General features: G+C 38.1%; 3 protein-coding genes and 2 non-coding genes across 9 annotated transcripts; 3 read left to right on the top strand and 2 right to left on the bottom strand.

The window, feature by feature from the left end:
• The first annotated feature begins 45,910 nt into the window (after nt 1-45,910).
• Nucleotides 45,911-48,302, top strand: LOC104585797 (heavy metal-associated isoprenylated plant protein 9-like). Its single transcript, XM_019200563.2, has 5 exons — nt 45,911-46,452; nt 46,573-46,840; nt 46,971-47,143; nt 47,247-47,337; nt 47,688-48,302. Exons 1-5 carry the CDS (start codon nt 46,432-46,434, stop codon nt 48,179-48,181), a joined length of 1,047 nt encoding a protein of 348 aa, XP_019056108.1. The 5' UTR covers nt 45,911-46,431; the 3' UTR covers nt 48,182-48,302.
• A 14,951-nt stretch (nt 48,303-63,253) lies between these two features.
• On the bottom strand, nt 63,254-64,604 carry LOC104585778 (Heavy metal transport/detoxification superfamily protein). The gene is made up of 2 exons (XM_010242762.3): nt 64,053-64,604; nt 63,254-63,747 (listed from the first exon to the last, which is right to left on the bottom strand). Exons 1-2 carry the CDS (start codon nt 64,174-64,176, stop codon nt 63,494-63,496), a joined length of 378 nt encoding a protein of 125 aa, XP_010241064.1. The 5' UTR covers nt 64,177-64,604; the 3' UTR covers nt 63,254-63,493.
• A 2,878-nt stretch (nt 64,605-67,482) lies between these two features.
• LOC148804511 (small nucleolar RNA Z107/R87) lies at nt 67,483-67,586 on the top strand. Its single transcript, XR_016081797.1, has one exon. It is a non-coding gene; the product is annotated as a small nucleolar RNA Z107/R87 (small nucleolar RNA).
• Nucleotides 67,587-67,751: 165 nt separating this feature from the next.
• On the top strand, nt 67,752-67,851 carry LOC148804510 (small nucleolar RNA R30/Z108). The gene has a single exon (XR_016081786.1). It is a non-coding gene; the product is annotated as a small nucleolar RNA R30/Z108 (small nucleolar RNA).
• A 5,197-nt stretch (nt 67,852-73,048) lies between these two features.
• Nucleotides 73,049-124,751, bottom strand: LOC104585777 (protein ARV 2). 5 transcript variants are annotated; one of them, XM_010242759.3, is made up of 10 exons: nt 124,488-124,749; nt 124,269-124,374; nt 124,110-124,157; nt 123,924-124,013; nt 123,035-123,080; nt 122,855-122,937; nt 122,670-122,764; nt 98,252-98,297; nt 97,955-98,030; nt 73,049-73,760 (listed from the first exon to the last, which is right to left on the bottom strand). In XM_010242759.3, the coding sequence occupies exons 2-10, from the start codon at nt 124,353-124,355 to the stop codon at nt 73,627-73,629; spliced, it is 705 nt and encodes a 234-aa protein (XP_010241061.1). In that variant the 5' UTR covers nt 124,356-124,374; nt 124,488-124,749; the 3' UTR covers nt 73,049-73,626. The 5 variants fall into 5 exon arrangements, with proteins under 5 accessions (XP_010241061.1, XP_088752327.1, XP_010241060.1 ...); XM_088896201.1 differs by having other exon boundaries at nt 98,231-98,297; nt 124,474-124,748; XM_010242758.3 differs by having other exon boundaries at nt 98,231-98,297; nt 124,488-124,747.
• Between the last annotated feature and the right edge of the window lie 19,428 nt (nt 124,752-144,179).

Below are 144,179 nucleotides of genomic sequence, written 5' to 3'. Positions count from 1 at the left end.
CCTAGAACAAACTAGGGCGTAATTACTGTTCCCTCTAGCTGATATGAGTGCATGTGATAGGGAGATTCATATAATGAACTATCTAAAGGCCTTCCATCATTAGCATGAGGATGGGTCCTTCAGTATTGAGGAAACGCACCAGAAAATGGGCTATCCATTTGCTGTTGGGCTTGTCTGAGTGTTTCATAAGATGATAGGGGCGTCATAGACCAATGTGGGAGGGGCTTCACCAAAAAATGGGAACTTTCTCACGGTACCTTGGCGTTCACGAATATGATGGGTAAGCACTCACTGGATAGAAATGTTTACCTGAAAACGGCTCTGAACCTTGTCTGACAGAGGCCAAAGGGAAAGCTCATATGATGAGTGGATATGATCATTCACAGAAAGGTGGTGGGGTTATGCAGCTGAAACAGTTGGCTCCATGCACCCTATGTGATTTCTCACATTTCCAGAGACAACTCGTAGTCTTCGTCACTGAGATGGGAGGGAAATCTCAGGGATGAATAAATGGGAATGGAACATAGAGTAAAATCCATATCTATGAAATGAACATGAATCAAATTAGGTTGTGGACTGATGTTTGCTCTGTTATCAGAAGATGGCAAACGGCCAATTTGCAAAGCTTCTTGATGACAACAAGTTGAAGGGCCCGAACTATGCCAACTGGTATAGGAACCTTATGCTGGTCCTAAATTCCAAAAAGTTAGACAAAGTGACTAAAAATCCTGCCCCGGAGTGTCCGGTTGATAGGGCTTTTGAGGCCCAAAGGAAAGACTATCAGGACTGGGAGGAGAAAAACTCCCTTGCTCGGTGTTACATCATTGCCTCATTAGACAATCCGATACAGAGGCAGTTCGATCAGATCGAGCTTGCCAATGACATATTGGATAGTTTAAGAACGATGTATGAAAAGCAGAATCGTTCTACTCGTCAAAAGGTCTTGAAACAGTTAATGACCGCTCAAATGTCCAAAGGGCAACAAGTTCACGACCATTGTCTTCGGATGATGGGCTACATCAATGAGCTTAAAGCTCTTGGATCCGGGCTGGATCTTGTGACCCAGATAGACGCCATCCTTAATTCTTTTTCTCCTTCCTTTAATCCGTTCATCATGAATTATAACATGAACAAGCTGAATGTTAGCTTACAAGAGCTCAGCAACATGTTAAAATGAGCGGAAGAACTGATTAAAAAGGATGAGCATGTAGCTATGCTTGTTGAAGCTAGCAAGACAGGCAAGAGAAAGAGCAAGGCAAAGAAGCCTCAGAAGAAAGCCACTAAGGGAAAGAAGTAGAAGAAAGACAAAGCATCAGATGCCTGTCACTTCTACAAGAAGACCGGCCACTGGAAAAGGAATTGTCTTGCCTACCTGGAATCCAAGAAAGGTAATTTCGAATCTTGTGTTATAGAAACCAATTTATTGGTAGCTTCTGCGTCCTGGTGTATTGACTCTGAGGCTTCAACTCATGCGTGTAACTCATTGTAGCGGTTCAAGGTAAGCAGAAGGCTGAGTGAGGGAGAAGTTACACTCTACTTGGGGACTTCTACAAGTGTTGCAGTCGCGGCCATAGGAACTGTGGAGTTAATTTTTAGAGAATGAACAATTGTACTCAAAGATTGCCTTTATGTACAAAATTTAAGAAGAAATTTGATTTCTGTTTCAAAACTGTGTGCGGATGGTTATTCTGTCTTCTTTAGTAATACGATTACTATTAAAAGAAACAACAGATTCATCGCATACGGGGAACTAGAGAACAGTCTCTATGTTCTACATCATTTTCTAGAAACTAACATAACTGAAACTACGTCGGCTGAAATCCCCAAAAAAAGAGTCTGTGATACAGTTAATCCCACGTGCCTGTGGCATTACCGACTTGGCCATATCGGTGTTGACCGAATCATAAGACTGGTCCTTTAGATTTTTTAACTGTAGAAGATCTTCCCACTTGTGAGCCTTGCCTACAAGGTAAGATAACGAAACGGCCATTTAACGGTAAGTCTGAAAGATGTATAGGCACACTTGTCCTTATACATAGTGATGTATGTGATCCCCTGAGTGTTAGGACACGCAATCAACACGTGTATTTCATCACCTTTACCGATGATTTCTCACGATATGGTTACGTGTACCTAATGAGACACAAGTCTGAATCCTTTGAAAAGTTCAAAGAGTTCAGACAAGAGATCGAGAAATAGTTAGGGAGAGAAATTAAAGCCCTTCGATCAGATCGAGGTGGCGAGTATCTCTCTGACGAATTCAGGGACTACTTAAAGGACAATGAGATAGTATCACAATTGGCTCCTCTTGCTACACCACAACTTAACGGTGTTTCAGAGAGGAGGAATATGACCTTATTGGATATGGTCCGGTCACTTCTCATACACTCAGAGTTACCCACATCCTTTTGGGGTTACGCATTAGAGACTACAATTTACGTGCTGAATCGGGTTCCAACCAAATCGGTTCTGAACACTCCATATGAACTTTGGACCGGAAAGAAACCAAGTGTCAGACACTTGAAGATTTGGGGTTGTCCCACACACGTTAAAAGAACGAGTGCAGACAAGTTGGAATCCAAGACCAGTCGTTGCCTATTTGTAGGCTACCCATAAGGCTCTGTGGGTTACCTATTCTATGACCCAAGTGAGCAGAAGGTGTTCTGCAGCCGAAATGCACAATTCTTGAAAACCGATTACATCCTGGACACCCATCGTCAGGAAGTAGTTCTTGATGAGGAGAGCTCAGGAGCAGTGGGAGATGTCCCACAAGTTCTTGACTAGTGAAAAGGATCCCATGACTTACGCGGAAGCTATGGTGGACATAGATTCCTAGAAGTGGGTGGAGGCCATGAGAGTTGAGATGAACTCAATGGAGACCAATAGAGTCTGGACTCTAGTAGATCCGGCCTCCGGGGTAAAAGCAATTGGTTGCAAATGGAATTACAAGAGGAAGAAGGGCCCCGATGGTATGGTTGAGACCTACAAAGCTTGTCTGGTGGCGAAAGGGTACCCTCAGAAAGAGGGCATCAATTATGAGGAAACCTTTTTGCCTGTGGCCATGCTTAAATCCATTAGGATCCTACTAGTTGTAGCATCATACCATGATTACGAGATTTGGCAAATGGATGTCAAAACTGCATTCTTGAATGGAGATCTTACTGAAGATATCTATACGCAGCAGCCGCAAGGCTTCATTGCTGTTGGTCAGGAACACATGGTATATAAACTTAACAGATCCATTTATGGACTTAAGCAAGTTTCTAGAAGTTGGAACATCCATTTTGATTCTGCTGTCAAATCGTTTGACTTCAAGCAGAATCCGGATGAACCCTGTGTTTATAGGAAATTCAGTGAGGATAAGGTTACTTTTTGGTTCTGTATGTCGATGGCTTTCACAACAATTCTCCATGAAAGATCTTTGAGAAGCTTCCTATATACTGGGTCTTCGACTTTATAGAGATAGATCGAAGTAGATAATAGGATTATCCCAATCTGCTTACATTGACAAAATAGTCAAAAGATACATCGTAGAGAACTCCAAGAAAGGAAATGTTCCTTTCAGGCACGGAGTCACTCTTTCCAAGAAGATGTCTCCCAAGACTTCTGAGGAGATTGAGGGCATGAAGGACATTCCCTATGCCTCTGCCGTAGGGAGCATCATGTATGCCATGCTGTGCATTCGCCTTGACATTGCTCAGGCAGTAAGTGTGGTAAACAGATTTCAAGCCAACCCAGGGCAGGAGCACAGGACTGCTATGAAAAATATACTCAAGTACCTTCAAAGGACAAAAGAGTTTTGTCTTGTATTCGATGGTAGTTCACTACAGATCCAAGGGTATACTGATGCCGATTTCCAATCAGATCCAGATAATAGAAAGTCTACATCTGGATATGTTTTCACGATAGGATCGTGTGCTGTTTGCTGGAAAAGCAGCAAACAAGGGTCCACCGCAGACTCCACAACCGAAGCCGAATACATAGCCGTAAGCGAGGCTGCTAAAGAAGCCGTATGGATGAAGAAGTTCGTTCACGAGTTGGGAGTAGTTCCATTCAACCCATCACCCATCCCATTGTTGTGTGACAACAATGGAGCAATTGCTCAGGCTAAGGAGCCACAAGCCCACTCAAAGTCAAAGCACATCGAGAGGAGTACCACGTACTGCGGGAGATTGTTGGTAGAGGGGATGCCCTGATTCAGAAGGTAGCGTCAACGGAAAATGTAACAGACCCATTGACGAAACACTATCACAGAAAGTGTTTGAGAAATACGTGGAAAGCATGAGACTCCGGCTTATACCAGATTGGACCTAAGTGCAAGTGGGAGCTGTTAGGCAGTCTATGTATGCCCTTAACTTCAATCTGAATGATGTACTTTTGATGTTTATTGTAAATGAATAAAGTGCATATTTGATTCATGTTATTGTGGTTTGTTTCTGTGTTATACCCTTAAACTGGACAATTAATGAGACTCGTGTTAGTTTAGAATGTGGGTCGGTCTGGGGAGACCTATCCTGATAAGGCTGACATTGATGTGCCACCAAGTCGGTTAGGGTGGTCTGTCTCAGCCGCCAGGGTGAGACCCAAGGCACAGGCAGTGTATGATTAATTGAATCTTTGAACCGGACCAAATTTCCGGTATTGCCTTGGACCTTGGAGATTAATGGGCAAAACTGGAAAGTTACACCTGACCCCTAGACTCGATTATGATACTACACTAGGTGTCGGATTGGGTTATCTTTGATGTACCAATCAATGAGATCCTTAGCGGGGGTCAAAACCTGTTGTGTTGGGACAGTCTGAGAATTCATGTGAGTGGGTGATTATAGTGACAGGATCAACCCCTTTGTCGGACAAAGGTAATGATCGGGGATGCACTCTCTCTGATGGAAACCAAGACTGCAGGCAGCCGATTTCAATCGTTGAGTTTTGTTTTGCAAAATATATTTTATATGAGATATAAAAGTATATGTATTACGGTTTCTAAAATGTTTGCGAAAGGTTTTAATTCCCGGGATCCATATAAGCAGAGAGTGCAACACTGTTCCTTGCAGCCGAGGGAGAGATCCTCTCTTGTTGGGCAGCGTTTGATCATTATGGGCTGAGAGGTTAAGTGTAAGGCCACTAAGGGTAATACCTGATGGGCTAATCTTGCATCTGCCCACAATCCCTGGGTTTTTATAAGGTGGCTTGGCCCAGGGACCACTTAATGTAAGTGTTGTGCCCAATAGAAGCCCATGTGATGGGTTTCAGGGGGTGCACTGTCCACAACAGTTTATTCGGCCAGGCCTTATAACAAAGGCTGAGCCGAACTCATGTGGCTGATGTGTAGATCAATGCTTGGGTCCTACGCCATACAAAGAATCCCAACTGGGCAGCAGTTTGGAAGCAGTTTTGAGCACATGGACTTATTGGGCCTGAAGCCCATTTCGAACTGGACCTTTTAATTAGTTAAATAGAGGGGGCGGATCTGGGATTAAATTAGCAGATGGGATAGAGTCCTACCCTATCCACTCAGATAGATCAGATCTGGAAACCTCCTGATAAGATCAGGAGAAGGCTAATCTAATCTACAGATAAGATAAGGGTCATATGCTTATCACTTAAAGAGAGTCCAAATTCAGATAATGATCTGAATTAGGAAACTCCTGATAAGATCAGGAGCTGATCTCTTTAAGCCTATAAAGGCAGGAGGGGGCGAACCATCCAAACCATCCTAGAAGTTCCGGAGATACTAGATCTCGAATTACAGAGAGAAGAATACATAGTGTGACTGTGCCTTCTCCCTGTGATCCCTTCCTGCCGCCGACATACTGCCTGTTTGTTCTCCAACATTGTAGGAGTGGTCACGATTAGATCTTGATATCAGTCTTTGCTGAAAGGCTGATAGGAAGTTGTGTTCACTGCCTCCATTGGATTCTTGCTGAAGAATTCGGTTCGTGGGACGGACCCTGCTGATTCTGCTCCTCCATCCACTGTGTCATGTTCAGTGGGAGCAGTTTTTGGTGATCTTCTTTGGGCGTGAACACCTCCCATGAGAGATACTATTTCTCTGTATCAGGTATATCCCTCTCCCACTGTTTCGTTTCAAATCTGGTTCGGTTTATGGTTCAAGATTGATCCTTGAAAAATATGATTTTTCTAAAATAGGGAATACGATTCACTGTTGAAGGGAGAGAAATTTTTGAAATTCGCCCACCCTATTCTGCAACTTTTGGGCGTCCATGTGATGGATCTCACATCCATTCAAAGAACTCAGCCTGAACTTGAGTGTAGAATGAAGCCCCTCTCACCTACGCACCCACAACTCCCAGCAGTGCGTCGGCGTAAACGATTTGTTCAGGTAAGGTTTTCATATATCCTCCTCCTCAGCCTCTTAAGCCACTCCACCGTCTCCGGCAGCTTCGCCAGCTCTAGGATCTCCTCTGAATACTCCGTGACCCAAACCCTATGAACTTCTGTTCTTGAGGAACGAATCCTCAGAACTAATAATATTGGCTCCGCCACGAAGTACGAGTAAAAGAGGTCGGTGGAAGTGCTTTTGTCGATGATTTTGATGCAACTAACAAATAGAAGGATTGAGATTGAGAAGAACCCAGGTCTCTGAAGAGGACCCTTCTCGAGTTTGCGTAACAGACAAGAGTCGGAGAGGTGAAGGAACGAGCAAAAGTTGCAACAGCAACGAGGGGCCGAAGGTGGATGGGGTTATCCCCGCCGCTGGTTATCCCAGTTCGGTTTGCCACTACGGGAAGGAAGAAGGGGACGAGGGAAGGGTAATATTGGGTTTTAAAAGAATTTTAAAGGTAAAAATATTAACACGGATGTTGACGATAAGAATAGAGTTAATTAATTGTCAAAAACAGTAGAAATAACATCAAAGTAGTTTAAGAAATTTACTCAAATTTTATTTGGTTAATTAATGGTGAACGGAGAGACATGTTAGTGCCGAAGCGAGGTCTCCGCTAAGTGTGTACACATTGGCAAGTCTTCTATTTGGTTCAGTAAAAACACCCACCGTAGGCATCGAATCTGCCTTGCATCTCAAATAGGTGTGCAGTTGATGCAAAGGACCAAAAGTATGTTGCTTGTCCATACAGTCCCCACAAACCAAAGGTGTCAGATTTTCATTTCATTACAGAGAAGTTGCAAAATAGATTGAAGTTGGAAAGCAAAGTGTCTATCACTTGCAGGTAGGTCAGTTCTCATGGCAAAGTGTCTATTCTCTCTTCTATTCTAGCATACTACTATGGCCACTTATCTTCTCCATAAATCTATTTGCCACGAACTAAGCTTGATTACGAGGGATTTTTGGTGGTGATGGGATGATAATAAACGACATATCTACCTTCGAAGCTGGGGATAAGTTCATGAAGTCTAAACACGAGGGCAGACTAGGCTTCCGCGATATGCACGTTTATAATAAAGCGTTGCAAATGAAGCTGGGTTGGCATCTGGAAGCTGAACGCTCTAGGCATTGGCAGGGTGGAGATCAGATCTGCGTCCCACGACAGGGCGCCCCACAACGTCCCACAGCGTATCCCTGCCTTGTATTGGGACATCTCCCGATGATAATGATATCAACGGGTCCGGTATTATCATCGGGAGATATTCCTAATACACTGCAGGGATGCGCTGTGGGACAATGTGGGGCGCCCCCTTGTGAGGCGCAGCAGATATGAACTCCCTTGGGTGGCCTTTCTGATCTGTGCCAAATATATTCCAAGGGTTTATTCGTTGTGGACTACTAAGCCTTAGGCTTCCTCGTCTGCAACTTGGAGTGGTATTCCAAGTATTGGCAAGGACATTTTGAGAGATGTTCGTTGGTCCATAGGGGATGGTTGGCAGACCCACACCCATTGCTGATCCTTGGATACCTTCGATCCCCTACAGATAATAGATTGTACACACGATCGAGCGGATTCTGCTAGAGATTTCAAGATTGCTGAACTAATAGATGTGAACAGTAGAACTTGTATCCGTTCTCGGGTTTTGGCTCGTTTTCATCCTTCAGACGCCCTTTCTATGCTCTCTCTAAGGGTGCCCTTCAGATCTAATGTCCTAGACAGAGTTGTGTGAACAAAGACACCCTCTAGCACTTTCTCATGTTCTTAAGCTTATACATTATCAACTCAAGGTGGGGGTCCTCTTCAAATTGTTTTTTGGTAGTTGATGGGCTTTCTTGGCGAGATTTTTGGCACCTGAAATACTTGTCGCCACCTACCCATATGTTCCTATGGCACTGTTTGACCAACACTTTGCCCTTGTTGGGCACCCTATCAAAACGGCTTGGGGCTCTAGATGGATCGTGTCCGGTGTGTGGGGTGGTAGAGGAAACTTTGGATCACCAATTCCTTTATGCAGTGCTATGAAACCAATCTGGTTTGGATCTCTAACTTCTATTAAAATTGACTCTGTACATTTGGGTTCTAAGAAAAATTAATGGAATAATGAATGTATAGAATTCTGATATTAATGCCAATAGTGATATAATTGTCTATAACATATTAAACCATCCATCTTTACCATATCATAATATTTTTATATTATTATATGTAATGTGAGGTTTTATGAATGATAAGAAGGGGACTTTTAGATTTTTTATCTATCATAACTTTTTTAATTTTGTCGTTACTACAGTTGGTAAAGTGGTTTCGTTAAAAAGCCAATTAAGGCGGAGCTTATAATAGATTTTAAAGCTCTGTCATTTACTTGTTAGAGAGGATGGCATTAGTTAATAGTTGCTTCTAATGCAAATGTGATGGTAGAGACATTGAATGACAATGAGTCATCGATATCTTGTTGTTTAGGTTATTACATAGATAAAATTAGGAAATTTGTCAAACAATTTTATTGTCACTTTTGTTTACAACTCTCAACCTTTCATTAAACTTGCTCATATTATACCCTAGAAGGTTAGACTTTTGAATAAATGTTGTATATGAAAGAGCCCCCTATTTGTAGGGCTATAAATGAGTTAGATCCGGATCGGGTTGATCAAAATTCAAATCCAATATGATTATTGGAAACTTGCATTTGAATCCAATCGGATTTGATTTTAATAAATTTTATACAATAAATTAATATAAATATAACACATTTAATTTATATTATATATAAATTCATATATAATATAATTTATAAAAATATTTTTTTATAATTTTAAATATAATTATATAAATTTTATATATTAAAACCAATAAATATTATAATATAATCAAATACAGATTTTAATTTGGGATGGTGTGGATTCAAATTTGAATTTGATTTGATTATTAACTGGATGCTGATTGCAAAATCTAAATTATAGATGTGTTCAATTTTTCTATAGTTTTTTATATTTTTATGTCCATAAAAATAATTCTGATATGTTGCACTTATTTTTTTATTTAACACGATAAATATACGATATTATACATCTGCCCATTTTTTATTTTTGCAAAATTTATGTATTTTAGTGTTTTTATCTTTTATTAATTTTTATTATTTAATTATGACATCAAAAGTCAACACATTTGATCCAAAAGTAGAACTATTAATCTTCACCAAACAAGAAAGTAATATCATTTTTGGTTAATTTTAGATTATGTATTTCATTTTCATTATGAATAATTTTTTTGTTTATTATCTTCATTTTTTTAATTTGATTAATAAAAATATCATAAATATATCTATTTTTTTACATTTTTTTAATGTTCTATATTTATCTATATTTTAAAAATTTTATCATCTAACTATGAGTTCATGGGTTAACCAATTTTATTTGGATGGTTGAATTGCTTAGTTACCACTTGGATGAAAGAATGGTTTTATTTATGAGTCAGTTTTAAAATACATGGGCTTATATTTTTAAAAGTATTAAAAAGAAATTTAATGAATAACATTTATTAGTGAAAATAATAGCATAAATATAAGATTTAACAATGGAAAATGGGAGTTAATACCTTATATAAGACTTAATGAGAGGGGATTAAATGAAGTGAAAAGTAATAGTTGGCATTATGTTTTCAACCCTCACAATTAGCGATGAATTAAATTCACAAATATGGGTATTTCAGTCAAGAAAAGTTCCATACCCTCATTTATACTTTTATTAATAGTATAGATGATTAGTGCAATTTCAACCATCTTAATTAAAGTTTTATCAAAATATAAATTTACTCCTTAGATAACTCAAGTTGAAGATGCAAATTTTGTCTAATAAAAATTCTAGAAAATTACACCTCATTTACACTTTTATAAGTAGTATGGATTTACTTAGTTTCAAGCAAATTTATCAAATTGCCCATATACACATTCATTATCGTTGGCCCCAAAACTAATTGTAATGCACCACCATATATGAACTTGGCTGCATAGAACCATGTCAACAAAATAAGAGATAAGAACACAACATGAGACAAAGGTTTAAAATATCGATACACCTTCCCCTTAATTTTTTAGTTTTTTTTTTTCAAAATTTCATAGAAGTGACTATTTTTATATTCTTTAATTATTAAAAATAATTTATCAAAGTTGTCTTAAAATAGGTGTATTATTGGTCAAAAGATGTGATACAATATGCATGATACAAGACGTATCATATTGAAAATTTGAATCTCACATGAGAATGCAAGGATATCTTGGTGTAAATCTCCTTGTAGCCTTGCATGTTGGTTTCCATCTCATGTCATGTCAGTGCTGAAATCACAAAAAGAGAGAATTCTGCACCCTGCGAATACTCTCTTGCCTTTTCCCTGTTCTTGCCGCCCTGTTTGCCAGTTCGATCTCCAGTTGTGGGAGAAGTCAAGATTCGATCTTGACATCAGTTCTTTGAGAAAGAATTGATAGGAAGCTGTGCTCATGTGCCATCCTGCTGATTCTTGCGAAGGACAGAGTTCTTGGAGAAGAACACTGCTGATTCTGCTCCATCCTGCACTGCGCCATCTTCAGTGGGAGCAGTCTTTGGATCATTCCTTGGGCGTGAACACCTTCATTGGGAGATACTATTTCTCCGTATCAGGTATAATCCTCTCCTACTCCTTTTGATTCAGATCTGGTTCAATTTATGGTTCAAGAATGATCCTTGAAAATATGATTTTCTAAAATAGGGAATGCGATTCCCAATTGAAGGGAGAGAAAAATTTTTGAAATTCGCCCCCCTTATTCCGCAATCTTTGGGCGTCCATACGATGGATCTCTCATCCCTTCAGTGGTATCAGAGCCATGGTTCAAATCTTGAACCAATTTGTTTCAGATCTGAACCTGCACAAATGGGCAGAAGGCATTCTACCCGATTTGCGCAGATATGGGTTTTGGGAAATTTGTTCCCAAAATTAATGGGCGAATAATCTGAAATTAATTTTATATAAATCTGATTATTATTTAGAACTGTTCTTTATGATTTTCTTGATTTATGGGCTGTTCGTACAAGAGGAGATCGAATTCTTGGTTTGCGTAGGGAACCTGCAAGATTTGCAGTTTCTTGATTTATTCATTACATTTGATCTGTAAATAATTTTTTTTATTTTCTAGACTCAATGTATTAGGTATTCGATTTGATGTAATCATTAATAGAAATAGGATTTCTATTTATTTTATTTTGGATCGAAGATGGCGGCGCAAAAAAGGAGATTTCGTAGAGAAGGAGATTTCGTAGATGGGAGAACTACAATCTGTGATTTGCAGTTTATGAAACTGCAAACTGTGATCTAACCTCTGTTTTGCAGGATGGATTGTGCGAACAGCCCTTATTGACTGATTCTTGATTTTCTTTTATCAGTATTTAATTTCAGATTATTTTCTTGAATTAAAGATTTAATTAAAGATCAAACCCTAGACCCATTCGAACCAAGATTGGTTCAAACTGTTTGGACCGAATCTAGGGTTTAATCAAGGCTGAAAGTCAGCCCTAATTTTCCCACTAATGGGCCTGAGGATAGATGTTTAATTAAATAGTTAATTCGGTCCAACCTGTAAAGGCCCAATTTTAAATAGTTAAAACTGCTAAAAGCCCACTTAACATTTAAAGATATATGGGCTGAACCATTCGGCCCATATACCTAGATAATATTAATGGTTAATATTATGGATTTAAAAGGGGCTTCAAATGGGCCTTACAGATGATTAATTGATTGGATCAATTTATCCTTGCATGTGATGTATGGATGTGTGATGTGCTATGTACATGGGCCATAAGTGCTTGGCCCATGCTCAATCGACAGTGGCTCTTGCGCACACCATGGCTGAATGCACATCATTTCCATGGTGTCCCTTTTGGTCATTGGATGACCTCCCTTAATGGTGGGCCCCACACCTCATCAAGAGGTTACGTGCGGAACCCTAGCCGATTTAGGCCCACCGAAATCTGGCTTTATCAAAGTCAGTGGGAGCCACTTTGGTTTGACCTAAAATTAGAACTAGAGCGTAATTAACTGCTCCCTCCAGCTAATATGAGTGCATGTGATAGGGAGATTCATATGATGAACTCTCTAAAGGCCTTCCATCATTAGCATGAGGATGGGTCCTTCAGTAATGAGGAAACACACCATAAAAATGGGCTATCCATTTGCTGTTGGGCTTATCTGAGCGTTTCATAAGATGATAGGGGCATCATAAACCGATGTGGGAGGGGCTTCACTAGAAAATGGGAACTCTCTCACGGTACCTTGGCGTTCACGAATATGATGGGTAAGCACTCACTGGACAGAAAGGTTTACCTGAAAACGGCTCTGAACCTTGTCTGACAGAGGCCAAAGGGAAAGCTCATATGATGAGTGGATATGATCCTTCACAGAAAGGTGGTGGGGTTATGCAACTGAAACAGTTGGCTCCATGCACCTATGTGATTTCCCACATTTCCAGAGACAACCCGTAGTCTCCATCACTGAGAAAGGAGGGAAATCTCAGAGATGAATAAATGGAAATGGAACGTAGATTAAAATCCATATCTATGAAATGAACATGAATCAAATTAGGTTGTGGACTGATGTTTGCTCTTTTATCAGAAAATGGCAAATGGATCATTTGCAAAATTGCTTGATGACAACAAGTTGAAGGGCCCAAACTATGCCGACTGGTACAGAAACCTTATGCTGGTCCTAACTTCTGAAAATCTAGACAAAGTGGCAAAGAATCCTACCCTGGAGCGTCCGGGAGATAGGGCTTCTGAGGCCTGAAGGAGAGACTATCAGGAATGGGAGAAAAAAAAACTCCCTTGCCTGGTGTTACATCATTGCCTCATTGGACAACCCAATACCGAGGCAGTTCGATCAGATCGAACTTGCCAATGACATATTGGACAGTCTTAGGATGATGTATGAAGAGTAGAATTGTTCTACTCGACAAAAGGTCCTCAAAACAGTTCATGATCGCACAAATGACCAAGGGCCAACAAGTTCACGATCATTGTCTTCGGATGATGGGATATATCAACGAACTGGAGGCTCTTGGATCCGGGCTGGACCTTGCAACCCAGATAGATGCTATCCTTTCTTTGCCTCCTTCCTTTAATCCATTCATTTTGAAATATAACATGAACAAGCTGAATGTTAGCTTGCAAGAGCTCAACAATATGTTGCAAAGAGCTGAAGAACTGATTAGAAAGGATGAGCCTGTAGCTATGCTTGTTGAAGCTTGCAAGACAGGCAAGAGAAAGAGGAAGGCAAAGAAGCCTCAGAAGAAAGCCACTAAGGGCAAGAAGCAGAAGAAAGACAAAGCATCGGATGCCTGTAACTTCTGCAAGAAGACCAGCCACTGGAAAAGGAACGGTCTTGCCTACCTAGAATCCAAGAAATGTAATTTCGAAACTTGTTATAGAAACCAATTTATTGGTAGCTTCTGCGTCCTGGTGTATTGACTCTGGGGCTTCAACTCATGCATGTAATTCACTGCAAGGGTTCAAGGTAAGCAGAAGGCTAAGTGAAGGAGAACTCACTCTACTTGGGGACTACTGCAACTGTTGCAGCTGCGGCCATAGGAACCGTGGAGTTACCTTTTAGAGAAGGAACTATTGTACTGAGAGATTGTCTTTATGTACAAAATTTAAGGAGAAATTTGATTTCTGTCTCAAAACTGTGTGCAGATGGTTATTCTGTCTTCTTTAGTAATACGATTACTATTAAAAGAAACAACAGATTCATCGCATACGGGGAACTGGAGAATGGTCTCTATGTTGTACATCCTTCTCTAGAAACTAACATAACCGAAACTATGTTGGCTGAAATCCCCAAGAAGAGAGCTCGTGATACAGTTAATCCCACGTGTTTGTGGCATTACCGACTTGGCCACATCGGTGTTGACCGAATCACAATGTTGGTAAAGGATGGTCCTTTGGATTTTCTAACTGTAGAAGATCTTCCCACCTGTGAGCCTTGCCTACAAGGCAAGATGACGAAAATGGCCATTTAATGGTAAGTTTGAAAGATGTACAAGCACTCTTGACCTAATACATAGTGATGTATGTGGTCCCCTGAGTGTTAGGACATGCAATCAACACGTGTATTTCATCACCTTCACAGATGATTTTTCACGATATGGTTACGTGTACCTAATGAGACACAAGTCTGAATCCTTTGAAAAGTTCAAAGAGTTTAGACAAGAGGTTGAGAAACAGTTAGGGAGAGAAATTAAAGCCCTTCGATCAGATCGAGGTGGTGAGTATCTCTCTAACGAATTCAGGGACTACTTAAAAGACAATGGGATAGTATCACAATTAGCTCCTCCTGCTACACCACAACTTAACGGTGTTTCAGAGAGGAGGAATAGGACCCTATTGGATATGGTTCGGTCGCTTCTCATACACTCAGAGTTACCCACATCCTTTTGGGGTTGCGCATTAGAGACTGTGATTTACGTGCTGAATCGGGTTCCAACCAAATCGGTTCCGAATACTCCATATGAACTTTGGACCGGAAAGAAACCAAGTGTCAGACACTTGAAGATTTGGGGTTGTCCAGCACACGTTAAAAGAACGAGTGCAGACAAGTTGAAATCCAAGACTAGCCGTTGCCTATTTGTAGGCTACCCAAAAGGCTCTGTAGGTTACCTATTCTATGACCCAAGTGAGCAGAAAGTGTTATGCAGTCGAAATGCGCAATTCTTGGAAACCGATTACATCTTGGACACCCATCGTCAAGAAGTTGTTCTTGATGAGGAGAGTTCAGGAGCAATGGGAGATGTCCCACTCGGGTATCCGTTATGGTTATGACCAGGATAGTTACCTGGTGGAAACCTTGACTAGTGAGGAGGATCCCGTGACTTACGCGGAAGCTATGTTGGACATAGATTCCCAGAAGTGGGTGGAGGCCATGAGAGCAGAGATGGACTCAATGGAGACCAATGGTGTCTTGACTCTAGTAGATCTACCCTCCGGGGTAAAAACAATTAGTTGCAAATGGATTTACAAGAGGAAGAAAGGCCCCGATGGTCGAGTTGAAACCTTCAAAGCTCGTCTGGTGGCGAAAGGGTACACTCAGAAAGAGGGCATCGATTATGAGGAAACCTTTTCGCCTGTGGCCATGCTTAAATCCATTAGAATCCTGCTAGTTGTAGCAACATACCATGATTATGAGATTTGACAGATGGATGTTAAAACTGCACTCCTTAATGGAGATCTTACTGAAGATATCTATATGTAGCAGCCGCAAGGCTTCATTGCTGTAGGTCAGGAAAACATGGTATGTAAACTTAATAGATCCATTTATGGACTTAAGCAAGCTTCTAGAATTGGAACATCCGCTTTGACTCTGCTGTCAAATCGTTTGACTTCAAGCAGAATCTGGATGAACCTTGTGTCTACAGAAAGTACAGTGGAGATAAGGTTACCTTCTTGGTTTTGTATGTAGATGACATTCTACTCATTGGGAATGATGTAGGAATGTTAACTACGGTGAAAATATGACTTTCACAGCAATTCTCCATGAAAGACCTTGGAGAAGCCTCCTATATTCTAGGTCTTCGACTCTATAGAGATAGATCGAAGTGGATAATAGGATTCTCCCATTTTGCTTACATTGACAAAATAGTCAAAAGATACAACATGGAAAACTCCAAGAAAGGAAATGTTCCTTTCAGGCACGGAGTCACTCTCTCCAAGAAGATGTCTCCCAAGACTTCTGAGGAGATCGATGGCATGAAAGACGTTCCCTATGCCTCTGCCGTAGGGAGCATCATGTATGCCATGCTGTGCACTCGTCCTGACATTGCTCAAGCAGTGAGTGTAGTAAGCAGATTTCAGGCCAACCCAGGGCAGGAGCACTGGACTGCTGTGAAAAATATACTTAAGTACCTTCGAAGGACAAAAGAGTTTTGTCTAGTATCCGACGGTAGCTCACTACAGATTCAAGGGTATACAGATGCCGATTTCCAGTCGGATCCAGATAATAGAAAGTCTACATCTGGATATGTTTTCATGATAGGATCGTGTGCTGTTTGCTGGAAAAGCAGCAAACAGGGGTCCACTACAGACTCCACGACCGAGGCCGAGTACATTGCCGCAAATGAGGCTGCCAAAGAAGCCGTGTGGATGAAGAAGTTCGTTCATGAGTTGAGAGTAGTTCCGTCCAGCACATCACCCATCCCATTGTTGTGTGACAACAATGGAGCCATTGCTCAGGCTAAGGAGCCACGAGCCCACTCGAACTCGAAGCACATCGAGAGGAAGTACCACGTACTGCGGGAGATTGTTGGTAGAGGGGACGTCCTGATTCAGAAGGTAGCGTCAGCGGAAAATGTAGCAGACCTATTGACGAAGCCACTATCACAGAAAGTGTTTGAGAAACACGTGGAAAGCATGGGACTCCGGCTAGTACCTGATTGGACCTAAGTGCAAGTGGGAGTTGTTAGACAGTTTTGTATGCCCTTAGCTTCAATCAGAATGATGTACTTTATGAGTTTATTGTAAATGAATAAAAGTGCATATTTGATTCATGTTCCCTTGGTATGTTTCTGTGTAATACCCTTAAACTGGACACTTATTGAGACTCGTGTTAGTTTAGAATGTTCACAGCCAGTGGGTTGGTCTGGGGAGACCTATCCTGACAAGGCTGACACTGTGGTGCCACCAAGTCAGTTGGGGTGGCCTGTCTTAGCTGCCAGGGTGAGACCCTAGGCACATACAGTGTAGGATTAATTAAATCTATGAACTGGACCAGATTTCCAGTATTGCCCTAGACCTTGGAGATTGATGGGCCAAACTAGAAAGTTACACCCGACCCCTAGACTCGATTATGATACTGCACTAGGTGTTGGATTGGGCTGTCTTTGATGTACCATTCAGTGAGATCCTTAGCGGGGGTTAAAATCTGGGTATGTTGGAACAGTCCGAGAATTCATCTGAGTGGGTGATCATAGTGACAGGATCAACCCCTTTGTCGGACAAAGGTAATGATCGGGGATGCACTCTCACTGATTGAAACCAAGACTGCCGGCAGCCGATTTCAACCGTTGAGATTTGTTTTGCAAAATATATTTTATGGGATATAAAATTATATATATTATGGTTTCTAAAATATTTGCAAGAAGGTTTTAATTCCCGGGATCCATATAAGTAGAGAGTGCAACACTGTTCCTTGTAGCCAAGGGAGAGGTCCTCTCTTGTCGGGCAGTGTATGATCATTATGGGCTGAGAGGTTAAGTGTAAGACCATTGAGGATAATACCTGATGGGGTAATCTTGCATCTGCCCACAGTCCCTGGGTATTACAAGGTGGCTTGGCCCAAGGACCACTTAGGGTAAGTGTTGGGCCCATAGAGCCCATTTGATGGGTTTCAGAGGGTGCACTGTCCATAACAGTGTATTCGGCCAGGCCTTGTAACAAAGGCTGGGCCGAACCCATGTGGCTGATGTGTAGATCAATGCTTGGGTCCCACGCCATACAAGGAAGCCCAACTAGGCAGCAGTTAGGAAGGTTAAGTGAGCACATAAGCTTAATGGGCCTAAAGCCCATTTCGAACTGGGCTATTTTATTAGTTAATAATGGGGCGAATTCTAAGATGGATTAATAGATAGGATAGGGTCTTGACCCTATCCACTCATAGAGTCCAGATCTGAATGTGATTTAGATCTAGAAACCTCCTAATGAAATTAGGAGAAAGCTAATCTAATCTGCAGATAAGATAAGGGTTTATCCCTATCACCTAAAAGGGGTCTTATCCAAATATGATTTGGATAAACAGATCCTAATTGGATTAGGAGCTGATCTTTTAGGTTAAGAAAAGAAGGGGGCGGCAACCTTTAATATACACACAATTAGACCAAGCTTCCTATCAATTCTTTCTCAAAGAACTGATGTCAAGATCGAATCTTGACTTCTCCCACAACTGGACATCGAACTGGCAAACAGGGCGGCAAGAACAGGGAGGCTGTGCTCACGTGCCATCCTACTGATTCTTGCGAAGGACAGAGTTCTTGGAGAATAACACTGTTAATTCTGCTCCATCCTGCACTGCGCCATCTTCAGTGGGAGCAGTCTTTGGATCCTTCCTTGGGCGTGAACACCTTCGTTGGGAGATACTATTTCTCCATATCAGGTATAATCTTCTCCTACTCCTTTTGATTCAGATCTGATTCAGTTTATGGTTCAAGAATGATCCTTGAAAATATGATTTTCTAAAATAGGGAATGCGATTCCCAGTTGAAGGGAGAGAATATTTTTTGAAATTCGCCCCCCTTATTCCGCAATCTTTGGGCGTCAATACGATGGATCTCTCATCCCTTCAAGATTTTCCCTTCTAGACTTCACTCGATCCTGATGAGTTTAAGGGAACCCCAATGCACAAGGCTCCCTGTAATGCAAGGTTTGGAAGGGACAAATATACACATCCTTACCCCTATTCCTATAAACATAGAGAGGTTGTTTCCAAACTAGATCCTGATGACTTTAGAAAGCAAAATTATTGTACTCTTTTAAATTTAATTTGTGGATTTTTTTATTAAAGGTTAAAAGTTTTTCAGGGGTATTTTAGTAAATCTCCATCTCAAATGATAGACTTAAAATAAGAGGATGGCATCATAAAAGTAAGTAGATTTGGTTGACCTAGGACTAAACTTGGGTCAAACCGGTCCACTTCTATAACAAATCAAATTTCAAGCACTAGTTACTCCAACACGAGTTAAAATACTCTAGAATTAGAAATGTACTCAATTATGTCATAAACAATCTAGAAGCAAAGGTGCATCTAGCTAAACACATTAATGGAGATAAACATGTGATTTAAATAAATGGACAAGAAACATTCTAGAACAAAAGGGTAAAGCAGGAATGATAATTAACAAGAAAACTCTAGAAAGTTAGATTAATTACACGTTTTAAATGTGTGAAAAGAACCTTTCAGAATGAAAGGGTAAAAATGCAAAATAGATGCTTCTAGAATGTTCATCCAAAACCTATAAATAGATGCTTTCCATCCATTTCAAGGGACACTTGAAACTCATTCCTCCATGCCATTCTCCATCTTCCATGTAGCTATCCGTCACCCTTCTTCTCCATGGCCGGAATTCTAGGTTCAGTGAATACATTGGCCTGATCCCTCGTCAAAGGGTATGTAGGCAGCCCCTCCAAGGGTCCAGCCACTTGTTCTTCCTCCATTCCTTTCCCCTTTTTGTTCTAATGGCTCGCACAAAATTCCTTAGATTTTAGAGTACAGACCATCATACACTGGCTTTAGACATAATATTTTAGTAAATCTCCATCAAAACTGATAGACATAAGGGTAAAATAGGGATTTTTGAAAATTAACGCATTAGACTAGTTCTTTGCATTTGGAACAATGATGGAAGAGAGGCTATATGAGGTTTTTCAAAACTATAAGGGAGATTTTTGTTAAAGTGAAACATTAGGGAAGATTATTATGATTGTCAGAATCATTAAGGAAGGGTTTTATGTTTTACCCAATATATATATTTTTTTGTTGTAAAAATAATAAAGAGGCAGAATCAAACTTATCGGTAATCGCTTTCCAAACCGAACTTGCAGTGTTGTGATGTTGTTGCAGAAACTCAAAACTAGGAATTGCAGGGAAAAGGAGGGTTGAATCGTGCCACCACTTGGTCACTCTCTTTAAAACCGCATTTGCCCCCTATGGTGCAGCTGGGTGGTTTGCAAATCGGTCGCCAAGATAAAATAGCCCACAGGCTTCTGGTAGGCGTGCGCTCTCTTACCAGACCTCCGCGAATCACAGAAGATTGATGCTCAAATTTCAAAGAAGATAGAGAGTCGGGAAATTGTTGTGTGTAGACTGAGTTGGCCAACACTCTTCTTATAGAGTGCTTTCATACCTGAATGAAAAAAGAGGTGTCCGTTCAGACAAGAGTCTCTTCAGAACAGTGTACCTGTTCGAAGAGGCACAGGGAGGAAGAAGGGAGTACGAAAAGAAAATGTTTTAATTTTAAAAAATTAAATTCAAATTTGAAGATACACGTTTAAAGGTTTAATCCAATTAAAACCAAAATGATTCAGTGCATCACGCGTACACGTACAGGTACACATACGCGCATGTGCACTCGCGCCCTTGCTCACGCCCATGCTCTGACCCGGCTCGGTGTGCGCTATGCACTCAAGGGTGGGAAGAGGAAAAGACCAAAAACAAGAGGGAGGAGAGAGATTCTTGAAAATTTGAATCTCCCTCCAACAATCCCCCTCAAGATTCAAAATTACAAGAAGATCGAACAATCTGAGCATCACAATGAGAAAAGTATTTATGGTGATGTCTTTTGGACTTCAATCGGAACTTAGGTATGACAAGCTATGTTACAAAGTACGGGTGGACTCAAACTCCTTCAACCTTTCCTCTTTGTTGTAACTAGCTAACCGGCCAACCAACTCAACTCACCAGTTCTTTAGTGGTTCTTTTGTTTTTGGAACATTTTGACCTTGTTCCCCTCTTGGAATTATGAGTGTTTTAGAGAGTCAACCATAGATCTCTCTTAGAACTAGCCACACTTCACACTCACTTAGGTCAGTTATTAGTATGCACTGCACACACTATTCCTAACTAATTAAGAGCCTCATGCTCAACCTCCTCAAACTGTAGTGAGCACTATCTTACCTTGACATCTGAAATGGGACACAAATTAATAGTACTTTCCCAAGTCAGCTAGTGACTTGTTTTTACCCATTCAAACTAATTCTAGGGATCTCCTTTCACATAAGTTGGGTGTCCATCACTAATGATTTTGTAACGGGCTTCAGCCCCATTCCTACTGATGCCTCATAAACCACCTTAGAGGTCGGTGGTTTGGTCAACGAATCTGCATGGTTTTTTTCAGATCTTACAAAATCCAGAGCGATTGTACTTTCGCTGAGGTATTGTCTTACCAAGTTATGCCTTAAGTGGTTGTGCCTTCTTTTACCGTTGTACATCTGGTTCTTGGCTCTAGCTATTGCTGCTTGGCTATCAAAATGGAGAGATATGAACGGAACCGGCCGCGGCCAAAGTGGTAATCTACTAACAAGTACCTTAGCCACTCTGCTTTGGATCCCGCCAATTCTAGTGCAATGAACTCGACCTCCATTGTTGAACTTGTATTGCATGACTGCTTTATTAGTTTCCACGATACTGCTCCTCCACCAAGAGTAAACACATATTCACTGGTGGAAGTACTATCCTTTGAATATGAAATCCAATTCGCATCAATAAAGCCCTTTAAAACAGGAGGAAAACCTGAGTAGTGTAAACCAAAATTTATAGTTCCTTTTAAATATTTTAATAATCTTACTAGAGCTTCCCAATGTTCATTTTCGGGATTATGAGTATGCTGACTTAATTTTCCCATAGCTATAGCTATGTCTGGTCTTGTACAATTCATTAAGTAAGATACAGATCCAATTATACTTGCATACTCCTTTTGTGAAACAGGTTCTCCTACATGTTTCCTTATGTGAATGCTACAATCAAGAGGTGTTTTAACCAGTTTACAATCATAGTGTCTAAATTTCCTAAGATTACATTAGCCTCACCCAAGTCCTTGGTATCAAATTTGGACATTAGAAATTGTTTTGTTTCTTTTACTACCTCTAGACTAGTTCCCATTATTAGGATATCATCGACATATAAATAGATCATGATTCCTTTATCATTTCCAAATTTGCTACAAACACATCTATCGGAATCATTTCTGCTATATCCATTAGTTACCAACACATTAACAAATTTTTCATGCCATTGTTTGGGATCTTGTTTTAAGCCATACAAAGACTTAATTAATTTACATACTTTATTTTCTTGTCTTGGCCTTATAAAGCCTTCAGGTTTCTTAATGTATATTTTCTTCTTCTAATTCCCCATTTAAGAAAGTTGTTTTCACATCCATTTGATGAACTACCAATTTGTAAATGGATGCTATAGCAAACAAAACTATAATTGTTGTTAACCTTGCAACTAGGGAGTAAGTGTCAAAGAAGTCTACATCTTTCTTTTGTCTGAACCCCTTAGCAACTAATTTGGCTTTGAATTTATCTATTGTGCCATCTGGTTTTAGTTTTTTCTTAAAAATCCATTTACAATCCAGTGCCTTAGTTCCAAGTGGGAGATCTACAAGTTCCCAGGTGTGATTAGTGACAAAAGAGTCTATTTCACTTTTTATGGCTTATTTCCAAAATACTGCATCAAGTGAAGGTACAACTTCCTGATAGGTTACTGGGTCATTGTCTACCAGAAATGTGAACATTCCGTCACCCAAGTTTGTTTCTCTTCTTTGTCTTTTACTTCTCCTTAAGTTTGGTTCTTGCCTAGGTGAAGTACTAACTCGTTGAGCACTCACTTGTTCTTGGTTTCTAATTGGGTGTTGGGAATGTTCCCTATTTATTGTTTCTTTTTTCCAAGGAAAGATGTGCTTAAAGAACTCTGCATCTCGGGGCTCTATTATTGTGTTGTTTTCGACAATATTTTCAATTGTTTTAATTACGAGGAACCAATAAGCTGCATTGTTTTGTGCATATCCAATGAACACACGATCACAGGTTTTTGGTCCTAATTACTTTCTTTTAGGTTCGAGTGTTCCAACCTTTGCTAGGCAGCCCCAAACTTTTTGATAGTTCAAACTAGGTTTTCTATTATGACAAAGTTCAAAAGGTATTTGTCCTTTTTTCTTGGGTGGTATTCTATTATATAGGTGACAAGCCGTTAGAATTGCTTTCCCCCACAAATTCAGAGGTGCACCTGAACTAATTAGCATTACATTCATCATTTCTTTTAATGTTCTGTTCAGTTTTTCTGCAACTCCATTAGATTCAGGTTGATAGGGAGCTGTGGTTTCATTATGATTCCATTTTCTTCAAAGAATTTTCTAATGGTTTGTCTATCATGCTCGGTCCCTTTATCTGTTCTAAGTCTTTATTTTCTTTCCTAACTGGTTTTCTACTTCACTTTTGTAGTTTATGGAAGCTTGATTAGCCTTATCTTTTGATCTAAGTAGAACTACTTTTGCATATCTGGAGAAACATCTGTAAATGTTATATAGTATCTTTTTTCTCCTCTAGCTTTATGACATTTAAGGTCTCCTAGATCACTGTGTATAAGTTGTAACAATTCAATTTCTCTTTGTACACTTTTATAAGGTTTCTTAGTAAATTTTGCTTCTACACATACTTGGCATTTTTCAAATGTGAGTTTCAGTCCTATTTTGTTGAGGAATACTCCCGATACCATGTTCCGTTGGATCTCTAGCACATGCAACATATCATTCAGCATTAAATTTTTTTCTAAAGTTAGTTTTAGGAAGACCGTTCCTTTGCTGATGACCTTCGAAGTTTGCGAGTTTCCCATAAAGACTTTCTCTCCTTTAGTTTGAGTTGTATAGTCATAGAAGGAATTGCAATCCCCACAGACGTACTTGGTAGCACCGGTGTCCAGTACCCACTCCTTCGGCTTATCAACTAAGTTTACCTCAGTTACCATGGCTGCGATAACATCCTTAGTCAAATTGACTTTAGGTTTCCCAGAGTCCTTCTTTCGGTACCGGCAATCCTTCTTGTAATGTCTGGGTTTGCCACATACATAGAAATTTCCTTTCTTTTGTTGCTTCTTGAATTTTTGGTCATTTTTCACATTCAGATTCTTTTTGGATTTTGCAGTCTTTTCCTCCACCGAATTGGTTTTGGAAAACTGGTCCTCATCTTTTTTTCTATTCTTTTCTTCTATCTTAATTCAGACCACTACTTGGTCCAAAGTAGTGTCATTTCTCTTATGCTTCATACTGGTCTTGAAATCATTTCATGTATGTGGTAGTTTCTCTATGAGAGAACCGGCAATGAATTCATCTGGCAGTATCATGCCTTCCTTTGTTAGTTCCCCGACAAGAACTTGGAACTCATCTATTTGGGCAGACATGTCCATGTCTTCTTTCATGGTGAAGTGCAGGAAGTTGGCAATTACATATTTCTTATTTTTGGCATTTTCCAGAGCATACTTATTGTCCAAAGCATTCCAAATTTTATAGGCATAATTGTAGGAAGAGTAGACATTATACAGTTCATTGGACAAGCAATTGAGAATATGGTTGGCACAAAGGTGGTCGGCTGTAGTCCAGTTTAGTGGGTTCGGTTCGGTCAAGGCAAAAGCTACCCCTAATTGCTCTAAGGCAAACAATGCCTGTAGTTGGTTCCATTGAAGGGTTCAATCTTAGAGAAATTGGGAACTGTTGACAGTATCCGGTTCCTCATGAAGGGGTTAGCAGAGATAGGTTCCATAAATGCAGTTTTAAGAATGTTGCAAAAATAATAAAGAGGCAGAATGGAACTTATTGGTAATCACTTTCCAAACCGAACTTGTAGTGTTGTGATGTGGTTGCAGAAACTAAGAACATGGAATTGTAGGGAGAAGGAGGGCTGAGTCGTGCCATTTGGTCACTCTCCTTCAAAACCACATTTTCCCCCTATGGTCCAGCCGGGTGATCGCAAATCGGTCTCCAAGATAAAACAACCCACAGGCTTCTGGTAGGCGTGCACTCGCTTACTAGACCTCCGCGAACCACAGAAGATTGATGCTCAGATTTCAGAGAAGACAAAGAGTCAGGAAATTGTTGTCTGTAGACTAGGTCGGCCAACGCTCTTCTTATAGAGTGCTCTCAGACCTGAATGAACACAAAGGTGTCTGTTCAGACAGGAGCCTCTTCAGAACATTGTACCTGTTCGAAGAGGCACAGGGAGGAAGAAGAGATACGAAAAGAAAATGTTTTAATGTTAAAAAATTAAATTCAAATTTGAAGAGACACTTTTAAAAAGGTTTAATCAGGTTAAAACCAAAATGATTCAGTGCATCGTACGTACACGTACGCACACGCATAGCTGCACCCCGACCCAGCTCGGTGCGCATGTGTGAAAAGCATCCCCAACCCCTCCTCACATGCATGGAGTATCTATAGTGCTCTCTTCCTATGAGTTCCTACCCATAGAGAGAGCAAAGCTACAAATATACTCAACTTCCACTCCTTTCCCAAGTAATGTGGGACAAGGAGTCTTTCCATGCACTCAAGGGAGGAAAAGACAAAAAACAAGAGGGAGGAGACAGATTTTTGAAAATTTGAATCTCCCTCCAACATTTTTTGATAAGTATTTTACCCAATATATTTTCAACCCCCCAAAAAATATTGTCTCCTTGTTCCATTCAAATAAAATGAACCCTAACTATATTCTCTATTCGTCATATTCTTCCAAAACCATTGACAACATTCTTCTCCCCTAGTAGCATTCTCCTCTCCCTGCTGCCGAGTATCCTAACTAGGTACGTATTGTGCTTTAGGCTCAGTTTGAAAAGAGTACAAATACAAATAGGTACAGTGCAAATACATATAAAATAATACAAAATACAAGGTTTTGCACCATACATATTTGTATTTGTACTCCTTCCAAACTGAGCCTTAAGCTTTGGCATTCATTCAAACTCTTACCTATGAACTAGTCTCATATTCTTATTTGCTTTCCCCTATTTTTTCAAATTTGTTTGAGAACAATAACGACTACACATGAAAGACCTCTTGATTGATTTCTTTTAAAATACATATCCTCTAAGAAAGGTGAAACATAAGGATATGTTGTTTTCTGAATTTAATATGATATTATCTTTGTTGTTCCAATGTTGGTTCTTTGAATCTATTACAACAATAATTGTAGTAGGAAAATCATTAAATTAAAAATTGTAGTGCAAAGTTGAATGATTTGGCAACTTAGGCTGTAGTTGAGTGTGGATTACTTGGAAACATAGTGGAATGTCCATCAAACTTGGTTGAGATCAAGGTTCAAAGTATCAAAATGTAAGATATATTGGAAAGGTAATTTTAAGAAATGTATCGAAATACGCTTTGGAAACACATATATACGAATGGAAAATCTAGATATGCATGGATACGCTAGAAAATCCAAAAAAAAATTAAAAATATGAACAACAATAAAAATGAGTTTTATGTCATTATAACTAATTTATTTAAACATAAAAACCATTCTTTAATGATTTATATAATGTATCGGGATATAATTAGTAACCGTTGAAAAGTAATAGAAGAACTAAAATGTATGTGTTTGTATATATACTAATATTTATTAGTTAATTTTTTTTGAAGTCATTTATTAGTTAATATTTATTATATATAGATTTAGATAATATTTATTATGTATACAAGTTAATAAATACCATAATTTTTAATAAATAAATATAATTTTTATTCATCTTATTACTATATAAATTTCAATAATCAAAATTTAGCATTTGTTGGGAAACATCCACCAAGGAAAGAAAGATTACTTTAAGCATAAAAAAACATGTTGTGATAAGCAATTAAGGTTGGTATAATGGTTAATTAATTATTGTCGTAAGCAAATTATTAGGGTTTGAAACTTATTACCTTCGATTTATGATTTTTAACAAGTTATTTGAATTAAATAACATTTAATGACATATTAAATGTCTTAATTAAAGGTAATTGAAATGAGCATTTAATTAAATAATATTAGCATTTAATGACGTCTCAAGTTTAAAGGCTTAATTAAAATTGATATTAATGGGAGAGAAAAGAGATTAGTTAAATTTAAATTTGAATTTAAAAAAGAGAGGGAAATTAAATCCAGTTGGTACATAATACGTATTGACTTGTTCCGGGGATTGTATCGGTCGATACATACTCGTAACAGTCCGATACGAGGCCGATACAAACCCGTATCAGTCTAATATGGACAAAAAATTATGAAACTATCTAATTGTATATGTTTCATGTATTGAAATTCTTCTGAAACAATATGTATCGGCTGATACGGGTCAATACGTTGTGAAATTTAATGCCTTGGTTATGATTATGGATGTAGAGATGAGCACACGACCAGTGAAATGGCACTAGAAGAGAAACACACTAGAGACAATTGAGGGTTTAGGTGTCATGTTGGAATGGTAAGGGGAGGAAAAATTTTTGACGTTTGTTGAACAAAGACCTTAGTTATCACACATGGGAGCTAGGTTAGGCTGCCACAAAATAATAAATAAATCAAAAGAATTAATTAATCAATGAAAAATAATTTATTAATAATTAATATTAAAACATTAAAATTACTAATTAAGTTATAGGTATTAACACAATAAAATATTAATAACAAAATATAAACTAATAAAAATTAAAATATTAATGAATTATAATAATTAGGGTAAATCTCTTAAACTACCCCTACTATTTAGCGTAATGACACGCGGTACCCCTACTATTTAGCTATTGTTTTGCAGTACCCTTAAGTTTTCCGACAATTGTCCAAATCCTCCCCTGTCGTTAATCGACCGTCGGGTCCTGTTTGCATGTGACACCACGTGATTGATAATTTTGTCCATAATTCCCAAACTACCCTTTTACGGTAGTCGTGGTGTTGCCGCTTTTCTCCAGAACTCAAAACGACCGCTCTTCTCCAATGCTCTCCTCTAGAATCGTCGTTCTTCTCCGCAGCAGCGACGGTGATAAAACAAGGGCGAGAGAGAATGGGGGAGAGAGTGACCACCCAAGAGGTCCCCACGACCACATGAATGATGAAACAAATGTGCAAACCATGACCACCACCAGAATGGAACATCCGTTCCAACAACCTCATTAACCTAACCGTCGCTGCTAACTTCTTCTCTGGACACATCCCTGCTGAGAACCTCTCCAATAATGTCTTAAATGGCAGCTTCCCTTCTAAGTGACAATTGACCAGATCCTTGGCCTTGGGGTATCTTCGTCACTGTCCAGGCAGAATCCTTGAAGATTCTCCCGCAGGCCTTTCCCTCTTCCTTGGCCGTTGGCTCTCTTCGCTATCACCACCTGAGAGAAGAACATCTGGACTCCAACTTCAAGAGATGGTCTTTTGCAGAAAATGAGAGACTGTTCTGCTCAAACCTCTGGTGCCTTCTCTGCCATCAATCGAGACTTCACCACCATAGTTGCCTCTTCGGTCAAATTTGGAAGATGATGTTGGGGTTTGTGTTGCTAAGAAGACACAATGAAAATAGTAGGTTGAACATTTACAAGAAACAAGGTTTTCCTCTATAAAAGGCCGGATCCAAACCTTCTCCTCTCTTTCCCACAATGTGCCTCACCAGCGCTGTCTATATTGACTCGATTGGACGAAGCATTCAACGCTCCGGTGTTGGAGACATACACGATGATGGAGGCGTTGCATCTGATGGATACAAATCCATTGCTTGAGGACGGTGCGCACAAGCCAGGGTCAGTTGTGAAGCCAATGGGGTAGGAGATGGCGATACTAGATGGATACGAATCCATTGCTTGAGGATGGTGCGCATTGCAGCTCAACGAACGACTTGCTTCTATGTGTAGAGGCCATCATGCCACAATCATCAAGCTTCTGGGTTGTTCTAGTGGAAATTTGTTCTATATTAGCTTCACGGAAATCTTCAAGCATTTTGAGGAAGTTGAGAAAAGACAAAGTGCACACTTCAGATGGCAACCTCTATCTACACCTCTACAACTCAGGTTGCAACTCTGCAACTCTTCACGAGAACACTCGAAAGCTCAATCGTTGGTGGTGCTCCTTTGCTTTGGTAGCATGGGCGGCTTTGATGAAGCCTGATAATTCTATATTTTGATGCCTTAACGGGCATCATTTTAGAGTTACCTAGGCCTTAGAATAGTCAAAATGTGCCATTTTTCTAGTTTAATTCAATATTATGACCTCTAAGGGTCTCTACGCAAAATCTTGGGAAAACTGGGGAAGTTTCAACGATGAAATGCAGTTTTTGAGAAGCTGGTGTGAATTCCAACTGAGAGAGGGGGTGTTTCTATGAAAAACTGAGCACAGGAGGGCACCTCCTATCTGCTAAACCCAGAATGGCGCCCCTCCTACTATATTAGCATACTTCCCTCTCCTTAACAAACCCTAGGGCACCTCCCCACTCATTCTTTTCACCTCTAATAAACCCTAGCCGCCCCTAACTGCTAAATCCTCACCTTCCATTCTTTTTAATCTCCACCCTCCATTCTAGGGTGCCCTCTCTTTAGCATTCTAACCTTAGGGTGCCACCTAACTTCTAATCCCCACGATTCAGCCTTTAGCCACTAGATCTCAACCCTCTATTTCAGTCTCTATCTCAACCATTCACTCTAGGGCGCCACCCACTCCTTTTAATCTCCACCTTTCAGCCCTAGGCACCTAAATCTCCACCATCCAATCTTAGGAGCCCAAATCTCAGCCATACATAATATTGGGCGCCTTCTCCTTCTCTTCTCAGCCTTAGGATCACCTTAGAACAATCTTAACCCTCCCTAAGGCGCCCATATTTTTGCAAAAACCCAGCTACCGCCCCCCTCTTTCTCTCTAATCCCAGTTATGACCACCCTTCTCTATAAAAAGGACCCTAGGGACCCTGGAGAAGGGATTGGTCAATTCACCCAATTCACAAGGCTAAGATTTCTTGAGGAGTTCAAGGGTTGCAAAGGAGAAGGACACCCAGATCTTGTCAAGAGGGGTTCCTGCAAGCAGTCTAGCCAATCTGCAACTACCGCCACTGGATTTGATCAGCTATCCTTTTCATTTTCTTTATTTTCTTTTACATTATTTTTATTCCAGCAATCTTTTATACTTAATTTCTGTACATTTGTGTGTTTTGCAGATCTGAATTCATCCAGTTCAAGGCTAAGGTGTCTCAAGGGGTTTGAGGGCTGAACGGAAGGAGAAAGCTTGTATTTCGTCTTCCCGGACAGCTACCGCCATTGGATCCGAACCTTATTGTCTTGTTCTTTAATTTCAGTGTTCTTTAATTTTTGAACATTAATTATTGTCTTGTCTAATTCCGAACCTTTAAATTCAGCATTGATAAATTTTATTTTCTTATTTTCTGCAAATCCTATATCCATTTTCCTTTTATTTGTCCAGAACAAAAAATAATAATTTTTATTCTTCCTTCCCTTTGGGTTCGACCCCTTCCTTACGTGAGGATTAGAAAAATTTATAAATCTCTAAACTGGTGTTCCGAAGTGGTTAACAACACGCTTCCGAACACACCAAAGCCCAAGTAAAAGAGATAGCCATTGGCCTCAAGCGAAGTGGGAGAAGACGCAAACGAGAAGGTCGGGATAGGTTTCACAGCAACGAAAGATCTGAGTGAGAGCTAATGGAAGGGTAAAAACGTAAAATCAATTTTTCTGTCCCGATTTAATGATGATGACAATTGTCAAAAAACTTAAGGGTACTGCAAGACAATAGCTAAACAGTAGTGGTACCGCGTGTCATTACGCTAAATAGTAGGGATAGTTTAAGAGATTTACCCTAATAATTAATTAACTAATTATTGATTTTAAATAATTAATAACTAATCACCAAACACTAAATAACAAAATGGTATTATTAATTAAATAATAATTGAAAATAAACATGTTATTAATTAATTAACTAAGTAATTAATAAATAATTAAATAATTATTTTATTTATATTTTAAATAATAATTAATTTATAATATATTAATTAATAAAATAAAATTTTAAATAAAATATTAATATTAATATTTATTTAATAAAATATTAATAATCAATTAATAGTAAAATATAAAAGGATTGATTATGATACCGAAAAGGCACGATACAAGAAAAGCTTACAACTAATCAATTGGTATCATAAAAGATGTAATCAAATTAATTAATTAATAAATGTTATTAGGGTTCATTTTCCCTCTGCTTTTCTTTTTGCAACCACACAATATATTGTGAAAAATGTGCACCTTTTCTTTTCTCATCTTATCCCATTCCATCTTTTCCCATCCCACCAAAATCTTCTCTCAAACCAAACACAACCTAGGGATGAGATATATTCAATTGGAATGAAATTCTTTGTGGAAAAACTTTATTTATTTGAAGGCCGGGTTTGGGTATGCCAAGAGTAGGGGTTTGCCTTGGCATTTTCGACATCTCACGATTGATATGTATCAGTGTTTGTGTTGTCTTTGGTTACAAGTGTAAGAGGATGTAGTTATATACCACCATTATGGTAATATAGGCTATTTGGGACACAATAGTACTACTATGGCGGTTTGATTACAAGGCAACCACGTACAGTCATAACTGGTGGCTGACCACGATCGTGCATCCCCCTTACACACAAAGAACCACAAACACGTATCGTATGTGTGTAATGTGCTTGATCAGTAAGGGCCATATTGTTTACACAAAAGCAAGCCATCATATTCATATGCTAAGTTCCTCATGTATAAGTTCCCATGCAACTCAATTGACCAAATGGCGCTATTAGAGGATTTGTCCTATTATAATTTAATTCTTGTTTGTTATGTACTTTATCTTATACTATCTGTATTATTATTTTATTTGATGTAGGGGTGTCAATCGACTATTTTTGGTTTGGATCCAATCCGATTCAAATCTTATCAAATTGGATTTGGACGGTCCATTATAATTATTGGATTGGACTAATCCAAAATAAATTTGTCCATATTCTTATTGGGTTGAATTGGACATAAACCAACTTTTCAGTAATCCAATAATGAGGCCAAACTCTTGTCCAATTTGAAATCAATCAAGACTGAAGCTAGCATAAAATCACTTTTATGAAAGTATTTTTATGAAAACAATTTTACAAAAGCACTTTTATAAGAGTAATTTTATCATAAAAATACTTTTTTGAAAGTATTTTTACAAAAGTACTTTTATAAAAGCACTTTTACAAAAGCACTTTTATAAAAGTACTTTTACGAAAGCACTTTTACAAAAGTACTTTTACGAAAACACACAAAATCACTTACAAAACACTTTTGTAGATGTACTTTTATAAAATCACTTTTATGAAAATACTTTTATGGAAGTACTTTTATAAAAGCACTTTTATGAAAGCACTTTTACAAAAGTGCTTTTATGAAAGTAGTTTTATAAAAACACTTCTATGAAAGTACTTTTATAAAAGTACTTTTAAGAAAGCATTTTTATAAAAGCACTTTTATGGAAGTACTTTTATAAAAGTACTTTTATATGCACTTCTATGGAAGTACTTTTCTAAAAGTGCTCTTACAAAAGCACTTTATTCAAAGCACTTTTACAAAAGTGCTTTTATATAATTTTTGATATTTCATTCAGTTTGGATTGATTTTATTTTGTTATTTATTCACATCTCAAGAGCATGTAGTGGAAGCGGAGAAGGGAAAGAGGAAAGGAAGGCCCTCTTCTAATGAGAGTTTTATTGTGTTATTTTAACCTTCTTTGTTCTAATACCTAAATAACACTTTAATTGTAAATACACATTATGTTTTTTAATATTGAACTTTCTTGTTTAATGTATCTCCACTGTTTAATTGTTATGTGTATATAAATTAATAAAATAGGTCATATTTGAGAACAGGTTCATTTAGACATTGTTGGGTTACAGGTATTATGCTGGAAAGGATGGTTGATGAGGCCATTTCAATTTTTAGTGAAACGTCATCGAAACTTAATATAAGCTTTTGCCAACAGTTATTAATAAATGTCGTTAAAAGTAATTTCTATGAACATCACCATAAATATTAATGTGCCTCAAATTTATCCTTCTAGTGACATTAGGCAAATGTCACAAAAAATTATTTTTGTGACACTTATGAAATGTTATTAAAAATATTTATTAGGTGATGCTTAAGAAATGTCATAAAAAATAATTTTATGAAAGTATGTGACTTTTGTAAAAGGTTTAGTGACATTTGCAAAATGTCGCGAAATCTAACAAAATTGTCATGAAAACTTTTAGCGACATTTGCAATCATGACGATGATGCAAATGTCACAAAAACCTTTTGCTTACATTTCTATATCTTTTGGTGACATTTATGAAATGTCATGAAAAGCTTTCTTTCCTATAGTGTGGGTTCAGTCCATTTATAAGTGGACTCACATTGAACTGGATCGGGTTGGACCAAATCCAGTCCAATTGATGCCTCTAGTTTGTTGTATATCTCTTGTTTCCTAACTGAAGTAAACTTCAAGTGAATGTACTCCGCATATAGTAATAAATACATGGCTCTCAATTCACTCTTCATTGAGAAAGCCATTTTCTCCAACTATCTATATATTATTCCAAGTTGGTATACAGCCACTCTGATCTACAAGGGCTTTCCATGAAGTTTCCAGCCATGTTTCTCAAAGCACACAGGCTTCAATGACTGTGAGTACTTTTTAGTTCATCTTTTCTAGCACCCATGTAACACACTACCTACAGATTAAGTTGAACAATGATAGTTATCTTCTCTAGAGGGCCCAACTCTTGCCTATTTTCTACACCAATCGCCTAATGGGATATGTATGTAGATGGTTCCATTGCTACACTGTCTAAGGAGATTCTTGATCCAAATAACCATATCCAACCTATACTGACTGGTTCATGAAGGATCAATTAGTGCTCTCATGAACCATCGCCTCTTTGACTGAAGGCATCTTTACACAAGTGGTTGGTTTATGTAAGGTATGGAATGCTCTTACCAAGTCATTTGCCAATTATTCTTGTTCCAAAATTTTACAGTATAGCAGGCGACAATTCAAGGCATTGAAGAAAGGGAGTTTTAAGTATCAGAAGTTGAAGACAAGAATATAGAAGACAATTTAGTGAGAATAAAGTTACACACACCATTAGGCATGTCAGAGTATGTATTTATAATTGACAGTTCTAATTACAATAAAATTCCAAAAGTAAGTAGGAGAGTTAGTGTTCAACACAGGATAGGAGATGGACTCTAAAGCAATTGACCAGTAAGATATTCTTGTTCAAGTAGAACTCCAATAGTAGTCGATAGTCTTTCGGCAATTGTTGAACCTATCTATAATAGTGATATGATCTTATACATACTTGCTAGATTGGGTCCAGAGTATGAGCTGGTAGTTACAACCATTACCAACGACACAAACATTAAAGATCTTAATGTTGATGACATCTTGGGTATTCTTCTTGGACATGAAGTGTGTGGCTTGAATGGTGGTAGGGGGCATGGTTCTTTTTCAAATGGTAGGGGCATGGTTATTTTTCAAATGGTGACCAGTTCCAGAATGGTGGTCGTAGTTGTTGTAACTCATCAATGTTGTTTTTGTTAGATAGTATATGCCCTTAACTCCAATCAGCTTGATGTGCATTATGGCATTTATTGTAAATGAATAAAGTACATATTTGATTCATGTTATATTGGTGTGTTTCTGTATAATACCCTTACACTGGACACTTATGAGACTCGTGTTAGTTTAGAATCTTCACAGCCATTGGATAGATCTGGGGAGATTTATCCTGTCAAGGCTGATACTGATGTGCCATCAAGTGGGTTGGGGTGGTTTTTTTCAGCTTCCAGGGTGAAACCTGAGGTACATGTAGTGTAGGTTTTTTTGAAACCCTGAACTGGACCAAATTCCAGTATTGCCCTGGACCTTAGAGAGAGATGGGAAAAACTGGAATGTTACACTTGACCCCTAGACTCGATTATGGTACTACACTAGGTGTTGGATTGGGCTGTCTTTGATATACCAATCAATGAGATCCTTAGCGGGGGACAAAACCTGGGTATGTTGGGACAGTCCGAGAATTCACTTGAGTGGGTGATCATAGTGACAGGATCAGCCCCTTTGTCGTACAAAGTGAATGATTGGGGAATGCACTCTCTCTGATGGAAACCAAAACTGCTGGTAGTTGATTTCAAATTGTTGAGATTTGTATTGCAAAATATATTTATAAAGAGATATAAATATATATTATGGTTTCACAAAATGTTTGCAAAAGATTTTATGGTTTGAGAGGAAAAAAAAGAAAAGGCAATAAAAAAGAGAGAACAAAAATCCTGTCTTTTTCCCTGGTTCTCCTCTATTAATCTGTAAGGTCAATCAAAGAGAACCAAAAAGACATGAAAGTGAAGATATGAAGATCTCTTACTGTTCTTCTTCTTCTCTTGTTCCACTTCCAAGTTGTTGCCTAAATCTTCAGAATGCTCCAATAGAGATCTTAGCAGAATCCCTTTTAAAGCACTGAATCAAAGCTTACAACATTAGCAGGAGAGTCCATAATTATGTTTCTTCTCCTTCTCATCTTCTCTCTCCTAAAACTTCATTGCTACCTCCATGAAAACAATGGGAATCCAATATCATGTTTTCATGAAACTACAAATTCTAGCTATATACATAAAACCTATGCTCCATTTCTTAATTTGCTCCACCTTTTCACCAATCAAAAGCAGAAGATCAAACAAATAATAAAAAAATGAAGTCCATTAGAATTGAAAAGAATAGAGAGAAAGAGACCTGCTTGCTTCGTCTTTGTGGAGGTTCCGCTTCTTTGAAGGATTTCAAGCTCAACGTGACCGAGGGACATCAATTCTAACGTGAGGCTAGACAAGATTCCTTTGAAGAGAACAAGGACGCCTGAGATCCCTGTGTATGTGAACCACTAGAAGGATCCGAAGGTGATATCATCAAAGGAGAAAGAGAGAGAGAGAGAGAGAGAGATGTCATCGAAGAATCCATTTTTGGGTGAAATTCTTTGACAACCTCCTTGATTCACAACCATCTCTCTCTCTCTCTCTCCTTATGAAAAGTGAGGAGAATAGGCAGTCTGAGAACGATGCAACATCGATTTGCAATTGATTTCTTAGAATCCATTAATAGAGGCCCTACAGTGTGAAAGAAAGATGGAAGGGAAGAGGGGAGAAAGGGAAAGATGGAGATAGTGAGAGGACAGAGAGGAATGGGTAGGATAAGGGTAGATTAGAAGTTTTAAAAGAAATTACCGGTCAAAACAGTAGGGGTACTTTGAGACAATATATAAACAGTAAGGGTTAGTTAGTTAATTAGCTAAATCGATCTTTATATGCTCATTTATGTTGATGATGTTTTTTCTCTTTGGAACGTCCGTGTATGCTGTGACAACCTATATCTTTGCCTTTCCTCTTAAAGACCTTGGTCCAATGCACTATTTCTTGGGAATTGAGCTTACATCACAACCCAGTGGTATCGTTATTAGTCAACACGGGTGGTATATATTGAGCTTGGTATCGTTATTCTGTCCTGATATGTACACCTCATACAATAATAAATAGAGGTTCTCAATTTACTCTTCATCGAGCAAATAAGCCATTTTCTCCAACTCCCTGTTATTCTAAGGCCTCGTTCACATTTCGGTAAGCTACTTACTCAGGTAAATGCACTTACCCAAGTAATTGTTTCCCAAGAAAGATTTACCCGGGTAAGTGCATTTACCCATGTTTTATTTCCCATGTAAACAAGGCAATGACCATTTTATCCATAAAAATCCATTATTACAAGGGTCATTTTTGTCCCTTTCAAGTGTTGGCAACTTTAAGTTATTTAGCCAACTAGGATGGGTATCACTTACCTGGGTAAGTGATACGTAGGAAAATAAACTTTCCGTGGTCTCCACATAAATCTGAAAAAAGAACATAGGATTGTTGACAAATAGGAATCAAAATCCCATTGACCAATTTTCCCCCTCTCAAAATCCAAAAATGCTATGATTGGTTTGAAGGAAAAGTAGAGAAAGGAAAGAAAAATTAGGGAAACCTTTACAAACCTTGTATAGGTTTTCTTATCTTTCCCTTCCTTTCCTACCTTTTCCATCAAACCAAACATAGCCAAAAATAACGCCCCCTAAGTGGCACCCCCCAAAGATGCTAGGGATGAAGCAATAGCAATGTAATTGCTTGGCGAGCTCATGAGTCTTCTTCCATTTACTAAATTTAAATCGACCCGCCAACGTGAGGCCCTTTTGCTCTACCTTCTAAAAAATCGTCTTGGACAGGACTTTATATTCCGGAATTATATATGTGTATATATAATAGGTTCTGTACAGACATATATACTTTTCGAGGAATATCAAAATATATGTCCCCATCACTTTACATCCCGTATATTCTAGCTCATCAAGAACTAGTTACCACCCTAGCTTCGACAAGACTTTCTGATGACAACACTTCAACCACCGATTCAGCATCTATAAGTACCAAGGCCGATAGTGATTTATGGAGGGCTCTTAAAACTGCTCACCATCCATTTCTAGTCTATTTTCTGCCTTGCTTTGCAAACAAGCTATTGGATTTTAATCTCATAAGAGATTAAATCCAATGGGTTTAATTGGTCAATTACATGAGAAATTGCACCTGCACATTTGTTTGGAAAATTAGCTTTTCTTTTACAAAACCCAGTTTTGAAATTGTCCCACATTGGAAAATTATAAGCTTTGTTTTTAGTATTTTAATAGGAGTTGATTTACACTCCTTAGAAATAGTAGAGGAGAGAATGGAGGTTTGATACCGCGCAACGTGCGTGCATGCGTGTGCACGCGTGTGTGCGGCGCAATGAGGTGCACTTCGCGCACACCCGCATGGCTCGCGAAGGGCGGCTTTGGTTTTGGTGCGATGCTCACCGTTGATCACCGTTGATGAGATCAACGGTCACGATTCAATCGGGTGTGATCAAGAGGCACAATTCAAAGTTAACAGTCATTAACTGTTAACTACCTTCTAAACAGTCACAATGTTTGAAATTGTGACAGTTCAAGGTGCCTTCTCTGAACCAGCACTAACCTTTTCTTCATACCTCTTCATAAACTATTTAAGGAGCATGAATCAGACTTCAAAAACACACATTTTTGAAATCCACTTTTTCTCTCTCTCTCTCAGTTAGGTCTGCTACAGTCTCACAGAAGGTTTCTTCGGAGATTCTTCAACTTTGTTGGTTGTAGATTCTCGCCCAAGGCTCTATTGTATCCTGGGAACGGATTTGCCTGTAACCCAACAACAAACTCAGTGAAACTGAGTGGGGGCAAATAACGTTCTAAAGACAGTGTCTTCATATGCACCTCAGAGCTTCTCCTCCAAAGTTATAGTGACCCCATTTCCCAACAATTTTAGAACATTATTCTGCAATAGAGGCGGAAGCAAGCATGACTTCGATCAAGATGATGAACGAAGATCTTGTTCGACTGAACCAGTTCGATAGAGCAAACTTCAGCCGATGGCAAGACAAGACGATCTTCTTTCTGAACACACTAAAACTATACTATCTGCTGGACCCGAATCTACAATCACTTCCTGAACCCACTGACAAAATCTCAGAAAAACTAAAGAAGGAAAGAGCAAAACGAGAAGAGAACTCACTTCTGTGCCGATGACACATACTGAATGCCTTATCAGACCAGCTCTACAACTTATACAAGGAACTTACATCTCCAAAAGAAATCTAGAAGGCCCTGGAATTCAAATACAAGGTGCAAGAAGCATGTACGAATAAGTATCTTATTGCAGAATACTTTGACTTAACCATGAACGATCATAAACCCATACTGGAGCAAGTTCATGAACTACATGTGATAGTCAACAAAATTTGATCCCTTGACATCATCCTTCCTGAATCTTTCTAAGTGGGAGCCATCATTGCCAAACTTCCACCCTCTTGGAAGGATTACAAGAAGAAGCTTCTGCACAAAGCTGAAGAATCTACCTTGGAGCAAATTCAGCAACACCTTTGTAATGAAGAATAGTCTTGGATTAGAGACAGTAGGGATAAGACCCTGGCCGGTATGTTGAACTCTAAGGTCAATTTTGTGGAAAACGGATCGAAGAAGACTAACCCTGCATTACAAGTAAAGAAAAATGATGGAAACTTCAAGAAGAGCAACAATAAGAAATGATCCTGCTATGTTTGTGGAAAGATGGGGCATTATGGCCGAGTTTGCCGACATCAGAAAGGCGAAACCAAGTCTGTAAACATGGTAGAAGGCAATCTAGTGGCCATGATTACTGAAGTCAACATGGCAAAATCGTCTTCTGGATGGTGGTTTGATTTAGGCGCCACAGTCCATGTTTGCAAAGACAAGTCCTTGTTCAAGACATATGAAGAAGTGACTGATAGTCAGGAGGTACAGATGGGAAACCAAACATGTGCCAAAGTTGCTGGAAGAGGCAGCGTAGAGTTGAACTTCACCTCTGGAAAGACCTTGACTCTCCTGAATGTTCTCCGTGTTTCTGACATTAGAAAGAACTTGGTCTTAGTAAATCTTGTCTGTAAGAGGGGATTCAAAGTTGTTTTTGAATCCGACAAACTAATATTGTCCAAGAATGGGATGTTTCTTGGAAAGGGATATGGTTGTAATGATATGTTCAAATTAAGTATTAATGAAGGAAAAGTTTACTTATATTGTTGATTCTTTCTCTTTATGGCATGATAGATTAGCACACTTGAATTTTAAATCCATAAAGAATATGAACAAACTTGGTATAATTGCTTATAGTAATGAATCAACTGAAAAATGTGAGATATGTGTAAAATCTAAAATGGCTAAGAAACCTTTCCCTAGTGTTGAGAGAAATTCTCAACTTTTATAACTAATTCATTCTGACATCTGTGAACTCAATGGTGTATTAATTAGGGGAGGTAACAAATACTACATAACATTTATAGATGACTTTTCTAGGTACACCTATGTCTATCTTATGAGAAATAAGGATGAAGCCTTTGACATGTTTAAACTGTACAAGACTGAAGTTGAAAATCAACTAGAAAAGAAAATTAAAATCCTTAGAATTGATAGGGGTGATGAATACTTTAAAAATGAGTTTAATTCCTTTTGTGAAGAATTTGTAATAATACATTAGTGTTTTGCTCCCTATACCCCTTTACAGAATGGCCTAGCCGAAAGGAAAAATAGAACACTTACAGAAATGATAAACTGCATGTTGTTAAAAGCTAATGCACCCTTATACCTGTGAGGGGAAACACTTCTAATAGTCTACCATTTACTTAACATAATTGTTTCTAGAGTTAATAACAATTGTCTATATGAATTATGGACAGGAAGAAAGCCTAATTTAGCATATCTAAAAGTGTGGGGGTGCTTAGCATATTATAGAGTTCCAGATCCTAAAAGAACCAAGTTAGGATTCACAACTAAGAGAAGTATGTTTGTTGGATATGCAGAACATAGAAAGACCTATAGACTTCTAGACTTAGAGTCCAACATAATAATTGAAACTAGAGATATTGAATTCTTTGAGAATAAACTATGTTATGATTCTACAGAAAATGATAGAGAACCTGAAAGAGTAACTCAAATCTCAATACCTATTGATAATAATGAGATTAAAAAAAGAAATGACACAATTATAACACCTACAATAGAATCTAAAAGAAGTCAAAGACAAAGAACAAAGAAACACTTAGGTTCAAATTTTATCTCTACTCAGTCAATTGTATTTTTGGTTGAGGCTGATAGAGAGAAAATTTTAAATAAGATACCCATTGTCCTGAACATTAAAAATGATCCAAAAACCTACAAGGAGGCCATGAGCTCTAGAGATGCTGCCTTTTGGAATGAAGCTATAAATGATGAAATGGATTCAATAATGTCAAATAACACATGGGTACTAGTAGACCTGCCTCCAGGATCAAAACCAATCAAATGTAAATGGGTGTTTAGAAGAAAATACAACACTGATGAAACTGTACAAACTTTTAAGGTTAGATTGGTAGCTAAAGGATTTAGTCAAAAGGAAGGGATTGATTACTTTGACACCTATGCACCTGTGGCTAGAACAACTTCTATTAGAACACTCATAGAATTAGCATCCATTTATCACTTATCTATTCATCAAATGGATGTTAAAACTGTTTTCTTAAATGGTGATTTAAATGAAGAGGTTTATATGGAACAACCAGAAGGATTTGTTCTTCCTAGAAATGAGAAGAAAGTTTGTAAACTGGTTAAATCACTATATGGATTCTTAAAACAAGCACTTAAACAGTGGTATGAGAAATTTGATTCTTGCATTCTAACTTTTGCTTTTAAACATAATAGTGTTGATAGATGCATCTACTCAAAATTCATTGAAAATTATGGAGTAATTGTATGTCTTTATGTTGATGATATGCTTATTGTGGGTACAAATATGGTTGGCACAAATGAAACTAAAACTACTTATCCTCTCTCTTCAAGATGAAAGATTTAGGAGAAGTAGATACCATCTTGGGAATAAAAGTTAAAAATCATAGTAGAGGTTATGCATTAACCCAATCCCATTATATTGAGAAAGTACTTGAGAAATTTAAGCATTTAGGGTTTAAAGAATATAGCACACCATATGATTCTAGTATAAAGCTAATAGAAAATACTAGTAAAGCAATTGCACAACTTAAGTATACTAGTGCAGTAAGAAGCTTGATGTATGCTATGGTTTGTATTAGACCTGATATTGCATTTGCAGTAAGTAAACTCAGATGGTTTATAAGTAATCCCGGTGTAGAGCACTAGAAGGCAATTGGGAGAGTTTTTGGGTATCTCAAGAGAACATTGGAACTTGGCTTGTTTTACTGTGATTATCCAACTGTACTAGAAGGGTATACTGATGCAAGTTGGATTACCGGTAATGGAGATAACAAGTCCACCTTTGGATGAATTTTCATCCTTGGTGGGGGTGCGATCTCTTGAGCATCCAAGAGACAAACTTGTATATCTCACTCAACCATGAAATCCAAATTCATAGGTTTGGCGACTGCTGGAAACGAGACTGAATGGATTAGGAATTTATTATTGGATATAAAACTTTGGCCTAGTCCTATGCCTCCAATTTCCATTTACTGTAATAGTGAGGCAACTTTGTCAAGAACCTACAGTGGTACATACAATGGTAAGTCCAAACATACAAGTCTGAGACATGAATTTGTTAGGCAACTGATTCAAGATGGAGTCATCACTGATTCAAGTAAAAACTTGACTGATCCTCTTACCAAGGCCTTGGACAGAGAATTGATAAGAATGACAACCAAAGAGATGGGATTAAAACATTTTACTTAGTCAACTGCAATGGTAACCTGACCTAAACTGAAAAAAAAAAAAAACATCAGTATTGGGTTTAATGGGTAACAAGTTACAACAATGTGACTGTTAGCACTGACATTGAGAAATTTCCCATTACAACACAAGCAGTGTTATCCGTTATGATGAGAGGTTGAATTAAACTCTTAATGAAGTTCTGAAATGTGTCAAATAACGAAACACATAGTGGAACTTCACCTATATGAACATAGAAGTGGTGCCGCTTCTCATGAGAGTTTGGGCTTGATCTCGGGATTGTTCATGAAACCAGAAAAGAAGCACATGGCCATAACAGTGCTAAGCAAAACTTGAAACTCTTGCAGAGAATGGACATTTTTGTGTGTATGGGTGTCTCCGATCTGTCTTGAGAGTAATTGGTTTAAGGTCTTATCACCAATAAATTTGACAAGGCTCTGAGATATCTATACTAACAAAAGGTTTAAGTTGAAAAACACATTTTCTATGCATAACTGTGTCATAGTAGTTTGGATTGAGGCATAACTATGTAAGTGATCAATCAATGTGGGGGATTGTTGGATTTTAATCTCATAAAAGATTAAATCCAATGGGTTTCATCGGTCAATTACAAGAGAATTGCACTTGCACACTTGTTTGGAAAATTAGCTTTTCTCTTACAAAATTCAGTTTTGAACTTGTCCCACATTGGAAAATTATAAGCTTTGTGTTCAATATTTTAATAGGAGCTGATTTACACTCCTTAGAAATAGTAGAGGAGAGTATGGAGATTTGATACCGCGCAATGTGCGTACACGCGTGTGCGCGATGCAATGAAGCACTTTAGAGGCACACTTTGCTTGCACTTTGCGCGCACCCGTGTGGCTCGCGAAGGGGGGCTTTGGTTTTGGTGCGATGCTGACCGTTGATCATCGTTGATGAGATTAACGGTCATGATTTGAACGGGTGTGATCAAGAGGTACAATTCGAAGTTAACAGTCATTAATTGTCAACTACCTTTTAAACAGTCACAATGTTTGAAATTGTGGTTGTTCAAGGTGCCTTCTCTGAACCAACACTTACATTTTCTTCATACCTCTTTATAAACTATTTAAGGAGCATGAATCAGACTTCAAAAACACACATTTTCGAAATCCACTTTCTCTCTCTTTCTCTCAGTCCGGTCTGCTACAATCTCACAGAAGGTTTTTTCGGAGATTCTTCAACTTTGCTATTTGTAGATTCTCGCCCAAGACCGTTGTATCATGGGAACGGATTTACTTGTAACCCAATAACAAACTCAGTAAAACTGAATGGAAGCAAATAACATTCTAAAAACAATATCTTTAGATGCACCTCAGAGCTTTTCCTCCAAAGTTAATAATAACCCCATTTCCCAACACAAGCTGCATATACAAGCATCCGTCAAGTAAAAGAGAGAGGTACATCTATTTCTATAATAACCGATAACCCGTTATAGAAATATAGACAGAAAATCTAGAATCTATACTGAACCGCCTGAATGGTCCCAGCTAAGCAAGCTATCTTTCGGCTCAGATATTTAACGTCGATTCCATTCCATCCATAGGCTGATAGACATCTATTGATCTATGGAATCATCTCCATTGTCTATGTTGTCCTCTTGTTCACTTTTTAAATGGGAGCAGCAGATGGTTGGGTTTATCTTTGATTGCTCTGTCAAAGTGTCAAGCGTCACTCACAGCAACCATCACATGGTTATGGCCTACACACATTTTCATGTTTCATGTTTGACAAGAGGCGGCACTGATATGATCTATTCCATCTATATAGTCGCTAGCTATAGTAGTCTTAAAACTAACAAAAAAGCAAAACCAGAAAAAGAGAAAGCTAAAGTAGCAAACAGTAATTAATTGAGTATGGCTTTGGCTTTTTAACAAGGCTAAGCAAGTTTACGGATATCCAGCAAGTCAAGAGTCGTCAGTTCCCATTAAAAGTAATATATAGCAGTCTCTCTACGATTCCCTCCTAGTATGGGAGTTGAAAAAGTTGAAACTTGCAAGGTCATTTTTATGGCTTTTAATTATATCTAATTTCTGAGTTTGGTTTGCAGTTGGAATTGAAACCAAAATCCTGTGGGAATCAGAATTAGAATAGTCTATTTTCATAGTCTGTTTGATTCATATAGAAATGAGAATAGAAATTTAATTCGGCGGAAATGAGATTTCATTTTTAAAGAAAAGATAGGAAATGACCATTCTCTCAAATAGAGGAATAACTATTCTAAAAGAAATGAGAATGAGATTTCAATTCCGCCCAACCAAACAATTAGAATTAGAATAATCCAATTCTAGACTCCTATTCCCACAAATCAAACAAGGCCTTAATTAGTTTGGACGGTCGCTGGGCCATCGTTACCCTAGTTTTGGAGGTTTCTCTTGCCTTGATGCAAGGAAAAAGGTTGCATGCTGAGTCATTTCCACGAATCCTCCAACTCAGTCGGTCCTCTTCTTTGTTCTTACAGCTGCTAAAAGGAACAAAAAAGCCAATTTTCTTGGTACCATAGAAAGCGATATTTCTGATTTTACTGCATCTCTTCTGAGTTCTGATCAGTACACGTTGATGCAAATGCAATATTAACCCTACTTATTGCATGTGTTATTTCGCAATAACACTATACTTATTGCAAATGCAATACGTACGTACGGTTCTATCATCTATATATGTCAGCTTCAAATCTGACAAATTAAAATGAACTTAATTAGAGTCAGCCTCTTAACCATTCCCGGCCCTTCACCCATTTTTTGAATTAAGTTGCTTCTCTTTTTATTTTTGAACATGGGAAAGAAAATTCTCAAAAGAAAAAGAAACACGAGCAAAAGTTCAACGGTCCCGCTTGAACTGTTGTAGTGTTGTAAAATAATTGAGGTTTGTTGGCCGATCAGTCCAGGTCATCGAGGTATAGGTGTCAAAAAAGAACCGAAAGGGGATGGCCACGTCTGAGGCCCCCACCACAACCACTTTTATTTTTGGTTTGGTGAGGTGAGGATACATGCATGAGATGAGGATGGTGGGACATCTCAACCTGACAAATTTAAAAGAGAGTTTGGAACATAATGTAACCACCAACTCTTGTCACGTAAAACTCAAAATACAAGTTTCCCTTTAAGTGATTCCTTTCCCTAATGTCTCTTAGACTCTGTTTGGAAGGAGTACAAATATAAATATATAGGGCGCAACACCTTATATTTTTGTATTATTTTGCATTTGTACCCCATCCAAACTGAACCTTAATTTTTCATGTTCCCCAGAATATTAACTTATTTTGAGAAGAGCTCTTGATCAATGATTTATAGCTTTCTTGACGAAAATTGAAACTAATTACACCTATAGATGTTAGACATAAATAACCCATACGATAATATTAAGATTCCTGTGAAATAATTTAGTTTACAATAATTATTAGTAATTAATTTTAACTAAGTAGTCAAGGCCTACTTAACTCACCATGCTCAAATACATACATCGTTGGTTTGTGAATTGTGATTGGTGGTTACAGGACTGGGTCATACGAGATTCCAAACTCAGATAAAGAGACCTGTTTGGTTTTGCAATTTTTGAAAGAAAAAGAAGATAACCCATAAGTACTCGTAATCCACTCTACATATGTAGTATATATCTACCCCCATCGTTAGTCGTTACGACAACGGCCCACGTGCTCACGGGCTTGTAAATCTGGAGACATTTGACAACGCAAAGCCCAAATAGGTTCAGTATAAATTCAAGACTTCCTTTTTCCTTCGGGATTCATCACCTAAGCCTCTCTACTCTCTATAAATTGATACTCCCCCTTTCTCCTTTTCTTAGCGTTGGAATTGGAGAATACAGAGATAAGATACAAAACAAAAGGAAGGATTTAATAAGGTATAAGAGAGAGTAAGAGGGGTTCCCTGTAAAGCTAGTAGTGGTGCTGCATGTGCTGTGCTTTGGAATGACATTGCTACTTTACCAGACATATTATTATTATTATTATCATTATTAGCATTTAGCAAGATCGTTCATAAGTCACTACTAATTCTCATTGTGTAGAAAAAATAAAAAAGAGGCACTTCTTTTGGATCTTAATTTCTTTCTTGGATCATCTCCGTTCTTCTTCTCTTTTGTCGACGTAATTGGACGGCGACGGCGATTATTTGTTGTTGGTGAATCGGTGATCCACAGAGGCAATGGGTGAAGAGACTAGGAAGGTAACGTGTGGTTCCTGCATGCTAGCTAGCTACATTAATTTCCCCTTGTTATTGTTCTTAATTGTGTGCTCGTGAATGTTTAATTGTATGGGGATTCTGCTTCTTCTTCTAATGGGGCAGGAAGAAGCCAAGGTAGAGGAGAAAAAGGAAGAGAAGGCAGAGGAGAAAAAAGAAGAAAAGGCAGAAGAGAAAAAAGAAGATAAGGCGGAGGAGAAAAAAGAAGAAAAGGCGGAGGAGAAGAAAGAAGAAAAGGCGGATGAGAAGAAAAATGAAAATGCGGAAGAAAAGAAAGAGGAGCCCAAGCCACCCGAGCCTGTAATTTTGTTCGTAGACTTGCATTGTGTAGGATGTGCAAAGAAGATAGAGAGATCCATCATGAAATTCAGAGGTCTCCGTCTTATTCTGCCTCTTCATTCATTCACTCCCAAATAGGTGTAATTAATTAATATAACTTGATCGATGGACGACGTACATTTTCGTTTTGTTAATTAATTTGTTATGATTGACACTGATCACAGGAGTTGAAGAGGTTGTTATGGACATGGCACAGAATCAAGTAACCATAAAAGGGATAGTGCAGCCTCAAGCTATATGCATGAGAATACAGAAGAAGACCAAGAGAAGAGCCAAGATCCTCTCTCCATTACCTGCAGCCGAGGGAGATGCCTTGCCAGAAGTCGTCACTTCACAGGTCTTATTATAGCTAGGTTCCATTACTTTAATTTCATTATCAATTTTATGTAGGAGGTTAATTTTTCTCTTTTTCTCTCTACCGATCGATCTCTCCCTTCCAGGCTAGTGGATTGACCACTGTGGAACTGAATGTGAACATGCATTGTGAAGCTTGCGCTCAACAACTCAAAAGAAAGATACTCAAAATGAGAGGTATATAACTATATAACTAGCTACCTAGTGACTCTCTCTCTCTCTCTCTCTGAATCCATGCATTTCAGAAAGAGTGTTTTCCTTAGTCGCCTCATTCTGACCAACTGTACTCTTTACTGGTCGAACTCTTATTATTTGGTCCCATAATCACATCAGCACCCTTCGAAGAAGAGAAAAGAAGAAGTTATAAACAAGTGATGCTCTCTGTTGCTTAATAGTCCAAGTCCAATATATATTTTAATTACAATGTCCAATTTAGTTGTAATTGTAAAAATAATTAAATCTAGTCATTACTTGAAAGAATTATCGGAATTGAAGTTGAAGCTTCAATCGATGACTACATCGCGCAGGGGTGCAAACAGCTGAGACAGAGATGAGTACAGGAAAGGTGATGGTGACCGGTACCATGGACGCTGGACGGCTCGTCGATTATGTATACAGGAGAACTAGAAAGCAAGCACGTGTCGTCCCGCAGCCCGAACCTGTTGCCGAGAAGAATGAGGAAGGAGAAAAACCAGCAGAAGAAGCAGCAAAACCCGAAGAGAAGAAGGAAGAAAATGCTGAGAAGAAGGACGATAATGCAGAGAAAAAGGAAGAAGATAAAGCACCGGCGGAACAAGAAAACAAGGGCGAAAATAATAGCGGTGACAACAACGAGAATAGTGCCAAAGAAGCCAAGGAGGGTGATGAAAACAAGGAAGAGAAGAACAACGGCAGCAACAACAACGAGGAGGAAATAATGAAGCGAATGATGTATTACTATCCCCCACTTTACGTCATCGAACGGGTCCCACCTCCCCAACTTTTCAGTGATGAGAATCCAAACGCATGTTGCATCACATGATCAGAATCCGTTTTCAAAGGATTATAGTATAATAAATATGATATGGAAGGGTTAATGTATAATCAAGTTTAATTAATTAAGTCGAGGTTAATAAATGATATTATCATGTGATCTTTTAATATCTACTGCTACAAATAAAATAATAATGCATCCGGTGGAACCAGTATGATCTATAGCCGTGCATCTGGCGGCAATCGTGTTTTAGATGTGCAGATATTCAAATGTCCCTTCTGGGGATTCGAGCGTATTCCCAATAGAAATACTGAAATATGTACGGAGTAGATTGTTTGAAATAGTTATTATTTATTTTATAGCCTCTCTATTCTATATGTTAAGACTGAGAATACTATTGGGTCATAATACGTGAAGGTTACAATGATTATATTATCATGTTAGCCAAGTCTGTTTTCTATTATTACAAAAAGAGTCTGTTTTGTTGATATATCTTATAATGGTATTTTCAAAACTTCATTTATGTTTTGTTATTTAATGAAAAAGGAATTGTTGTCACTTGTCAATAGACATTTTTGTTCATATTTTAATGCAATTTTTTTTTCTTTTTTGAAAAAAGAGAATGTTTAAGTATCCAGATTTTCTGTTCATTTTCTCTACACACACTGCACTGCAACCACACATCTTAGAATACAAGATGGCGCGACTTGTGGCTGCAATTCAAGGTGAATGGAGTGTGGGTAGATAATTGTGCGCAGGAAATCTGGACATGATGTTTAATTAAGCTTAAGCTTAATTTTGAAAAACATATGAAATTTTGGCTGGTTATAAATAAATATGACCTCTACAAAAATTTCCCTTTCACATTTAGAATATTTATATACACACCCCCTTTCCATTAACTATCTTGAAATTACAACTATTGACTGAACGTGATTTTTTTTTGCAAGTAAGAGTGAATTAAATTAAACTCGGCCCTTTACTGTCCACTTGATGAAGTGAATAATTTAAATAAAGTACTGAATAATCTTTTATGGGAGTAATTGGTTGGATAAATCTTTATTTCAATAAAATTTCTCATAAGAAAAAACTTTAATACATTACATTACCATTTTCTATCAGGACAATTAAAAGAGCGGGATGCTTGCATATCTATTTGAAACATTGAAACATGAATAGAGGTTTTTGCAGAGACCAAAATATATATAGAAGTGGTGCAGTTGTAATGTTTGTCCAAAAAAATATAAGGAAGATTTAAGTAATTTTCATTAATTTAAATATAACTAAAGTGAAACAAAATAGTACAATTATAAGAGTAGATACATGTGCATGCGCTTTTTATATTCATATGGTAACTTTTTTTTCTCTTTTCATTTCAACACAGCAGTAAATTCGATATTTTGGCAGGATTTAGTCCGAGGCAAATAATTGAAGCAATGGTTAGGATAAACGATCGAATCGGGATCTGCATGTAACGTAATTATCATTAAGGAATTGGTTTGCTATTGAGTTCTTATTTGGCCAAGAAATATAGGATTCTTGGTGTAGGAAAACTCCCTAGTTGAACTGATTAGAGAATCTTATAAGTTTAAACGATTTTGAGTGAGAAACCGTAAATATGAAATTAAAGCTAAATGCCAAAAAATGGCAATGGTATAAATTAAAAGGGTATCCACCTGGGCATCATCTTTCCTCCCTTTTCTAAGCATAGAGAGACACACAACATAAAATCTAGCAAGAAAATTAAATTACAATGACAATTCACAATCCAGAGAGCAGCACAGGCATTTACATCCATTCGCCAAAGCAAATTCAAAACAACTTAATTTGGAAAAGATATGTAGCTAATATAAAAACAGAACCATCAAGGCTAGCTAGCTATAGAGAATGATTAATTTGTGATCATATATCATTAAATGTATATTAAGGGGGCGTTCATTTTTTTTTTTTTTTTTGAATTTTGAGAGGAAAAAGTTGATCAATCCCATTGACAAAAAAATATATGTTGTTTATTTTTCAGATTTATATAGAGATCGAAAAAAATGTATATCATTTATCTAAATAAGTGATACCTACTTCCTAAATGGATAAATAATTTTCCCATTTGAAAAAAAATTATAAATACTTGAATGAGACAAAAATACCTATTTAATATTAATTTTTTATGACTAAAATGATTATTAATTTATAAGTTACTCGAAAGCGAAACCACTAATCCAAAACATCTACAATCGCTTTAATTGTTGGAACTCATCTTCTTAATGGAATTTGAAAAAGGCCAAGGGTCGTCGTGGCAGTGGAATCATCTCTCAGGTGGAAATTAAATTGAGGACGCGATTACAATTAATTTACAACCCATTGGGAAACAGGGGATTTTGAGCAAAAATTTCTAGGATCTGTGACGGATGTCTTTAGCCTTTAGCGAGAAAAAGAATGTTGACAAGTGTTGTTAATGGAAGACCAGCGGCGCCTCGAGTGGTCCATCACCCTTTTCGAGAAACTTTTAATTCTTTACGTGTACATAGATTGTGGGGGCGATTGGGGCGGTTATGTGGACCTGGGCCTGGATTGGCAAAGTATTAGTGACTTAGAGCCCAAACAAAAAGGCGTGGCGGTGGATTCCCTGAAACTGATAGCTAAGAAAGAACAAAATTGAGGGACGAGAAGTGGGTTTCACATGGCGTGGGACCTTATTTTACCAAACATCTGAGTCATCAGCTTGGGACATCACCTGAGTTCTGACAAAAAAGGGAGGCAGGAGGACTCACCAATAACGTGGCGATGGCATCCTTCTCTTTTTTGTCGTTTACAGCTGACACGTACTTGGCTTTCTGTTCTCCCGTCAAGAGAAGATGATTAAGTGTATGATATTACAAGCACAAATTACTCGTTCATTCTTCGGGGGGATGACCTCGTGATAATGAATTGTTCACATTTCACAATGAATCGATTCCTATTGTATATAGGTCCCAACACTGTTTTCAATCTTTCTACATGTCTGTCTATGTCTACGCTTAAAACAAAAGCTAACGAAAGTTGCCATTTCAGCAGACAGTATCTTATCAATTATCCACGTGGCGTTGGAGTTCTGAAGGCACCAATTTGGAAGGCAATTTTTTCTTTTTTGCTTTATACAGTATCAGCAAACCTAAGATTAGGGGGCCGTGGGCTTAGAACTAGGCTGGTAGTGGATAATCTTGAAACCTTGGGTTTCTGGTACATGTCAATATGAATGGCAATTGAATCAAATAGAACTTTCGGTTCAATTCCATGACCTTTCTTATGAGATCCTTTCTGTCGACGTAGGTCATCCAATCTTCGAGCATATAGGTCCCACCCAACACAACATGGTTATTCAAAATTATACTCGTGCTAAAGTCTTTGTTACAATTGATCAACCCCTTAAGATAAGATCATTTTTTATACTCGTTCCATGCACCACCTTGGTCCTTGGTTGAGGGCAGAAATTTCCATTCGGCAAAATTGGCACCGCCCTTCTCTTCATGATTTTGTCACTCTTCCAACTCCATCCACTACTATTAGACCCCCGCCACCGAACCACTTTCTACCCATATTCATCCTCTTTCTACTCCCATCGATTCCACTTTAGCAAGGGTCGCTTCTTCTTCATCTACTACCAATCCCTCTGAACATACTTCTCCATCTCTAAGAATTTCCTCAAAAACCTTTCAACTATCTCTCCACACTCAAACCACCCTAACAAATGCTTTCTCATCAAATCCAATGGGTACGTGAAAACGCCCTAGGTTAGATCTCCTACAACACTTAGAGATTGAAGAGTCAGTTGACCTTCCCATCTATGATAGACTTGAATCTTCCACTCAAAGTAATCAAATTGAATGAATCCTTTATGTTGTTAATTCAAATCAAAACAACGATATTACTTTGCATGTTCTGAACCACGAGGTGCTAACTGTAAATGCTAACCAGGCCGATATGACAGATCAGGTTTGTTTCTTTTTATGTTCTTTTTCTTTCCTTCTGACAAAGGTGGTGGTGGCTGGCCTGCAACAGCCACAAGACTGCCAATGTTAATTATTAGTTGGAACTGCCGTGGGGCTGAACATCCCAAAGCAGTTCAAGGATTAGGAATTTTGGTCAAAAAGTATAATCCTGATTTTCTTTTTCTCTGTAAAACCAAAATTCCTATAAAAAAAAATGCAATTGTTGGCTAACCGATTTAATTATTCTAACTCTTATTTCATTCCTCCCAAAGGACAAGCAGGAGGACTAGCGGTTTTTTGGAAACATAATCCTAGTGTCTCTTTCTTTTTGTCTCAATCAAGGATTTACAATCCTTCAATTTACAGTTCCTTTTAATTGGTGATTTTAATGAAGTGGACCATGTTACAATTTAGAATCCTTCGTCTTCTGACAGACCCTCTAAATTTACCTCTACCCAATATCGTCATTTAATTCTAGATCAAGATCTTACGGAACTTCACATTCAAGGAGGCCGACTCAGCTGGTCAAACAAAAGATCTTTAGGCCTAATTAACCGTACTTTAGGTAGAGCCTTAGCCACCCCTGACTGGATCTCAGCTTTTCCTCATGCTTCCTTATCTTTAGCGGCTAGATGGGGTTCTGACCACCACCCTTTAATCCTGAACATATCACCTAGGAAAATTCAATATCCCAAATCTTTCAGATTCTATGAAATGTGGCTGGTAAAGGAATCTTGCAGATTTGAAATAGTACATGGGTGGGACTCTAATATAAATGGATATGCTGCCTACCGACTTTCCTCCTAAATGGATAATATTAAACAAAATTTAATTACTTGGAGTAAAACTAAGTTTACTGATCCCCGGATTAAATTAAATGAATTAAAATCTCAAATAATCCCGGTGGAACAATCAACACCATGGGATCAGAATAAACTAGCCTCTCTTTACAAACAACATGACGACCCCTAATCTCAAATTGAAAGTTTCTGGAGACAAAGATCTAGACAACTCTGGCTAAACTTGGGAGATAGAAATACCAATTATTTTCATAAAAGCACCATGTGCCATCAGAGAAGAATTGACATTCAAGGAGTTAAGAATAGTCAAGGATCTTGGATTACTGATCACAAGGATATTGTAGATATTTTTATCTCCTACTTTTCATATCTCTTCTCCCATCAAACTCCCTCTGACTTATCCTTTATCAATGATCTTTTTCCCCCATCATTACTAAGGAAGACAATCACATCTTAGTTGCCATCCCCTCTGAAGAAGAAATTAAATCAGCCCTATTCAGCATAGGAAGTCTAAAATTTCCTACACCTGATGGAATGCCCGCTTTAGTCTACAAGGAATACTGGGATTTGATGAGCACTAAAATCATAAATTTTGCCAAAGTATTCTTCCAAAATAAGAAACTGTTGAAACTGTTAAATCATACCTTTATCTACCTTGTTCCCAAAAAAAAAAATTGTACCAAAGATTTTCATCCCATTAGTCTTTGTAATGCCCTGTACAAAATCATCTCAAATTCTATCCAATAGATTGCGTACTGTTCTGGATAAATGTATCTCCACAAATCAATCAGCCTTTGTTCTAGAACATCAAATGGTAGATAATACCATTATTTCCCATGAAGTTTTCCATTATCTCAAACATCATAAGAGAGGCACTGGTTATATAGCTATAAAACTAGTTATGGCCAAAGCCTATGATAGACTTGAATGGTCCTTTTTGTTAGCAATACTAAAAGCCCTTGGATTCTCCCATGATTTCTGTCAAATCATTTCAGAATGCATCTCCTTTGTCTCCTATTCTATTCTTTTAAATGGTTTCAGCTAAAGGCAAATTCTCACCTTCTCGAGGTCTTAGACAAGGGGACCCTTTATCCCCCTACCACTTCATCTTGGCAATGGAATGCTTAACTCGTATGATTCATAAAGCTAAACAGGAAAATCAGCTTCAAGGAATTCAAATTTCCTCTACAACTCCTATTTCTCATCTTCTTTTTGCTGATGCTATTCTTTTATTTATGAGAAGCCATCGAGAGGAAATAGACAATCTTAAAATCATTCTTGATAATTTCCAACATAGTTCAGGCCAATTAATCAATTTGGAAAAATCTGGCATTTATTTTAGTAAAAACACTCATCCTTGCCATCAAAGAATGATTCGAAGACAACTCCAAATGAAAAACCTTCCTATCAATTCTAAATACTTAGGGCTTCCTTTAATTTGGGGTAGAAACAAACACAACCAGATCTCTTTCCTCTTGGATACTCTTAGAAATAAACTTAATACTTGGAAAGCTTCAGCCATTAGTCAAGCAGGTAAATGAATTCTTATTCAATTTGTTCTTCAATCTATTCCCAATCATACTATGACTATAGCTCAATTACCACAAAAAACAATTTCTACTCTGGATCGTATTGTTAAAAATTTCTGGTGGGGTAAATCAACATCCAAACCCCATCCTTACCATTGGTGTTCTTGGTCCAAACTATCCTTACCTAAAACCCATAGAAGCTTAGGATTTCAAGAAATCAAACTGGTTAATTTAATTTTTCTCAAGAAGCTTGTCTAGCATTATCTGAATGAACAACATATATGGTGGGCTTAGATCTAGAAATCAAAATATATCTCTTTGATTGAAATTTTTCCTAGATCCATTCCACATACTAGCTCTTATGTTTGGAAATCCACTACTCCTAAGATTCAAAACCTTTTTCATGAGGTTGGTTTCATTGTTTCAGTAAACTCCACAAATCCAATTTCCCATGTACCTTGGATCCAAAATAATAATTCTTTTCACATGATCCATCGCTCTCTTACTGCAGAAATTTTGAATTATACTTTCATTGATCTAATCTGAAACGGTGATTGGAATACACCTGTAATCCATTATCTTTTTGATACTATACAAGAATCACTCATACTCCAAACTCCTATCCTTCCTGCAAATACTCCCGTGTCATGGATTTGGACTAAACATTTTTCAGGGAAATTCTCAACTTCAATGGCTTATAAAGATTTAATCCAAAACAATTTATCTCTGTTGAATGATAATTTGAAATCATGCATTAAGTGGATCTGGAGTTTGGCTTGTCCCCCTTGGTATCAACTCTTATTATGGCGTATTATACATAATTACCTTCCCATAAAAACTAAATTATTCAGCCAAGATCAAGATAAATCTTGTGTCTTTTGCCATAACCATCCAGAATCTACCAATCATTTATTCCTTGAATGTTCATTTACTCAAACTATTCTCTTTGCATCTCCCTGGAACATTATATTGGACACCTCTTCTGGTCATAACTGGATTGCATGTATAATTAGTCTTGCACAAAAAATTCCAAACAAAACTGACTTTCGCAAGATTCTTAGCTAGTATGCTATTGCATTATACTATATTTGGTTTACAAGAAATGAAAGAGTTTTTTAGGATTCTGACCTTTCTAATATGTGGATTATTCCAAAAACAAATACTATTTTTAACCAAATATTGGATAAATCAATAGATCGTACTTCAAATCCAACCTTCCCTCCTCAATTATGTCTTCATCTTAATCATAATACTGATTGTATCATCTTTACAAATGCAAGCAAACTTACCCAATTTTATTTCTCTTTTGGGATTATTATTCTAACTACTCAATTGGAGTGCTTACAAGTTGCAGGTGGAAGAAAAATTTTGAGATCAGTAGAGGAAGTAGAACTTTTTGCAATCTATCAAGGAATATCTTATGTTCACAAACTGGGAAAATCTAATCTCATAATTTGCTCAGACTCTCAAATGGTGATCAATGCGCTTGAACATCGATCTTCTCTACATTAGACTACTCTTGGACTGCTCATATCAACTACAACTTGTTTCCTAACTTTAATTCTATAAAGTTTGTATATATTAACAGAAAATATAATGTTCCTGCACATGAGCTAGCAAAATGGTGTAAACATAGTTCATAGGAACATATTTTGCTTTATCATTATCCTTCCTTGATTCCCTCTGTACAGAACTTTGTAGTTTGCTCCTCTGAGTAATATATTTTGGTTTTATCTTTCAAAAAAAAATGTAAACCTGTAATGGGTTAGATTTATTCTTATAATGGGTTGGATTTTAAAAATTTAAACCTTTTCTATATATAAAAATGCAAAACCTTCTTCGGCCCTACCCTCTACATTCAAGGGTAGGGTGGATTGAGTTTAGAACCTACATTTAATTTTTTATTATATCTTATTATATATAACCAATAAATAAATAAAATAACATGATCAAACAGCAAAACTTTCAATTATTTGATTAAGACATATAAAAATCACAAACTATCAATTATCTTTCACATAAAAAAATCAAAATATTATTAAATCCAACACTTAATACATAAACTTCATATGCCTTCCAATAATATGTGGTCGGGAAGGGTCAGGTTTAGCCTAATATCATACCCTATCCATACTTGTATGGGTTGTAGAATCCCAACATCCATGACTGTCCCCCGCACCAAAATCCATCCTTCAACTAAAAAATCGCACTCCATCAAGATGAGTACCCACTAGGTACTTAAAACGAACTACAATGTACCCATGTAAAAAAAATATGATGCAGAAAGGACAAGATACCTAAAGAGATTTAACCAATTAAAACATAATTTTTGATAAAAACCCATCAAATTCACTGCCCAAGTGCTCCCCTTTCTTCAAAGATGTATGTATGTATGTATGTATGTATGTATGCAAAATTTACATATATACATATGCATGTATGAATGTGTATAGTTGGGTTGGGCTTGGGCCGGGTTTAGACTACCTAAGGGCTAAACTTGGGCCCAACCCAAAAAATAAAAAAGCCCGACTTCTTAAATCCGACCCAACCCGAAGACCAAAAATCCAAGCCTAGCCCATGTAAAATTTTGGTTTAGGCCGGTTCAGGCTCAAATTGGGCCTGCCCAAGTTGCACCTCTAAAAAATCAATCACTGTTTTTCATGTCATGCATCACTTAAATTAATGTTATTGAGGAATTACGGGTGATGATGCCACAACTAATATTAGTAATAACCATTCTAATTAGACAACCACTTAATTATTCCGGTTGTCTCATCACTTTAACTTGTATGTTCGGAAACATCAACTCCTTTTTTTTTTTAGTATTGCTAAGCTGAAAATATCAACTCTTAAAATGCCCAGTGCAAATTACTCTTCGAGCTGTTACAATATGAGGAAAACCGTGTTCTGAGTTGATTCACTTTCTATCATTTGTGAAAGAGTGAAGAATTTATATGAAGGAAGCAAAGTTTAAAATTCCAGCATGATATGCCTGATGTAGAGTATCATGCTATATCTTTAAAAGTTCGATATGGGATATTATGGAAATTAGGTGGTACTGTCTTTTTTCCACCAAATCATACTTGTATCGTACATATATTAGGGTGTATCAATGGTGTATTGGTGGCATATCTGGTGTATTGGTAGTGGATAGTCAATACGCTGTAAAAAAAATACAAACAAAAAATGAAAAGAATAGAGGAAAAAAAGGTTTTTTTTTATCATCCCAACATGGATTAACTTTCTATACCTCCCTATAAATTTTTGGGGTCTTTATTAGGTCAATCCACCCCAAGAAATCTAGAGCTCCACTCTAGGGGTGGACTGAATACTAATCATGGATTGATGCCAAATACGCAGGCAGGCGGCTTATAGGGGGGCTACTAGTAGACTTGGAGAGGGCTGCAATTCAGATTTCTGAGGGGGATTGCAGTCCAAAAATCCCTAAATTTTTATGTGGTAGGACTGCTCTAATCTATTGCTTAGGCCATCAGGCCTGTCCTGAAGATTGACCTTGCTAGTGTTACCCTCTCAAGGACAATGGTAGCTAAGCTAGGATTTGTGTTAAACTAGTCCTTCTCCGTTCCCATCCTAGAAGAGTTTGGCAACCAATTGATTATGAAAACCTCCCTACATATTGTGAATCCTGTTTCAAGATTGAACATGGATCCAGTGAATGCAAACATAATAAAGAAAAGAAAAAAAATATGAGACTTCTGTGCAGCTCTCTAAAAGACCCATTTGATCCTAAACCTGTTCAAAGTCAAGACTGGGTCTTGGTGCATGATTTCAGAAAAAGCAAGGCAACTGAAGTGAATGAAACTACCATAACTGATGACAACAGATCAAATGAGATGCCTACAAACATCAATCCTAAAGTGAATACTAATCTAGAGGATCCCTCGCTCTCCTTCAATCATTGCTATTCAAACCCATGAGGAAGTTGCTCCAACAATTACGGATACAATTAGAAACATAGGAGCCGAAAATTCCACCCTTGGGAAGAAACATTGGTACTCAAAAAGAGACACTAGTGGTGCAAGACAATGTCCCAATTGCTTTGGTTGAATGCATAGATCATACCACCACTATTGCTGAAACAAGTGATTCCTATGAGATTGATAAGGCCACTATTATGGGGGAAGATGGTGAAACTACTAAGGCTGATCTGGTTTATTGTCAAAGTCCAAAAGATGTTCGGCAGAATGCCAACATAGAATCAGAAAAGAGACAAGATGATCAAAACATGGAAAAAATCTTGCTCTTAGTGAAGGAAGTATTGGAACAACTGAGGTTCCAATTGTTCTCAATGAAGACAATCCTGTTCAAAATCAAACAATAAAAACACAAAATTTATCAAAGCAGACAAACAACCAAAATCCAGATCTTGTGTGATCTATTGTGCCAGTTTTTTACTAGGATGATTTGATGATTGGTGATGGAAAAAGATGCAAGAGAAAATTAGTATTGCTCGTCATTACAAAGTACAAAGAGAAGTCAATAATACACACAACTGATAATGGTTATATAGCTACCCACGTGAGGGTAGACACTTGCAATGGTGAGAACCCAATTGAAAGTGATACATCAAAAGAAAACAATGACCCAAACCACAATTGGGTTCTAGTGGAGAATAAGAAGAAAAAGAATTCTAAGTCTAAGGAGGTCTAGAAGTTATCCCAATCAAAAGTTTATTTCTTGCTGGTTTTATAGGATTGTTGTTCTTTGTATAATTCCAAGGGTTCGGTCTTATGCCCCCCCCCCCCCACCTTTTATGTTCTTTAAAACCTCTTTTTCTTTTTTCTTAAAAAAAAAACAAAAGAAGGCTTGTTCTCCCCCAAAATAAGCCTTCTTTCACCCCCAAACAATTCTAAAATTCCAAACCTCATTAAGTTTTTGAATATTTTTAAAGTTTTGAAAAATTTTGTAAAAAGAGGTAATTTTTTCAATTTTTTTCATAATATCTTGTATTTTATTTTGCTTGAAATAAATAGATAGTAACTATCATTGATTTTTTTTAAATTTTTTAAAATACAAAATAGATAGTAGTTACTTAAATAAGAATAATTATTAATTATAGTTTCACTTTGAAGTTTTGTCAATGCATGTTGTATGGTGTTATAATTATTAATTACAATTAAGCATAAAGTTTTTAATGAAAATTATAATTGACTACTTCATTGAAGTGTTATTGATGTATTTTTATGATTTATTGAAGTAATTATAATGTTCCCATGCATATTTTAATTTTTCTCTGATACACATGCCTATACAAGGTGTATAGGTTGGTGCAAGTTTTATGTTCATTCATAAATTGTTTCTCTTAGGATGTGTTCAGTTTGATAGAAAATTCTTAATAACTTTTCCTCAATTTTTTATTTCTCTCTTATTTTTTTTAATCAACCCAAAGGATCATAATAAGTAGCAACCCAATAATATATCTAACCCTGTTTGTGCATCTAAAATTGTAGATTTGGCTGACCTGCATATACGTAGAGTAAAGACTAGTCTACTTTCTTTTTATATCGCATTAAAATATAGAAAGGCTTGGATGACTTCTAGGTGGAGACTGGTCCACTTCCTTCTTGCGCTGCTACTAGTTTCATTTTTTATAAGATTTATATATGCAAGTACCTGGAAAATAAGTCATCCCTAGAACAATTTAGTGAGCTCCTTTGTTATGGGCTCCCAAGTCTCAACCAACAATTTAATGTGCAGGGTATTCAAGAGTCATGGTGCTCACATACCATGAGATGAAAAGCATAGTTAATATGATCTATCCATCTCAACTATTATGCTAAGAAATCACTCTCCTCTAGGGTTAAATATCCACCTTACCCAACTAAGGTGACATTAGCTCACCATACAAAGTGACTTCTGCTATCCAATCACTTGAAAGAAATAGTATCCAAGCAGACAAGGGGAAAGATCTTGACCTTTGTAATGAAGTTGAAGCTTCTCCAAAGATTCATTAATGTTGTGTTTGGTTTGAAGGTAAAGGTAGGGAAACCTTATATATATATATAAGGTTTGTATAGATTTCCCAATCTTTTTCTTCCTTTTCCCTACCTTTTCCTTCAAACCAAACGTAGCCTAAGGGTATAAATCTAAAAAGCTATAGGGACTAGAAACCTGATACAATAGGAGTATCAGGTTTGTGTTTTTCACTGGGTCAAACAGGGCCAAAAAGGATGTACTAGCAGTCTAGTGTAAATAGAAGCAAGAACATGGAAACAGTGGAATTTACAAAATTTAAACTAATCCCTCTAGCATCTCATCCTTTTACTGTCATCGTTCTGTGTTTTGAGCTATAATCCCTCTCCAAATGATCAGGAACGTTGTTAATAGTTATCATTTTCTAATGTGAGTACCAATTAGAGTATCGATGACTCTTCTCTTGTTAATAAAGTCTCTTCATATTTTGAGGAAGGAAATACCAATAGGGTTGTCCATTCTCTTAGAGTGTGTAAATACCAATATGGCTGCACATAGTCTTGCGAGAGTCATGTTCTTAACGATAGAGCATCGGATCTTCTTTTTAATTTGGACTATTTTAGGGTTTGGAGTCTCTGAGGCCCCGTTTGGTTCATAGGAATAGGGGTCCAAATCAGAATTATAATGGGCTATTCTGATTTCAACTGTTTGGTTGGACAGAATCAGAATCTCATTTCCATTCTTGTTGGAGTGGCATTCTCCCATTTAAGGGAATGGCCATTCCCTACCTCTCCCTTGGGAATGAAATCTCATTCTTGCTGAGTCCAATTCCCATTCCCATTCCTATCTGAACCAAATAAACTATGGAAATAGACCATTTCGATTCTGATTCTGATTTCGATTCCAACTGCAACCAAATGGTCCCTGAGTTTCTTCAAATTAACCCACTCTACATTACTTCATTTTTCTTTATGCTAAACAAGATAGGAACATAACAGGGTGTTAGTGTTACTAGCTTGTCTTACGTTAGGGGTGTAAGCAAGCTGAGCCAATTTGTTAGCTATTCAAGGACAGCATGTTAAATACTTGAACCGGGCTCAAAGATTATTGAGTCGAGTTGAGTAGTTAGTCAAGCCAAGTTCAAGCTTCATAATACCTGGCTTGAGTAGCTCAAACCTAATTGAACTTATAATAAAATAATATTTATAATGAGAGGTAATTTGGCCTACCTACCACAAGAAGACACGTGGTGAGCCCAAACCATCTAACGACACCTCGACACCATGTGGCACAGGACCTAAATGACCCGAACTACCTAGTCTGCTTTGAATCCTGACCTGTGAGAGGCCAGTAGGTCACTCCACGACTGGGCCGCACATACCATCTCGGGGAGACAAGCCAAAGACCCCGGAGATCAGCATGATCTCCCCAATCCGGGCCTACGTAGTGGAACACCCTTATCTGGAACGACACATCTATTGACTCTGAGCCAGGCGGCGGCATGTTGCCTACCTAGTACATGTATCTACAATTTCTGCACAATTCGAGAAGTTCAGATATGGATCATTGCCGATGTGGAAAAAATGTGACCCAAAGATAACAGACCAATAAGGACGGTCGTGCACATGTATCTTGGATAGGAAACACGAACCCCGATGCCTATAAAAGGTCCTTACAATTTCACTAGAAAGTATGTGCAGTAAGTGCAATCTATTCCCTCTTGCTTTCTCAAGCTCTCTGCTACCAAATGCTCACGTCGCTAACTTAAGTATTGGAGTGCCTAGCCCAGGTCTATACCCCGGGTACTCTAATCTTCTGATATCATCATCATCATCATCATCATCATCCAATCATCATCCCAATTATATGTGGTTATCTTTTAACACTACCTTGTGGATCGCACAAGTCTCTATTAGGCCCCAATCATTTTTCAGAGAGCTATTTACCCAAGTAAATTCACTAGCCCAGATGGTAAGTGCTACCTTGGAAAACACTTACTTGGGTAAGTGAATTTACTTATGTTCATTTGATTCTTAGGTAAATTATACAATGTCTCTTTTGTCCATAAAAACCATTTTAGAATGGACAAAATTATCTTAAAACATATTGTCAATTTTTACCCCTAATGAGAACGTTACTTACTCAATTGGGAGATGGGTATCACTTCATTTGTTTGGATAAGTGATACTTATTTTTCCATGGATCCTACGTGAACATGAAAAATGAACATGGGAAAAGCAGTCAATGGAACCACAATCCCATTGACCAACTTCCCCCAAAACAAACACGACCCCAATGTTACATAATGTTATATGTATTGGGCCCAAGCTCATCTTGGATTGATGTAAGCGTCCACCTGGCTGGGCTAGATGCAAAACCTAGGCCTAATCCCAGAAATTTTTTAACTAGTCCAGGCCAATGATCACCCCTAGTTAAAACTATATATAAAACTGACATTTTCCATAGGTTCTAACATTCCAAATGACAACGGTTTCAGCACATTTAAAACTCTAAAAATGTAATAGAAAAACGTATTTCTAACAATTCAAAAATCTGACATATTGTTAATTTTTTTTTTCCTTTTATACATCAAAATTACTAAATTCTACGTTATTTTTTAAAAAGTTCAGAACAAAAACTAACAAATTGAACACATGTATCTCTTGCCAAAATTTCTTCAATATTTTTTTACTAAATTATCAGACCTTGAATCAAACTATAACTTCTTTCTAGCATTCTTTTACTATTGAATGAATTGCTGAGTTTGGCATGTGAAAACATGTATATAAAGCTTTAGACCAGGTTTGGAACTTTGGATTAGCAAATACATATACGTACAGAAACACAGAAACTCAGAAAGGAGGGGGCGGGAGGCTATACTATGGACGGTACCATTCCGACCTCACATTGGGAAATAAAAAAATCCCTTGTTGCAACTATGCTCTGAGCTTGGAGGGATGCAGAGTTGAAATTATTAGATGACCACATAATATAATATTTACAATGAAGGTTGTTCAATTTACAGTGCATATACATTTATATGGAATAAAGCAAATGGAGAAGCGACAGTACTAGTTAACAATCAATGGGATTCGATCTCAATAGTAATTTTAGTAAATTGTATTTCTTTATTCAGCCTTGGTAGTACTTAATCACCTTCTTCTTCCAAGCTTTCCAACTCAAGGACATCCGACCCTTGGTGGGGATAACTGATTCAACTGACTGAGGAATAATAGCACAGCACGGTTCATCAGTCTTGTCATCACAATCCCAAAAACGGGCCTCCTTTCTCTTGCTCTTGATGGTTGCTAATACATCGTATTTGTTGCAGATGCCCCACACGGTTACCTTCTGGAGTTTATAATCCACAGTCACCGAGTATATCCCTGATGAAAATCAAATTAATTAAAATGAAAAGCTGATTAATCCATTGATTTAACCATGTTTAATTAGGTTAGGTAGAGGGGTCATGCATTCATTGCCACCATGCATGCATGCATCTATTCATGTATTTACGTATTTTATAGTTATATATTATTATTGTTCTAGCTATATAATTAATCAAGAGAGCTAGCTAGGGAGGATTGAGAGAGGAAAGCAAATTAACAAGCATGGGGAGTAGAGGGGCAGCCTCATCTCTTACAAGAGAAGAGAGATCGAGGAGACAAACAAAGGTCCTTCATTTGTTTACCTTTGAGATTGGCTAAGGCCTTCTTCACTTTCTTTTCGCAGCCATAGGAATAGAGGGGCACCATCATCTCAACGTACTGAGCCTCCACATTACTATAAGCAGGGACAATTTGCAGGTTCGCCATTCAACCTAAGACTTCTGCTGCAGGATGCCTCAAATTAAATGATCTCAATGTATGAAAATGAATTTGATGGTCTTCTTCCCACAATTATTTCTTCGATCCCGTCGAACTGTTGATTGATGGTCATGAAATATCTATATCTATATCTATATCTATATATATATATATATATATATATATGGGCTCAATCAGCCCATCTCAATCAAGTAATCTTCCAAATGCAAATCAATTACCTTCTCATTAAATCTAAAATGGATTCCCCGGTCGAAAGGAGGCTACTCTCTACTTTTTCCTTTTAGTCTCTCGTTTCTTTCCTCCCTTGATGTGCTTTACTGTTCATGGAGGCTTATGTTTGGTCAGAAGTTTGTTCCTGAGATTCTACCTGCTGCTCTTTCTTTTCTTTTGTTTTGGTTTTTTTAATGGGGACCAAATGGATCATGACTAGGATGAATGTAAAGATGCGTCATCATCTTGCTTTCTGGTCCAAGTTTTTGAAGGAACTCTGGTTTGCTTTCATGGAGGAGATTGGACTCATTGAACTGGTATGGCTCCCATGTGACTTCTTTTTATTTATTAATAATCAGCTGGAACCTCTTGTTTGCCTTTTCAAAGTTTAGAAGTTAAGTAGTTAGGATTATATTCTTGAGAAGAATGCACAGGAGGGAGGGGATGAGTACTTCGGTGGGTTAAAATTAGAGCCCAGATTTCTTATTCACTTTTCTTACTCATTCTCTATCCGCAGTGAATTGGAGTCACACATCTCTCAATTCATAATAGAGATGTATGGCTCCAATTCACGACAGGCAGAGAATGGATAGGAAAAGTGAGTAGAAAATCCCAAGTGTTAAAATTAAGCCTTCTAAGGGGTTGGCCGGTTGGTGTTTGCTTTGGTGGAGATTCAACATTCAATTGGTATCGCTCCCAATCCCAACCATGCATATAAATTCTTTTATGTAATAATGAGGAACTTCCTACATTTTCAAAGTTGTGAATGTTTTAAGGGAGTCTAAGGAGTATCAATTTGAATTTTCTCTTTTTCTTTTAATAATTTTTTAATTTTTAACAATCAAATTTAAATATCCGACACTTTTATTGAATTTGAATCCGAATCAATATATATGATATTCAATCAAATCTTTGGATTGGACTTATAATTTATCAAATCAAATTCAAATATATCTTGATTCAAATCTAACCTAATTAATTTTCATCCCTAAAAATAAGGTTTGGTTTCCTTTTGATCAAAGAACCGAATGGATGCCCATGCAGTGAACCACACAAGAAGGGTTTAATGAAACTTATACTTATTTTTAGCAATTGTAAATTTTCCAAAGCATCAAAAGTCAAATCACTTTCCCAATCTGTCTTTATCCTTCCTAGTTACTGCTTTCAAATTTAACAGTGTAGGGTACAAATTGGATTGGAAAAAACATGTATACTTTTTTGTATTATATTTTTATATTATTTATTTTTTATGAAAAATATGTATATATATAATAAAAATAGTTAAAAAAATACTTATATTTTTGTTTTTCTTTATATAAACTATTATATTTTTTTATTTTAATAATTTATTAAAATTTTTAAAAATTAAATCGAATTAGATCAGATTCAAATATCCAACATTCTTAATAGATTCAAATTAGAATTGATGTTTGTACAATCCAACCAAATCTTTAATTAGATTTGAATATACCCCGATTCGAAGATAGTCTGATTTATCTTTTTTGACTTAATTATATAGTATAGATACGGATAGATTTGGATGTCACTCATTTTTCAAAAAGTAATAAAAGTGAATTATAAAGTTTCTTATTGGATAAGATGAAAAGTATGCTTTGTTCTTGAAAAGCTTCTTTCATTCCCTAATCATGTTATGACTAATTTCCAAACATTAAAAAAAAAAAAGGTTTTGAACGCTATTCTAAAATTCAGCAGTCCTGGTGGAAATTTGGAGAATCTCTGTGTTTCCAAAAAAGCTGAAAGGATTTATTCATCACAAGCATGTTTGGAGGCTCCTGAATGAAAACTATCCCCTGTGGTTAGGTTGCTCATAGCTAAATACCTTACTAACAATAATAACACTCCAAGGAAAATCATTCTGTCAGCTTCTCATGTTTGAAGTCCTTGGCTAAAGCGTTGTTGAGTTTGTCTCCTGATGAGAGTCTTCTCTGAATTAAATATATTTTCCTTGGACCCCACAACTAGAGAAACTGAAGAGCTGATAATCAAGGATTATTTTTTGGTAAACGATAATCAGGGATTTAATTTATTTCATACAATTCCACATAATGGAATATTAGGAGTCTTAGGCTATGTTTGGTTTGAAGGAAAAAGTAGGGAAAAGAAAGAAAAGGTAAGAAACCTATACAAGATTTGTGAAGATTTTCCTAACTTTCCTTTCCTTTTTCTACTTTTTCCTTCAAACCAAACATAGCTTTAAAGAAGCATTTCTTGATAATTTTGTAAAAGACAATGTGAATATTCACATTTTTAAAAATAGGAATTCTGATAAAATTATATGGACAAAAATCAAGACGGTAAGTTATCTCTTATAGACTTCTATTGGAGTGAAAGGCAGGATATATACCTTCCTTGGGTTAAGTGATCTCTAGATAGGAAGGTTTGGAATTTGAAGATTCTCCTAAGATTCATATCTTGTTTTTTTTTTTTTTTGGAGAATTTGCAAATGCTTTGTGGTTGATAAGGAATAAGGATAATATTTTTGATTCTCTCAGATCTTATCCTATGCGTGCATGGAATTTAAGGAATCTATTGTGAATTGGGATTTGCTCCTTACAAACACACCTTACACTGATCTCTCAGCCAAATACCATCGTGTATTAGGAATATCTCCCATGAATAATAACACACAAGTATGGAAAATGTTTCCCATGTATGTTGAAATGTATTATAAGATTGGTGTGAGTAGCAGATCCGGACTCATCTGTTGTGCATTTGTTCTACTATTACACTCCTGAAATAGCTATATTGTTTTCTAACCTTTGGCTTTGGGTTATTGGGTATTAACCTTAGAGAAATTCAATATTCTCAACCTGGCAAAAAAGATGAGAGATGCAACAAAAGCCAGAGAATGAATCAGCCCCCCACAAAAGTGCTCCCCCACAACGTCCCACAGTACATCCCGTTGTGTATTGGGAGCATCTCCCGATGATGACATCATCATTCTGGGTATTATCATCAGGAGATGTTCCCAATACATGGCGGGGATGTGCTGTGGGACGTTGTGGGGGACTGATTTAAACTCCAAAAGCCATGCTGCTTTCAAGAGACGTCTGGGAATTGGAACATTACAGTGATGACTCAAAAAATTTCAAGCTCAACAGACCAGAATGCAGGTTTCTCTCTTTTGGAAGAAGTTTGTATTGACTACCCCACTGAACTAAGCGATATTCTGATCTTTCATTTTATTTTTTCTCCTTATAATCATTGAAACGTCTTAGATTTAGGGTTTTGGCATGGGTCTGTTTATGAGTTGTCCCCCTCACTCAAATTTCCCAACTTTCCTTTTTTGTTTTATTTTTTATTTTTTTAATTGGGGGAGATCTGGGGAATAAAGAGGTTGCGATGATGATAACAAGCTCGCTCTTCTGAAATCAAGTTGAGATCAAACGCTGGCAAAATCGAACCAACTAATCACAAGCCACCACTGTGTAATTTGTTTCTCCCCCATACCCCCTCGTTTTGAATTTATCATTTCTTTTGAATTAATTTAACGGTAGTTGAGAATGGTAGATCACAGACCACCACTGAGCGAACTCCAGAATTCTGGTCTCATGGATAACGGGACATCAACCCAGAATTCTGGTCTCATGGACATTTCTTGAGCGAACTTTAAAACCTCATCCGTAACTCATCTCCATCTCCGTCCTCTTCATCTTCCTTTAAACTGTAACAGATTCGAGGTTAAGGGTCTCTTTGTTTTCTCTGAACTCTTACTTCTTAAGAGGAATCTTACAACTTTTTTCTCTTCTCTCTAAAAGTGGAATCTTATATTTTTTTGTTTTCCAATGATACTCCCAAAACACTAAACACTTCTCCCTCCTTATAACTCAAGGGCCTCATATGCAATAATAATAATTATTAATTATTAATTATAATAACAATTATAATTAAAAGTTGATTAATAATTAATAATTAATACTTAATCATAATTATATTAGTCATAGTAAATTAATTATTAATTATTATTATTATTACAGTAATTATTATTAATTATTAATTAATACAGATCAAGATTTTAAAAACCAAATAAAAAATAGAACCGCTCTAGCTACCAGTTTCCGAGTCAAACAGTTCAGACGGTTTACATTATTAGGGCAAATATTCTCATATAAAAGTTTTATATGATAAAGGAAAAGAGACTATGGAATTATTGGGTGAGAAAGAAAAAAGAAAGAAAGCAGAAAAGAAGGAAAGAAAGAAAGAAAGAAAGAAAGAAAGAAAGAAAGGAATGAAAGGAATGAGAGAATGGAAAAAAAGAAAATAAAAGAAAGGAAAGGAAGGAATGAAGGAGGGATGGATGGAAGAAGAAGAGGAGGAGGATTCAATGCTCATCGGCAATGATAATGGCAACGGCGACGGGGAAGCAGCGGCAACTGACGAAAATCTCAAATCTAAGATCCAATATCTAAGGTCGATTTCTCTCCAACCTCTCTCTCTCTCTCTCTCTCTCTCTCTCTATACTAGATCTCATATTTGAATTCGTGTCTCAGTTTCTCTCCTCTCCATCCTCTACAACTTTCTTAAACCGCGAACCAATGTTCGGGTTGAATAAATCGACGATTTGACTGCTTGGGCCAGCGATTCTCTAACCAAGTCAATGGTTTTTTACCCAAGAACAGGTTAAGGGTGAAAAAGAACTAGTTGCCTCGGTAGTTTTCGGGCCGAAAGGTCTGACTGTCCAAGTTAACAATGGTTCAAAAACATTCATAAGAATTATTATAATTAATTATTAATCATTAATAATTATTTATTATTAATTTTAATTAATTATTATAATAATTAGTATTAATTATAACTTAAATTTTAATTAAATATTAATTATTATTATTAGTTGTTAATAATTATTAACTATTATATTAATTAGTATTATTTAATAATTAACAATTATGAATTAATAATTATTATTAATTAGTAAATAATAAGTATGATAATTAATTATTATAATCATTATTATTAAATATTAATTAATTATTAATCATTACAACAATTTTTAATATTATTTCTTTACTGAGTTACAAAAAATATTAATTAACTAATAATAATTATTATTATTAATTCTTAATTATTAAATAATAAAAATTAGTATAATTAATTATTAATTAATATTTACAATTTATTATTAGTAATAAATGAATTATTAATGAAATATTAAATATTATTATTGTTATAGTAATTATTATTAATTATTAATTTATAATAATTATTAACAATTAATAATCAATATTTATTAATTAATAACTTTTAATTTTTAATTTTTAATTAGCTATTATAGTAATTATTATTAGTTATAAATTAAATTTTCATGAAATATTAATTATTAATTATTTATTAGTTTTTGAATAATTATTAACTATTATATTGATTATTAATTATTAAATAATAATAATGATTATAATTAATTATTAATTAACACAAATTATTTATTAATAATTATTAATTAATTATTAATCATTATAATAATTTTAATATTATTTTGTTTTATTGAATTACATAGACAAACAAAAAATCTTATATATGGGGTTAAAATGGACATTTGACAATTTTCAGAATTCAGAATTCAAAACAACATTCTTTGCATTTAGAGTTCAGAGAAAATAAAAGTTCACCAATACCAATATACCTTTTAATGTAATTATTGCACTTTCAAATGTCAGAGCAAATGAACATGCCCTAACTTATCTAATTACCGGCCTTATTGGTAGAGCAGAGAAATCCCCAATCTGAAAATACCACTAATCTCTGCATAATCATTATGAATGCCAAGAATCGTTTGGGAAGAAGAATCAGAGGCTACGGAGTTTTAGAGATCCTCTTCATCCGATTTGTATGATTTGAAGGGATTTGGAAGTGAAATTGAAAGCCAAGACATTGTTCAAGGCTACGGAGTTTCAGAGAGAGAGAGAGAGAGTTTTTACCTTTAAAGGGCATAATTGGGAATTTAAAAAAAAATTGGGACAATTTTGGTAGAGAAAATTCAAATAAGTGCTTATTGTTTAAGCACTTAAAAAACTGGAAATTTGGGCTTCAAAAATATATAAGCCCTTATTTTTAAAATAAGCACTTACTTCGGACTTATTTCCCAAACACCAATAAGTGCTTAATGGTATGGTCCTGGGCCTCCTAGCCCAAATAAGCACTCCCAAACATAACTTAAGATGCCTCTATAAATAATGCACTCTTCCCAAGGTATAAGGCTCTCCCCTTTTGGTTCTCAACTCTCACTCTTACTACTCTCCATCCACCTCTGCACATCTTGCTCACCAAGCTCTTCTAACTCGTCCACATCTCTAGCTCCTTGTTGACTTGACACCCCGAGGATCCTTAGCAATCTCATGAGCCAACCCATTTGCTAGTCTTGGAATATGAATGAGAGAAGGTGCATTGATCAAGATGAGTTCTGAGGGAGTTGATATCTAAAATTTGTCCTCCTATGGCCGACAGGCCGAGAACCTCTAGTGACTTGGATTATGGATGGCTTCTACTACTTGAAATTGAGGCGTTAATTTCAAAAACTACCTTGTCTTTCACAATTTTTTATTTTGACACTTGAATGAAATCCAATTTAATTGCCCTTCCTTCTATGATACACCCTACTTTCTTACTATCTACACCAAGAGCAAGTTTCAACTTTCAAGAGTGATATCTGATAGCACATGCAATTATGCAATGGTAGATGCACCGTGTTACGTTACGTTACGTACCCTTTCTCGATGAGAGGAAGAAATAAGTAATTCCCTCGATTAATAGTGCAGAACACCATTCACACAGATGGCTGAAACCAACTTAAAGAAGGCTTCGAATGATGAAGATGATAAAAATATTCGCTAATGGATTACATAGATATAGGCCATTCTTGCTCTAGGCTGTTGTTAATGGATTACATGGATATTATGCATGTGCTGTGAAGTGGGCTTGGTCGTATGGGCCTAATAAGATCCACGGTCCGTAACACACTATAAGATGCATCACAATGCACAATTGCATTTAACCTACCTTCCATGAGTACAACACTACAACAGAGAGTTGTGATTGTCCCTTACTTGTGGGTTGCTTAATTCCTTGGTGAAAGAGCTCCTAGAGAAACCAAAGACTTCCTCTTAGTATGTCTGTTGGGTTACTATCCCATGGCTTTGAAGTGCCATTCATTTCTAGCCATCCAGACCAAACATTAGAATCAAACCATTTTGAATATTCACTCGTCAAAGTGTGTTGAATATGAAGGTCTCCAGAGTAATAAATTCTTATCATGCCTTATTGCTGCTACTTTTTGTTATACTAGCAGAAGGTATGTGTATATAATGTTTGTAACTAAAAGAATGTAGATATAGTATTAATTCTCTCTGTTGCTATTGGACAAGCGTTCAAGAGATGAAACATTTTTAAATCAAATAACAAAGAGAAAGAAGATCCACCAAAAAACAAATTAGTAGTTCGATCAGAGAAATGCCTTTGGATTCTAAAGACTTTGAGGATAGATGATCCTGGGAAAGCTGCAGGGAACTCCATATGGGCAACACTGGGGATTAAAATTGTTAAGGCTGATTCAATCATCAGTACAACACGTTTTATAGAGTAAGGCCAAAGAAAGTTCTTTCTTAGAATGAGATGACTTGAGTTGCCGAAATGATGAAGCATCTTCTGGGTTCCTTCTCCTTCCCACTACAACATGATATTAAGCATTTCCCTTTCTTTCCCTACTTTTTCCTTCAAACCAAACACAGCATAAGATCTTTGTACTGTAAAGCGATGAATTAGAGTCTGGATTTGCTCCTCACATCAACCTTACAGCACTTTGAGTTATGCATTAGGAACATCTCCCATATCCATGTGTGTGTAGATAGAGTAAAACAAAAAGAAGAGAGAATAAATCCAAAATAGGCATATAAGGAATTCAAAAGGGCATACTTGGAAATAAAAATTGGTTCATTGACAAAAAAGGGCGTTAAAGTCTATCTTTTTATTATGAGAATTATAAATCTGATGTGTCAAGAAAGAGATTGTGTTTGATAATTGTTAAAAATCTCGTCAATGGATATCTGAGATGTGTGCATTAAATTATTGATCCTAGTTTCAATTCTATTGATTCTCGTGAATCTCAGCAATCATCTAGTTTCATTCTATTGTACAAATTACAATTGAGGAGGTATTCAGTCCTCATTAGAATCATTTGTGTGATATATTCTAATTTTCTTGTGATGCTGGGTTTAACACTAATATGAAGTCAGACTCATTTTGAATTTTTTTATGTTTATTTAATAACAAGTTTGTTATGGCTTCAGGTGGCTGTTTACGTTTTATTTTTTTTCTTTTAATCGAGAGCACTAAAGCAAAACTATGGGCAATGTATTATATTACTGGGGAGTGGGGACCATAATTGGAAAGCCATAAATTAATTGCAGTATTTTTTGGACTCGTTGAATGCCATGCTGGCAAGTCATGGGTTTGAATCTAATGAGATCAAATCATTAAAAATGATGATGTCACCATCGGGAGATGTTCCCAATACAAGGCGGCATTGTGGGGGCTGATTTGAACTCGAATCTAATGTGGGGGCTGATTTGAACTCGAATCTAATGTGCCTGGGCATCTTTTTAGGTCAAGAATGTTGTCATTTGTTTTGATGAAGTGATTTTCTTTTTCTTATAGTGTGTGTAGGTCTCATGCCTTGGCCAGTTGGCCGAAAACTCTTCATCTTGTTTGGTGCTTGGTGGTGGTATTCGACCATTCGCATTTGCCACCAAGTTGATGGAACTTGATGCATCTTTTTCTGCGTCTGTTTAATTTATCGTTTTTTTTTTTTTCTATCAAACATGAAAAGTCACAAGGCAAGTCTGTTACGACTTACAGCTCTAGCTTGTATCGTTGTTACGCAATTTCTATTATTCCTATTTCATGATTAATTGATTATTGGGTAGTTCATTATGTGGAAATATGTGATATGAGAATGACCTGTTACCACACAGGACCCCTTTATTGGTATGCGATTCCGATTATGACACTGATCCATCAGGTCTCACAAAGTTTGTGGCAGAGATTATTCGTCCTATAAAAGATAGTGGTTTCCACATATTAATAATATGATCAATCTGCACCACATATTAATAATATGATCGATCTGCACCATTCTTCCTATAAAAGATGCACAGGTGCAAAAACATTAAAATAAAATTTTGGGTCTAGTAGCCAGAAAAAGATATGAATAGAATATCAACAACCCAAGATGCTAAAATATCTTAATGATATTGACAAAGGAACCTCTAGGACCCGGTTGCCCAAGAACTTTGAAGCATGTGCAATGAAGCATACTCCGATGCATCTAGCCATTGCTGAATGAGTCACCACTGCAACTCAAAAGAGTCATTTCATGTAAGACCATGATAATAGGAGATAATTGATAAATTCGTTCACCTACCTACCTTGCAAATAACTATATAGAAATATATTTTGAGCGACATGAAAGAGCATTTCAAAGCCAATATACTATCAGATTTTTGTTAATGATCACAAGCATTAGAACTATTCTTTACATATAGCTACTGTGTCGATTTCATCATGTCAATCATATGAAACACAAAATTGGCAGTTCCTTCAATCTTATGAAGTGACAAAATAGATTCTTCAACATCCATCATATCGCTTTTCTTATTGGTGGGAAAAGTGGTTTTCTATGTGCACATGCAAACCATCTCAAGTCTACTTTTCCCCTTTTCTCACTTGATGAAGCTACTGACATCTAGGGTTGTGGGAGTTGGCAGACTGGATATGGACCTAATTATCAGCTTTCTTTTTCTCTTTCCTTTTGTTTGCACAAAGTTACTACTCTCAGACTTTAACCCATGTTCTCATACTTGTTAGCCCGTGATCCCTACACGTGGTTAAACATTACATAATATAATGTCTTCTCATGAAAGAAAATATCTTAGAAAGGTTATTGTAAACAGTCCTAGTATATACCCAAGACTGGCCAAGGAGAAACAATTGATCCATGCTGAGCTTAGCAAGCCAAAAATGCTCTAGTATCTCATTTATGGTAAAAGACAGCATCAAAAAACTTTTTGGCTAAACTCAAGGATGTGATGCAGCAAGAGCAACCATTCGTGCTACCCTCCCACCCCCCCCGAAAAAAAAAAAAAAAAAACAAATAAAAGGGAATACAAAACACTAGTTTTTGAATAAGTTCTAGAACACTAGTTCTCCCCAACAAAATCCGACCAAAATTTGATTTATCCCCTGTATGAGACTCATACTGAATATGAAGAAAGAACAATTAGGACACGGAGGATGGAAAGATTGTAGCTGATAATGTTTTCCTTTCCCCCGAAGAAGAAAATCTTGGTGGAGGAAAGGTGAAGAAAATCATGGGAAGCTCACAGGGCTTTGTGGAGGCAACAAGGTGGAGGAAAGCCCTGAAAGTGGAGGCTAAAGACTTTATGTTTGAAGAAATAAGAATCAAAGGGTGTCATAGCTTGAAGATAAGGGAGCTGAAGAAAGCTACAGTTCAGGTGGAAGGCTTGGAGATAGTTGAATGGCTGAAGGAGTTTTTGCAAGAAGCAGCAACAAAATGAAAGCAGACGTGCTGCAAGTAAAATAATATAGTCTGGAAGGAAATATGTGGTGGAAAGTAACCAGAATGCAAAAGGTTTATTCATCTCTCTCTCAGAGTTTTTTGACAGAGGAAGGAAATAAATGGTCTGTTTTCCTGCTGGGAAAAATAGTCAAGGATGGAGAGGAGAGACTGAGATCTTAACCAGTTTTCTAGTTCAAAGGAACCAAGAAATGAAGAAGATGGTGAAAACTGCAGAAGTAGTGGAGGGAATACTTATTGGAAATTCACCATCGATGGAGGAAATGACTCTTAACCAGGACTTCTTAGCCATGGCAAACAGAAACAGCAATCCAATACTGAATGTAAATTTCAGCAGAGACCACTGGAACAATATGTTAGCGGTTGAAGCTAAAAATCGGATTAAGGATTGGAGGAAGATGGCAGATTTGTTGATTAGTAAGCTGGGACTGAGGAAGACATTTATTCTAACCCCTATTGACAGTATGAAGACAGTGCTTGATCCTCTTCAAAACATGATGGAAGTTGAGGCTCTAAGCATTCAAGAGGACAAGGAGTCCTTTACTTTGTATAGATGGTCCCCTTCATCCAATTCAAAAACTTTTGCCATTGAAGATGGAGCGACAGTCAGGGTGATTGGGTTGCCTTTCCACCTGTGGAAACATGATGTTGCAGTCTCCATTGCATTGTTATGTGGAGCTCGTTTGGTGGGGGAGTTCTGAGGAGATTTAAGATCTGCTGCTCTACTGTTAAATGGAGTTAAACCAGAAGAGATACCTAGGAAGATTACTCTTCAGGTTGAAGGACTGTCTTTACAGGTTTGGTTAGCTTCCTCCATTGAAGCTTCTCTATGGTTAGAGGCCAGACAGGAAGAAGATGTATGGGTGGAAGAACAGGCCCTGCACAGCTGTCTAGGATTGTTCAAAAGAAGATGGAAAGTTTCACTAAAACAGGCAAGCGAAACTTCGACTATTCAAAAGATATGGGCAGTAAGGAAGGTCAAATACGTGGGCTACAAGGCAAGGGACTGACGGCAAAAAAATCTTTTGCCCAGGCATTATTTTCTGGAGCCAAAAATTCAAACAAGTTACAACTGTCATTTCCAAAAGGAGAAACCAGTAGAGCCAAGGACTTTGAACCGGTTTATAAGAAGGTTGAGCCGTTGGGTCAACCTGAAAGGGGTGGCTCTTTAAAACCTCACGTGACTGAGGATGGACTGATGCTAGACAAGTTTATTCATCTAGCATCGTCCTCTTTGAGCTCCTCTAAGGCTTCCAGAGAGCAAGTTCACTACACCGGGTTCCTTTGAAAAATTTGTCGCGACCTTCCAAGGATCATCACAATCCAAGGTTAGTTCGAAGGCGGGACCTGGAAAACCTGGATACAGAGATGTCATCTGAAGCTGAAAGTGACTTGGGTTCAGACACAGACGACACAATCAGTATAGGAAGTGAAATTTTGAAAGATTCGAAGGACTTGTGGGAAGATAAAAGCTTAAACACTGCTATTCTATTCCCAGAGGAAGAAATATATGTTTTGGAAGGTTGTGGAAAAGGGAGAAGCGAAATAAGGTGGAAGACAAAGCTAACAAGTTAGAGACTTCAACAACTGACGTGCCACACAAGGATGAAGGGAACTTACCAGCAGCTTTAAAGGATGATCAGGGTACACCCATTCTTGCAAACAAATCCTTTCCAGAAAACAGGCAGGAAAAGAGTTTCGGCTTGGAGAGGCAGGATTCTTCTTTGAAGGTTTACAAGAAAACACCCAGAAAGGAAACTGTACCAAAGTCTCCCCCAGATGTAGGGACTGATAAGGCTTTGACTGAACCAAGTTTACCCCAACAACCAAATCAAACAGAGGGAAGGAGTTCTGGTCAGAATTCTATTACTGATATCCCAACACAACCTGAGGTAAAGGATTAGAAGTTGAAAGGGTGAGGTCAGAAACAGAGGGAGAAGTTTCATTGTTAGAAAAAAAGACAGGTGGAGGAAGTTGAGAGAATTTGGGAGGAAATCTGTGTTTTGTTGGAGAAATATAAACAGAGAGGAGTTGTTGGAGGCAACACCAAAAAAATTAGAACCCCTAGAGAGTAACTGTTGTGAGAAGAAAGGACGGGGTAAATCAGTGATGTTAGGAAAAGAAACAATAAACAAAAGCAAAAAGAAAAAGAAAAGGTCCGAGGTGGAAAGATTAATTTCAGACATAGAAGGGGACTTAGAATTTAGTGGAAGAGGGGAGAGGAGGAAGGCTCTAAAGTGAAGGAAAATGGAAGGTGTGGAGGGTATCTTTCTACAATCGAGTTGATAAAGATCATTAGCTGGAATGTGAGAGGTCTAGAAAGTGCAAGAAAAAGGAGGGTGATAAAAGATCTGTTAAAGAAGGAAGGGCCTGACATTGTATTGATACAAGAAACCAAACTAGCTGATCTAGACAGAAAATGGGTTAGAAGTGTGTGGAAAGCAAGAGGTGTGAGTTGCTGCTCAAAGAGAGGGAGAATTATATGGAACTCCATAAGAGCAGCTTTGTTGTGGACAGTTTGGGAAGAAAGGAACACCAAAATCTTTTGTGAAAAAGAAAGGAGCTTCTCGGAAGTAAAAAAATGTATTTTAACAAGGGCAATTCAGTGGCTGAAAACTCTAAAGATCTTTGATGCATACTCTTTTGATGACCTATGGAGAAGCTGGTTAGCAGTGGCTAATACTCTACCAGGAAGGACAGACATGGGGTTGAATGGATGCCACCAGGGGAGGAGTTTATCAAGCTGAACTTTGATGGAAGTAGATGAGGAAATCCAGGACCTTCAGGCATAGGAGTTCTGAGAAACAAAGATAGTAACATTATATCTTTGTACTCAGGTCCTGCGGGTGTGGGAGATTTTAAGGACTGAATTACTTGTTGTACAAGGAATCCAGCTCGCAAATCAGCTAGGTATAGAGCATCTGATTATTGAAGGGGATTCCCAAGTGATATAGTGGGTTGGCTGAAGGATCCGGACATTGTGATTTGGGGTTTTAGAGATCTCAAAAAGGTTAAATGGTTAACAAGGAATATGACAATCAGAGTTCAGTGGGTAGGCAGATCAGCAAACTTATTGGCTGATTCACTTGCAAAACAAGGGGCTCTCCGGGATACTTTATTTTGGGCTTCAGTGTAATTTCTTTTTTACTTATAATTCTGTAACTAACTTTAAAGGAAAGGTCGCATCTCGTGCCTTTCCTCGGGTTGCATGTAACTCTTATTTGCTGGTTTGATAGTTTTCAAGGCGCCAAGGTGAGGCTAGGCGACTGGGGGCGCCTTGTCGCCTAGTCGCCTAGGCGCCCGCCTAGGCGATGGATTTTTTATGTTAAAAACATAAATCCTAGGGTAGTTCCCTAGGTACCATAACCATATTTCTTTAATAAATATTCATGGTTTTCATAAGAAAAGTATAAATTTCATATTAAAGTATAGAAAATCAACATATTCATGAGAATAAAAGGAAGAAGGAAAATAAAATTCAAAAAATACAGGGGCTGAACCCTTATTTTTGTTATAGGAAAAGAAGAAAATAAAAAGTATTGGTAGTAGTAGTAGTAGTAGTAGTAGTAGAAGAAGAAGAAGAAGAAGAAGTACAAGAAGAATATATGGAAGAGGAAAATGTGCTGATTAGATAAAATTTTTAGTTCTTCCTTACTTATTGGTTCAGGTTTTTAAGTCTTTGAGGGTTCAATACAGCATTTAGCAATGTTTGTGTTGATTAAACCCTAATAAATAAGAAAATAATAAAAGTAATTAGTATATAAACACAAAATGATTATATTAGTTTAATAATGTCCATTTTATAATTATAATCTCAAAAAATAATGAATAAAAAGGTATTTTATAGTAGGAAGTAGAAAACTGTTAGGCGATTAGGTGAGGCGAGCCTCAACGGGCGCCTTGTAGCCTAGGCATCGCCTTGACAACTATGGCTGGTTTAATAAAATTTCACTCATTTATCAAAAAAAAAAAAATGGAAGAGTTGCCAAAGGTGTCTACCTTCCTTGCCCCAATAAGCTCAAACACGTCACTTGGCAGACATTACAAGGAGAGAATCACACATGGGTACGGATGATGCGTGATCTAGCAGCTCCCTGCTAGAGGACAGCTCAGACGCTGAAATGGTGAGTTCCCTGCTGGAAGGTGGCTCGGATGCCAAAGCCGGCTAGATCACCGGGTCAAACTGTAAAGAGGCAGTGTCAGAGTGCCCAGGTTGCTTTACCTGGGGTGGGCACTCCAATGCTTAAGTCAGCGATGTGGAGATTTTAGAGAGAGCTAAAGAGCTACGAGAACTAAGTTGCATATACCTTCTAAGGTTGGAAATGAGACCTTTATATAGGTGTTGTTTGGCGTGGGCTTCACGCACCACATCCGAGATCTCCGGCAAGATGTGGCTGGCCGGTCCGAAGTCCTCAGAGGTAGTGGCACACATAGACTAGGCTTTGTGCCTTGTTCAATTTCCTCTGAAACATTTGGTGGGGGAGATGACTTCTAGAAGACTCGGGAGTGACGAGATGCACACATGGAGGTCGGCGAGCATGTCTCGCAGGTCGCAACCTATACCTCAATCGAGTCAACAAGTCTTCAAGGGAGGTCGCTCCTTGCCCCGAGGTCCCTTGGACCGGTAACGACGAGGTACCACAAGTCAGCCCTAGACGAGGTGCTCCTAGCCGCCCTGCCGTGGTGCCCGAGTTGTGTATGAGGTCACTAGCTAGGACTCCATCAGGTCAGCGGAGGTAGGTCGCCAGATGGGTCTCTAGTAGGTCGGCAGCTGGGTTTCCATCGTTTTGGCTAAGGCAAGCCATCGCCCTGGTGGTGTCGAGGTGTCGTCCAACTAGTCTGAGATGCCATGTGTCATGATGTCAGCGGAGGGCCAAATCTGCCCTCATGAATTGCCCCCCACTCCCAAGACGAGGTCAGTTTGGCGCAAAGAGTAGCTCACTGTAGGTTTTTGGTCTGGAATGACTGGTTCAATGAGCTCATATGCGTCTGTCCAATTTGCTCCCCAGGTCAGAAGAGTCTAAGGGTTGAATGCAGCCTTACGTAGGACTTCGTCGTCTTGATTATCAGGGCACAGGAGCGGACTCATCCGCTCGAGGAGAGATGGAGCAGGCACCCCGAGGACATCTACCTTACTAGGGATGCAACCGTCAAGGAGTTCTGCAATTCGGCCAAATACCTCAAAAGCGAAGTTCGTCATGTCCTCAAGAGGGGCTTCCAACTGCGTGACTGCCTCGTCAGGTCGCTCCACTTATGTAAACTACAACACGATGTCCCTCAAGCAGGTTCTCGAAGGAGTAGTCGACAAGGTCGATGCGAAGCCTGAAACTGAGGTGGAGAATGACTGTGAAGAAATCAACCAAGTTTGCATGTCTGTCGCGGTGCTGAAAGCGAACTAGTCTTCCTTTCCTCCGTTTCTCCTTTCTTTATTTTTTCATGTCGACGGTGAGATGCCGACATCCTTTAAGATCAATTTAAATGTAGTAGTGGCAATCAAAACGCTGTCGAGCTAGATAGATGGGGGGCTGACCTACTTAGATCGGTCTACCTGTTGCTGACGTGTTTCAAGGTCGACTAGAGGGGGCCTTAGCTAAAAAGTGGGGTGGCTTCCCCTTAAAATTCAGTTTGACCAATTCGCTAAAGTGAATGGTCGTAATAACAGCTGCCAAAACGGTGTCGAGCTGCCAAAGTATCCCAATATTGGCATAGGGGGCCTTAGCTAAAAGCGGTTTGGCTTCCCCTTAAGTCGATTTGACTAAGTCACCAAAGCGAATGGTCGTAATTTCGGCCGTCAAAACGACGTAAAGCTATCGAGATGCTGATGTATCTTAAGGTCGGTGTAGGGGGCCTTAGTTAAAAGTGGTTTGGCTTCCCCTTAGAATTCGATTTGACCAGGTCACCAAAGCAGATGGTCATTCTATAGTAGCTTTAAACATGGTTGCATCTATGACATCACATGGGATTGACTCTCTCGGGTTTACGTTCGCAGGTCAATGCCGCACATCTATTGCACCTACTCCTGAAACTGCTAGCCGCCCATTCCTACTACAGACATGGGGAGCTCACCTTAAGGGGGTGGCTCTACTATCTGTGAGTCGCCTACACTCACGGGAACCAATGAAAGGTTCGACCTGTGAGGTCGATTCCACATTACCAACTCTCACGAGCGCCATGGAGGGCTCAACTAGTAGTGAGGCTTTGTAGTTGGGCTAGGAGACAATCTGGGCCAGACCACTGAAGCTCGCCCAGGCTGGTCGTCTAGTTTCTACCCGCTTTGTGGTAGCATTGTTGTAGAAAAGATGGATCGAATGGCCCATAGGCTGTTTATTCTTTCTTACTGTTTATGTTCTTTTCTATAATGGGCCTTATTCTGGGCCCATCCTTTCTATGTTATGTTCTTTGTAATTTCTTGCCCAACTAAGGGTCTCCTTGTAATTATTCAAATTTATCTTAATAAAATAGTGTTAGGGTGCTGAGAGGGAGTAATGTTCGAAACTCTCACTCTCAAACCCTCATTGCCGAACTCTCAAGGTCTGTTTTCTTTAGTTTTCTTCATGGTATCAGAACAGGCTTGAACTTCAGTATTCTAGGGCTAGAAGCTTCAGCTCGTGTTGCCTGATTCTTGGAGGTCATTGGAAGGTGCCCAAGACTCAAATCTCTTGGAGAAGTGGTTTGGTGGCCAAGAAGAATCAAAGAAAAAAGGGAAACAACTTGGTTTCTGATTTGAAGCTTAAATATTGTAAGTTGTGCTCAGATTTCTGGGTTATTTTTCTGTGTTTGGATTGTTGAAGTGTCCGAAATTTCTGGGTTGTTTCTGTACAGCTATTCGGTTGTCTTTTAATCTGGTTTAACCCAGAGATTTCTGGGTTGTTTTCACTCCTTTTTGGACTGTCAAAACTGCCGAAACATCCTTGGATTTAGTGCTGCAAATTGTTGCTTCTTTTTTGTTGTGTTTTGGGGGCCTGTGCGGACTGTTCTTGAGACTTTTTTCACCTTTGACAGTGGGGTCTTCTCTATTGCCCATACTGTGTTTGTAAAAAGGCCTCTTCATCAATACGGACTGGTATTTACTCTTCTTGGCTACTTTTTAGTGATTACCTTGAAGTCCCTGATTAGAAAAGGAACTTTGATTGAGTGCACAGTGCTTAGAAGTTTTCTGATTACTTCTTGAAGGCCGAACCAAGGTTCTACTTCAGTCTTGGTTTTTGCAACTTTCGGGTGTAGTTTGGCCTTGTGTATTGCTGTCTTGAGGTTGGTTAAACTCAGTCCTTGCTCATCCTCATTCGATACACTTGTAGAAGTCATCTGAAATCATATTTGAAGTGTTTACATGATGAACTCCTCAAAATTTGAAAACAAGAATGGTGCTGAATATGGACCGGTTCAGGGGACTCCAGGTGATTCTTTATTGATTGTGACCACATTTAAACTAGATGGAACTAATTATCTGGCATGGTCACAATCGGTAAAGATTTATATATGTAGTAGAGGAAAATGGGGGTTTATTTCCGGGAGCAAGAAGGCTCCCCCAGAAGATGATCCATCCTACGAGAAGTGGATGCAAGAAAATTACACCGTCATTGGGTGGCTTGTGAACTCAATGCAGCCACAAATTAGCCAACACTACCTATGGATGAATTCAGCAAAGGAAATTTGGGATAGTGTTGCAGAAACCTATTCCCAAAAACTAAATGTGGCTAGAGCCTATAAATTGAGAAGTGATGTGAAGAATTTAAGGCAAGGGGAGAAACCTTTAGCTGTATACTTCTCAACCCTGAAGTCTCTGTGGCAAGAAATTCACCTAATAGAAGCTGTAACTTGGGACACCACCAATGATGCAGAGACTTACAGAAAACTGTTTGAAAGGAACAGGGTGTTTGAGTTCTTAGCCGGACTAAACCCAGAATATGATATCACAAAACATAATATTCTTTCCAAGGAGAGTGTCTCATTGTCACAAGCTTATGCTTTGGTGAGTAGTGAAGAGAGTAGAAGGGCTATTCAGGTTCAAGGGGCTGGTATTAGTGATCACTTTGCGAATATGGGGGTTAAACCCAAAGGTGTTGTTGGGACATCTAGTGGCTCAGGAAAGAAAGAAGTATGTGAGTACTGCAAGAAACCGAAGCACACCAAAGACAAGTGCTGGAAATTACATCCTGATCTTGTTCCCATTCGGTTTCAAAAAAAACATGATAGTAAAAGGACAGGAAGTGCAAATGTGGTTGTTGGGCTAGATAGTGATAAGTACTATACTGAAGAGATGTCTGCTTGTGCACAGTTGGCAGCCATGAAAGCAGAATATGAAAAATTTGGGAAGATGATCAGTCATCTAGAGGATGTAACTTCTTCTTCCAACCCTTTAGGAAATTCAGCTTCTTCTGCATTTGCTCATTCAGGTAAAAGGGCTTCTGCCAATCATGCAACCACTTCAGGTAATCTTAAGATCCCTTGGATTATTGACTCAGGTGCTTCTGATCATATGACCAACCTTTCTACCTTGTTTGTTTCATATGACTTGCTTCCTGGACGTGATAAAATCACTTTAGCTGATGATTCACTTGCCCCTATTTCTGGCAAGGGAACCATCAAGGCTACAGATTCCTTGTTCCTACCTTCTGCCCTTCATGTACCTAGACTAAATACAAATTTGTTGTTTGTAAGTAGTTTAACCAAGTCACTAAACTGTTGTGTAACCTTCTTTCCTTCCTACTGTGTTTTTCAGGATCTGGAGTCTCAGAAGGTGATTGGGAGTGGCCATGAGACGAATGGAATATACCTACTTGATACTCCAGGACAATGCACTGATCATCCTGGGAATGTTGCTTCGAGTCTGTTTCTTCAGAGTCTATTAGTCGAATTATGTTGTGTCATCGTCGTTTGGGTCATCTATCTTTTTATGCCTTGAGTCATCTATTCCCTGAACTGTTTAAGGGAATTAGTTTGTCCAGTCTTCATTGTGAATCTTGAGAGTTATCAAAGCATTGTAGAAACAATTATCCTTTGAGCAATAAAATATCTTCTTTTCCTTTTAATATTGTGCACTCTGATGTGTGGGGGCCTTACCACTTACCCTCCATGGGTGGCTACAAATATTTTATATTGTTTATTGATGACTTTTCTCGGTTCACTTGGATACTCCTGATGAAATCCCGTGATGAAGTTCCAAGACTTGTAAGACAATTCCATGAATTTGTTCTAACCCAATTTGATACCAGGATTAAAATTTTCAGATCTGACAATGCAAAAGAATATTTTGAGAAGAACCTATCCTGCTATCTCTCTGACATGGGGGTTATTCATCAAAGCTCCTGTGTTAGGACCCCAGAACAGAATGAAGTTGCTGAGAGGAAAAATAGGCATATTGTTGAAGTTGCAAGAAGTATCTTATTTGCCTCACATGTTCCTACAAGGTTTGGGGTGATGCCATTCTCACAGCCACCTACCTTATAAACCGTATGCCATCCAGGGTTTTAGGGTTTAAGTCTCCCTTCAATCTCCTTCATCCGGACAAGGATCTTTTTCCTATTCCTCTTCGTGTCTTTGGCAGCACCTGTTATGTACATGTTCCAAGTGTCCAAAGGCATAAATTTGAACCCAAAGCCCACAAGTGTATCTTCCTTGGTTATTCCCCCACACAAAAAGGTTATTGTTGTTTTGATCCAAAGACTGGCTCTCGGTATGTCTCAATGGATGTCACCTTTGATGAGCTTTCTCCCTTTTATGGTTCCTCTCCGGATGGACATTGTCCACAGGGGGAGGATTTGTCACAGGTGTTTGCTCTTCCTCTTCCTGTCCCAGTTGAGTCTTTTGATGAGTCTGCTTCTCCTTCAAATGAATCAAGGGCGAATTAGTCGTTCCATTCTCCTTGTCCCAGTGTTCTTCCACCTTTACCTCCTCGTCTTATCCTCAATCCCAAGGTGTATCAAAGGCAAAGATCTAGAAATGAGCAGGTTGTTTCTCCTACAACACATGAGCCTCGTACACTTCCAGTCACAGATGAGACAACAAGTACAGTTTCAGCACCCTTGGAGTCATACTTCCTTGACCTTGATATTCCCATTGCTGTTAGGAAAGGAAAACGGAAGTGCACTGCTCACTGCATTTCCAAGCACCTTTCTTACAGGTTGCTTTCTCCTTCATACTTTTCCTATCTATCTTTTGTTGCTTCTAACCCTATTCCCAGGTCTGTGTCAGAAGCTCTTAATATTCCAGAATGGAGGGATGCTATGAGGTCTAAAATTGATGCCCTACACAAGAATGACACATGGGAAGTGGTTGATTTGCCTGAAGGGAAGGATCCAGTCGGTTGCAAGTGGGTCTTTACTATCAAATATCGAGCTGATGGCACCATTGAAAGGTACAAGGCCAGGCTGGTTGCCACAGACATATGGGATTGATTATCTGGAGACTTTTGCACCTGTTGCCAAGATGACATCTGTGAGGGTTCTTCTATCTTTAGCTACTCACTTTGATTGGCCCCTTTATCAATTGGATGTGAAGAATGCATTTCTGAATGGTGAATTACATGAGGAGGTTTATATGTCTCTTCCTCTAGGGATGTACGGAACTGATATGAAAGGAAAGGTATGCAGGCTGAAGAAATCCCTTTATGGACTAAAACAGTCCCCTAGAGCATGGTTTGAGAGATTTAGAATAGCACTTGTTAACTTTGGTTATGTGCAGACACGGTCTGATCATACTCTTTTTGTGAAGAGGAGTGAACCTCTGGCAGTATACCTCATTGTATATGTAGATGATATTGTAGTGACTGGTAATGATGTTTCAGGAATTCATGATCTAAAATCTTTCCTCCATACAGAGTTTGAGATTAAAGATTTGGGGGAACTGAGAAACTTCCTCGACATAGAAGTTGCTCGATCCAAGGATGGGATTCTTATCTCCCAAAGGAAGTATGTTCTTGACTTGCTCTTTGAAACTGGAAAGATGGGTGCTAGACCAGTTGCTACTCCTATTGATATGAGTCATAAACTCTCTGCCTCAGATGGAACATTGCTACTCCTTTCATCTCATCTGAAGGATAGTTGGCAGATTTTCTCACCAAAGGCATTCCCAAGGCAAAACTTCAGCATGATACTAGCAAGCTTGGCATGATTGACATCTATGCTCAGCTTGAGGAGGAGTGTAGAGAAGATGGGCCAAATGGCCCATAGGCTGCTTATTCTTTCTTACTGTTTATGTTCTTTTCTGTAATGGGCCTTATTCTGGGCCCATCCTTTCTATGTTATGTTCTTTGTAATTTCTTGCCCAACTAAGGGCCTCCTTGTAATTATTCAAATTTATTTTAATAAAATAATGTTAGGGTGCTGAGAGGGAGTAATGTTCGAAACTCTCACTCTCAAACCCTCATTGCCAAACTCTCAAGGTCTGTTTTCTTCAATTTTCTTCAGTTTTCTTCAATTGTTGATACGTGAATTATTGTTGGCACTTAAATGGAGGATCGGTGCCACAGCTACACTACGTCATCCCTCGGAAACACTAGTCATCTTCTCCTACTTTAAGCTGCAAGGAGCTTAACCTGCAGAAACGGCTCTACTAACTATAGGTTGCTAGCTCGCACGGGAGCCTTGAATGGCTCAACCCGCAAGGGTGACTGCAAAGTCCGTTGACCGTCGACTCTCGCGGGTGCTGCGAAGGGCTTGACCTTAGAGGCGACCTCACGAATAGGGTAGACGAGGCTCGTCCGGACTGATTACCATTAAGTACGAATTTAAAATGAGTTGAAAACTTGGCTTTTAAGTGCAAATTTAAAATGAGTTGAGGTCGGCAGGGCGGCTCCTATTGGCCGTCAACTCCCACAAGAACAATGGAGAGCTCAACCTGCGGGGGCAGCTCCACAGTCTGTTGGTCGTCAACTCCCACGGGAACCATGGAGGGCTCGACCTGCAGGGGCGGCCTCACACCCTGTTGGTCGTCAACTCTCGCGGGAACCATAGGTCGGCTCTGGATGAGGTGCCCGAGTTGTGTCGCCCTCATGGTGCTGGGGTGTCGTCCAAATGTTCTAAGAAGCCACATGTCATGATGTGCAAAGGGCCAAATCTGCCCACATCAGGTACATTTCTTCCTTGCCAAATAATTGAATGAAAATGTAAAGATTCTACAGTTTTCAGGGCTTCCCATCTCAGTTTTCATTTTATTTATGTATATTCTCTTTAAAAGTAAACATGTTCTACATTGATTTCATAATTTAAGATCAGACACGTCAAACATATTTCAGTAGAGATTTTATGTATATTCTCTTCTTCCTCCTTCCTCCTGACCCCCCTCCTTGGGAGGTTTACGCATCTTACGTTCTGAACTACGCCTCACGCCTCTAGGTAGTGGAACGCCCCGCGTCATGCCTCCGCGTTTCAAGATTGACATTCAATATCAACAGTGGTGTTGGTTTCTCAATGTTACAGTTTGATTTCTCAGTGTTTTATCTGCTTCCATTTCAGTTCTATTTGGTAGGTGTGAACATCGGGAAAACCGGCAGTTCACTTCATGGCCAAATGAATGGAGTTGCCACCCATCAGGAATTAATAATGGGGAGTGATGGGTCTCTCGGATTTAAATTTTATGAAATCATTTAAAATTAACAACTCCATACCAATCAACCAGGACAAGGACATTCCGGGCAAGTTGAGAAAGAGAGAGGGAAGGGATTAGGCACCCCTCTCTCTGGTCGGTGTGAATACTGTAGTTCCCTTTTCGGCTTACGAGGTATCTAAGAATCGAGTTCTCTAGCAACTCGAAGGAGCATAGTGTTTCTTTCTTCTGCCAGTCCCTTTTGGATGCAGGAGCCTGAGCAAAAGGATGAGGGATCCCTCACCCCTTTTCTATCAGAACCCCCACCTTCGGACTCAGCAAACTGGTTTGAAGAGCGAAGAAGCAAGCTAAGCCTCTCTGTTACCAGAGAACACTTTGATTCCAGAACAGAACCAACAAGACAATCACAGGAGCAAGCAAAACAACAATAAAAGAAATAAATAAGCAAATAAATAAAGCAGATAAAAAGATAAACTGAGACTGAATTACCTCTTGTGGCCTATGAGTCAGATTGTCGATGCTGCAATAAAGCTCTAGGTTCCGCTTTTTGTCAAAAACAGCTTTCAAATGGAGATGTTTCGGTCATTATTGATGCTGGTGAACAAAATTACAATGGGAAGCCACTATTGCCTAGGCGGAGTTTGGTCTGAGACTAGGAAGAAGGCAGCCGCAAGCAACGGGTATTGGCAAGATTTCTACTCGGCTAATACAGGGAACTGAGGACAGGAGGGTTCACTAGGCAGATCGCTGCTACTAAGAGTTGTAGCGGCGATCCATAACAAAAACAGAGAAAATTGGGAGGAAGAAGAAGAAGAATGGGAGAATAAGGAACAAAGAGAGAGAAGAGAGCTCTAAGTAGATTCGTCGTTGCTGCTTCTTTTTCCATGAGAAGACGACTAACAATGCCGTTGCTATTCAGGTTTTGGGTTCGAAGAGAGGAGACGATCAACAGTGTCGCCCCTCCTTTAATTCGGTCTCTCCGCCTTTCTCTCTCTCGAGGCTCTCGGCTCTCAACTCTCTCTATTTTCTCTTCTCATTCAAACTCCCTCTCAACTCTCGTAGCTCTCAGCTCTTGGACTTCCCCCTTTCTCTTCTCTCTCGAACTCCCTCTTAAGTTACTTCTCTCATTCGAGCTCTCTCTCTCTCTCTCTCTCTCTCTCTCGGCTCTCAACGCCAGAGAATAAGACCTCTCTGATATCTATTCGAAGAGAATGATGCTCCCTATTTGGCATTTTGGGAATGATGCTCCCTATTTAACAGGAGGGGGCAAGGGTGGTTTCTACCAAAATTTAGGGTTTGCAAGGGTAATTTTGAAAGGGGTATTTTGGAAATTAGGTCACGAACTCAAGGGTAACTTGGGAATTTGTCAAAGGGGTATTTTGGGAATTTGGTAAAAGGGGTAATTCGGGAATTCGGTGCAATGGGTAATTTGGCATTTTGGTAATTTTGAGGAAATGGATCAAACTGGATCTAAGAGGGTATTTTTGTAATTTTTGAAAAATAGGTCAAACTAGGTTTAATGGGGTCGAGTCGGGTTTCTGGTTCAATAGTGGGGATTTTTGGGTCAGCACATGGAAGGTTGAGATGGGTCTGACTATAGAGGGGGTTTTGTGTCCATGGGCAAATGAAATTAGTCGAAATGGAATCTTTTTAGATGGAAGGGTAAGTGTGGGTATTTTTTGCTAAAATTTGGCAATGTGGGGTTTTTGGGGATTCTGGATTGATTAGTGGGGTCAGATTGGCCCAATTGGGCCCAGGTTAGGCAGATCTAGAAAGGGCTGGATCCGGCTAATCTAGAGCCCCGGAATGGAATCTTGGTATGATGGAGGGGTAAGCAAAGGTGTTTTGGGATGAAATTTAACAGGCAGGTGTTTGGGGGTGTTTGGGATATGATGGTTATGTCTGATTTAATGGTTAAGGTGTGAGTGGGGGTTGATTGGGGCCATTGGATAGGTATCGGGCAGGTTTAACGGTAGATCTGAGGGCTCTTAGGGTGAAATTTGGGTTTTTTGGGTTTTGGGGTGTTTCGGAGAGATCGGAAGGGTCTAAACGAGTGTTTAGGGTGAATTGGAAGTTCAGGTGGCGGACCAAACAAAAATAGGGTGCAGACAGCTGCCCTTCTTTGTTGTGAGGTAGGAAACTACAAAACAACAAATACCAAAATAAGCACACAAATTTTTACGAAGGGCAAGCTTTGAAAAGGGGTGAGCCGAGGATAGAGGATTATGGCAAGAAAAGGTGAAAAAGAAGAGTTCTTCTGCAGCATCGTTTCATTGTGTTCAGGCCAGTTTCATTCTTGATAAAGCGACCTTTCCTAGGTATCAAGAACCTTCGGGATAAGGGTACATTTGCCTTGAAAGAAAATAGATAAAACGAAAACTATTTGGAGAAAAGACCACTCCTAGGTATCAGAAACCTTGCGGAATCAGGGTACATCTTCGAAAACTAGATCTAGGTGCATCTGTGAAAATTGGATAAATGTAAATCTGCGAACACTAGATCTGGGAAGAATATTGCAAAAACTGGATTAAAGTAAATCTGCAAAAAAAATGGATTAAAGTAAATCTATGAAATCTCGATCTGGAATAATCTACGAAAACTGAATTAAAGTAAATCTGGGAAATCTGGATCTGGTAAAATCTACGAAAAACTGAATTAAGTAAATCAGGGAAATCTGGTTATGGGAAAATCTGCGAAAAACTGGATTAAGTAAATCTGCAAAATCTGGATCTAGGAAATCTACGAAAAATAGGATTAAATTAAATCTGGGAAATCTGGATCGGGGAAATCTGTGAAATCTGGATCTGGGATATTCTACAAAAACTGAATTAAAGTAAATCTGGGTAATATGGATCTGGGAAAATCTGCAAAAAACTGGATTAAAGTAAATCTGTGAAATCAAGATCTGGGATAAAACTGTGAGGAACTAGATTAAAGTAAATCTAGGAAATCTAGATCTTGGAAATCTACGAAAAACAGGATTACATAAAATCTAGGAAATCTACGAAAAATATGATTAAATTAAATCTGGGAAATCTGGGAAATATGGATTTGGGATATTCTACAAAAACTGAATTAAAGTAAATCTGGGAAATCTGGATCTGGGAAAATATGTGAAAAAACTGGATTAAAGACAATCTGCAAAATCTGGATCCGAGATAAAACTATGAAGAACTGGATTAAAGTAAATCTAGGATATCTGGATCTGGGAAATCTGTAAAATCTAGATCTGGGATAATCTACAAAAATTGAATTAAAGTAAATCTGGGAAAATCTACGAAAAACTGAATTAAAGTAAATCTGGGAAAATCTGCGAAAAAGTGGATTAAAATAAATTTGGAAAATCTAGATCTGGGATAAAACAGTGAAAACTAGACTGAAAGTAAATCTCGGAAATCTAGATCAGGGAAAATTTGCGAAAAACTGGATTAAAATAAATCTAGGAAATTTGGATCTGGGAAGTCTATGAAACACAGGATTAAATTAAATCTGTGAAATCTAGATCTGGAAGTCTACGAAAAACATGATTAAATTAAATCTAGGAAATCTGGGAAATCTGTGAAAACCGGATTTGGGATAATCTACAAAAACTGAATTTAAGTAAATCTGGGAAATCTAGATCTGGGAAAATCTGCGAAAAACTGAATTAAAGTAAATCTGGGAAACCTGGATCTAGGAAAATCTGTGAAAAACTGGATTAAAGTAAATCTACGAAATCTGGACCTGGGGTAAAACTGTGAAGAACTGAATTAAAGTAAATCTGGGAAATTTGGATCTAGAAAAATCTGTGAAAAACTGAATTAAAGTAAATCTACAAAATCTGGATCTGGGAAATCTACAAAAAACATGATTAAAGTAAATCTGGGAAATCTGCGAAAAGATGAATTGAAGTAAATCTAGGAAATCTGGATCTGGGATAAAATAGTGAAAACTGGACTAAAAGTACATCTATGCTGGGAAATCTACGAAAAACATGATTAAAGTAAATCTGGGAAATCTGCAAAATACTGAATTGAAGTAAATCTAGGAAATCTGGATCTGGGATAAAATAGTGAAAACTGGACTATAAGTACATCTGTGAAACTGGATCTGAGAAAATTTATGAAAAAACTGGATTGAAATAAATCTGGGAAATCTGGATCTAGGAAATCTATGAAAAACTAGATTAAAATAAATTTGGGATATCTGGATCTAGGAAAATTTGGATTAAAGTACATCTAGATCTACGAAACTGGATTAAAATAAATCTGCGAAATCTGTATCTATGATAAAACTATGAAAATTGGACTAAAAGTAAATATGAAAATCTGGATCAGGGAAATCTGCGAAAAACAGGATTAAAGTAAATCTATCACTAGGAAAATCATGTTATGGACAAATTAATCATTAAGACAAAGGTTCAAAATTCTTGCAAAGCACAATCACAAAACACCAACAATCATTCTTTAGTTTTTTTTTGGTAGTTTTTTTGTTTTTTGTAAAATAAGAGTTTCAGATATCATTCATTTCATTCTTTCTTTTCTTCTTTTTTTCTCTTTTTTTCTGTTGTTTGTTGTTTTTTTTATTATCATTTATATCATCTCAATTTATTCAACTGAAACTAGTGTTGGTCAAAGAAAGGAGATTTACAAATGGGATTTCTAACGCGAGTCAAGGCATAGGGACTGACATGACCGATGAAATTTTCTTAGTAAGCAAAAGGATATGATGTGATAGTAAAGCCAAGATAGAAGTCGAGTACGCACTGAACCACTCAAACTGTGGCACGAGGAAGTAGTGCCTTCAATTCCAACTCACATGAGAATGATCATGTCCAAATGGGCTACATCCAGTTTGCATCAGATGAGCGTGTATCCGGTCATTACTCAAAACTCATTGAATTCAAAAGCCTGCATGATAGAACTGTGAATTGTTGAACATGGGATTCACTGTAAGAAAAGGCTCATCACAGGGGGTCTACCCCAGTTTTTTTTTCTTTTTTTTCTCTCTCTCTCCTCTTCTTTTTTTTTTTTTGTTGAACAAAAGAGGTGGGGCTATGAAGTTGACACTTGACAATTATGATTCTTCATCGCCGGCCGAATAGATGCCTGGATCACCTCTTGGGAAATCATCATATTTTCATCATCATCATTTTTTTTCAAGGCTTTTCTTCTTAGCCACATGGATAGAGATTGCTCTTCATACTCTTCACCAACATGAATCGTGCCTCTTTATTGATTAGGGAGGACTTTATTCTGAAACGAAATGTAAATGGGTAGAAAAATCAAAACTATATGTGGGTGTCATCATAAAAGATCCCGTAACGATAAAACCATCCTCGCTGCCCCAATCTCTTCTAACTGTTTCTTGATTCTCCGTATTGCCCCACTATCATTATCAATAGAATTACCAAAATTTCATTCCCTTTTTCCTCTTTCTCTCTTTTACTTTTTCTTTCTTTTTTTTTTTTTTTTTGCTTGTTTTGATGCCCACTCGCTAGAAAATGTTTATTGTGAAAAATAGTTGACAGGGATGCTCAAAGGGCCAAATAGGGGATTTTACTACATACTATCAGGATTGAATGCCTAAGGCCAAACAAACGGCCAAGGATGGCCTCCCTTCATTTCGTTATCGACTGCACGTTGTATATTGAAGAATCATATGTCGAGCAAATCCCCCTTGGGCATCCTCTTTCTCTCTTTCTTTTGTTTTCTTTTCTCTCTTCTTTTTTTTAGACCTTTGACGATCCCCGAGGTGCATTCTGTGGGTTTGGCTAGTTTGCCGAAAATAGGTCTAATGTATAAGCTCAACTGGTTAACTATCGACTTTAGCGAATTCAAGGGGATCAATGAGGAAAGAGGAACGGCCACAGATGGCCTCCCGTCCATTCTTTGATTAATCAACAGGGCACTAGGTGCCTTTGTTCTGTGTCGATTCAGGCAATCTTCAAAGGGAACGGGCTATGCTTGGGTAGCTATACTTCTACCCTAGTTTGAACAAAGATGATGGCTTTATTTATGGGCTGGGAGGTCAACAGGAAGTTTGATTAACAAGCTCTTGATCAACACTGACTTTTCTTAAAGAATGCTTATGGGACTGAGAGGAAACTAACTCTACTTTCTTCTGCGAATAGACAGCCTCAAAAGGGCTAATCACTCTCTTATAAGTAAGAATCTTAGGCAAGAAAAGGATAAACGGGGGAAAACAATATTTTATTTATGGAAGTGGCCGAACCCATGAGATGGGCTGCTCTACATACCCCTTTGAGATGAAAAAAGATTCCTTTTTTCACTTTAAGATGAAAAAAAATGTAATAATCTCCTTCAGGCACCACCATAGACACCCTTCTGGTACCCTAGAAGCTCCTCTCACAAAAGATTCCTTTCCGCAGGAGCAAGAGAAAAGAGAGAAGTAGCTACTCCCTCCAAAGGCCTCCAAAATAGGTGAGACTTGAACCGCCCTCTTCAGAAAACTTCAAGAAACCCTAAAAAACTAGGGCACCACTTCCTAGGTCAAAATTGAAGAGTCCTACAAAAACAGAACTCTCCCCCTTTCTCCAATTCTTCCTGAATTTGGTGGGAAACCCTAGACCAGCTACAAGGCAATACAGATCCACCAAAAAATCCAAAAACTAGGTTTACCTAAGGTCTTCGATCAGCATCTCACCTCACCATGCAGTCGGCCAATCTAGGGCTGCATGATGGAGCAGCTCAAGTAGCTTTCGGCCTACTCTGATACCAAGTAGAAGTTGATGAAAGTTGTTTTAGTGTGATATTTGTGAAGAAAAGAAGAAGTAGAAGAGTTTCAGCAAAAGAAAGAAGAGAAGAAGAAGAGAAAAGAGTGGGATGTCGCCAGAATTGAATAGATCTGGTCGCCCCCCCCCCCCCCCCTTTGATTTATATACTTTATAAAAAGAATAGAAAAGTGCAATGGTACCCTTAGTAGGTCGGCTACTTAAGTAGATGAACAATCACAACTTAACTTAACATAAACTAATGGGCCTAAGGCCCAATAACTTCCTAACTGAATTAAGTAAATAAAAATAAAACAAAGTTGGGCCAAATAACTTAAAATCGGCCCAATCTCAACAGACCTAATCAGAGTTATCCCCCCCTAAAGAAAGATAATTTTTCCTCCAAGAAGCAAGTCTTTTTTCGAATCTTTCCACCACCGGGTTCCAAAAGCTTTCTGTCGTGGGGTTATCTCCCAAGGGGAGGCCTAAATAAGTCAAAGGCCAATCTGAAACTTCATAACCTAGCAAACCTACGCATTCTCTTACCACCCTCTCCTCCATGTTTACCCCCACAATACAACTCTTACCAAAATTCACCTTGAGATTAGACATTTGCTCAAAGAGTTCTATTGTCAATTTTAAACTTCTAATCCAATTTATGTCCATAGTATCCTCTGCAAATTGCAAGTGGGTGAATGGAACTTCCTCCCTTCCTACTCTCCAGCCTCTCAATAAGTTCCTCAAGTCAGCTCTTTGAAGTAGTCTCCCAAGGACATTTGCAACCAGGGTGAACAAAAAAGAGGAGAGAGGGTCACCTTGTCTTATCCCTCTCAAGGCAAGGAAAAAGTCAACAACAATTCCATTAACCAAAATAGAATAATGGCAACTTCTAACACAACCCCAAATCGATTTGCACCATTTGTTCCCAAACCCAAAACATCTCAACACCTCCAGCAAAAAGGACCAATCCACTAGGCCATTGGCCTTCTCTAGATCTAGTTTGCAAACCACTCCCTTCATCTTTGATTTCCTAAAGCTCTCCAAACTCACTTGAAATAAGAATTTGATCAGTGATATATCTTCCTTCCACAAACACACCTTGGTTAGGTGCAATAATAGAAGGGAGAACTCTCTTAATCCTAAGAGATAGAACACTTTTGCAACTATTTTATACAAACTGTTTACCAAGATGATTGGCCTAAAATCTCTCGAGTGTGAAGCCTCTTTCTTCCTTGGGACCAAAGTAATAAATGTGAAATTCAACCCCGGATTAATTACCCCTCTTCTATGAAACTCATCAAAAACTGACATCAAATCCTGTTTCAAAATTTCCCAACAACCTTGGTAGAAAGCCATTGTGAAGGCATTAGAGCTTGGAGCTTTTGATCTGTCCATTGAGAAAACTGCTTCCTTTACTTCTTCCAATTCAAAAACTCCTCTCTAAACACTCCCTTCTCTCTTCTCCCAAATTCGGTCATTCCAGTCCATCAACCCAAACCTTTCCATTTAAAGGCCTTCTGAAGATGGATTGGACCCTCTACTTCCAATTTTAAATAAAATTCTTTCTTCTCCTACCATTTGCCACAAAGTGGAACAATTTAGTATTTCTGTCTCCCTCCTTTAACCATTTGCACCTCAATTTCTGTTTCCAACTTATTTCCTCTTTATGCAAAAGGTCCTCCAGTTGCCTTCTCAGATTCCATCTAGTCTCCCTATCTACCTCTCCAAAAGATCCCCAACTTCTTTTGTATCCAAATCCTCAATCTGCTACATCAAACCTTGCTTTCTTTCCTCCAATCTCCCAAACTCCAAAAGGCTCCACTCTTTTACCTGAGATTTTAGATATTGTAACTTCTTGTGGAATCTCATACCATCCCAAATTACGGAAGGATTGTAATGCTCCCACCATTCTCTGATTTTCTCAGTGAACCCTGGCTGAAGTAACCACATATTCTCAAACCTAAAAGGGGTTCGCCTCTCACTTCCTCCTTACACAACATTATAGGCCAGTGGTCTAAAATGAGTCTAGGGAGAGCTCTAGATGTCAAATTTTCCCAGTGCTCCTCCCAATCTAAGGAGAACAAGAACCTGTCCAGCTTGGAGCAGATTGGACTTGATTGAAGATTGGACCAAGTAAAGTTATTATTCAGGAGAGGGATTTCTTTAAGCTCAAAGGTAACCACAAACTAGTTGAATTTTCTCATGCTGGTAATCACACTCTGTCTAGGGTTATTGGTTTCTCCTGCAAATCTCACCAATAGTAAAGTCCCCTCCCACACACCAAGGTCCATCCCATAAGCCCCTTACATCACTCAATTCCTCCCACAGTTTCTTCCTTTGCCCATAGTCATTGGGGCCGTATAAATTAGTTAACACCCATTCAAATCCATCTTCCACCTGCCTAAATTTCATTGAAACTGAGTGATCACCTATTAATTCCTCCAACCCTACCATCGCATCCTCTTTCCACAATGTTACTATCCCACCAGAAGATCCCCATGAGGGAGAAGCCACCCATTTTATTCCCCTAGATCCCCATATACTCCTTGCCTATCTGCTATCAAAATCCATTCTTTTGGACTCTTGAAGCAAAACCACATCCAGGTTGAATTTTCTAACCACCTCTTTAATAGTTGCTCTTTTCCTTGCACTACTCAAACCCCTCATATTCCAACTAAGGAGCTACTCTTATGTTCCTTCAAATGGGTTTATTTTTAACTCTATCCTTTCTAGTATTCTCATTCATCCATCCCAACATTGGGTCAAATGGGTCAACCTGTAATATCATAAATCAAATAGTAAAAAGATAAAAATGCAGAAAAATTGGATATGCCTCCAATATTATACATTCATCATATTAAGTAAAAAAATGTGATAAATGAGAATTAATATTACTAACAATGGAAATGGATAAAATACAACAAAAAAGAAAAAGAAAATTAATTTCTAACCCACGATCCATTGATCAGGTCAAATAGTTAAAAGGTTCAACTGGTTAGGTCGTCGGGTCATTGACTGAGTAAACTTCTTTTTACATGTAAACAATTTAGGGGCTAATCAGACCCAGAAACCTGCCCGGGTAACAAGCCAGCCTGTCCAACTAGTTGGCTCAACCACAGGTTGAAAACATTGAAATCCATTGGTCTCCAATACTAAGAGTACCCTGATTCCACTCCTATTATTATTAAACTTACATTCCATATATTCTGTTTTAGTCCTTTTTTTTGCTCCATTTTAGTCTTAATTATTTTAAAATAATTTTTTCTAAAGCATTTGTCCATAAATCCAATTTTAAATTTAATTCCTCTTTTTCGTTTCATCAAAATTGTTTTGGTAAAAAGTTTCATCAATTAATACTATGGCATCAGCAAACAACAAACACCATAGGACCACATGCTGAGCCATGGTGAAGTCCATTGTGATAGGAAAGTCTGATGTCTCCCATATGTGTTACAACGTTAGTTGTTGCACCTTCATGCATGTTCTTAATCAAGTCCAGATACCTATTTGGCACTCCTATCTTCTCCAAAACCCACCATATTATCTTTTGAGGAACTCTATATGTAAAATGTGAAAGTATATATATGGGAAAGGGGCTGCAAGTTTTTCAATGAAGTGGTAGCCATTTCAAAATTATAACCCCAAGAAAAACAAAACTACATTTCTATAATGCAAAAGCCTATATTTCAGACCTTTCAAAGCCACAACATTTGAAGATAGGACAAAACCATCAATGATGAAGACAACAGAAGCTGGAAATTCCCAAACCTGTACAATTTTAATGCCAAATTTATTAGATATGACAACAATGGAAAAAAAGGACAACTCTTTTGCTAAGACAAAAAGATAACCTGATTAAAGAGTATAACACAAAAAAGAACTATGTCCTGTTTTTTTTTTGATCAATTAAAAGAACTATGTCTATAGTGGAGATTAAAATGTATAAATAAAACTAAATGCTAATATACCATCATGGCTATGAAAAAAACCTTGAAGTAGCTTGAAACAACAATGGCCAATAAAATGTCTTTGTACCTGTGCAATTAACTAGAGCAATAAACCACCATGTTTTCACATTTGTGTATGTACAAAAAAGAACATACAAGACTTAATTCCCAATTAACAAAAACAATAAAATCTCAAATAATGCAAGCCTATTTCTTAATTTTTGCTCTTGAATAAACCAATCAGTGCACACAAATAAATTAAAAATTAATAGCAACTATTTCCCTGAGAAAAACATGTTTACTACTAAGTAGGAGGATGTTGTTTCCCATGGAAAGAACAATAACTAACAAGACTTTCACGGTTAATCACCATATGCATGTTAACTTCTATAAACAGGGAAAGTAAACAATTGTTCAAGTTTAGTAAGATCCAGCAATTATACCACATGGGGAAACACCACTAATGAAATTGAATTATTCTTCTAGGTCATATAACACAGCTATTGGCTAAACAATCAAATCCAAAGAAATTTATCTTCTCTCTTCACGGAAATCTAATAAACACTCTCTAATCATTAGGTAAGTCAGGTGACATAAAAACCAGCAACATATTGCAACTCCAAAAAACATCTGGGCATAATCTTCTAGATGACAAAGTGTCCATGCTGTCCATATACAGACAAGACATGGCAGGAAAAAGTGTCAAACATGAAATTACACAACTACGTTAAAAGTTGAATTATCTGAGACCAAATGATTCCAATGTACAGCTACCTAAGGTACCATAAAGGGGAGCTAGAAAGTGTCAGGGTAGGGATATCAATGGGTTGGATTTGGAACAGTTTGCCTTAATCAAAACCCAACAGACTTGACCCATGAACAGTACCGCTGTTCTTAGTGAAGGCTATATTCACAAAATTCCAAATTTAACTGTCACCCATTAAAGAGTTTTCTGAATATTTCATCATGAACATCTGTCACCTGTGATCTTTTGTGTACTCATTAAGGTTTATGATAAACATAGTATCGATTTCAAATAAAACAAAAATATAGTTTCAACTTTCAAGTCTTTTTCTTACACGAGAGAAAGAGAGAGATTAATATAAGTCACACATAACAATACCAAAGTATTTTTTTTTTATCAATATAACAATACCAAAGTATCTTTATGAGTTAGATAAACAAACGTCAAAACACCAAATGAAAAGGAACGAAAAACCAGAACCAAGTGATGTCATGGATTACTCAAGGCAGATTTACCTAAATGACCTAGGAAAGGATTTTCTATGTGGCAAGATGATTGAGGGCCCAAAGAATCGCACAAATTCTTCTTACCACTCCCTATTAATGGTGCAAATTTCAATGCCAAAACACTTCCCACATATTCAAAACATGCCCATTTTTTAGGCATGTCTTATATTAGTTGAGAGTAGAAATTGCTGAAAGTTGTTTTTGATATGATCTTTATGAAGAAAAGAAAAGAAGTTGAAAGGTTTCAGTAAGAGAAAGGAAGAGAGGAAGTTGAAGAGAACAGGATGTCGCCATAATTGAATAGATCTGGCCGCCACCCCCTTTTGATTTATATACTTTATAAAAAGAATGAACAAATACAATAATACCCTTAGTAGGTCGGCTACTTGAAGTGGCTGAACAGTCATAACTTAACATAATACCCTTAGTAGGTCGGCTACTTGAAGTAGCTGAACAGTCATAACTTAACATAAACTAATGGGCCTAAGACCCAATAACTTCCTAACTGAATAAAGAAAATAAAAATAAAACAAAGCTGGGCCAAATATCATCGGCCCAAACTCAACACTCCCCCTCAAATTGGGAGTAAATGTCACACATTCCCAACTTGCGTAGATCATGCTCCAGCTTGTTTCTTGCAACACCTTTTGTAAAAACATCAGCAAGCCGCAAATCAGAAGCAACATATGGAAAACAAACTTCCCCTAAAGCCACCCTCTCTCTTATAAAATGTCTGTCCACTTCAATGTGCTTTGTCCTATCATGCTGAACTGGTTGTGTGCAATGTTAATTGCCGCCTAATTATCACAGTATAGCATCATACGTTCTTCTACCTCAATCCCAATTTCACCTAGCAAGGAACGGATCAAGAGGAGATCTGAAACTCCATGTGTCATGGCTCTGTATTCAGCTTCTGCACTTGACCTTGCCACAACTGTTTGTTTCTTACTTTTCCACAAAACCATATTGCCTCCAACAAGAGTGCAGACTCCTGATGTAGATCTCCTGTTATCTAGGCATCCTACCCAATCAGCATCTGTGTAAGCCTCTAGCTTCAAGTGTCCATGGTCAGCAAATAGTATGCCTCTGCCTAGGTGTCCCTTCAGATAAGCAAGAATCCCATCAACAGCCTCCCAATGCTGAACTCATGGGACATGCATGTATTGACTCAACACACTCACTGCATAAGAGATGGCTGGTCTTGTCATACATAAATATAACAACCGCCCCACTAGTCTCTGATATCTCCCAATGTCCTTCACTAGCTCACCTTCTAATGCATTAATTCTATGATTTTGATCAATAAGAGTACTAGTTGCCTTTGTTCCAAGTTTTCGTGTCTCTTGTAAAAGGTCCAGAACATACTTCCTCTGTGAGATAAAAATTTCATGCTTTTATTCATCAAAAAAAAAAAATTTCCATGCTTTGATCTTACTACCTCAATGCCCAAGAAATACCTCAACTCCCCAAGATCCCTAATTTCAAATTCTCTGTGCAAATTCTTCTTCAAACTATCAATCTCACTTAGGTCATTTCTTGTAACTACAATGTCATCCACATAAACTATCAGAACTGACACCAGGGACCCCCTCCACTTCACAAACAAAGTACGATCTGATTGAGTCGGAGTATAGCCAAAAAGCAATCAAGGGTTTTTTGAACCTGTCAAACCACGCTCTGGGTGACTGTTTCAAACCATAAAGAGACTTCTTAAATCTGCATACCTTTCCAATATATACTTCTTCTTACAGGTCCCCCATTAAGAAAGGCATTTTTTCACATCAAGTTGGAAAAGGGGCCAAGAGTATGTAGCAACAAGAGAGAGAAGGACCCGAACAAAATTCATTTTTGCAACTGGTGAAAAAGTCTCTAAGTAGTCAATGCCATAGGTTTGAGTGTACCCTTTTGCAACCAGTCTTGCCTTATACCTTTCTATACTTCCACCTACCTTGTATTTAACTGTATAAACCCATCTGCATCCAACTGTCTCCTTGCCCTTTGAAAAATCCACAATCTCCCACGTTTGATTTTTAATTAAAGATTCCATTTCTTCCTGAATAATTGTCTTCCACTCAGGTTTGAAGAGAGCCTCACTGACACCCTTGGGTATAGACACGGAGTCAAGGGAAGAAAGGAAGGCTCGATAAGAAAGAGAAAGTCCATTGAAGGAGAGATACTACGAGATACAATGAGCAGTACACTTTCTCTTCCCTTTTCTGAGTGCAATAGAAAGGTCAAGGTCATTTGTAATGGGGTTAGTGGAATCAATAGGAACTAAAACATCAAAGAGAACAAGAGGAATACCAGAGTCAGTGTCAGCCGAATCTGAAGTCTCCAAGGAGTCGATAGGAAGTGATGTGGGTTCTTCTTCTGTGGAATCAACCTCCCTGTGAAGTCGCAGGCGCTGTCATGAGAAGCACTAAGAAACAGGATGCAAGGGAGGTGGTAAAGTAGGTGACATAAGAGGATTAGACATAGGAGGGTCAGACATAGGAGTGGACACAGGGACTGGAACTGGAAGAGGAATAGACTGCACACTTCCTTCCCCAATACACTCCCCCTGAGAAGAACCCCTCTGGAAGAAAGGTGTGGACTCAAAAAAGGTGACATCCATAGTAACATACCAACCAAGGTTCAAAGTATCGACACGTATCGACCCGTATCGGCCGATACGTATCATTCCTGGACCTCTCCGATACACCCTTACAGTGGATGTATCAAGGGTCTGACCGGTTCAGGGTGTAGAGGAGGCCTAAACCGGCTCCCCTAAACCAGTTGCGAAAAAAAAATAAAAAAAAAAAAAAAGCACTAAAAAGATGTATCGATTCACCTAATACACCCAGAGACTGGTCATAGCAACAGTTTCCTTTCTGATTTTCTGCATACCTAAGAAAAACACACTTCTTTGCCTTCGGATCAAGCTTCGAGTAGTGGAGACCAAGAACATGAGCAAAGCAAACACAACCAAAAACCTTGAGAGTAATGTGAAACATCTCCCCCTCAAGAAAAAGGTTGAATGGGGTGCTATATCCAAGAACACGAGAAGGCACCCTATTAATCAGAAAAACTGCTGTGAGAACTGCATCCCCCCAAAATCGAACTGGAATAGTAGATGTTATCATCAGGTTCAAAAAATCGATACGATACGCCCGATATGCCTATTTACAGGTGTTTCAGGATCCCATTATTTTTTAATGATAAATATGGGTATTAAACAACCCAAAAACCAAATTTTGAAATATATATATATATATATATTTCCGCATGGTTCAAAGTACCGATATGCCTCTGCGTATCGATACTTTGAACCATGGTTATCATCATGCTCCTTGCAATCTCTACAATGTGTCTGTTCTTCCTTTCTGCTACACCATTTTGCTGTGGAGTGTAAGAACAACTACTTTGATGAATTACTCCATACTCTGATAGATATGAAGCAAGGTTCTTTTTTTGATGAATTACTCCATACTCTGATAGATATGAAGCAAGGTTCTTTTTTTGATGAATAATAATAAGTTTATTGATTCAGAAGCAAATTTAGAGTGAGTTCATACATCATCCCAACGAGAGGCGCGAGCTACAGCCCCTCCTTGAATCTTACAAGTAAACTAGGAAAGAAAAACGAGAATCACAACTGAGCCCAAAATAACTCTTCCCTATTTACCCCTTGCTTAGCTAACACATCTGACAAAGTATTTGTTGATCTCCCCACCCACTGTACAGTGACCAACATGTTCCTTGTCAACCAACTAAATTTCTTCATTTCATTCTTGTATCGCCACATAGCCTCTTCAGAATTTTTCAACCAACCCACCACCACTTTGGAATCCCCCTCGATTATTAGGTGTTGTACCCCCAGCTGGTTTGCAAATTGCACCCCTTTTACAGCAGCTAAAAGTTCTGCCCTGATGGAGTTCCCAATTCCCAAGAGACCCGAGTAGAGCAACAAAATCTCTCCCTTCTCATTTCTCAAAGCACCCCCCATTCCGGATAATCCTGGATTACCCATGCTGCTTCCATCAAAGTTAACCTTTAGTGAGCCTTCGGGTGGAGGAGACCAGCTTGTAATTGATTTATCCTTTAGAGATGAACACCTCGCTACTGTTGACCAACTTCTCCAAAGGTCATTAAAGGAGAATTGATGAAAGATTTCCAAGGTCTTCAACCAATAAATTGCCCTGTTTAACACACAGGGCTTTCAAAACCTGGCTGCTCCTTTCCTTGTCTTGAAAAATTCTAAGATTCCTTTCTTCCCAAAGAGTCCAAATCAAGGCAGCACGAGCACATCTCCACATAATTCTCCCTATTTTTGTAGGCCAATAAAAGGTAGAATGGTTGAAGAGCATGTGAACTTCTGCTGGTAGACTCCAACTACCCCCAAACAACGAAAGTAGCCAAGCCCAAAGGTCTGCAGAAAAGGAACAAGATATTAATAGATGGTAACAATCATCACTGTGAGCTCTACAGAGGATACACCAATTAGGAGAAATACCGAGGAAAGGTCTTCTCTTTTGCAGGTTATCTAAAGTGTTTACTTTCCCATGGAATACTTGTTGGACAGTTATGTATGCCCTTAGCTTCAATCTGATTTGATGTACTTTTGATATTTAGTGTAAATAAATAAAGTGCATGTTTGATTCATGTTGTTTGGTATAATTCTGTGTAAGACACTAAAACTGGACACTAATTGAGACTCGTGTTAGTTTGAATTGTTCACAGCCATTGGATAAGTCTGGGGAGATTTATCCTGCCAAGGCTGATACTGGTGTGCCGTCAAGTGTTGGGATGGCCTGTCTCGACCACCAGGGTAAGACCCAAGGCACATGCAGTATGGGACTACTCGAATCCTTGAACCGGACCAGATTTCCAGTATTGCCCTGGACCTTGGAGACAGATGGGCAAAACTGGAAAGTTACACCTGACCCCTAAACTCGATTATGATACTTCACTAGGTGTCGGATCGGACTGTCTTTGATATGCCAATCAGTGAGATCCTTAGCGGGGGTCAAAACCTGGGCATGTTGGGGCAGTCTGAGAACTCATCTGAGTGGGTGATCATAGTGACAGGATCAGCCCCTTTGTCGGACAAAGGTAATGATCGGGAATGCACTCTCTCTGATGGAAACCAAACTACCGGCAGTTGATTTCAATCGTTGGAAGTTTGTTTTGCAAAATTAATATATATATATATATATATATGTACGGTTTCAAAATATTTGCAAATGGTTTTAATTCCCGGGATCCATGTGAGTAGAGAGTGGAGCATTGTTCCTTACAGCCGAGGGAGAGGTCCTCTCTTGTCAGGCAGTGCTTGATCATTATGGGCTAAGAAGTTAAGTGTAAGGCCATTTAGGATAATACTTGATGGGCTAATCTTGCACCTGCCCATAGTCCTTGGGTTTTTATAAGATGGCTTGGCCCAAGGACCACTTAATGTAAGTGTTGGGCCCATAGGGTCCATATGATGGGCTCAGAGGTTCACTGGGCTTCTCAGTGAATTCGGCTAGGCCTTGTAATAAAGGCTGGGCCGAACCCATGTAGCTGGTGTGTAGATCAATGCTTGGGTCCCACGCCATACAAAGAAGCCCAACTAGGTAGCAGATTGGAAACTAATTGAGCACTGAACACTTAATGGGCCAAAAGCCCATTTCGAACTGGGCTGATATGATCACCCATTTATGGGGCGAATCTGGGATTAAAGTTAGCAAAAGGAGTGGGTCTTTAATCTAATCCACTCTGGGAGACCAAATTCAAATCAGATTTGAATCTGGTAACCTCCTGATAAGATCAGGAGTAAGTTAACCTAATCTGCAGATAGGATTAAGATCATTCCCTATCCAGATACTGATTTGGATTGGGATAACTCCTAATTGGATTAGGGGGTTTCTTAATCAAGAAGAAAAGAGGAGAAACCCTAAGAAAGAGATACAACATCAGAATTCGAACCTAGGGTTTTGTGCAAGAAAACATCCTGCGAATTGAGATAGGATCTCATACACACTCCAGAGAGAAGAGAAGCAATTTCAGCCATCTTCACTTCAGGAGTTCTCCTCCAGCCGCCGCCATTCTTTCTGACAAGATTCGATCTTTGAAGAAGAAAGAAATCAAGAAATCAGTTCTTGACATCAGTTTTGCAGAAAAGACTGAAAAGATTTGGTGCTCAAAGTTTCCAGAGGGTTCTTGCGAAAGACTCAGTGTGTAGGACGCACTCTGCTGGTTCCCCAAAAAGCCATAATTTTTGGGGGAACTGGCCTACACCAAATTTCTTTTGACGGAAAGGGTTGGTGAGTAGAAAGTTGAGAGATGGACTTGAAGAAAGAAGCACAAGTGAAGGTTCCATTGGGTCTAGGAGTCCAAACCCTCTTATCTGGCTTGGAGGGATCCAAACAAACCTGATTAAGACAACCAAGCAAAATAGAAAGAGAATCAATTTCATCATCCCTAAGTCCTCTACGAAACCCAAAATCCCAAGTAGGATCTAAGGGTGTTCCCAAAGGTGAGACAAATTTTGAGACCACCTCTTTTTTGTACAGAGAAATAGAAAAAAGCGAAGGGAACAAATCCTTTAACGGTGAGTCTCCTACCCAAATATCCTCCCAAAAATGGACAGAGTTGCCAGAACAAACTTCATACCTGATAAAATTGAGGAATTGAGGAAGGGTGTTGTAAATAGCCTTCCAAGGTGCTGCTAGGTTAGCTTGCCTCGATACACCAGCATCCCATCCATTCTCTGACCTCCCATGAATGCTTCCCACCACCTCATGCCACAATCTCTCTCTTTCCAAAGGCCATCTCCACAACCATTTCCCTAACAAAGCTTGATTCTTTCTAGTTACCCTCCCAAGTTCCAAACCCCCCTCTTCTTTACTTCTGCACACAATTTCCCAATTAACCAAGTGATCCTTTTTTTCTTGTCCCGGCTCCCATAAGAAGTCTCTCATCAACTTCTCCAGTTTCCTAGCTTCCCTAACTAGTATCCTTAAAACAGACAAATAATAGGTAGGCAAGTTAGCCAAGGTAGCTCTTATTAGGGTAATTCTCCCTCCTAAAGAGATATAGTTCCTCTTCCACGAGGCTAATCTCTTCTCAAACTTTTCTATCACTGGGGTCCAAAATCTACTCTCCCTAGGATTTGCCCCTAAAGGAAGCCCTAAATATGACATAGGCCAAGCAGAGGTGGAACACTCAAGACACTCCGCAATAGCCTCGACCTCCCCTACCTCCAAATTTATACCCGCAATGCAGCTCTTTTCCAGATTTATTCTCAAATTAGAGATACTTTCAAATCCTTTTATTAGCTCCTTTAGGTTTGCTACCTTTTCACTAAGACCTCCTTCACAAAAAATCATGAGGTCATCTGCAAACTGAAGGTGGGTGACGGGGACTTGGTGTCTCCTTATTCTCCAACCCCTAATGGCATCTTCGCTGTCAGCCTTAGTAATGATCCTACTAATCACATCAGCTACTAAGGTAAAAAGGAAGGGTGAAAGTGGATCCCCTTGCCTGACACCCCTACAAGCTGGGAAAAAGTCCCTCACCGTACCATTTACCAGAATAGAGTAGTGACAAGTACTGATACACCCAAAGATCCAACTACACCACTTGTCCCCAAATCCACAGTTTTGCATAACCTCTAATAGAAACTTCCAGTCCACCAAATCATAGGCCTTTTCAGGATCCAATTTACAAATGAATCCTCTCTTACTAGACCTTTTCATTTCCTCCACACACTCATTCGCAATTAAGATCTGATCTATTATTTGTCGCCCTTGAATGAAAGCCCCCTGGGTTTCACTAATGATGGAAGGGAGGACTGTTTTGATCCTCAATGAGAGCACTTTAGCCAGAATTTTATAGATGCTTGTCACCAAACTAATAGGCCTAAAATCTTTTGGGTGGTTGGCATCATTCTTCTTAGGTATCAAGGCCAAAAAGGTGGCATTAATTCCAGGGCTTATAGTGTGATTGTCTGCAAATTCCATTAGAAAGACAGCTTTCTTAATCTCTTCTTCCTCGAAATCCCTTTCCAGCCACCTTGCCACTCCGTCATCAATTCTAGGCCAACCCACCCTTTCCAAGACTGCTCTCTCACTCAAAGGCCTTCTATAAATCAATTTGAAGTGGTCAACAAATTTTCTGGCTATGTCATCCTAGTTGGTAATCACCTCCTCTCCTATCTCTAACTTGGTCACAAAATTCTTTCTTCATCTCCCATTTGCCAAATCATGGAAGAATCTAGTGTTCCCATCGCCTTCCTTAATCCACTTGTGTCTAGATTTTTGTCTCCAACTGATTTCTTCCCTCAATAACACCTCTTCCAAATCCTTTTTCAATTGTCTCCTTAACACTCTGTCCTCCTCGGTCAGCCCATTTTGAGATTCCTTTACATCCAAGTTCTCTATTCGAGAGATTAGGCCCAATTTTTGCTCCTCAATTCTACCAAACATATCTCTATTCCACTCTTTTATTTTGGCTTTCAACCTTTTTAATTTCTTATGGAACTTGATCCCCTTCCATCTTACCCCCCTCTCCTCCTCACCCCACCACTCCTTCACTTTTTTCACAAAATCTGGATGGGTAAACCACATATTTTCGAATCTAAAAGGTTTGGGTCCTATAGTAAAAGACTCAGTACCTATTTGGATAGGACAATGATCGGAGGTGACCCTAGGTAACGCTCTAGCAACCAAGTTTTCCAAACTATTCTCCCAGACAAGGTTAAATAAGAATCTATCCAACTTCGAGCACAAAGGGGTTTCCTGAAGGTTGGACCAAGTGTAACTGGCTTGCAGCAGAGGTATTTCCTTCAGTTCACATTCTTCAATAAAACCATTAAATTTCCTCATGCTTGTTGAAATTACCTGTTGAGGATTACTAGTATCATCAGAGAATCTAATGACGTTAAAATCCCCACCCAGGCACCAAGGACCATCCCATAGCCCCTTGATTGCATATAGTTCCTCCCACATCTCATTCCTCTCTCTATAAGAATTAGGGCCATACACATTGGTTAAGACCCATACACACCCATTCTCTACATTCTTACACTTATGGAAACTGAGAATCTGCCTATCAATTCTTCCACTACTTCCACCACATCCTCCCTCCATAGTGTTACAATCCACCCCCCCCCCCCCCCGAGGCTCCCCAAGAAGGAGACGAACTCCAACCTAAACCTCTAGACCTCCAAAAGCTCCTCACCCATCTCCCATCTAATTCCATCATTTTGGATTCTTGTAACAGCACAATATCGGGTTTTTCCCTTCGGAGTAGGTCTTTGATCACCCTTCTCTTCCTTGCACTCCCTAACCCTCTTACATTCCAGCTAATGATTTTCATTGAGACAAAATAGCAAAAGAACCCATGAAAAGGCCATATTCTCCTCATTTTAGGCCCTTCCTCCTATCCCCTCTACCACTAAATTCTAAGTCCCCCTCAATGTCTAAAATTAGCCTTTCCACTTCAGATCTTTTTTTCTTATTTGTTCCTTTTTCCCCCCCTTCCTAATACAACAATCATCCTTTTTCTTTTCTCCATCCTTTCTAGCCAATGTCTGAGGAAGAATTTTACCCTGCTCACACTTATTTTGGCTGCATCTTTCTAAGAATCCTTCCTTTTTATTTTGTTCCTCCATCATTGTACAGATCAACTCCCAAATTATGTCCGCCTCCCCCTTACTACTTCCTTCCAACACCCTCTCTCCTCCTTCCACTATCACCCTCTCTCTTGCATCAGAACCTCCTGGATGGGAAGCTGGGATATCTGTTACAGGCATAGCAAACAAGTCGGTACCTAAAACAAAATTGACACCCATACCTGGTAGAATGGGGGTAGGACTAGAATCACTGGAAATGAATTGTTGACAGGCGACAAATAGTTTTAAGGCCTTTCCCCTTTTTGGACAAGGTTGTGAAGTAGACATAGTGAAAGAATCACTTCCTGACGACCTACCCACTTGGAAAACCTTTCTCTGTGTTTCCGACACTGGAATACCCGCATCCATCCTCACGGCCGATTCTTGTCCCTCTCCACCAACATCCTGTAATTCATTAGACTTAGGGTCAGCTCCCTCGATGAAGGGAGGAGGAGTTTTCACAGCTTTAGAACCATTTCCAGTCTTCCCGCCACCTGCCTCTTCAGTCTCTTCCTCTAAAAACAACAGCTCTGTATGTAAACTTTCTATTTCAAAAAAATCATTGTTGCTTTTCGGAGACAAACTTCCCAGACTTAACGTTTCGTCTCTATCAGAATCGTCACTGCTGTTTTGTTCACTCAACCAAGCTTCAGATCCTGTTATGTTCACATCACTAGGCTTCAGGTATCTCGGGTTACGCCTATCTGGTGAGAGATGGTTCGCCAGGTTTGATGGGATCCACTATAGAGAGCCTCGAGACTGAGAGTCTTGAGATTTTGCGCCTGATCTGTTCGATCGAGAGGAGGGATTCGAGGTAGAAGAAGATAGACGCTTAATCTCGTCTATCAGCTCATCCCTCCTCCCAGTCACGTGCTTACTTAAAGTGTCCCTCGGCCCATCTGTCTTGTAATGGGCCTTGGCCTCAAGACTAAAGGAGCCCAACTTTAAGGCCTTTACTTGAGATGCCTTCTCCGGCCCACCATAAAAGGGATCCACTCGATTGGGCCCCTTTTCTAATTCTTTTCGTCCCACGTGACCTCTTAAAAAGTCACGCCCCCTGTTTTAATGGTCAAACCAGCAACCTTCCATGTCTGAGGTTGTTGGTTCAGCCCTCTCCCTTTCGACACTGTTTCCCCTGACACCACCTGCGCAAAAGATCTGCCATTTGTCATAACCTTTTCTTGCTTTCTCTAGGTTTGACCTTCCAACTGCCCCAAAACTTTTTGGCTTCCCAGAATTTGTTGGCCCTTCTTAGTGAAACATTCCTTCCCATTTGAATTAACCAATCTCACAAGTCCACGTAGTGCTTCTTCTTCCTCCTCCCCTCCTACCATAGGAGCCTCCTTCCACAGCCCTACTTCAATGGAGGAAGCTAACCACACAGAGACAAAGCTCCCCTCTGTTCGTACCTCTACCTTTCGTGGAATGTCTTCTGGCTTCACACCACTTAGCAGGATTGCTACTGAATAAAGATCGCCCCAGAAAGCACCTTTCAAGATTCCTCCACACAAAACAGCTATAGACTCTGTTGTTTCTTGTTTCCAAAGATGAAATGGCAAGCCTATTACACGCACCACCACACCATCTTCAACAAAAAAATCCTTGGAGTTGGATGTTGGATTCCATTTGAAGACTGTGAATGATCCGAAATCAGCCCGAACATTGATAGCTGATATTTCCAAATCATTCTCTATTGCATCTAGGATGGCTTTACAGTTATTGAAGGGGGTTACTATGAAGACACTCTTCAGCTTCAACCTGGTTGCCAGTAAGTCAGCTACCCTCCTCCAATCATTAACCTTTTCCTTGGCTTGTATCACAAACTTACTATCCCACTCCTCTCTCTCTAGACCTCCCACCATTCTGCAATGGCCTTTTGTTTTTGCCATGACCACTGGCCCTTGTTCTACCCTATTGCTGAGATATGCCTTCTCCTCCCTTATGGAGGCTTTTTTCTCATTTGCTACTCTTTGAGCAACCAGTCAACTTCCCCCCAACCTTGGTTCTGTTTTCCTGCTAGTAGACACACCAGTTGCCTTCGTCCCTTACCAAAAAATTCAGCCAAAGCTATGAAGAAACCTTTTCTATTCCTCTTACATTCAACAACATATCTTCTCCCTTCTAATGTACTAAAATCCTGCCAATTTATCTGCTTACCTTTTGAACAGGCTCCAGCTATGAACTCTCTTAGCCACTCGATCACTTCTAATCCTTCCAGCAATATTGTACCCTTTTTCGCTTCCCTTACCTTCAGGCTTACCTTCCCCTTGAGTCTCATCTCTTCGAACAGGAGATTTTTTGCTTCTATCTTCAAGGATCTCCTCCACTGACCTGCATGCACGAACTCCATGTCTCCTTCCCCAAGCAAGGTTCTTTTCAAAATAATCCTTGGCATTGTCTGAACTGAACACTTTCATTCGTACCCCAAACTATGCTAACACCATCTGATGAAACTGTCGAACCAAGGATGGCACCTCATCACGGGATCTCATCAAGTAAATCCAAGAATACCGAGAAAAATCACCCACAAATAAAAGAAAGTACTGATAGCCACCCATAGAAGGAACATGGTATGGTCCCCACACATCAATATGAATAACATCAAAAGCAGATGAACATCTTTTATTACTAGTTTTAAAGGAATGTCTACAATGTTTTCCAAGTTAACAACCTTCACACTCTAAACTAGACAAATTAACAGACTCAAATAACTTTGGAAATAAGAAACGCAAATAAGGAAAAGACAAATGCCCCAACCGATTATGCCGAAGCATAATCTGAACCACAAACTCTGACTCAAAATCCCTGCTGACATGATGCCTCTGATGACTGGGAAGCGCATCCAGAAGGTAGATTCCATTCACCTCACGACCACTCCCGATCGTCCTCTTTGAAACCAAATCCTGCAAAACACAATGGCCAGGAGAAAAAATCACTGAGCAATTCAAATTCTTAGTCAAACTACTAACAGATAACAAGTTGGTACTTAATCTGGGTACATGGAAGACAGAGAGTAGGGAAATGGAACCGGTTATCTTGACAGACCCCTTCCCAGCAATGGGAAAACGAGATCCATTAGCTGCCGAAACTCTATCTCTTCCAGAGCAGAGTTGGTAGGAGGAGAAAATGGTAGAAATATGGGTCATATGCTCTGAGGCTCCAGAATCTATAATCCAATGAGGTCCCTCCTTACCTGTAGTAAAAACATAGTTTGCAGTGGCATGTGAACTCCTTGTATGGGCAAAAGAAGTAGAATGTCCACCACCAAATCCACATGTACCTAGTTGTTCACCTGATAATGGATTAGGGCTGGTTGTATCTTACTGATTAAGTAACTGCCCATATCTCTCCAGTTCGGCCCTCACTGCAGCAACTGCAACAAACTCCAAAGTAGTTGTAGTAGGAGGTCCACGCAAGTCACCAGTTATTGCTATGTTTACATTTCCCTTCTTCTTTTTGAGTCTATTCGGCACAAGGTGAAGGTGAAGCTTCTAGTAGGTATCTCTCGTGTGTCAAGGCTTCTTACAGTAGTCACAGATCAGATCCTTCTTATCTTCCTTCCTGATTTCATTTCCACCCCTGTCTCCACTTTGTTTAGGTTTCACAGTACTAACCATAGCCAACTGCTCAAGACCCGAATTCTTCATCATCACATTCCTCCTACTCTCTTCTCCTGATACAAAGGCATATGCCTGAAAGAGAGTAACACTATCTCTAAAAAGGATAAATGGTCAATCTCCTGCCATAGGGTTTTAAGAGCTAAAAAATAAACAGCAATAGGCTTATCTCCCTGTCGGATAGTAATAACCTGGTTTCTCAACTGGTAGGCCCTAGCAACATTCTCACTCTATGAATAGATTTTTGCAACCCCATCCCAAATTTCCTTAGTTGTGTTAGCCCACAAAAAATTTTTACTTATATGGGGCAGCATAGAATTGCACAGCCAAGTCATTACCATATAATTCTCCTATACCCATCGAGAGTAGTTAGTCTCGGGTTTCACTTCCTCACCAGTGATATACCCCAACTTCCTACGAGCACCAATGGCCATCTTGATAGATTGTGACCATTCTAAATAGTTTGTACCATCTAACTTAACTATAGTGATGGTCCCAACCCCGAAAAGGTCTCTAACACCTCCCTCTTGTCTCATCTCACTCCCCAGTTTGTTTTCAACTCTGTGACCCTCCATTATTCCCAAAAAAGGGTTAGGAAATCACTTTAAGATGAAAAAATATGTAATAATCTCCTTCAAGCACCACCACAGACACCCTTCTAGTACCCTAGAAGCTCCTCTCACAAAAGATTCCTTTTCCACAAGAGCAAGAGAAGAGAGAAAAGAAGCAGCTACTCCCTCCAGAGGCCTCCAAAATAGGTGGGACTTGAACCGCCCTCTTCAGAAAACTTCAAGAAACCCTAAAAAACTAGGACGCCATTTCCTAGGTCAAAATTGAAGAGTCCTACAAAAACAAGACTCTCCCCCTTTCTCCAGTTTTTCCTAAATTTGGTGGGAAACCCTAGACCAGCTACAAGGCAATACAGATCCACCAAAAAATCCAAAAACTAGGCTTACCTAAGGTCTTCGATCAGCCTCTCACCTCACCATGCAGTCGGCCGATCTAGGGCTGCATGATGGAGCAGCTCAAGTAGCTTTCGGCCTACTCTGATACCAAGTAGAAATTGCTGAAAGTTGTTTTTTATATGATCTTTGTGAAGAAAAGAAAAGAAGTTGAAAGGTTTCAGCAAGAGAAAGGAAGAGAAGTAGAAGAGAATAGGATGTCGTCAGAATTGAATAGATCTGACCGCCACCCCCTTTTGATTTATATACTTTATAAAAAGAATAACAAGTACAGCAATACCCTTAGTAGGTCGGCTACTTGAAGTAGCTGAACAGTCACAACTTAACTTAGCATAAACTAATGGGCCTAAGGCCCAATAACTTCCTAACTGAATAAAGAAAATAAAAATAAAACAAAGCTGGACCAAATAACTTATCATCAGCCCAAACTCAACAAGAAACATGCCAATAGAAGATAGGTAACGGGGCTGATATGGAATGAGGATTGAAAATGTGGTCAGTCCATAGAGTCCTCTATACAGTAAACAGTTCAGATCATATGCATAATACCTATGCATGGAAGAAAGGTACGTGGTTTGTGTACATGATATCTTTCCTTGACCCAATTAGCAAGCTTTTCTCATATATGACTTTGCTGAAATTAGAGTACACATGCAAGATGCTGCCCAGAATACCAATCTTTTGGTATTGAAATATGAAGTTGGACATAGGATCCATTGCTTGGTGCAATGGTAAAATCTCAGGCTAATAAATGTGAGGAGTGAGGACAAGGATTTGAGTCTGAGAACAGCCACTATCCTTTTGGATAATGGGTTTCAGTCTCAGAACAACCCGTTATGGATAATGGGTTTCAGTCTGAGAACAGCCACTATATCATTCGGAAACAGTGTAAATATGAAGTTGATCATATAAATGAACATGAAAAAAATTATCTATTGCTCCTTGATACTGTTACCAAAACTTGCATAATTATTTATACCTGAAAGGAGAAAAGAAACGAAGAAGTTTAAGGCTGCTGCAACACTTTAGAGGTGTAAAGGAGAAAAGAGAGAAGATGAGAGAAGAGAAAAGAGAGAAATGATTTGGGAAATCTGAAAATCATGGGCAGCTAGGTGCTATCCCTCTTACATAAATATAATCTCTAAACATAAAAAATAATAATAAATGGCCAAGGCCCAAAGTGACACAACAGCCCAACAATAAATAAAAAAACAGAAAATATTTTTTATCAGCAGGAGAAAATGTTTTATTATATTTGCTTATAGATGAGATTACATAGAAGCTCAAAACAATTGCTGCCTCATAACCCCTTGCTTAGCAAGGGAATTAGCCATCCCATTCGCAGTCCTTACCCACTTGTATCCAGCATTTATTTCCTTTGTGATACTTTCCACTTCCCTAAAAGTAAGTCTGAGAGTCCCCAGGATATGACTATTACAATTTGCCCATGAGATAATTAGCTTTGAATTCCCTTCACCTCCACCTGTCAATAACCCAATTGTTTTGCTAATTGAAGACCTTACAACAGAGCCATCAGTTCAGCTTTCAAGAAAACAGAAAATATAAACTAATGTCCATCTTGACAACAAATACCTAATTGCGTTCAGTTGAGATATAACTACAATTTTACTGTGCACAAGAGGTCCAGCATTTAAGAGAGATTTCTTATAGGTTTAACCAATGTTAGAAAAAACAAGTGACATCCAGAAAACTAGAATCTTTTCTTAATGAAATATGATGTCAAACATATAGTTGGGCATAAAAGAAATCTATTGCAACCATAATTTCCCTAATTCCATGATATATTTTCATTTCCATGGATAGCGACATGAAATTTTACCGGAATCGACATTTTCCCCAATGAACACCACCAGCACTATGTGGAGTAAAAGAAACAGTTTCCACAACATATTTCCATTACCACTTCCATGGGTAGCAGCATGAAATTTTACTAGAATTGACATATTCCCCAATAAACACTACTAGCACTATGTGGAGCACAAGAGATAGTGTTATCACATAAGTTGGCAACAATATTGTGGATAATATGGAGTAACATGTTATTGCTTACTGTTGAAGTTTGACCTGCCATAGAATTCTGTCTTGTTCGTTGACTGTAGAGTAAAGTAGACAGCAAGAAGTAGGAGAGGAAAGAAGAAAAGAGAGAAGAGAGAAAAGAGAGAAAGGCTGGTTCGAATTAGGGAAAAAGTCAATCCCTTGATTCGGCCAGACCTATTATTATATTATTGACTTATTGAAAAAGACTTGAGTGCCCTTCTTTAAGTAAGAGGCACTCGAACTAACATAACAGTACACATCAGCATTCTCAACAAGTACAAAGACTGAAATACCCCTTCACTAACACCACTAACACTCCCCCTCAAGCTGGTGAGTATATATCATATAATCCCAGCTTGTTACATATGTAGTCCACTCTCCCCCGACTCAAGCCTTTTGTAAACAAGTCTGCCCACTGGTTTCCCGTACTAACATATGCAGTTTCTATCACCCCATTCAGCACCTTCTCTCTCACAAAATGACAGTCAACTTCGATGTGCTTGGTTCTTTCATGAAACACTGGATTGGAAGAGATATGAACCGCTGCCTGATTGTCACAGTAGAGCTTCATTGGAGTACTGATGTCATATCCTATCTCCTGTAGAAGGTTCCTCAGCCACACTAGTTCACAAGCAGTATGTGCCATGGCCCTATATTCCGCTTCTGCACTGCTTCTTGCCACAACTGTTTGCTTCTTACTTTTCCATGTTACCAGGTTACCCCCCAGAAAGGTGCAATAGCCTGTGGTAGATCGTCTATCAGACATAGAACCTGCCCAATCAGCATCGGTGTATCCTTCTACTACCAGTTTTCCACCACTTCTGTACAGCAAACCACGACCAGGAGCTCCTTTCAGATACCTCACAATCCTTAGCACTGCATTCCAATGTGGGACCAAAGGTTTCTGCATGAACTGACTCACCACACTAACCGCAAATGAAATATCTGGCCGAGTAATGGTTAGATAGTTTAGTTTGCCTACAAGTCGTCGGTATCTGCCAGGCTCTTCAAACACTTCACCTATATCACTGCTCAGCCTCGTATTTGTTTCCATAGGTGTCTCAGCCGGTTTAGTACCCAACAATCCTGTTTCTTCCAGTAAATCAAGCACATATTTCCTCTGGCACAAATTAATGCCATGCTTAGATCTTGCTACCTCTATGCCCAAAAAGTATTTCAACTTGCCAAGGTCCTTTGTCTGAAAGTGTTCCTGTAGGAATGCCTTCAATCTGTCAATGCCCATTTTATCATTCCCAGTCACAACGATATCATCCACATACACCACCAATATTATTTTACCTGCCGAAGAGTCAAGACTGAAGACAGAGTGATCAACTTGGCACTGTTTCAGACCAAACTTCTTGACCACCTCACTGAACCTACCAAACCATGCTCGAGGGGACTGTTTAAGTCCATAAATAGCCTTCTTAAGTCTACATACCTTACCATCCTCCCCCTGAGCAACAAACCCAGGTGGTTGCTCCATGTAGACCTCCTCGAGCAAATCCCCATGCAAAAAGGCATTTTTGATATCGAGCTGATGGAGAGGCCAACCAGACATAGCTGCAAGAGAGATGACGACACGAACTGACCCTATCTTAGCAACCGGGGAGAACGTCTCCGTGTAGTCAATGCCATAGGTTTGGGAGTACCCTTTGGCAACCAGCCGCGCCTTCAGGCGCTCAACACGACCATCTGGCAAGTACTTAACACTATACACCCACTTACAACCGACAGCCTGCTTCCCAGGAGGAAGAGCGGTGAGATCCCAAGTGTGATTATGATGCAAAGCAGAGAGCTCTTCTTCCATAGCACGGCACCACTCTGGAGAGGTAAGGGCTTCCTGGACATCCTTAGGAACAACCACGGAAGATAACAAAGATATGAACTGGCGATGGGAAGCGGAGAGGTGGGTAAGTGAAACAAAATTGGAAATAGGGTGAAGGGTGCAAGTACGCTTACCTTTCCGTAAGGCAATAGGAAGATCTAGGTCGGAGGCTGGTGTCGAAGCTGGAGCGGGATCTGTCGACGGTGATGAAGCTGGAGGAGCTGCAGCCGGTACACGTGGGCGATGTGTATACACGTGACGGATAGGTGGACGGTCAACCAATGGTGGCACCGGAGGCAAGGACGTAGGCATGACTGGAACCAAAGGAGGTGGATCAGCCACAGGAAGAGGAAGAGGAGGTGGTGATGTGGGGGAAGCAGCAGCACCGGACCCCACGAAGAACGGAGTAGACTCAAAGAATGTAACATCAGCACATACCAAGGAACGACGAGAACTAGGATGATAACACTTGTACCCTTTCTGAGTTCGGGAATAACCAAGGAAGATACACTTCATGGAACGTGCATCTAACTTGTCAGTCCCGGGACTCAGATTATGAACGAAGCAGACACACCCAAATACCCGAGGAGAAAGCGGAAACGGAGACATGTTGGGGAATAAGACACTAAAAGGAGAACGACCATCAAGGATAGACGTGGGCATCCGATTAATTAAGAAACAAGAGGTGAGCATTGCATCGCTCCAAAAAGTTTTGGGAACATTCATGTGGTGCATGAGGGAGCGTGCCGTTTCTACAAGATGGCGGTTCTTTCTCTCAGCAACCCCATTTTGTTGCGGAGTATAGGTACATGAAGTTTGGTGTATAATGCCATGTTGGTCCAAGTATTCTCGAAAAGATGAAGACAAGTATTCACGACCATTATCAGAACGGAAAATTTTGATGTGAACACCAAATTGATTGCGGATCTCAGCATAAAATTTCTGGAAGATGGAAAATAATTCACTTCTTTCTTTCATTAAATAGAGCCACGTCATTCTCGAACAGTCATCAACAAAAATAACAAAATATCGGTATCCATTATATGACATCACTTTATAAGGACCCCAAACATCTGAATGAATTAAAGAAAAAAGACTCGACACACGGTTATCGACCCTAGAACGAAAGGGAACACGATGGTGTTTCCCAAATTGACAAGACTCACAATCTAAAATAGAAAGTTGACTCAATGAAGGGACTAAGGACTGCAACACTTTCAGCGAAGGATGACCAAATCTACAGTGCCACTGGAGAGGAGAAATGGATGACTGAAGAGCCGTTGACGTTCGTCCACCACCATCAAGATAATACAGTCCACCGGCTTCATGCCCTCCACCAATCTTCATCCCCGTCTTGAGATCCTGAAAAACACACATAGAAGGGTAAAAAGTGATGGAGCACTTAAGTGACTTGGTCAGCTTACTAACAGACATAAGATTAAATGGAAGCTTAGGTACATATAAAACAGAGGATAGGGATACAGGGTCTAGGTCAACATTACCAACACCACAGATAGATGACGTGGAGCCATTAGCAAGGGTAACAGATTGTGATGTTGAGCAATGAGTGAGAGATGAAAACACACCTGGAGTTCCCGTCATGTGATCGGAGGCTCCAGAGTCAATAATCCAGGGGTTGGGTGTGGATGCCAAACAAGCCATACCTGAGTGTGCAAAGGAAGCTGTGTTCTGCTGCGACTTGGATTGAACAAACCTCTCATACTCATCACGAGGAACACTCACCATCTCCTTGCCTGGACCATCTGAGGGAGTAGAAGGCATCGGGTCAGCTGACCGTTTCTCCTGTGTAGGGCTGAAACTGGTGTCACTAGTCATGGCATGGTTGGCCCACGTCGAGGGAGGACCATGTAAGTCATAGCAGTAGTTAATGGTATGTCCATCCAAACCACAGTGAGTACACTTCCGTGGACCCGAGCCACGTCCTCTACCACGAGCTCCCCCTGAATCTCTGCCTCCAGTACGACCACCACCACGGATATGTGTAGATCCACCACTACCACTCCTGCCAGGCTGGGTTCCTCGAGTCCCACTTCTGCCACCTCGGCCTCTTGACACTGCAAATGCTGATTTATCGGAGACATTAGAGTCCATAGATCCAATGGAAGCCCTCCGAAGACGAGCAAACACCTCCTCTAAAGATGGAAGAGCAGATCCCCCTAGTATCTGGGCTCGTACTGGTTCATACTCAGACTTCAGCCCCACCAGAAACCGTGTTACATCAAGCTGCTCTCGCTGTTGCTGTTGAACTTTGACATCTGAAGTGAGAGGATGATAGACATTTAACTCATTACGGATATTCCTCACATTGGCATAGTACTCCTCAAGGCTCTGATTTCCCTGTTGCAGATTGAAGTATTCCTGATACAGTTGATATACCCTAGTGGTATTATCCTGACCTGAATACAGTTTCTTGGCATGATCCCACACCTCTTTGGCTGTGTCAAGAAACATGAAGTTCACACTGATTTTGGGTTCCATACTGTTCCACAACCATGTAATGATCTGTGCATCTTCCTGTTCCCAGTCTTCATACTCCTGAGAATTAGCGGGGGGTTTCTCCTCTCTTATATGCTTCACTTTCTTCTTCGCCTTCAGAAAAACCTCTACAGACTTGGCCCAAGGGACATAATTCTCTCCATTCAGTTTAATGGAGGTCATTTGGACATTCAGGTAGTCAGTAGATATCATGACACTAGGTTTACTATCACTGTTATCTGCCATTGCCGAACTCCCTTAATTCTGAGCACTGAATTAGGAGCACTACACACTGCACACTACACACAGACACTTCATCGAAATCTGCACACTGATTTCAACAGCTGAGAACTGCAACACCACAAACCCTACTCACCGAAGTCTGCACACTGATTTCAGCGATATCAAAAGCTGAAAACCACACTTGTAACACCACCAACATTAATCCACAACTATAGGAAGCTTCACCATTAAGTAGACACTATTGCCATTCGAATCACACACAAACCAGAATAAACCCTAGCATAAACCCTAGCATACTGCAATCTGAGAACCCATCATGCGAACTGTACTACACCTCTCATGTATTCCATAAAAAAAAAATATATAAAAAAAACTTTACCTCATCGCCTGAAGGCCAACCATACGAAGGGCTGAGACACCACTGCACCACACGTACCAGCCCTAACTAGGGCTTAGAAACCACAGCAACCAATCACCAACGACACAATCGGAGGCATAGAGACCTCCTAGGGAAGAGGGCGATCACTCCTTTTCAGCCCTTTTCCCAGTCTCCAACTCACAACTGAGAACCCCAAGTGAAACCCTAATTCGAATGCGCAGAAGGCAGAATTCTAGCAAGTCTGATTTGGTGAACCTAGCTCTGATACCAAGTTGAAGTTTGACCTGCCATAGAATTCTGTCTTGTTCGTTGACTGTAGAGTAAAGTAGACAGCAAGAAGTAGGAGAGGAAAGAAGAAAAGAGAGAAGAGAGAAAAGAGAGAAAGGCTGGTTCGAATTAGGGAAAAAGTCAATCCCTTGATTCGGCCAGACCTATTATTATATTATTGACTAATTGAAAAAGACTTGAGTGCCCTTCTTTAAGTAAGAGGCACTCGAACTAACATAACAGTACACATCAGCATTCTCAACAAGTACAAAGACTGAAGTACCCCTTCACTAACACCACTAACACTTACCTAACTTACATGATTACCACTTTGAGCTAGCTCAATATTCATTTCAAATGTGAAGTTAAATATTATTTTTTGTTTGTGTAATAGATTATTTAGTTGATCTATTACAACTATTTACACTTTATGAGTTTAAATTTTGCTTTAACTCAATCTATCATGAAGCTTTGAATCTTAAGGTTTATAGAGCAACTTTAGAACGTATTCTTTTGTATATAACCTTAGTTTCTTAGCTTTGTTTAATGATTTGGAACAAGATAATTATTTAAAAAGGAGTGCCTATGGCCTAAGCTTCTCATACCATTTTATAAAATATCATTCTATATTTTGCATATTTTACAATGTTTCCACCATGTCTAGAACTTTTACAATATTTCCATACGATATTTCTGACATTTATGACATGTTTCTTATATTTGGAGAACTGGCATTTCCATCAACACTGACATTTTAAACCTTGCTAAATATAACAGTGTTTTAATAGCAAGAAGTACAACTAAAGTACATGAGATTCCATAGCTTGAGGTTAAAAGTAAGGCACATGCATGTATGTATTTCAAAAAGCCAGTTAGCTCAATTGATTAGAGCAATCATTATCTCACAAAAGTAATAAGGTTATAGCCTTGTAAAAGTTCTACATATGCTAAAATGTTTAAACTTCAAATAGCATAAATGCATAATTAGTTGTTAAGGGGACTAGGTAATAAGGTATTTTTTCACATCATTGTGACTCAACAATGGGGTAAAATGGAAACATAAAAGACTAGTTTCAATTCAAAGAGCTATAAAATAGGTTTAGGGAAAGAAGATAAAAAAGAATCACCAAGACAGCAATTGGGAATAGTAGAATGCTCCAGGGGTGGCAAATGGGCATGTTGGGCGGTGTGGGTTGAACACCAACCCACCCATATTGACCCACTATAAATGCTTGTTAGGAGGTGATAACCCACCCTGACCCACTATAAACACATATGTCTGTCCTTCCCGACTGTCAAGTTGCAGAATCGGGTCAAGTCAACCTATGTACCTGTAACTGACCAAATTTAAAAAAAAAAAAAAAGTCTGGTGGTTGGCACATGACAATCACGTTTAAAAAAGTATACATGCACAGGATCCTTTTGAGAGATAGCTTATATAATCTCTCCTCTTTCTTTTTAATTACAATTGTTTTTTTTTTTTATCAATACTTTTTAATTACAATTGTGCCCAAAACATTTGAGTTCTCCCCACCCCTTGCTTTGCTAATTCATCTGCCATGCTATTGGCACTTTTGCAGCCCTCTCATGTTCTATCTATGTATCACCAATGACCATTTTAGGTACAGATGCACCTCCGCAAACTCTGATAAAATCCTCAAAATTGCTAAGCTGAGGTATTATCCTTAGTAAAGCAAATAGTTTAAAGAATTCAAAACACTTTACCTGGCCACTTCAGGCAATGATTTTAGTAAGATCCTTGTTGCAATAGATAAAAAACAGATAAACACAAGGTTCTCAAAGAGGACATCCATTAGCATCTGCAATCAACGTGCAGAACCCATTTCTTTAGAACAAAGCAAAATGCAGAATCATGACAATGAAAAATCACAAGTCATGCTTGTTTATACCTTCCCACATACCCAAGCTGACGTCCAAGAGCTCCTAGACAAACCCCAATATTCTCCATTTCTACGTAAAACCAAAATCCTGCCTTCAATGCTAAGGTTCTTTAGATACCGAACAATGACAATGAGAATTAGCAAATAATACTACAGTCAAGCAGAATAACATCATGATGGTAGGATTACATGCATCTAGGAGAAGAAAAACAAAACTGGATTTCCACCATATGCCCTGCACAGTTGCAAGAAACAACCACTACTAGTGTTAACGTGGATATTAATCTAGCTTGTCATAACAAGTAACATAAGTATTCTAACAACAATATTGGTATCACAGACTAATATCGAACATCACAATGTTCAACCTAAAGGACTCCAAATGCTATATATAGATTGGTCTTAAGGGAACCAACATACAATTTGTAGTACAAGAGCATCCTTTTAACAGTTTCATCTAACAGTGATGACAAATAATGGCTGCTAGCTGTATACCACGGACAGGGCCTAATGACTCTTATTCATGTATTTCATTTTTTAAAATCCCTATCAGACCCGCCCACCAAGCTATAAAAGTTAGAGCACTGGCTGCAAAACTGAATGCTTCATGGCATGCGCCCATCTAGGTAGGCACCTAGATCAACCAATACTCTGGCTGATTCCTAGCCAAATTAGGAGTCACAAAGAACAATCTTGTATGGGGAAAACCTGGGTGAGGATTTGGATTGTAAAGTTCATAACTCTTGTACCTGAACAGGGGTAGTCAGTATTGAACTTCTTTTTTTTTTTTGCTTCATGAGGCTACACAACAGGGGGTAGCCTACCCCCCTCCCTAAACCCCCAACCCTGGTGGCAGCGGGATTTGATCCCAGGTCTCTACTCCAACGAGTCAGAGAACCTACCCAACTGAGGCACCATCAGTTGGTAGTCAGTATTGAACTTGTTCTTATGTGTATTTGCTTATCCAAATGCTGGATATCATGCAATTTCCTTTTACATTAATAAAACACCTTCTACTGTTGCTCATCAACAAAACCAAAAAATAAATTAAATTCAAGTGAAAAACATTCCCATATACCTCAAAATCGACGGTGTGTCGGTTCAGTGTGTTATATAGTAAATGCCGGTAAGCTTTTTGCTTGTGCAAGATCAAATCGATCAGAAGGATCTACATAGAACAGTAGCGCCATTCACAGACCATACAGTGGGATATAAGCTTTCGTCAAAGATAAAAGAATCAATGCTTTGAATTAATAATATAGACCATGGTCTCGCATTCGATATATTCGTCTGCGACTTCCTTGCAATTTTCCTGTCAAAGCGAAAATAGCAAGAGGGGTCTTAGAGAGAGAGAGAGAGAGAGAGAGAGGGAAGCAAAACAAAAAACAATAAGTTTGAAATTAGAGGTCTAGAGGAGGCTCACGCATTTCATTAATCGAATATTTCCAGGTGAGTATTGCACGAATAGGGTTCTTACTGCAACTCCACAGTGGACACATCTCAAATCCATCTCTCTCGATCTCTTTCTTCTGGATTTTTCAGTGACAAAAAAAGCATTAAAAAATATCAAATCGAACTGTTCGCTCAAGAAGAAAACCGCAAATCCATGAGAAGAAATTAAAAAGGACCAGTATTGACTAACTGATCTTCTCTTCAATCGATAACGTTTCCAGGCATTTATTCCAACTTCAACGGTTAACCTCAATCACCGGCGCTGTGCATCTTTTGAACGGTGGACTTGTTATTGACATTGTGATGAATGTTGATCTAACCCCACATCCAAAATGGACTCGGATCTGCTCCCCACATTCCACATCCCTGTCCACAAGAGATTACATCTGCGCATTGGGGATATGTTCCGAGTTTACATCTCTTACCCACAAGCGGCCGCCCCACAACATATCCCCGCCGTGTATTGAAAACATTTTCCGATGGCCGTATATCGGAAACATTTTTATCATCGGTTCTGATACTGTAATCGGGAGATATTCCCAATAAAAGCCGGGCATGCGCTGTGGGGCGTTGTGGAGCGGGCCCACGTGGGGAGGAGATGTGACTCATTCTTTGGGTAAGGACGAATAGTTTGTGGCCTTGTAGGTAGCAGATCAGAGCGTTACACATGGGCCTGACCTAGTGACCTACCCATGTCCATCTGGGTTTATGCATTATTCCGTTTTGTAAGTAACTTTGCTTGTTTGTGTTTGGTGTGATTATATATATATATATATATAATTAGACGTCTATGTATCATGTTTCTGGTTTAAGAGAAGTTATTTATCTATTTTTTGTATTTTTTATTTTAAAAAAATAAAAAAGTAATCATTAACTATTTTGATTAGATTAATAAAATTGTATACTATTAGAGAGACTTTTGGGTTTTTAAAGACCTCTTATCTTAATGCCACTCCAAATATGCTACCCACTAGTTGAACCCACATCTATACACACGGAGCATTGCCATTATGTATTGGGAACATCTCCCTATGAATCAAAAGGGAGATATTCCCAAGGCACAGCTAATAAGTCATGTGGGAACAACTACTACATAGCAGATATGAGCCTTTTTAATGCATGTTATTATTACATTTAAAAAGACTTTTAAGAAAGAGAAAGAGAAACAGGGACGAAGGGAATAGTAATACAACATAATAAAGTAAAATATTAATAAGTCAAATAATATAAATAGGTTTAGGTTAAACAATCAAACATCAAACAAAAAAAAATAAAATATTATTTTAAAAATTATTAACTTAATAATTCACTAAACTTCCACTTAAAATAGAAATAAGAATTTTAAATACAAAAAATATTGATTGATAGTTTTAATAATATTATGATTTAAATATGGGTTTCATATATTGCAAATACAACCCGTGTTCTAATGTTGTATTTTGTTTTGTTTATTCTTTTTTATTTTATTAGATATTTTTTATTAATATCCTTTGGATTAATTAATTAATAATTTTTATGAGTTGAGACCTTTATTGTGCATAGTGCCCATACTACACAAGCTAAATAGGTCTGTCTAGAAACCCATAATGTTAGGGGTGCTCACGGTTCGGTTAACCGAATCGGTACTACCGATTTATGGAAAACCGATACTAAAACCGAACCAAAGCCAATCAGTTAACCGGTTGACTGGTTCGATTAATTGGCGGTTGGTTCATCGGTTTTTTAGTTTTTTTTGTTTTTACAATATATATTATAAAAAGTTAAATATATATAATATTATATTTTAAATAATAAAAAATATATTATATTATATATAATTTATTAATTTATAATATACAGTAAATATACAATAAACATAAATATATAATATATAGAAATATATATACCAGTCAGTCGATTAATTGTTTGTTTTCTATATTGGTTAACCAAAACCGACCCGATACCTTCATTTTTTTAAAAATAACGAAACAAAATCGAACCAACTTGTTTGTTTAACTAAATTTTTGTTCGGTTTCAGTCAATTTTTCGGTTTGTCTTGCTCACCCCTATGTAACGTGTAATACACGACATACAATAATAATAATGATGATAATAATAATAATAATAATAATAATAATAATAATAATAATCATAATAAAAATAGTAATAATAATTTATATAATTTGAAACCTAATAACTATAATGAATAAAAATTACTAAAGTTAATACGAATATTAATTTTTAGCAAGTTTTTATCTAGAAACTATTAAAAGTTTAGAAATTTATTATATTTGTTTTATAAAAATCAGCATAGAACCAAAGCTATATAAAATAATAATAAATACGAATATTATATTTTCTTTGATTTTAAAAATATAAAATAATAATTATCGTCATTAACAAAGCTATATATCATTAATATTTAAAGTTGCACACTATTACCAAGATGTTATCTTATTAGAGAGAGAGAGAGAGAGTGAGAGAGCATTTAGGAAATTAAATTATAAATTCAGTGTACTTTTCAAAATTTATTATTTATTAGTGTACTTTTGGAAAATTACCAAAAAAATGTTGTAAAATTTGTTAGCAGCCTGTTATTACACCACTTGAACCATATAGGTCCGAGCCATGTAATACACGAGTTTTTTTATTCATTAATAATAATAGTAACAATGAAAATTAATGCAATTCTGGAAAACTATTGAAAATTTGTGTAAATTTCATTATAAAACTATTTGAATATCATAATTAAATTAGAGTAAATTAAATTTTAATTTCTTTGAATATGTTATTAAATTAGAATAAATTAATATTCAAAAAATCAACAAAAATCCAACTTTAGAAAATTAATTTTTAAAAAATTAAATTATAAATTTAGTTTACTTTCCAAAATTTATTATTTATTAATGTACTTTTGGAAAATTTCCTCAAAATGTTGTAAATAATTGTTGAAATTTATTTTTTGTATTTTCAGTAAATTATTAGGTTTCTAATTGTTTTTTTTTTGGAAAGTAAAATATAAATTAGTGTACTTTTCAAAAATTTGAAAAATTTATTAGATTTGTGCAATTCTAAAAATTTGGAAAATTATTTTTTTGGATATTGGGTTATCCATGTGACTAACACTTAGTATGGATAACCTCTCCACACTCCTAATTTATTGTTCTTAAAACTCTCATAAAGTCCTAATTCCTAAAACCTCTCCTCATTCCCAAAATATTGCTCATAACCAACTTTTTTTGTACTCTTAGGCATTGTTTGGTTTGAAGGAAAAGGTAGGGAAACCTTTACAAACCTTGTCTTGGTTTTCTTGTCTTTCCTTTCCTTTCCCTACCTTTTCCTTCAAACCAAACATTGTGTTAACTAATCCCCACTTCAGACTAAGACACGTCTCCCTCTCTGTCATCTGGCTTTATCCCGATACGAGGAATGGCAATAATGTGTTATAGGACATCTGTTTCCCAAGACATTGTTTCAGTTCCAAGACGTGAAGAGAGCTCTGATAGTAGCTTGGAAAATGGATGAAGAAATGGTAAGAGTCCTTCCTTTGCAAAAAGGTCATTTTAGAGCTTTGTTCAAGGAGATGAGTGATTTTGACTCAATTCTGATGGATGGTCCGTGGTACGTTTTTGAGCAATGGTTCTTGTTGAAGGAGTGGCATGCAAGACAAGTCTCTTCTTCTATCTCTTTACATGAAGCGGATGTATGGGTTCAGATCCATGACCTCCCCTACGACTATATGGACATAGATACTAGTAATGCAATCGGGGAGAAGTTAGGGATTTTTGGGGGGGGTCTTAGGAGCAAGATAACTACATCTGAACAAAAGTTCAAATATCTGTTATATGAGAAACTCCCATGTGTTTGCTACAATTGTGGTAGGTAGGGCACCATTTCAGGAATTGTAATGCAGGTCCCCTTCTAGTGGTGGGGGACTTGATACATTCTTTAATTCCATAATGATGGAGGACCCTGGGCCCTACTTGAAGGCGGAGCAAACTATGAGGGAGGAGTGGAAGAGGCCGGTTTTCCGAAAGTATTCCCTTTGACTTTTAGTGGAAGGATGAAAAGAGAGGAACAATGGAGAGGAAAGTTTGATTTACGGTGGCCAGTGACAACTAAGGAGGGAGAGATAATAGGGGAATATGGAAGGATGGGGTGGCGGTAGATGGGACATGGCGGTTGATGTAGAGATCTCGAGTCAAGTTGCAAGAGGTAGTAATGACGAGTCTAGCAGTCCAGCAGTTAGAAACTTGGAAAAATGAAGTAAACCAATTAAAGGAGGAGTATCAGAATCTAGATTGGAGGTTTCCCCACATACGTCAGAAGGCTAACAAAAATTTGAGTAAGTTGAAAGGAAGAAAGGAGGAGGTGATTGGTGGAAGAACAAGGAAACATCAGAGAATAGAAGTGGGGATTAGAATTTGAGATATGGAGTCGGGTCAGGTGCAAGGAGCATGTAATCGTTTTTTGAAAGATATGGGTGGGGACTATGGGGGACCTATTTGATTATGTAAGGTAAATAATTTATAGTTTTTGTTTTGGGGTACATATGAGTTGACTTGGTTTTTTCTTATTACCTAGTAAAAAAGTAGGAGGATCGTTTGGGGGAGCAAGAGCTACAAAAGGAATGGAGGCAGACTCTACGTTATAGGTGAGTGGATTCTAAATTGCAATAAAATGGGCGGTGGTGGTTGGCCCGTAATAGCCACACAGGGCCATGAGAATTTGTAGTTGGAACTACTGGAGAAGTAGACGACCACCAGCAGTTCAAGGTTTAAAAGACCTATTTTCTAGGTGGAGCCCGGACTTAATCTTTCTAAGTGAAACAAAGGTTCAGTCTTCTAAGTCGTCTATTTTGGTATCTCTGCTGATATACCCTAATTTTGTGAGTGTCCCCTCAGACAGGTTTGCGGGAGGGCTGCTGATCTTCTAGAAAGTAGGTTTTAATATCTCTGTCATCTTTTCCTCTTAAAAATTTCATCAATTTTAAAGTTGATAGTTGGTCCAAACTCTCCACCTTGGGTCCTGATTTGCATGTATGGGGAGCCGAATAAAAAGCTCTAGCGCACATTTTGGCAAGATGTTTATAATCATCTCTCTAATCTTGATCTGCCTTTGGTAATAAGAAGAGACCCTTGAGTTTAGGGTATAGGTCCTAGCAAAAATAAAGTGACCCTTGAGTTCATTAATCTTCTAAGAGATTTGGACATGTAGGAGATTAAGGTACCTGCATAGGGGGTCACCTAGTCTAGCTTTGTTAAGGGTAAGGGTAGCCAAGCAAAGAACTTGGATAGAGTCCTGGTCTTGCCTAACTGGCTAATTCCCATCAGCAATTTTAAGTTTGGGCCCTAGATGGGGTTCAGATCATAATGCTTTAATTTTAGATTTAACTTTGCGGGTTGTGAGTAAATCAAAACCATTTAGATTTTGTCAAACGTGGATATTAAATGAGGATTGCGGTCAATTAGTCCAGGAGGCATGTAATTGAGATTTGGGGAGGGGTATGCAACTTTCAAAATCCAAAAAAATCAAAGAAATTGCCAAAAAATTAAAAATCTGGAACAGAAAAGTGTTTAGAAATATCAATGAAAAGCTTCAAAGAATAGATCTGAGTCTAGAGAAGTTGAAGCAAGGGAAAGTATCAATTTGGATGGTAGAAGAGAAGAAAAGGTTGGAGGAGGAAAGAGACCTAGTGCTTCAATGTCAGGAGCTATACTAGAAGCAAAATTCTAGACAAATATGGCTTCATGAGGGGGACAAAAATATTGCATACTTCCATAGGATGGCCACTTTAAGACAGAAAAGGAATAAGATAGATTGGATTAAAAACAAAGAAGGGGAGTGGGTTCCAAATCATGAGGAGATCAGTGAAACTATTATGGAGTACTTCAAGGACCTTTATACTTCTCAAGGGTGTCAGAACTTGGATGAGATTCAAAGACTCTTTACCGCGGTTATTTCAGATCAAGAGAATGTGGAGGTTTTGAGGATTCCTGGGGAAGAGAAAGTAAAGGGGGCCCTTTTTAGTATATGAAGTCAAAAATCCCCTGGGCCAAATGGCTATCCAACATTGTTTTTCAAAACCTTTTGGGATTTAAGTTAAAAAGGATCTTACCCTTGTGGTCAAGGAGTTTTTTAGGAATGGTTGTTTTGCTCGACCTCTGAACAAAACCTTCATTACCCTAGTTCCTAAAAAGTCAGAGTGTCATCAAGTAAAGGATTACAATCCTATTAGCCTTTGTAATGTGGTGTATAAAGTCATTTCAAAAATCTTGGCCAATAGGTTGAGATCCCTCCTAGATAAATGTGTATCCCCTTATCAAAATGCCTTTGTCCTAGGTAGGCAGATTTTAGATAATATGGTTATAACCCATGAGAATTTTCATTATATGAAGTATAAAAAGAAGGGTCCAGGATACATGGCAATCAAGGTTGACATGCTAAAAGCCTATGATAAAATTGAGTGGGATTACATCATTGAGGTCCTGCGTGTGCTGGGTTTCTTAGAAGATTGGTGTAAATTGATGAAGTCTTGCCTTTCCTCTGTTTATTTCTCGATTCTAGTCAATGGAACAGTTGAGGGTCGCATTTTGCCCACGAGAGACCTGAGGCAAGGGGATCCTCTTTCCCCTACTTGTTTATTCTTGCTATAGAAGGGCTCTCAAGGCTGTTAGAAAGAGCGAAGAACCAAGGGCTTATTAAAGGTCTTAAAATCTGGAGAGAAGCCCCATTTATTTCCCACCTCTTTTTGTTGATGCCTTCCTTTTTGTTAGGGCTCAGGGAAACATAACTACAAATCTACTGAATACCTTGAACAATTTTTAGAAAATGTCTGGTCAAATAATAAACTTTAGGAAGTTAAGTATCTTTTTTAGCAAGAGTGTTAGCCATAAAGGGTCCAAGTTAATCAAAAGGCAGGTAAAAATGGGAGATTTGGACTGTCAAGCCAAATATTTAGGCATCCCTTAATCTAGAAGAAAAATAAAGCCAATTTGTAAGTTTCACTTTAGATCAGTTTAATTCTAAGTTGAATAACTAGAAGGCAGCAGCTTTGTCCCAAGCAGGTATGCTGATCCTTGTTAAATTTGTGTTACAATTGGACCCAAACCACATGATGTATGTTTTCAGGTTGCCTAATAGTTTTAATGAAAACTAGATAAAGTTCAAAGGTAATTTTGGTGGAAGCATGGTAGGAACTCTAGACCTTTCCATTGGGTTAATTGGGACACAATGTGTACCCCCAAGTCATTAGGAGGTCTAGGATTGAGAAAAGCTAAGGAAATCAACAAAGCCTTCCAATGGAAGTTGGCTTGGTCCTTTATAAACAAAAAAGATGTCTTATGGGTTAAATTGCTTAGAAGCAGGTATCTAAAAGATCTTGGTCTCTTCCCTCGGAAAATAAAGAAGAGCTATTCCTTTTTTGGAAGAATTTGGCTAGGGCTCTAGTGGAGATTTTCCCATTGATTTTGTAGGGTGAAGGCATCTCGAGATGTTCCCATGTGGGGAACTCCTTGGATCATTAGTCCCTCAAGGGCTACAACTCCTATGGGACCTCCCACCAGTGAGCAGACTAGACTTTCCTTGGCTGATGCTATTGACAATAATGGTCAGTGGAATTCTGTCTTTTTAAAAAATTAGTTTGGTAATGGCTGACTGAATTTGATTAGTTGCACTATGTTTTCAAAAGCCCAGTAAAGGACCATTTCTTTTGGACCACATGTAAGAAAGGAGTCTTCTCCTTGGGGTCAGTTGTTCAATATCTGGTGAAAGGCCGCACTCTAGACCCTAATCCAAGGCACTTGCCTATTCTATAGAAAATCTGGCATTTGCCTGTTCTACCAAGACACAGGCTCTTACTTTGGAGACTAGTAAAAGGGTATGTGGGCACTGTGGATCTTCTAACCCAGAGGGGATTTAGTTGCTCCACCCTATGTAGCTTTTGCAAAGCTTTGAATGAGTCTTCCTTTAACATTTTCTTTTAATGCCCTTTTGCTAGAGCAATTTGGTTTTCTACCCCTCTGGCCAATATCCCTAGGCTATCAACTAACTCGATGTGGGATATTATTGATGTGGTGTTCTCAGCTCCCGGGTATAAGGAGAGTCAAAATGACATTTTAATTTGGATATCTGTGATCTCCTACCATATTTGGAGTTTTAGGAATGACTTGAATTTTAGAGGTAAGGTATGGAGTAGTCACATGGTAGTTGTGATTATTCAAAAAGCTCAAAGAGATCTGAGCAGTTTGGGAGCTCACCATGAAACACACACCATTGCTCCTCTCATCCTTGATGCTGAGCTTTCTCTTGAAGGGATATTACCTCTGACTTTAGATTTTATTATTATTATTTTTATTGTGATGGTAGCTTTTTTCAGAATTCTCAAGGAGCTTTTGCTTTTGTTTGCTTATTTAACAATGGATCTTTTGTGGCTTCGATAGGGAAAAGAGTTCAAGGGGCATATTCAACCCTTCTAATGGATCTTTCCGCAATCAAAGCAATTGTTTCTTTTGTTGGAGGAAGAGGCTTCTAGAAGCTTTCTATATTTTCTGATAGTCTACTTGTTGTGAACTTGTTAAATTCTGGGTCTGTTAATGTTGACCCATCCTTGTGGCATGTTGTGGACCAAATCCTTTTTTGTTCCTTGAAATTGGTTGTTAAGTTTAGGTATATTTCTAGGAAAAAAACTTGATGACCCATGAACTAGCAAAAAGAGTCCATTTGATGTCTAGGGAGGTGGCACATTTTGATAGTCCTCCCACCACTTCAAAGACCTTAAGCCTCCTATAAATCCCAAGGGAAATAAACTTTTTTTTTTCCAAAAAACCAAAAAGACTAAGGTGGCGTTTGATAACACTTTTCAAACCTATGAATTTTGAAAATGTTGCTTTTTAGACGTTAGAGGTGTTTGGAAGTGTATCTGAATTTGGGCCTGAAAATTATTTTCAAATATGAAATAATAAGACATGGGCCAGGTGTTGAATGCATTTAGATGCGTTTTTGACATGGTAAAAAGTCCAAAATACCCTTGAAAATGTTGCTTTCGCTTATCCCTCTCACCATTCATCTTCTTTCTCTCTCCCCTTTCTTCTTCTTCTTCTTCTCTTGCCACTGCAACTCCTCTAGTGAACTAGCGACGACAAGTTCTAGTCTTCTCTCTCTCTCTCTCTCTCTCCTTTCTTCTTCTTCTTCTTCTCTTGCCATTGCAACTGAATAGTCTAATTTAGGGGTAAAATAGTAAAATTAGTGAATTTCAGATGCTGAAGGTTTGATCCAACACAAACAATCTTCTTTATTTAGAGCCTCTAAAAAGTCAAAAAACAACTATGTCTCTTTTCAGATTTCAGGCACTTTTAATATCTTTTCAACTTTTCAGATTTCAAATTTTAGATTTATCAAATGCCACCTAAGATTCATTCATTTGAGCATCAGAAGTACATTGGTTGCCACCAGTCCCATATACCATTATATTATATTTACATGCTTTATAAGCTAGATCATGGGCAACAGAGTTTAGATTTCTACATATATACTGGACAACTATTGAGTCAAAAGCATAAAAAAAGGATAGAGTGATTTCCTTCAGCGCCTTAACCTCTTGGCTTACGTATGCTTCATGCTACTAGTTGAGACATATAACTCACACATTAAGACATTAAGGACTCGTCATTTAGGATAAATCAAATCTAGGAGGCAAATTTCTGATTCAAACTGATGGCATATGCAAAATATAAAAGCAAAAAGAAGAAGAAAATAAATAAAACAACCCTAAAAACATAAGAGGATGCCATAAAAAATGTAAATAAAATCCTACAAATATCCAATACAATCTCTAGATACTGACTCACAAATGCAACTGCAAGAGCAGAATATAACAAGAGGAAAAAAATGAAGATTGAGAAACCCCTTATTGAGATTAAATTAGCATTCCAAAAACAAAATATATAATTACATGGATAGGAAAAACTATATATATAAAATTAGCATTCCAAAAGAAATTTCATAGAAGAATAAAATGGGGTCCTTACCAAATGAAAGCAACTGTTTGCATGACCAGAAACACCAAAAGTTATAATATGAACAGTTCTTGCTTTTGACACAAAGGATGAAAACAATTACATCCATTTATTCTACAAACTAAGAATAGGGGATCATTTTTAGATAATGAGAGAGAGAGAGAGAGAATCACCACGGTGATTAACTGAAAACATGCTTGAAAAGAAAGAAAATAGATGAAGAAAAAAATACAAATAAATAGAGGCTGAAGACCAACGGGTTTTATCAAGTAATAAAAACATAATGGATGATTTGATAACAAAAGAATTTGAAAGAAAAGACAATGAAGTGGTTTTGGTGGAATTAAATAATTAATCAATCCTATTTTGGGCATCCACCTTAATAAACATGGTAAAAGATGAAAATAACATCTATATAAGTCAATTAATCTTATTTAATAAGTGTGCATGTATTTTAAAAAACATTGATGAAGAAGGCCAATTTTCCTTATCTGAAATAAGAGCGTTTCTATAAAACATTAGAGGCTACTTTTGCCATTTAATTAAAAATGTTCACATGTGTGAAAAGTGAGAGGCCAAAGAGCAGTGTGCGAGCTTTGTAGTGAGAGACCCTTAGGCTTAAACTCCCACACATTCCTCTTCCTGTTATAGATAAATAGATGAGATGACTCTGCAATAAAGGATGAATCATTTCAGATTAAGGCCCTGTTTGCTTTTCAGTAAGTTACTTACCTGGGTAAATGCACTTACCGGGGTGAGTGTTTCCTGAGAAATATTTACCCAGGTAAGTGCATTTACCCATGTTCTTTTATTTTTCAAGTAAATAAAATAATGACCATTTCATCCAAAAACTTCCATTATCAAAGGGGCGTTTTTATCTCATCCAAGTGTTGGCAACTTTTCCAAGATGGGAAAATTAATTTACCCACCTAGGAGACTGGATATCACACAATCCGATTGACCAACTTCCCCCCTCTCAAAACCCTAAAAGGAAACACCCCCTAAGAAGAAAATATAATCCTAAACAAAGTAAAGTAGATTTGTTTAAGTTGAAGTGCAATCTAACTTGGTGGAGGATGGTGTCTTTTTGTTCACAGTTAAGTTTTACTCCAACATGATATATTGACATGGACCAATATCTAATATGTGTTTACTCTTATAGACGCATGAGTCAAAAGTGAACTCCTTCATACTAACCAAGTACTATTTAATTTGTTGAAAATTGCTGGACATTAGCCAAATAATTAGTGATTGAAATTAACCAAAAGAATGTAGCCCAAAATAAGAAGAAGAAGTTGAGTTAGAACATTAACTACTAAAATTGGTGATCTTTAATTAGTTTTAAGTGGAATTTAAAAGGATTTTAGTCTTTCTTCATTTTATTATTCATTTTGTTTTATTAATAAATTTATTTTTATTTGTTATTGTTAGACAAATTGTATTAATTTTTATTACTTTTAAAATTGGGATTTAAATGTGCACGAAATCAATAAAAAGTAATTTAATTCATTTATTTATTTGTAAAGAAACACAAATTCATGTATGTACTATTTAAGTGCTAAAAGGCTTTTAGCTAGAATGATGTAAGTATCATGACTAAAGGGTTTTCAAGGAAAAGTAGAAATGATACAGGTTATGGTGAGTACATGCCAATCCCAAGCCAAGAGAACCACCTTCATCATTTAAGGAATACGTTCAAATCATTATATATTTTAGGGTGTTTCTATGATATGGAAAATATATGTTATCTGAAAAACAAATGATCAATAAATCATAATGTGATAGCAAATAAGGTGTTATTTATCAAAATTTATGGGTAGATTTTGATTGGTCAAAACACTTTTCATATCATATACTTCTTACATCATAGATTTACCCTATATTTTAATATCAACAAATCCAACGAATAAGACAATATACCAAAATTTTGAAAGGATGTAATTATTTTGCTGTATATTCATTATAAATTTGGATATAGTTTTGTTTCTGCCTGCGTTTTGAAAACAACCAAACACTAAGGCTCTTTAACATTAAATATGAACTGGATATAAAATTTGCACCTGATTTAGTTTTGTTTCTATTTATTTGTTATTATGATTTGCACTCTTGTCTGATAGGGACGCAAACGGATCGGATCGGATTCAAATCAAGGTATATTCGAATCCGTTCTGACATTATTCATGTCGGATTCAATCCAATCCAAAAATCTGATCAAATCTGATAGGACTTGATTTCAATTCAAACATATCGGTAAGTTGGATCTTCGGATATGATTTGATCCAATTTGTTTTCTTTAAAAATTAATAAATTCTTAAAAGAAAATTAAAATATACTAATTTAAATAAAGTAAAACAAAAAATACAAGTATTTTTTAATTATTTTCATTTTCATCATATATATATATATGTTTTTTATAAAAAAATAAATGATATAACAAATTTATAAAAATATAATATAAAATTATATTTATAAATAAATAAATAAATAATATATATATATGTATTATATATATTTATAAATATATAATATATTAGATCAGATCGGATGGGGGGATCCAAATTTGATCTGAAGACCCGAACAGGGGTGATCCGAATTCGACCAAATAAGATCGGATCGAATCATGATCCGATCCATTTGCACCCCTATTGTCTGATACAAAATTTGCACTTTTAATCTAATTTACGGTTCATTATTAATGTAAACTTTGCATCCCCCTTCCTCCTACTCCAATTCTCCCTTGAAGCATGGGAGCCACATCATCTTCCCTCCTAGCTCCCTCCATACAAATAAATCTTCTCCTACCTCCATTCTTTTTCCTATAAAGTTGGGACCACAAAGTCAGTCTATTTGCACTCCCGTGGATTTACACCAATCAAATGAAATTTGTACAAAAAACAAATTAATATTATGCCAAAATTATAACTATCTTTCATGATATTTTGCATCCAACCATACACAACAAACTAATGTACTTGTTATTTTCTACATTAAATTTATTTAATTTATAATAGTACAGACCCGTGGATATACACCAATCAAATGAAATTTGCACAAAAAACAAATTAATATTATGCCAAAATTATAACTATCTGTCATGATATTTTGCATCCAACCATACACAACAAACTAATGTATTTGTTATTTTCTACATTAAATTTATTTCATTTATAATAGTATAGAAGTTAACATATTTCATGGTACGAATACCATAGTGCATTTACGTATAAAAAATTGCACACATAGACGATAAACGTTGCACCAATAAATGTTAAAATAGACAGTCCCAAGTCTACAATGTAAAGATGGATTGGATTAGGTTAAGGGTCAACCTATGAAATATGAACCTTAGCTTAGACCCAAATTAATGTCATAAAAACCAAATTTGTCCACTAGTACATAGGGTGAATTAATCTAAAAAAATCATTGCTCCTTTCCTTGGGTTATCAAGTTAATATAATTTAATGTAAGTTTGTTTCATGGATTCTTCTGGTTCAATCATAAAGTGTAGTAAGAAAAAACTTAACGTGAGTCTTTGGTTATGTTCATGTTCAATTTTGAAATTATTTGTTTTTTTTTTTAAATGAGTTATTAATCTCATGCTAAGCACATTTTTTTTTTTGGTTTTGTAGGATTACAACTAACTAGATACTCCATCAACTAAGCCACCATCAATTGAGTTCGGATCTACTCCTCACACAGTGTGCCTCACACCAATCTCACAGCATGTCCTGACTGCACATCGGGAACATCTCTAGTACTTGTATTTATTATTCATGGGGAGATATTCCCAATGTAGGGTGGGATGTGGGTATGAGATCAGTGTGAGATGCACTCTTTAATTAATGAGCAAATTCCAATTCCCATCAGTTGGTTTATGTACTTCTCATGATATATAAGCTATAAAAAGAAAAATTTGAAACTCAACAACTAAAAAAGAAAAGAAAATCTATGTTAGGATTGTATCACTATTTCCTCAAACATCTTGTCCCTTTGAGTGAATAGCGCATTAGCTGTCATGTTATTTATTAGTAGGATAATAGCTTGTCCTCATAAATCTATGTTACGATTTTGCTCTCAAAAGTATGTACCACAATAAATGTTGTTATTTGTCATACTCCCCCCTTTTTCATCTATTCAAATGCTGAAATCCCACTATTTTTGCTTCACCATTCATGCTGGATGACTATACTTTAGCGTATGAACTCAAAAAACTTTTAAAAAAGGAAGATGACAATGCCCTACCTCAATACATATATAAACTACTTTATTGCAAATAATAGTTAACAGAATCAGATGGGAGTGGTTGATTGGACGTGTACAACTGTAACATCAGACTTGAATTTTCTGGGTAAAAGACTTAAACATACCTTGAGTTTTCATAAATTGACTTAAATATATCTTGAGTTTTTTAAATAGACTTAAATGCAGTGCTTTTAAATCGGACTAAACTGAACGATCAGACTTGAAAACCGGGAACTGGTCACATGACTGATTCCGTTTCACCCCAAAACTGTTTTTTGGCCAAAAACCATTGATTTGGTCAGCGAATCGCTGACCCGGGAAGTTGAACCATCGACCTAGACAATGGTTTTTATTGTTTTTATTTTTTTATCAAAGTGGGACCGGACGGTCGGACTGTTTGACCCTGGAATCAGACCCTAGAACGGTTCCAGTCCGGTCTGGTATTAAAAACCTTGCTTAAATATACATTGTGGGCTGACCCGTTGGATTTAAACATACCTCAATCAATGGAACAACTCATTTAAAGCTTAAAATCCTATTTTGCCCTTCTGAGCAAGAAATAGAAGAAAGAGAAGTGAGATGGAAGAAGAAAGTTAGACAAATTCTAGATTAAAATAGAGGGAAGGTACATAAGAAATAGAAAAGACTTGCAAAATAAAGGAAACATAATAAAAGGTGCTTACTAAAGCTGAACAATGGATCAAAACCAGAAAATTACCAACACAACATTTGCTTTACCTCAACTGAACACACGAAAAAAATAAAGACTATGTATAACAAAAGATTCATTGCAGAGCAAGAGAGGTTATGAAATTCTACAATGCTTTCAAAATTAGAGAGAGAGAGAGAGAGAGCCCGCCACTTGCATGAGTTTGAAAATTTTAGGGTAGATTTTGACAATTTGAAAGAAAAATGGAGGATAAAAGAGTCACACGTCTTTAAGTCTTTTTAGGTATATTTAAGTCAATGTAAGAAAACTTAGGGTATATTTAACTCTTTTACCCTTTTCTTGGTAAAGAGACTTGAATAGGGTTTGAAGTCCAATTGTAACGGTAATGGGATTGACCTAAGTAGCAATGTGGATTGATGACCATGACAAGACCAACCAATCCTGGGGTCAATTTGGCCATTAAATATAAGTGCTGAATATTTCAGCACAATCAATGAATATTCTAGAAATCAAGAAAACATTATTGAATAAGAAACAAACATGGAAACATTTTAGAAATAAATCTAGCTAAGCAAGGAAATAAACATGTGACAAACGGGTAAAATTGGAAATAACAATTAATAAGATAATTAGTCATATGTTTTAAATGTGAAAAAAAGAACATTTTAGAGTAAGAGGGTAAAATAGAAAAAACACAAATTTAAGAAAGTTCTAGAATGTGCACCCAAAACTGTAAATAGGGGTCTTGAGACCATTCTTGCCCCATCACCTTGATATTTGTCCATACTCTCTCTTTCTCTCATCCATAGTAGCATTCTTCCATCTTTCCATTTCAACCATCTGCCATTTTGTCCCTCTTCTCACCGGATTTTTAGCTCCAATGAACTACAGTGGCTTGATCCCTTATTGGAGGATATTTAGACAGCCCCTACTTTGGGGTCCGACCACTTGTTTATCTCCCCTTGTTTTCCCTTTTCGGTTCAACGAATTTCTCAGACCTCGGACTAAAGACCACTTCACATCCTTGGCCTTACAGTAACAACTGAGAAATTCATGCTTAAGTTAGATAATTAAATAATTAAGTTCTCAACCAAAAGATCCAATAACTTGTTTGGTATATATTTGTATGAGGACCTAAGTATTACTCGATAAAAATTAAAAGAAGCATATGTGTTGCAATCCGAATTTAATCAATAGATAAAGAAAAGAAACATATGTGTTGCAGGGAGACGGACGTGAAGATCGGCCTAAGATTATCGACAAGGCATCCTTATCTGATCAGGCTGGATCAAGCTAGTCAGGCCGATTCGAGTAACCGAAAATCCCTTTGGTTCATTCAAGACATGTGCCAACACGGGTTTGGACCGCACCAAATGGGCCACATCAATATGCATGTCGTGAACCTGCTGAATTAGGTAGACCCTCCCTTAAATTGGACCCATCCAATGGTGGGCCTTGATCTTCAAAAATAACAAATGTTCACAAGAAATTATAAAGCCCGCAGAAAGGAAAAAGGAATTGAATTATTGCTTGGCAGTTTGTATGCAGAAGAACAAAATACCGTGATGAAACAGTGGGAATGCCTAAGCGAGCCACTTTGAGCCATAGAAATTGGGTAAGATCTTGTCTTATCCAGAAAATTAAAACTTCATGCATACTGATACTGTACGTAGTTGTGCGTGTCCTAGGCTTTAGGAAATTAAAGCAGCCAGCCGAATGTTATGTTTAAGATAAATTGATTTAGCTTAGAAATTAAGCACCAGAAAGAAGTGGTAAGAAAGTAGCCTTCTTAATTAAGAAGAAAGAAAGCTGAGACGGAAACGTTTTAATTGATTTTGTTTTTCCCCTTTCCTTGAGTGCATGCGCGCACGAGAGCGTGAGTTTGTGTCGGGTCGGGCACAGATGAGAGTTGTAGGATTGAGGTCACCTCACCAAAGTTGAAAGCCAGACAAGTAGCAGCAGCTAGCTAGGGTGTAAATTTATTAAGGTGAAAGAATCCATAAGCACAAGCAATTGTACCTTGTTAGCCCATTTGGATATGGTGGTGGTTGGGATCTGAAAATTCCCTTTCCTCCTCCTCGAACGAAGAAACACAGAAAACAGATGACTGAAATAAATATTTTTATTTTGTATTTTAAGATGGACGAAGAGGTGAGAAAAAGAGCACGAGCATGCAATAAGAAACCCACTTGTTAAGGGTTGAGAGAGGCTCTATTATATTGCTACTGGAGGTCTAAGAGTAGGGTTACATAGAAATGGGAACAAGAGAGCATAAAGGGAAAAAAAAAAAAAAACGGAATTGAAGTAGACAGCATAGACACATCACATGAAACGACCCGGGTATCTCGTTTCACCATTTGGAGCACTTTAGGTTAAGGTATCTAAAACTCTAAATCAATGAGAGAGAGAGAGAGAGTCATCCTGTGTGTTTGTATTTCTGTCTGATGATAGTTTTACGGCTCCGAAGGGTGCGCATCATGACACAGTACCTCTCTTTTCACAAATTGCATTATTGCATTGTTCCTGGGATCGGCTGCACTACATTGCACTGTCGCTGTTAACACCCAGGAAAAATAAAAACTAAAACCAGCTTTTTCAATTCCCCCCACCTTCTTTTCTTCTGATTTCTGAAACTTAAAGACGTCTGTGTACCTGATACAAATACAATAGACCCGCTCAATTCATCACAACCGTCTACTCGGTACAACAGAATAGGCCCAGAGACCTTTCTTTTTATTGTCTTACTGTTTGCTTCTGCAGAACTGGATCTCTTGTTATATATGGGAGAGATAAAACCAAGAAAGAGGGTCGCCCACCCTCTCCTTGTTTTTCTCCATCAATCCATCGACCAATCTCTCTTCCGATGTTCTTATCTTCTTTCTCTATCACTCTTGTCTTTGTTGTATTCTTTTCGGTTGTGCATCACTGTTGTTGTTTGTTATAGGCAATACAGGTATGGATGTTGCCTGCAATTAAAAAGATGAAGGCGAGATATCACGGGAATGTAGTGCATTAAATGCACAGATAATAATAAATAAAATATACTAATAGGGTAGTAGTAATGATAGCTGTAATGGTAGTAGTAGTAGATTTTTAATTACAAAAATAAATTAAACGTGGTCCATGCATGGATCGTAGAATGCAGGCGCCTGCTGCGATGCTTTCAAGTTTCAACTAAATAAATTCATATTCGGATCAGGTAGGCACAACGTTGTAATTACGTTAAACGAGCACTTAGAAAATTTTTTGATACTTGTCCCTTAATCATCCCAAACAAAAAATAAAACCAAACTATTTTGAATTATTTCTTTTTATAAATATACATATATACATGTGTATATCTGTATGCAGTAGTATTGTAGTACGCAATAGGCTAATACCCATGACCCATCCATCCAGAATTCCAGTCCAGATGCCCAGAGAGATGGTCTTACCCCTCTGATGTCTGATCCGTAGTCGTCATCTGTAAACATTTATACATCTCCATCTCCATCCCTCCTTTTCCAATTAATGTCATCGATTGCACCTATATCAGCCCTCCTAATCTATAAACTCTTTTCATTGTGGTAGGGTGGGGTTGTTCTTCTTCGTTCGTCCCGTGGGGGATCTGTGGTAGATAAGATTTTCTTTCTTTCTTTTTTTTTTTTTTAACCATCTTTTATTAAGTTATAAAAGTGATGCATGGTCCAGCCCATGCGAAATTGTTTTTTCACTGTCATTGACCTCTCCCATTATTGCCTCTGCTGTAAGCATAGACATTTATGAGAATTAGCCACTAACCAGTGAGTCTCTCTGTAATCTGTATTCTTCTGTAAGAAGCTAATTAAGTAAGATTTAAGAGAGGAAATTAAAAGCAACTTAATTTAATTACTCTTGATCAACAACATAGGATGAGAGAGTATATAAAATTAAAAGATTAAAGGAATAGCTAATAGCTAAAAGACCAAAGAGGGACGACGTCGTCTGAGAAACAACAGTGTAAATGATGGTTTGTTTGTACGACGTGCTGGTGATTGTGCATTGAGGTCGGTCGGAGTCGGACAGAACAGTAATCTTAGATGGATTGATTGATGATGTAAGTCAGTGATAGAATCACATGATCCCACGGTTAAAGAGCTAATAAGAGTGTTGAGGGCTAACAAGTAACAACAACGAGTAGAGACTAGAGAGTAGTAAGTAACAACATCACTAAAACAAAACATGATCATGGACATAGAGATCCATGCCGCCTGTCACTGCTGCAGCCAGGGAGGGGGTACGTGTACTGTACTGTTCATGGTTTACCCACACTGAACCCCACCTTTTTCTGTCTAGGCCCAACCCCAACCGCAAGGGATATGGAGTGAGGAGGTCCTGACTGCTGATTCTTTATTTTTTTTTTTCAAGTTTGAGTTGATGAGAAGGAAGGAAAGAAGAAAAAAAAAAAAAAAAAAAAGAGAGGAGAGAGGGGGAGGTCGTTGGATTGAAGTTTTTGAGGCTTCGATGGAGACACACATAACGAGGGGGGAGGAGGTTCGAAAATAACAGGTCTTTAATTCTAAAGCCAGAAATACCGGGAAGAATCAGAGGGAGGAGAGAGGCTTCTGTTCCCCATGTATCTATTTCTAACTTCATGAAAGCAATGGAATCGCGTACATTTTCGTTACGGTTGTTTCTCTTGGTCTGCCGCCCTGTTCCCTCTTCTCTCTTCTCTCTACTCTCTAACTTAATTACTTAACTAACCATCCACCCCGTATTATCTTCTAATTAAATTAACAAACCTCCGGCCACCTCCTCCTCCTCTGTCGTACACAGACCTTCTACTTCTCATTCTCTCTATCCCTTTACTTTTGCACTGCTGCCATAAATATTGACAAGTAGAACTTATTCAAAATATTAATAATAATATTAATAATAGCTAAGGATATATAATTGAAGCTGGTTGCACTTTGAATGAATTAATACGTTTCAATCATTAGGTCCCCATCATCCTAAG

This window comes from Nelumbo nucifera, chromosome 1 (genome assembly GCF_055504915.1).
Source record: "Nelumbo nucifera cultivar China Antique chromosome 1, China Antique-T2T, whole genome shotgun sequence".
Lineage (NCBI taxonomy): Eukaryota > Viridiplantae > Streptophyta > Magnoliopsida > Proteales > Nelumbonaceae > Nelumbo > Nelumbo nucifera.
This window is presented reverse-complemented; position numbering and strand designations above follow the sequence as displayed.

What these genes read in the sequence shown, in the direction of transcription:
- LOC104585797 (XM_019200563.2), top strand. Translation starts at nt 46,432, where the DNA reads ATGGGTGAAGAGACTAGGAAG. An exon ending in TGGGTGAAGAGACTAGGAAG is followed by an intron (nt 46,453 to 46,572) that starts GTAACGTGTGGT and finishes CTAATGGGGCAG; the next exon opens with GAAGAAGCCAAGGTAGAGGA. An exon ending in AAAGATACTCAAAATGAGAG is followed by an intron (nt 47,338 to 47,687) that starts GTATATAACTAT and finishes TACATCGCGCAG; the next exon opens with GGGTGCAAACAGCTGAGACA.
- LOC104585778 (XM_010242762.3), bottom strand. Translation starts at nt 64,176, where the DNA reads ATGGCGAACCTGCAAATTGTCCCTGCTTATAGTAATGTGGAGGCTCAG. An exon ending in GGCCTTAGCCAATCTCAAAG is followed by an intron (nt 63,748 to 64,052) that starts GTAAACAAATGA and finishes GATTTTCATCAG; the next exon opens with GGATATACTCGGTGACTGTG.
- LOC104585777 (XM_088896201.1), bottom strand. Translation starts at nt 124,355, where the DNA reads ATGGATTTGAGATGTGTCCACTGTGGAGTTGCAGTAAGAACCCTATTC. An exon ending in ATATTCGATTAATGAAATGC is followed by an intron (nt 124,158 to 124,268) that starts GTGAGCCTCCTC and finishes TCGCTTTGACAG; the next exon opens with GAAAATTGCAAGGAAGTCGC. An exon ending in TTTTTTTCATAGCCATGATG is followed by an intron (nt 98,031 to 98,230) that starts GTATATTAGCAT and finishes AAAATTGTACAG; the next exon opens with GTTTGGGAATTTCCAGCTTC.